Source organism: Rhinolophus ferrumequinum, chromosome 8 (genome assembly GCF_004115265.2).
Source record: "Rhinolophus ferrumequinum isolate MPI-CBG mRhiFer1 chromosome 8, mRhiFer1_v1.p, whole genome shotgun sequence".
NCBI classification, from domain to species: Eukaryota; Metazoa; Chordata; class Mammalia; order Chiroptera; family Rhinolophidae; genus Rhinolophus; species Rhinolophus ferrumequinum.
Window position 1 is genome coordinate 39218319 of NC_046291.1, and position 144179 is coordinate 39362497.

At 37.0% G+C, this 144179-nt stretch overlaps 1 protein-coding gene and 3 pseudogenes across 1 annotated transcript; 1 reads left to right on the forward strand and 3 right to left on the reverse strand.

The window, feature by feature from the left end:
- Positions 1–27703: 27703 nt before the first annotated feature.
- LOC117025538 (lysine-specific demethylase 3A-like) lies at positions 27704–33312 on the forward strand (annotated as a pseudogene).
- Positions 33313–39949: 6637 nt separating this feature from the next.
- On the reverse strand, positions 39950–45612 carry LOC117025539 (claudin-6-like; annotated as a pseudogene).
- A 9383-nt stretch (positions 45613–54995) lies between these two features.
- On the reverse strand, positions 54996–85418 carry WDR75 (WD repeat domain 75). The gene is made up of 21 exons (XM_033112205.1): positions 85263–85418; positions 82889–83018; positions 80747–80812; positions 79880–79970; positions 76137–76261; positions 71216–71286; positions 69665–69784; positions 68623–68711; positions 66016–66174; positions 65101–65160; positions 64893–65008; positions 63679–63854; positions 62356–62513; positions 61702–61882; positions 60710–60804; positions 59837–59932; positions 59048–59217; positions 58664–58723; positions 56163–56309; positions 55750–55841; positions 54996–55334 (listed from the first exon to the last, which is right to left on the reverse strand). The coding sequence occupies exons 1-21, from the start codon at positions 85346–85348 to the stop codon at positions 55130–55132; spliced, it is 2493 nt and encodes an 830-aa protein (XP_032968096.1). The 5' UTR covers positions 85349–85418; the 3' UTR covers positions 54996–55129.
- A 2859-nt stretch (positions 85419–88277) lies between these two features.
- LOC117025873 (60S ribosomal protein L7-like) lies at positions 88278–89024 on the reverse strand (annotated as a pseudogene).
- Positions 89025–144179: the final 55155 nt, after the last annotated feature.

The window sequence follows — 144179 nt, forward strand, 5'->3', positions numbered from 1 at the left end:
TGACACTGCCCATGATTCTCATTTAAATGCTTCTTTATTAAAATCTTTACTTAAATCTGATCCAAACTGTGAGAAGGGTTTTTGGGGGGAGAAAAATTAAGAGACCATAGGATCTTAACATATTTAAATTTAAATTTTTTCCAGAATCACCATTTAGTATTAATTAATCCAGAAAAAAAAATATGATAAACGAAATATTTTTGACTAAGATAGTCTACTTAATTATATCTTCTAAACGTATAAGTACTACAGTTGTTTGAGCTTAAGCCTGCATTATTGAAATCTTTGTAAAACTAAACCTTTCCCTTTCCTATATTGAGAGGGTAGAGTGGACACAGTCAAATCTTTATTTCACGGCTGAACTCCTAAAATCAATCCTGAGTAACACTTCTGACCCGGGTTCAATGGCTGTATGCATGTGTGTAAATGGAGACCCAGAATGACGCACAGCCCACATACACTTTCTGCCTTGCTCACTCTGACTAGAAGTCCAGGTGTACTAAACCACACTTCATGGAAGGAAAAACTATGGTGCTTGTGTTTTTTTTAATGTTTCCCAGTGTCTATTTTGACATCTCCTACAGTGGGGGAAAGTACTGCTTCCAGGTTTGGCCCAGGAGCAATTGCCACAAATCTTCCTCCCTCCCTTCTTTCTGGGTCACTCATGCCAAAACAGCTCTGGATAAAAGGGATTTTCTGCATTTAATGTATCTTTTCCTTTGGGTGAAGGAATGGAAATGTAGAAGAAAGACACCGCTAAATAAGACCGCAACTGCACAAAATGCTGAGTGTGCTCTAAGGCGGCAAGGAAGGTTCTGAGGGACAAGAGGAGGAAGGGCAACTGAAATGAGAAGACAGAGCTAGGAAGGGGCTGGGGAGAGGTCCCAAGTGGAAGCGGAGTTCTCCATGGTTGAGAGCCTACTCCAATATTGAAGAAGAGGAGGAGAAATGGTACAGGCCAGAACATTTAGAGAGAAAGGGAATAACTGGAAAGCTTTGCTGACACTCAGTGTCTTCCCTGGGAAGACATTCTCTGTGAGAAGACAGTCATCAGAAATGAGGAAGATGGCTGAGGAGAGGGAAAGCAACAGCTGAAGCTTAAAGGCTGAGTGCTGATGGAGAAGGAGGATTAGGGGACAAAGAGGACGGATATTAATGGCCTTGCAGTGCTTAGCAGGATGCTGTACCTTAGTGATAATGGGTCATAAGTAGGACAGAAAAAGAACATAAAGTTACCCAGACAGAGAATGTACAAAATTAAATATTTAGAGTAAAAAAGAACTCACAACAAATTCCAACTTAACTTTTGCTGTTCGACAAAAACATGTAAACATGGGAACCTGTTACCCAGGTTCCTCTTAAGGCTTGGAAAGAACCCTTGCAAGAAAAGTGGTTAAAGCTTAAAGCTTCGTTTGCTTTAGTCATAAGGATATAAATACCACTCAAATAAACATATCGCAGCATTACATTTCAGACAGCACCTCAAAGGAGCTTCTGTAGAAGATGAGGAATGCCTTTACAATACTGCCCTCAAAATGTTCAGAATGTACTCCGAATAGCTCTAACTTCTGATTTTTTTTTTAATAAAACTTAAATAAGAACATGCATATAAAGGTGATTTAAACGCTTGTAAATTTCTCCTCAAATGTTAGATTTGTTTTCTTACTTTCTGAAAAATCCATTATGTCCCAAACATTTATCAGATTTATTTAATACTTCAATGAACCTATTTATTTTTACTCGATTTAAGTTCCTATTCTAGAATTTTGTTTTATAGTTACTATGTAGGATTATGTTTTATTTTTCCTTATTGTTCTTTCAACTATATTTTCCGTATTTGAGAAAACAACGTTATTTTAGCCAACATTTAAACATGATTCACCCTCAGCTTTCATTTTTCTACAATAAAGTTTTCATCTTTGCTTTCATCTTATTTTGGTACCTCCTCAATTCCCTTAATAATACACAGTCCTCATCTGTGCTTTCTTCTAGATTGCTCCTTGTGTTTCTTAAGATACCTGGCCAGAGCTATAGTCAATGTTGAATGGAAAAAAATGTCATAGTTTTATGAACCCTGTGTGTGTGTGTGTGTGTGTGTGTGTGTGTGTGTGTGTGTGTGTGATTTCCAGTTCCATTGCTATTTATGCCTAGCATTTCATTAATTAGATTTTTTTTTCCAGTTTGGTATCTTTTTTTAGATTCACTTCAATAGTAGTTAGTGGGGATCATAGGAAAATTTGATCAGGATAATCCAGGATACAGAGAAAGTTTTGAAAACCCTGTTTCGCTCCAAAAGATGCATTCGAGCTGATTGTGCAGCTAGGTCTTATTTTCGGGGAAACACAATAGTGGGCAACGGCATTCAAAGTACTAGGGAGAATTGATGAATAAAACAGACAGAGCTTGATAAAAAGAAATGGGACTACAAGCTGAAAGAAGCAGTTCAGAAATCACAGAATGGTAAGGAAGTTCGCAGAACAGGGAGCCTTGGTTAATTGACAGGATAAGAGGTTATGATTGTAGAGAAAAAGCAGGAAGTTAGAGCATCAGGTTAATATACGTAATGGAGGTGGAGTTGTACCTTGTAATTCGGTCCAAGGTTTTTTTGTTTGATAGGTGACCAGTATAGGATGGAATATGATGTCAGGACCATCAAGTAGAAAGAGCTTGTGAGGTAGAGATTAGAGAAGTAGTTCCCAACCCTCTCTGTATATTACAATCACCTGGTGAGTTTTAAAACATGTCAATGTCCTGGTTCCACAAGCCAATGGAATCAGAACCTGGAGGTTGACCTAGGCATTGGCAGCTTTTGAAAAATTATCAGGTGATTCTTGTATTCAGAGTTAAGAACTATAGATTGGAGCAGTCATTCTAAACTGGAGAAGTTTTTATAATCCTGCTGGTCCAGGTGACCTCATTCCTTACCAGTTAAATCACAACATTTGGGGGCAAGACCCAGGCACTGTCCGTTTTTTAAATTTTCTAAGTGTTTCCAATGTGCAACCAAGTTCAGGAACCACTGGGTTAGAGAGGTTACGTCCTGTGATCTACTAGGCATCACTCATAGAGTGAAGGTATGGTGTGTGATTAAAATCATACTTTCAGCCTTGAGGTTTAAGGCACTGAAAGGAATCCAGATATTATTGTTTGTCTTTGTTCTGATGCTTCAGTGCACCCTTGTAATTTAACCAAATTTGAATAACAGGATTTTGAAAATTGGAGGAGACTTTAGAGAAGTAACCCAATTGCCTCCTTTAACACGTGAGAAATAAGAGGCCCCAAAAGGGTAGTAGAATTGCTCGTGATCACTTGGGTAGTTAATGACAGAGTGACAAATCTTTTTCAGTCTTCTTCCACAATGCTAACTACAGGAAAACTCTTAGTTTCAAAATGACAAACACTAGAAGGGATATGATTTAATGTATGATATCTACAATTTACATTAACAGGGTTAGTGTGAATGTGTCCAGAAAGCTCTAGGACCCTAGAAGTGAAAGTTACCCTTGAAGCATGAAAAAAAAATTGATTTCAAAACAAACAAATTAATCTATTTTTTTATAAAAGCTAACACTCAACGTGACATTTGTAAACTTACTAACCATAAGAATCCTTCAAGTCAAAGAGACAGCCACTGGGTAGCCATTCTGTTTTATTCAGGAAGGCTAGGATTTGGGGGGAGGGAGGTGGCATTAGACCTGAGAAAACACTTGGGTTTCCTAAGATCACTAAACTGTGAAAGGAAGTCTTGCCTTGCAGTCAGTATTTAGACCCTCAATCATGTGGCTGTCATGTGTTTTCATATCCTCTGAGTTGGTTAGTCCAATTTCTGACCTAACCTGACATTGAAGAAATCAGAATAAAAGGAGGTCTCTTTGGGGAATAAAGTTAACTGCATATAATCATATTCTGTTTGTTAAATGTGCACGCTTCCTTATGTATTCATGGACTTAAGTTCCAGTATATGATTTTTGCATAAAATGTAATGGATGCTCCCCTGCCCCCATCCCCAGGTGATATCGTTTGGTTTGTGTTCTGTCTCCAGATAGTTCCTGGCTAATATCTTTGTCAGTGGCTATGGTGAAAGTGCTGGAACATGCTGATCAAGCCTAAAAGTGACTTGAAGGAGCGAAAGTGACTAGATTAAGTCATAAAATTGGGATTCAGAAAGGTCTCCATGGGCTGAAATGAATGACCCAAATCTAAGCAGATGCAATTCATGGGGAGAGAAGAATGCAAGTCCCTGTACTCGGACATAGTGCCCAGTAGAAAGGAGAAGAGCACCCCCCTTTCCCTTACAGTATTTGAAGGGTTGTTATGGAAGAGGGTTTCTAAGCTTAAGGACCACAGGTCATTCATATGCCCTATGGGTCTACAATGCCTCAAAATTGCTTGTAACCATTTCGTGCATATCTACAGTCCACATTTTTCCCTCCTGGGGATAGGGCCTGTAATGTTTATTAAATTCTCAAACTCAGAAAAAAATGCAGATTAGACCTAAAGGTAATAACTGGGGAAAATAAAATGAAGCCATAGACAGATTTCATCTCACTTAGAGGAAGAAATTTCTCAGTTAAAGCTGCCCAAAGATGGAATGAACTCTCATGGAAAGTTTCAAATTTCCAAACCATTTGCAAAAATATCATAGAGGGGACTTAAGCAACAGATGGATAGTTGAAATGTGTTTATGGTTCTACAAAACAAACAACTGTGTGCATGGAGAGAATACCTGAATACAACTAAAGTGAATACTGCTGGAGTTAGGAAACCTTAGCATTGAGGCCCTGACCCCCAGACGCTGTGACAGGGACTATAGGTAATGGGATGCCTCCTCCAGGCAGATTGTTAGAATAAAAGGCACCCTCGAGGTTTTGTTTTGCCTTTGAGTCTAGAGAGAGGACTTTACACCAAGTTCATTTATGGTGTCTGATCAATACAATACCCACAAAGTGCTACTATAGGGAAGAAGGTAGAGAAATAAAGAGTGAAAGGGTAGTGTTTAAGAACATGACTGATAATCTCAAGATCCATCCATATTGTTGCAAATGGCAGTATTTCATCCTTTCTTATGGCTGTATAATATTCCATTGTATATATGGAATATATCTTCATTATCCAATCATCTATTGAAGGACACTGGTTGTTTCCATGTCATGGCCACCATGAATAATGCTGCAATGACCAAAGGAATACACACATCTTAAGATTATCATGCAAAGCAAAATACGTCAGACATAAAGAGTCAAGAACCATATGATTTCACTCCTATGTGGGATATAAAACTGAAAACAACAAATGAACAAGACAAATAAACAAGCATAAACTCATAGATAAGACAACAGTTTAGTGGTTGCCAGAGGGTAAAAGGGAAGTTGAAGAGGGTAAAGGGGGTCAAATATATGGTGACAGAAGGAGATCTGACTTTGGGTAGTGAACACACAATGCAATATATAGAAGATGTATTATAGAATTGTACTCTTGAAACCTGTACAATTTTATTAACCGAAATCAACCCCAATGAATTTAATAATAATTTTTAAAATCTCAGGAAAAGAATTCAAATTATATAAATATATTGGAACTTCTGAAAACTCATTCTAAAATGTCATATTCCATTAGACATACAATGATGCTGAAATATATAGCTTTAAGGATGCCCTTTTCTATTTTTTATTATTTATATATATTTAAAAATAATTGACATTCTAATTAAAATATCTTTTAAAAATATACATGAATCCTTTCTACTAAAAACAATAAAATAGCATATGACATGGAAATGTGAAAAAAATAAAATAATATAAAGTATTAAAAAAAAAGACTATGGACTGTAGAGTCCAGGACTGAATTTCACTCCTGCATCCATATTTACTAGTTGTATGTGACATTGGAGAAGTTTATAGCCACACTGTGCTTCATTTCCTCATATGTAAAATGAAAATGACAGTATTACCTATACTTAATACTACAGTAGTACCTTTTCAATAAACATGAAAAGTTACGTAAATAATTAAAAACTGTGATAAAAATGTTAGCTATGTGACTGTTGTTCTTTCTAGTTATGGGTTGGAGATATCTGAATTCTATTAAAAACTGTCATTTATTCACTGTGTGATGTAGGGAAAATTCCTTACCTCTCTGGCTTCATGTTTCCTAACTAAAATGGTGACCACATTTACTTTAAATAAATATAACATCTGATCTAATACTGCCCTGAAGAACTAAAAGTCAAAGTACCCTGAAAAGACTTACTTAGGAAGCAGAGTTCAATAATTTACAAACTTAGGTTCGTATTAGCACATTAATTTCTTAATTTGAGGGTAAAATTTTAGATTAGGTTTTGAAGCCATCAGCAGGGTGTACTGATCTGCTCCATCATCAAGCTTTGTTCGAGTCACACCCTTGTTTTGTGTTTGCTGTCTCAAAACTTTTAATTCGGAATACCTGAGAGATATATTTTTGTATCTGTAGATATCAAAGACTTCACAATAATTCCTAATTTGGTTCCCAGCCAGAGTTAGGATTCTCAAACTAGAGAGGAGCTCTGCCTCCCACGTCCTCTAAGCCTTGGACACCACTTGACAAATGACAGACTCTTCTCTGCTGGAATGTGTTTGCAACAGGGAGTGCCCTGCCAATTGGCTGGGAGATTCATCGTACTTTATAGTCTATTTATATTTATAAAGTTTTCCTTTTGTCTTAAAATGAGGCCTTGTGTATATGTGTTTAATGTGTAAGAATGTATAATCTTCAATAACTGATGAGGTCTCATATAAAGGGTGATAGGTTTTTGCTTTTAAATTTAGCTTCAAATGCTAAATTAATAGTGTGAGCAAACATCCTTCAGCAGATCCTCATTGGCTTGGACTCCATTACTTGTACTAATTGGCTGCCAATGTGCATGTAAGTGCACATATGCAACGTAAGTCATCTTTTTCATAACATAAATTAATAGCATACCCAAACACTTAAGAGGCTTAAAAGAACTGCTTTTAAGTACTTTATAAACAACTGAAGCTCATTATAATTTAGTACACTTATCTATTCATCACACCTCTTCTTGAGGGGAATCAGAGACTTCAAAAGTTGACAAGGCCAACCTTCAAATCTGAATTATTGGCATTCTTTGAAAGAAATGCTTTTATCACGTACTTGTTTTCATTTTAGGCTTCTGAGTTGTTGTTCCCCACCCCCCGTCCTGCTTGGCTGCTATTTTAATTTTAATTTGTTATCATGCAACATATTTGAGAGCTATTCAATGCTGATTTACAGATGTCAGATTTTCCCCAGGTAGTTCAATATCTTAGGGAGTGTCTGGGAAACCTGCTTTCTATTTATGTGTTGGGTTAAAAGTGAAATAATCAGAAAGAAGATAGAGTCCCACATATGACTTTCCTTCAAACTAGGAAACCTCTCTGGGAGAGCCCTCCCAAATCAGCCTTACATCGTCTGGAGCCGTATAAGAAAGAACTCAGAGTCCTGAACCCCGTCTCCTTCTCTCTCAACCCACAAGTTCACTGAACCTCTGCTTCCTCTAGTGTATAGAACATTTCTTTTCAGAACAGCACTGTGCTTTAAATTTTTACTTTTTGAACGTTTCTTTTCACAAAGTAAAAGAACTATTTAGAGATCATTTCTATAACATCGTATATTCAAGAGCAGAGGAGCTATGGCTTTAGTCAAACTCGTAGATACAAACGTTTTTCAATGTTGAAGCAATTTGAATTTAGAACTAAAGTCCAATCTTCAAGACAACTATAAAACAAGGAGAATGAGCCCCACCCCTTGTCCTGTGCACCTGGAAACCTAGCAATGACTGTACCATTCCCCCATCACCAGCCAGATCACCTCCCCATGCCTTTGCCCTCACTGGGAGATCTCTCTCCCAGATCCCAAAGGGATCTTCAAGTCCTTTTCATTTAGGACTCAACTCAAGCATTACTTCTCTGTAAAACAGTCCAGTACATTGCCCCCACCACGCTCTAGGAGGTGCTCCCCTCACCAGCACGTACTTCACATCCCTCTTATAAAGTCAACTTTGCATGCAGAATCTATTCCCCTGATTGGATCCTTCACCTAATGTAAGCGCCTCTAGAGCAGAGAGCATTTTTGCCTTATCACATCTAGCACAGTGCCTAGGCTAGGTAGAACACATCCTCAATATATGTTTGTAGCATGAAAAACATTGTAGCATGACTGAGAGAATTATAAGCAATAGACCATTTTATCAAAGATGAACAGAATCAGTTTAGATTCCAGAAATTGCAATTCTAGGGAGGTCATTGTTAGGCAATTACTCTGAAATAAAAAGAAGGGAAAGTGAAGGTTGTTTCAAAAATGTCAACGTATACTAAACTTCCACTAAACAATTATGGATGTCAATAAACAACTTAACAGATACCTAGTCAGAATTAGTGCAAAATGTAAATAGTAAAATTGTTGTTGTTTGTAAAAAACAGATGTGGTTTCTTACTTTTAAGTAGACAGTATATCTTATACTAGACTTTAAAAACGCTGCCTCGTGGAGAGTCTTCTTCATTTTAACTCAACAGTTTGTCAGGAACTATCATGATTTTTGAGAACTGTCCCTTTGAAACACTACCTCTGATCTGAAACCAAAGAAAGAATTATATACTGACACTGGTGAAATAAATGTTTACCTTCAGGAATTTCATAGGGATAAAATTAATTTATAATATTATAAAAGATAAAAGTAAAATGAACATAAAATTATAATAAAAGAGACTAATTATGACTATGACTGATTAGAATTATTAAAGTACCTGAATGAATAAAATATTTAAATAGGAATACAATTTTATTACTTTCAAATAGGAGCCTGGATCGAGGTTAGAATGAATTTTAGTAGAGATCCCGTTTTAAGGAATATATACGAACGGTCCACAACTCTATGTATTAAACAATGTGGCACTGAGTCTTTTCACCATTGAATTGTTTCCATAGGGACATATTCACTCCAGACTTTAATATGGTTCATACATTCAAGTAAAAATTACTCTTGAAAGCGGAGTACAGCATTAGGAATAGAGACAGTGGATATGTAATGGCTCTGTGCGATGTCAGAGGGATAGTGGATGGGGGGAGGGGGGTTCACACAGTGTGAGGGATACAAATGATAAACGTCTAAGTATTACTTTGTCTTGTGCACCTGAAACTAATAAAAAAATTACTCTTGAAATTGTGCTTACTCTATTAATTTTCTTCTTTAAAGATGTGCGTGAGCTCATACAACTCAACAACAGCAACAACAACAAAAAAACAATCCAATTGAAAAATGGGCAGAGGACCTGAATAGACATTTCTCCAAAGAGGACATACAGATGGCAAATAGACATATGAAAAAATGCTCAACGTCACTAATCATCAGAGAAATGCAAATAAAAACCACGAGATATCACCTCACACCAGTAAGGATGGTTGTCATCAACAAGACAAATAGTATCAAGTGTTGGAGAGGCTGTGGAGAAAAAGGAACTCTCATACACTGTTGGTGGGAATGCAGACTGGCGCAGCCGCTATGGAAGGCAGTGTGGAGGTTCCTCAAAAAATTAAAAATAGAATTACCATGTGACCTAGCAATCCCTCTCCTGGGTATCTACCCAAAAATCTGAAAACGTTTATCTACAAAGGTATATGTGCTCCAATGTTCATTGCAGCTTTATTTACGGTGGCCAAGACATGGAAACAACCGAAGTGTCCTTCGGCAGATAATTGGATAAAGAACGTGTGGTATATATACACAATGGAATACTATTCTGCCATAAAAAAAGATGAAATAGTACCATTTGTGACAACATGGACGAATCTTCAGATTATGATACTAAGCGAAATAAGTCACACAGAAAAAGTCGAGAATCATATGATTTCACTGATATGTGGGATATAAAACTGTAAGCAACAAAGGAAAAAGACAAACAAACAAAGAAACAAAAACTCATAGACATAGACAATAGTTTAGTGGTTACCAGAGAGTAAGGGGAGGGGAGGGTGGCAGATAAGGGTAAATGGGATCCAATATATGGTGATGGAAGGAGAACTGACTCTGGGTGATGAACACACAAAGTGATATATAGGTGACATATTACAGAATTGTACACCTGAAACCTATGTAACTTTAATAACCTTTGTCATCCCAATAAACTTAGGAAAAAAGAAAAGATGTGCAAAAGCAAATTTTTATTTAGCCCATTTCTAAATTACCTCAGATTTTCAATTAGGGAAAAGATTGAATTAATGAGAAATTGGTCATTTTAAAAGTGAATGTGTGGGAGGCAAAAGGAGAGGTACTTAAAAAAAACAAACACATAATTTTCCATTTCATTCATGAATGCAAGAAGTTGATTTTAAATGATTTTTAACCCATTTCTATAGAGATGGCAGTGCTAGGATATGGAATTTTAATTCCAAAAGAAAAGTTTCAAAATTACAAGTTCTGACTAGTAACTCAGTCAAATCACAAAGTGCTTACACATCGTCAGCATTTCTGCAACAAAATTCTGTGCCTTGCAGTTCTCAGGAAGGATTGCTGAGACTTGTGACTGGTTTTAATAACTTGGTACATTGACCTGAGACAACATGAAATAAAAATGAAATATTCTCCCATCATGTGATGTTTGGATTTGAAAATGACACATGTGCATGAAATAAAAATGAAATATTCTCCCATCATGTGATGTTTGGATTAGAAAATGACACATATGCATTTTTCAACTGTGATTCTTATAAATGGCAGAACTTGGGTCAGGCTTGAGAAAAATAGGTGAAAAGAAAGGAAGGGAAAAGTGCAGGATGTACATCCTCTGGGAAGAAAGAGTAGTAAATGGCAGGTGGAGAGCATAAAGACACAGGGAGGACCTTATTTTGTCTCATAACTTAAGCTCTGCATCTGGTTTTGAAACTCCTGTGTTTCTTCACTGTTGCTGATTTCAGAGTGCAGCTTCCCACCAGAGCAATCTGGCCTCCCATCTTCAACTTTGTCTTACCAGAAAGAACATTTGATTTTAAGAGCCATGGAGGGCAGTGAAGTTGCTGACCTTGAATTCTGTTGGGAAAACTGAGGAATTTGTGGTGATTCCCACCTGCCCTCTGGGCACTGAAGGCTTCCAGGCAGTCCTGTGTTTTTAATTTCCTTTTTCTTCACTGGGATGATCCCAAATATTTCCAATTTTTCTGCACCTCTTTATCATACTCGTCTTCTCATTCCAAGTGTATGACTTGATCTCTTCAGTCATAAAATAAAGCCCATTGATTTCCCTTACTTATTTTTCCAGCATTAATAACTTCACCCACCACTCCCTTCTCTTAGCCTGTCTCCCGAAGGGAATCCTTTCTTTTCCCTTTTAGGACTTTGTTCAATCAGTTATTGGTGGCTTCACATTCTATGCTTTGTTTCTTCCTTCTTGAAAAAACAAGTCAAGAAGATTAAAAGAATCTTCTCTTGACTCTTCACTTCAAACTAGTGCTTTATCTTCTTCATTTTGGCACCAGGATTCATATAAAATTTGTCTATCTTTGCTCTCTGTAACTTCCTGATCTCTCTTTGCAAATTGACTTCTATCTCCACAACTCCTTAAAAAATGTGCTGGTTAGGATTATTAGTAACTTTGTAATCAACAAGTCCAGGACCAATTTTTCAATTCTCACCTTCCATGACTTCTCTGTAAAAACAACACTATTGATCATTTTTTTCTTAGTTCTCTTCCTACCCTTTCCCCTGTTCCTTCTCAGTTTATCTCGTTCTTTCTGCTTCTTCATCCTGACCTTAAATGTTTTTGTTCACCCAAAAGTTACTTGGCATTCTTTATTCTCAGTATTCTCTCCCTGAATTAGTCATTTCACACATTCTCGCAGTGTCAATATATCAATAATTACCAATTCGCTGTCAACTACCAATATCAAATCTATTCCTCCTGAGTTGACCCCTCTTTGACCTCCACTTATGTGACAGCAGCTTTGACATCTATGTGACCATGGACAATTTATGTAAGTTTCTGGACTTTCAGTTTTTCCATCTGTAAAATGTTGCTGTAAGATTAAATAATATAACCTTGCTTGTCATGTACTAGGAATAATAAAGACGAATGGATATTATTATTTTTTATTACTAATAAATGTTTTGTTGAACAGTGAAGGTGAAAACAGCTTTAGTAAGCATGGTGGAAATGGTTGTGGAGGAAACTGGAACAGAAAATGTCATAGAGGGGAAGCACCACATTTTATTTAGAGATGAACTAGTGAATGCTATGAAGTAAATACAAAGTTGACTGAGCCTGTGGCAAATACACAGATCAGCAAAGATTAGAAAGCAGAAACAGACACACACAATACCATAGTTTAGTGGTTACCAAAGGGTAAGGGGGAAGAGAGGTGGTAGACAAGGGTAGAGGGATTAAATATATGGTGATAGAAAGAGAACTGACTCTGGGTGGTGAACACACAATGTGATATATAGATGATGTAATACAGAATTGTACATTTGACACCTGTGTAACTTTACTAACCGTTGTCACCCCAGTAAACTTTAATAATAATTTTTTTAAAAAAGCAGAGATAGTCCCAAACTAAGCAATTTAAAATACTGAATACTGTTTTTATGTAAATAGCAGCATATTCCAAATAAAAACATTGTCTTGCATTTTCTTTTGGTGAATTAGTGTTTTCTTTAACTTTATGCATTTAGAAGCAGTAATCCAGTAACAAATTGTATGTTGTCTACAATCTAAATAGTATAGATTGAAATATGTTGCAGATAATACTTTTCCTTGTGATTTGTTACATTGAACCTCAAGTTTTGTAAAAAATCACTTATCCATTGATTTAGCAAATCTTTTTTGCATATTGCTCTGTGCCACCACAGTTGCATGGTGGTGCCAATTATTTAAGACATAGATGCTTGTTTCAAAAAGCTTAAAAAAGACAGCTGTGTAACTAGATGATACACATGATAGCCATGTGCAAGGTAAGGTGAGAAAGGAGGTCATTTTGCTCAAAGCAATAAACAAAACAACCCATGACTGGGGCTTCCACTCCTCAGGAATGCGGATGAAGTACCTGTCCAGATGGCTTTCTCTGGGTCAGTTTCCGAAGACAGTCTGTGGCTCAACTTAAGACTGCAATCTGTCACATTTTCTTTGTCCTCACCATCGACACTTCTTCTATCTATATGTTGTTCCCATGGGCATGGTCTTGTTTCTTCACTAAATTATCCCCACACTCCATGTCCCATTTCACATACTGGCTCTTGGCTTAGGCATGTTCCAGGATCTTAGGACTGATCTGAGAATTTTCAGATCTGTGGTTTGAATGCTCTGATCTCAGGTCTCAGGGCAATCTTTGAAGATTTGAAGATGTTGAATAAGATGAATATATTTGCTCAGGCAGTTGCCTTGATTAATAAAAAAAAAAAACCTATTTCAAAGATAATCTGAATTTTTGAAGTTAGAGGTTAAAATAATGATTTCTTTTATTATTAAAGGTTTAAAAATCAAATGGTATATCTTCAAATGTTTGATTAACTGAATCTTTTAATTCAATGTGATAAACTCAAGATCAAACTTGGAGAAAAAATTAGTATTTTAGTCTTCAACAGGTTTTGAACCTTCTGAAGTAGTTTAAACCCCTTCTGATACAGAAATCTAATAAAAAATGAACTGACGCTCCTTGTATTTCGGTCAGGACTTACTGCTGGTATTTGTTCCCATGAACGAAACATCCTCTTGTGAAGGAAGGGCCAATGTTTCCTTCCTTTCCAAGAGATCTGATTACAGTGACTGTTTCTATTTTGGTAAGATGTATAAACATATTTTAGTGAGAGCAAAAAGCAAAGCATAGCATGGTTGGTGACTCAGCAAAACTGAGGATGACTTTGGTCAGAGAAAAACAATTGAAATCTTCTTGGTACCATTTCCCCCGACTCTCAAAAACATTGCTTTTAAAGCTTCCTTAAGAAAAAAAAATTAGACTATTTATGAAAAATCCCCTCAATTTCGAGCTTATGGTAGAATCATAGCAAAAGTGACTGATAGGAAGGACATTTCCTGGGAATGAGATAAGAATTCAGAATTTGGTCAGACATTGCCTTTCAGATAACACTGTCTGCCAACATTGAGGTTTCTGTGTTTTGGACTATAAACTGTCAAAGTCAACGTTTTCATACATAAGAATAAAGAATGGAATGGCTTTTCAATTCCCTTTCAGTTGAAGCCTATATGCTGATGTATTTGCTATCTGAGCTTTTAAATTTTTTCAAGAAATTAATTACTTAAAATCAAGGAAACTATATTTTGTGTCTCACTGTCAAAACAGGTAAAGCCCAGCTGTAAGACTGATGTAGGGAGAGGGTCCAGCAACACTGGAAGAGTAGGATTTCTATGTTCACAAAAGAGTGTCAATATACCTATAGTGTAACCAATCTAAGTGAAACTGAGACAATTGATTGGCAGGATTTATTGGAAAATGATAGTTTTATTATCCATTCATTCAACAAATATATATTGACCATTTACTATGTTGACACAGCCTCTGACCTCACAAAGCTTATAGTCTACTGGTGGAGATCATCAAGTAAACAGATGTAACCAGGAAAACATTTTGAAAGTTCTAAACGGATATCATTTTAATTCCCATTAAAGCATGATACTCTGTAGCTCTCCACCTGGTATGCACACAGATGAACCATACAATCCAAACTTAATCTAAGGAGATACTGTTATAAGTATGAATAAGAGCTGGGGGCTAAATAATGTGACAAAAGCACAAACAAATGTGAAACCTGGATCCTAGTGATAGCATTAGAGAAACCAAAGACGTTCAGCATGGCTAGAGTGAGAACGAAGTGCAAAAAGATGAGAATGGAGAAGTGAGCAGAAGCTGATCATGTTATGCCTCACAAGCCCTGTTACCCACTTGAGGAACTGCAAAGAGGTCATTGTGACTGGAACCATCTAAGAGGAATATTTAAAATAATCAGAATGAGTGGTGACCAATTTTAACATAAGAGTTTAAAACATTTATCCAGCTTGCTGAACTATGAAATAGCTAAGGATGTTCTCGTGACCCAATTTGGATGAGTGCCTTGGGTAAGCGAGAAAAATGGAAAAGAAATTGGGTGTTTGGTCAAGTTGCCTTCCAATCTGAATTGGATATAGGGAAGTGATGGAGTCTGCACAGCATCCCCTGGATGGACATTCTCAAATGTTCTGAGGGTTCATTTGTGACAAGAGTAGGCTTAGGCCCTGGTTCAGGAAGAGCAGGAGAAAGTCCACAAGGCAGTTCTAAGTACTGCCCTCCCTGTCCTTACTAGGAGTAGCATTCCAAGAGGAATGGAAATTAACATTCATAAGAGGCCTGGGATATAATTTGCGAAAGATCTGTAGAGCCCTATAATGAGGCTGAAGGTAGCATGAGATAGGCCTGCGAGGCACTACACAAGGTGGTTACTATTTAACTACAGGAATTAGAGACATCCAGAGAGATAGTCTGTAGTACATATCTAAGAAAGAGTGCTAGTGGTCAAAATCAGAAAAATCAAATCAGTTATGGGTCCAAAAGTCAGGCAGGAATCCTTCTTGTTCCAGGAATCCAGGAACAAGATGAAGAGGAGCAAAAATCTCATGAGTAAAGGGGTCTAGGTCTGGAATTTTTGCAATGAGCAGAGTAATAAATGCTTGGGCTCTCCTTTGTTGAGCACTGGCTGTCCTGGCATGAATAAGTCAGCTTCTGTTAAGATATAGGGTCCTGGTGAACATGACCAGAAGTGAGGGATACTGCTGACAGGATGGTCACCATTAATTGGAACTATCACTTGCAAGAGCACTCATCAAGGAAGGCCACAGTAAACCAGAGAAGTTGCTAAGACTCACCACCTGGAACTGTTGACATTGGGAACTGTTGTCAAAAGACACCCAAGGAAAACCATAGCTGAGAGCCCCAAGATGAAAATGTCCCTTGGAGGGTAAATAGAAGGTCAGGCTGGGACGCCACGTGGCTCAGTGGTCTCTATCCAGAGTTTCTCTGAAAGGCCGATAGTAGTTACTTTTAATATAAGAAAAGGGAATGGAGATGGAGGGAAATTGGAAAATAGATTTCAGAGAGCGGCTTAGACCAGCTCTTTTGAATTATAACCTATCCTCGGACTCATGGTAGCAGGAAAGAGAAAAGATGGCTACATAAAACCAAGAAATGTATTATATAACGTCCTTTATCACTGGTTTTTGGTTTGCAAACTAGCAGATGATAAATGTGATTCTTTCCATGGTAACCTGATGGACTGTCGCATCCTAGTCAGCTTTTTATTAATACATTACCTTTTAGTCAACTTCATTTTTCTTCCTTTATAATTTTGCTTATAACCAAGCAGAACATATATTTATATAGTAGTCATTTCTTTTATTTGGGGCCAGAAACTGTTCAGGAAAATGTTGGGCAGAGTATTTCTTTTTTTTCCCTCTTTAGATCTACTATATGAGTTATACTTGGCAATTTGAATTTAGATCCAAGCAATCAGTTTCTCTTAAATCAAAAGACATCCATGAAGTTGTTAAAATAGAGAACTGAACATTTCTGAGGCTTAAGTTTCAAAGTGAAAGGAAACACAAATACCTGAAGTAATCCTGCGTCTGTCCTTTTGGTAGATCTGTTTCCTTCAAGTATATTGCTTATCTTTTTGTAAAAAGAATTAAAATAAATAATGTTTAAAGTAATATTATAAAAATGATTTTAATATCACATTGTTAGAATTAAATGAATTTAAGTTGGCCAAAATCTTCAGTAAAATTTGAAAAAACTACTACCTTTAAGACAAATTATATTGAAATAGGGTAGGAAGGGAGGAGAAAATATCTATAGCTAGGTTAAAAGTAAAAAATAAGCAGAAAACGTAGATCTGGGTTTCTTGGTAGTTAAGGTCAAAATAAATCATGTTGGATTAAATATTTCTCATTATCTAATCTAAGGAATTATATCTTTGTATCCAATAGGACATTTTGTTTTCCTCAACATTCTAAGAACAGTTTCTCACAAAAAAACATCACATCTGAGACATTTAATAATATGGTAAGCAGCATATTCATTCATAGTCTAAGGAAATGCAGAAACAGTCTTCATATGGCTTTCTTACAACAGCCCTTTCTAAAATAGAAGGGAAAAGGTTAAGTCAAACTGGTGAAAGTATGTCTGTGTTAGATTAAATTGCTAACGGAACGTTGTTTTTTTTCCTTATGTGCTCTGATTGCTGCAGTGGTGAACTGCTGAGAAATTGGAGCAGTGAGCTCCCCTCTCATGATTCAAATGTCCCAGATGGGCTTGTGAGAAGAGGAGCAGAGAGGAGAATTCAAAACGAAGTCCTGTCCTAAAATCCCAGAATCCTGTGGTATAAATTGATAGGTACTCCTCATGTGGCTACTATTTGCATAGGAAGCAAAATCAAAGTTCTGTTAGGCAAGTTAAAGAGTCTTTTGCAAACTCCTGCCCAGATGGATGTTCCTACTTACATTTTCATAGAAGTAGATTACCACAAAAGCAAGATTGGGGAAAAATTAATAGTTGTGGTTTTCATGTAGTAAATTGGCCACTTGCATATTATTTGAAAAGATTATAAAGTATTCATCGACTACCTGAATTAAAAGAAAATGCTTAAACTATCATTTTCCAGCTCATGTGGTGGGATCTCCTATTAACACAGCTGTCTTAATCTATGTGTGGCAAAATATTTGCTTACTAATCATCGTTCCTCATCACAATTTGCGTAGAGAAGTGCCTTACCCAGAAAAGAAACCAATGGCAGTAAAGATTGTGGTAAGAAAATTCGCTTTGTATTCTTTTTCACTTGACATTTTTTATTGATATAGATTCACAGTCAATTGTAAGAGGTAATACAGATACTGTTTGTACTTTTCCCAGTTTCTCTCAATGGTAGCATTTTGCAAACTGTTGTATATCATCACAAGTATGTTCACACTGATACAATCCACTGATCTTATTTTGATGTCCCCAATTTTACTTGTACTGTGTGTGTGTGTTTAGTTCTATACAATTGTATGCAGTTCCCATATCTATCACCACAGTCAAGATACTGAAAAATTCCATTTCCACAGGATCCCTCCTGTTGCCTTTTCATAACTATATCTACTTCTCTCCCCTCTATGCCTCTGGCCCCCATCCCTAACCCCTGGCAACTACTAACCTACCCTTCATTTCTAAAATATTGTCATTTCAAAGTGTCATATAAATGGAATCATATCATACATTGTGTAATGTTTAGAACTGGCTTTTTTTCCACACAGCACAATTCTCTGAAGATCCACATAAGTTGTTACAAATATCAGTAGTTTGTTTTTTTTCATTGTTGATTAATATCCCCTGGCACAGGTGTTCTATAGTTTCTTTAACCATTCATCTGCTGAAGGACGTATGGGCTGTCTCAAGTTTTTGGCTATTACAAATAAAGTTCCTATGAAAATACATGCTATATAAAAGGCAATAGGAGGGATCCTTTGGTTGACATAAGTTTTAATTTCTCTGAGATAAATATCCAAGACTGCAACTGCTGAGTTAAAGAGTAATTGCATGTTTAGTTGTATAAGAAATCACCAAGCTGTTTTCCAGAATGGCTGTACCTTTTTATTTCCTATCAGCCTTGTATATGTGATCTAGTTTTTGCACATACTCACCAGCATTTGGTGTTGTCACTTTTTGTTTTAGCTCTTCTGATAGAAATATAGTGATATTTCATTGTGGTTTTAATTTGCATTTATCTGATGGCTCATGAAATTCAATATCTTTTCATGTGCTTATTTACCATTCATATATTCTCTTCAGTAAAATCCGTTGATGACTTTTGTCCTACTTTGTATTTTAAAGTGCACAACTTTCTACATTCAGTTATGGATTATTTTTTTAATTGGAAAACACACTGATACCACGTACAAATTATTTGTCATTGTTTCATTTCAAATACAGATGCCAACACATTTCCCACAGATACAACCTTTATCTTTGTTCTCAGGATTCACTTGAGAGTTCAGCACCCAAGAATCGGGGAAATGGCTCCTAAAACACTCTTTAAATTTTTATTTTTTAATTTTATAAAATATTTGGGATCCTCAGGGAGTCTAATTGTTTCAGTTATGAGCTAATTAATTAGGTCAGTAGTGGAAATTAAATTTACATTTTTAAACTACACCTGGATATATCACATTCCCCACTAACAACTAGTTTCAGCTAGAAGGAAACTTCCAAGAAGAGGCAGTAGGGTCTATAAGAAGACGTTGAATCTATACTGGGGAGCCGGGCTCAGCATGACCTGAAAGACAAGCACCAATTGCCAACCCTTGACATGTGGTTTATTATCAGTGAGTGGCAGTAGAGAACTGACAGAGCGGCAAGAGGGGCTGCGATCTCATCTCAGTCAGCCACAGCACAGGCCACCATAACACCAATGACTGTGCTGGCGGCAATCTCTCTACAGTGAGAGGAGGACGAGTGAGTAACGATGACTGGAACGGAGAATGTAGTGGTGCCCCCAGGGCCCATGCCTGTCGAAGGCCCAAAACAGAAGTGGAAGTTTCCAAGCCAGTGAAGGCAGAGACAGTTAGGAGGGAACAGCCAGAGAACACAGAGATGTTAGGAGGGAACAAGACATGGCTTTGCATAGTTGTTTGTGGAGAAAAGTCTGAATAAGAGGGAAGCCCCAGACCTCTGTGGAGAAATAGTACATCGTTTTTTTTTTTGTTGTTGTTGTTTTTTCTTTGTTTCCTTCCAGAGCCATACCACTGAGAGTGGCTTTCAGAAACTGTAAACCTTGGTGTGGGGCTTGTTGGTAGCAGCTAGTGAGTGAATGAATAACCCACTATTTTTTTTTTTTAATTTTGGAGTCTATATATATTAGTTCAATCTCCATTTTCTCCTGAAATATGGCTATAGTCTCTAAGGCTATAGTCTGAATGGAACCAAACACCCCACATTAAAAGGAAAAAGAAATTCTAGACCAATAGACTAAGGGACTGACTCTTATGACTTGAGGAGTGAATAAAATGTTCCCCACTATTTCCCTGCCTATCTTCCCCCTTAGCTACCGTGATCTTTTACTTCTTATTTTCAAAACCAAATTATTAAACAAGTGGTCCCATTTCCTTCTTCCCTACCACTTCCTTATTCCTTATTCACTATCACTCTTTGACCTGACTTTTGTCCCCATCTCTCCTTCTAATGTAATTCCTGCTAATGACCACCATGTCACTAAGTCCCATGAACATTTTTTCAGTTTTCATCTTGACCACTCAGTAGCGTTTTTTTTTTTTTTTTTCAGTGACTCCTTATGTCCCTCTTAACCTTCCTATCTCTTCTTTTTACACTCCTCTATTGAGACCTTAAAAGTTGGAGCCCCTCAAGGCTATTTCTAAACCTTTTCTCTTAATCTAATCCATAGATATGGGATGTCACCCATACCTCTTTTAAAACAATCGAATTCTTTTCATTGAATCAAATTTACCATGTTAATCAAATTTACTGTTATTCACTCTTCTTCCCCTGGCCTACAATTCACTCTCCACAGTGTTATTTTTAAAAACTAATCTGTCATTGCTGTGGTCATGAAGACTAGCTCCTGCTGGATTCTCCTACTGCCGCCAGCCTCAGGCTTTGTCAATGCTTCCTCCTTCCAGTTCTGCCCGTCTCAACCATCCTCCCCAACCCACCCAACTTCATTTACGTGTTTCTAATCATCTCATGTTTTAGCCCAAATGTTATTGCCCTAGAAAATCTTCCTGACAACAGCAAAATAGATCAAGTCCATCTCTCCCGTGCTTCAGAGGCTCCTGATCTATTCCTTTAAAGGTTTTTCACTGTTTTTAAAATATATTTGGGTGATTATTGGATTCATTTGTGTCTCTCTTACTAAACTCTAAGTGCAGAAGAGGAGGTGCCTTGGCTATTAGTCCTCTCTGTGTCTCCAGAACCCAGTACGGAGAATGACTGAAGAAACCAACTAGTCATAATTGTTCAAGGGTGTGAAGATCTTCCCCTTGAATCCTAGGTCTCCACGGAGTTGGTCTTCCACAGCCAAAGGGTCTGGGGATCCTGGAGTAGGTACAGTGGCCTCGGAAGTGACCGTGGATGGTGACTGTCTCATACTCAATTGTGCCAAGTTCAATATCTGGTGTTGTTCTTTCCTGATTATGTAAATAATTCCTCAAAGCCCTGCTCAGCCAGGAAGTTGTCTTGGATTTTATTCTTTAAATGTTTTTAAATAACATTTGTGGAGCATTTTACAAACATTTATACAAAAGTATATAAGTGCATTATATACAAACTATATACATGTTCATTATGTCATTCGACTCCCCAAACACCTCTGCAGTAACATATTATTCTTAACTGACTGATGAAGAAAATAAGGCTTAGAGGGATTAAGTGACTAATCAACATCTCTAAGCAGGGACTTCATTCCAGATTTTTCAATGCCAAGTTCTGTTTTATGCCACTGATAATTGCTTGTGGCTTCTCTTCACTTGATCAAGACTGAATTTGGACTTTTATAGTTAACAATACCCCAAGACTATTGTAGCTTGCATCATAGCTACATATATAGCATATGTACCATATATCACTATATATGTGTGTGTGTGTATATATATGTATATATATATGTGTGTGTGTGTGTATGTATATATATACACATATATACGTATATATGTACGTATATATATATACACGTATATATCTATATACGTATATATATATATACACATATATACACATATATGTGTATACACATATATACACATATATATATATATGTGTATATATGTGTATATATATATATTAGGATATATATATATATCCTAATTTGGTGGACTACTTCCATCTTTATCAGTTTTTCTTTTACTGGAAGAAAGAGACATTTGATTAACACAGTTACCTTTGTCACATAGCCAGATGCAGATCTTGCCTCTTGGAATGAGGAACTTTGGTGAGTCAGAGGAACAAGTAATTGCATTTAGTCTTATGTAAACCAGCTACCAAGAAATGTATGCTACCTGTTCCATAATCCATTCTTGCTATTTCCCTATTACCCTCCATATTCCTTCCACCCATACAGCAAAACTCATCTAAGAGAGAAAACAATACCAGTGGTGTCTACCTTCTGCTCAGCATAAGAACATTTGTCTTGGACGCGTCCATCCACTTATAAGCAAACACACTAATACTCTGAAAAAAAATTGTGTTAATGAACCATGGTCCACACAATAAATACTATTGTCTTTTCCTTAAAAATAGATCATGATTGATTCATTGACACTGGACCAGACATTGGAATTTGTTTTCCATTAGTGATGGTGGAATTTCACAGATCGATCCACACTTCCTTGCCTTATCACTGGCAACCTTATAATCAATTTGAGAGGCAGTTGGCAGGGGGTTAGGAATGTAAATGGCACCTGTAATCTTTAACCTTGTCAAGGAATGTTCTTGTTTCTGAGGTGATGTAAACTAGTAAAACAGCAGCTATATTGTTTCTGTTTTTAGGAAAATCTCATATAATCATTTATAAGTGAACCAGAACAAACGCCACTTAACCAGGCTGTAGAGACTGACCACACTTCTCACCAAAAGCACCCAGCTACTGTTTGCTATCTTCTCCATCTTAAATTTCTCCCCATAGTCTTTTGCTTCCACACTGAGAATGCTGTGGCAAGATTTAGGAACATCTTCTAGGTTTCTTCTTTTTGTTGCCTCAATGCTCCGGACATATTTGCTGCTCACTTTAAATAAAAGGAAACAGTTGGGGTGGCTGGGTAGGAGAACCTGGACTGTTTTGTAGGCTGACTTACTTTGGCTCAGCTCAATTAATTACTAAACTAAATACTTTCTGAACTAACTGCTCCCACTTCAATTTTGCTATATTTCCATTCTTTTGTTAGCTTTAGATCCACTACACATAATTTTTCAGAATAAATGTCTACTGAACACAAAAAGAAGAATACACCTGAGGACCAGGGTTACTTCAAATACAGTGAGTGAACATTGCAACTGATGACCAACAACCCTTTTTTGACTCTATAGCCAGCGGTCACACCTTCCTACTGAAGTTAAGAGAAACTTTTTGTTGCTGGTGTCCCACATCAGGACCATATTAGAATTTTCCAATCCATGTCTATTCAGTGCTTATTTGATGGCATGGAGGTATAACTGAAAAAGGATCATCCACATCACGGTTCAGGTAAATTATAGATTACATTGTTTTTGGTGATCTGGCTTGGAAGTCCAATCATTTTCTAATCTGACACAGGAATGTATTTTCCCATTGAAATAAACAGCTTAATACTCAGCCTCATGCTTTTAAGTTAGAATCTAACAGGAACACATGTACACAACAGAGAGGTAAGGGAAGGTCAAAATAAACCCAATACGTGAATAGACAAAATTTATACTGGATACATTTATTTCAGGGATCAGGAGTGAGGAAATGTATTTATGGATTCACAGAGTTGACCAGGTTATAGCGATTCGGGGTGTACTTTTATGGGAGAATAATAAGAAGTGTCTCCTAAGAGAAGGAGACTGAGCAGTAATTTGGAAAAGCTAGACAACTAATATAAAAAGAATCAAATGCTGCAGAGACCAAAGGCCTGGGTTCCACCTTGAAAAAAAAATTCATTTTGCTGACTTTGGACAATTACCCAAAATGACACAGGCAATACTGATATAATTCCCTGTTAAGAACCACGGACTTAGATGATCTTTAAGGTCTCTTCCAGTTCGTTAATATGAATTTTTCTTGAAAAGATATTATTCTACTTGTACAGCTAAGAAGATTTAGTAATTTATTTCTGCTTTTCTAGCAAAAAAAAAAAATAAAGCTACTTCAGGAAATGGGGTCACAATAGACAAACTATTCACCCATAGTTCTTTATTGGTACAAAAACTATTCTAGGCAATTTTGTTCCCAAACCCTGGCTACAGGAACCAACCCATTAGGATTGGACCACAGCGCCCTCTAGCCTGAATGCCTGCATAGCTAGAGACTGGGCTTTCTAGGATTTCCGAGGAAACCATTGGGTTTTGTCAATAGATTTTCTTCAGACAATATGTTTTCTTACCATTTGTTTATGTAAGTTATAGACTTCAAAAGTGTTACTCCCTCTTCAAGTTAAAGGAAACCGTTATTCATTTTAGGGAAATGAATGACACCACACCCAAAACCTCCTCTACTCTACTTATCTAACATTCCTGGCAGTTTTAATTTTTAAAACCTGATTTTCAGATATTTTGTCCCCACTAAGGAAAGAAGTTTATAGCAAAACATCTGATATATATGACAAAGTCACTGAGTATTATGATCAAATATTTGGAAAAGTAAATGTATATCCATATAATATTAGGTGAAACCACATTGCATTTCTTTAAACTGTGTTTGAGCTACAGAAATGGCTTTTTGTATGGTTCACCCTAATATCTAAAAGGATAAATAAGAAACTAGGGAGAGAACTGGTAATTGGGAGACATATGAGAGATAGGCTTATTTTTTTATATATATATTTCGAAATCAAGGGATTTTTTTTTTTTTACCATATTCAAAAACTAAAGATAAACATTTTAAGAGAAGAAAAATATGTGGTCACAAATTTTCCTAAACTGACTGATTTTCTCCTCTTTCCATATTTTTCCCGATAGTCTTATCCCTTTCTCTGCCAGAGTTGTTTATTAAACTAACTGATAATCTATTATTTTCAAACACTGGCAAATGATTTTTAGAAATACATCCTAAGGAAATTTATTGTCTGATTATACAATTACAGGTGTGCAAGGATTTTATTGTTTCTGAATAGTGAAAAATTTAAACAACATGGGTGAGAGATTGTCTAAATAAAATATGATGGATTCATCTATTGGAATACTATGTAGGCACTGGGGGTTTTTTGGTTTTTGTTTTTACTTTTACTATGCTTCATAAGTTTTATTTATTTATTTATTTATTTATTTATTTATTTATTTATTTTTTGTAGCTGGATGTAATGTATTCAGTAAAAGGAAGTGCTATACATAGGCCTTCAGTGGTGGTAAAGTATGTGCATGGGGGAGCATTCTATAGTCCTATGATTAGGTTTTGGTTTTTAAGTGAACCTGTGCCTCTGGACTGTAAACTTCACAAGTGTTTCTCAGTTTTTTTCTCCCCCCTTAGGTGAGAATAGATGGCTAGAGTGGGCTGGAGTTGGGTATTTCCATTCCCCCAAATTGGAAGGCTAGCGCTGACTCAATGGGTATTTTCTTCCCCTAGGTGAGTTAGGCTGTAATAATACTCAAGCAGGTTAGGTTCATCTTAACTGGTTTCTCCTGAGGGAAGGCCTCTTTAAGAACAGAGTGCCCTGGCGTGTTTCCAAATGGTTCCTTTTTCCTTCTCCTTGCAGGAAGCAGGAGGGGATTTTTCTTCACCATTTACTGTGGGAACCTTCTCTGAGCTCCTACAGGTAAGTCTCACAAAATTGTGGGGGCTCCTATGATTAGTCCCCTGGAGTTTTTACACACTGAACTTCCTGCAATTTGTCAATTCCATTTCAGGTTTTCCTACCTTGGCACCGGTTCCGGAGGTGGTTTCTGCTAAGTGAGTTTCTGCTCTGGTAAGCCATGACTCCCTTTTATCTGTTCCCTGTATTTGCCTGTCAGTCTCTCCAATCTTGGGGGCAGAGATTTGTCCTGCGTTCTCCCCTCTCTTATGGATCCAAGAAGAGCTGTTGATTTTGCAGTGTGTTCAGCTTTTTGTTAGGATGGAGTGGCGACTGCCAAACTCTTTAAATGATCAAATATTTGGAAAAGGAAATAAATGGCTTGAAATCAGTTTTTAATGAGACACTGAGGTTCTTCCTAATGAACATTAAAGGACATTTATTACAAGAGAAATAGAAAAAGTCTATAGGGCAAAAGGAACCAACCCCCATGGATGCCGAGGGGCAACTTTAGTTTTTGGGGAGTTAAATGTTATATACACATTTTCCACTATGTAGTGGGTCGCGCGTCCCTATTCCCTGCGTTGTTCAAGGGTTAACCATGCTAACTTTGCAATTTTATTTTTCTGAGATTATTTTCTTTGGAGGATGGCTTTTCTGTGTAAATGTTATAATGAGGATTTTTATTGATGATGGAACATAGTATTTGACCTTTATTTGGGTGCATTATTATTACCAAATCTAATTTTCCCAGGTCAAATTTGCACATCTAACCTTTTCAAGGAGATTGAAATATTCCATTAATTTTAGTCAAATTTTTATTGTGTATAGTTTTTGTGAATTTTTCAGTGTTATTTGTGTTCATTATATCTTTTAAGAAAGTCTAAATTTTTCTGTGTTAATTTTTGCCAGTTTCCTAACTATTATAATGAAGTGGGGCCTGGATCACATGGAGAGACAGAAGAAAGAAGTCAGGTGCAGAAAAGCTGGTAGAGTTGGTGGCAGGAAGATGAGAGAATGTCTGTCTTATAGCTTCTATTTTCCCCACGATGTATTAGACAAGGCAAGCAACTACATAAGAGTGAAGGAGGAGGACATGCGTAAGTTTTTGGAGAGAGGAGAATGTGTGATGTAGTTATTTTGGAGAAAGGAGAAGTCATGAGAAGTCATCATACTAGGGAAGCATGTATAATAGGCTTGTTTGTTCATGTTAAGTGATATTTTGAGGTTTGTGGTCATGAATTTTATAAGTGAGACTAGCTATGTATTTTTCTCCCACTGTTCAGCTGCTTGAATTCAGGAGCTTGGCAGACAGCTGAGTTTCACCTGGGTTGGAGTTTGGCAAAGTGTTTGGCTGAGGGAGAAAACATTGCTCCCATAATTATCTCTTCTTTCTCCTGCATCATCAAACTTTTACTCACTGATTATTTCCTTTGGTATAACATATGTCCAGTGCCTGTCATCCTTAAACAATAAATGATCCAAAGCAAAATACAAACAAACAAAACCTTTCTATTACCCCACTCATCTTAAAGGAGCCAAGCTACCACCTCCATTTATCTGTTCCCTTCAGAGCCTAACTTCTTAAATTGTTTTCCTAACACCCGCTAGGTAGAGTGCAGGTGTCAAATGGTCCATTTCATGTTAATTCCTCACCAGCATTTGTAGACCTAGGACCACAGACCTTTGCCAAGTCATCATAATCACATCTAATGCGCATTCTAATTTATGATTTCTATTCTGTGCCTGGATTTAACAATAATATCTACACACAAAACAATCCACTGTTAAACAATGTATATGGTCACAAAATAGTATGATCTTCTGTGGACCAAGTGTTTTTAACCATAATTGTTGTGCATCAAATTAGCCAGACTCACCAAGATTAAAAATTTTTGTACAATATAAATAATAACTTAAAAGACACTCGTATTTATAGAACTATGCTTGGGGAAACTCCATTTTGTTCAGTGTCAATGAGTGCTAAACAGCTGCCCCAAGTATTTTTGTTCAGAAAATCTATCCCAGGAGGGTACAGCAATTTATTAGATGAATAGAAAAGAAAGATATGCTTGTGGCAACCAGAGAGTTATAATGTCTTTCAAGTTGTATTAAGTGTACCTGCAGAAATGTTTGAGTGTTCTCAGGATGCAAAGCTGGAGCTGAAATGTGACATCAAACTAGGTACAAAAAGTGTGCAGTAGCCATTTCTTGAGATCAAACGTAGTACTCAGTACCCAAATATGCAAAAAAAGCTTCAGGACACAGAGCTTGTTCGCTTGGTCCCATGTCCCATCTCGTCGCATACTCTGATCATGTGTGAATTGCACAAGATTCACATTGTTCTGCTAGATTGGTATCGAGGATTTGCTCATACGCCTCCCAGACTGGATCTTCCTAGTCGTATAAGAGATGCTCACGTATTATTTATTTTTCCAACTCGTCGGAGGATAAAGCGGAGCTGGTCCTTCTTCATCCTGGAGGAGCCTGGGGAGCTAGGTGCTGGCGGTGCTGAGAAGTCAGGCTGACTTTCCTGAATACAAGCTTCCCTTCACCTCGGAGAGTGACTATATTCTTGTTTTATGTTCTGAAAATTTTGCTCTCGAGTTGTTAGGCACCGCGGGCTGCCGGGCGGTTGCGGAGTCAGCTGTGGGTCCTCCACGTGTAGCGCGGGGTCCGGGTGCGGGGCGCCGGGAGCGTGGTGGGGCACCGGGGCGCAGCGCCGCCGCTTGGGGGAACCGGGCTCAGCAGCCCCGCCCGGGCTGCTCCCGGCAACTTCGCCCCGCGTATTGTGCCGCCAGGTGGCCAGGGACCAGGAGCGGACGAGGCTGGAACTACAGCCCAACTTCTGGGTACTCAGCGGAGCTCACAGGCCAAGCCCGCTCCAATGGCGCCTCCACACCCCCACAGGAAATGATTTTAATAATAATGGTCCCAATGATCACTACAGTGTACTGTGATTAATTCGCAGTTGTAAAGTATTATGTAAACATCAAACATGGATAAAATAGTGGAATGATAGAAATCCAGTCTCTTAGATTTAAGGAAAAAGAAACCATAATGTTGTAATAGTTTTGCTCTTTATTTGTAATTTTGACAAATACCAGACCGATGATCCATTTTTAACATGGACTATTTTAGGGGCCTTTATGTGATTCAGTTTATAGCAAGTATTTTTTAGTGAGAAAATGTATCAGAGAAAGCTGTATTGATTCATTAATATATTTAAATAAACCTGTATTTCATGGTGTTGTGAAAAGGGGAACTCGAGAGTCAGATTGCCGGGTTTTTAATCCTGCTGCATCACTTCTCTAGTATGTCACAAAGGTAACCTGTAGGTATCTCAGTTTCCTCATAGTTAAAATGGGGAATAATAGAACTTACTTCATAGAGTTGGTTTGATAGTTCTTTGATAGATGATGTGATAAGCCCTTAAAGAGCACCTGGCACATTGTTTATTCATTTTTAACATAACACACATATTTGCATTGGACTCATTTTTTAGTCAGCTGGTAATTCCTACTCGGCTGTATAATTTAGAGACTAAGAGCAGAAGTCCTGGAGGGCAGGGGCTGTTTTGTTGGTCTGCATACTCAACCCAGTGTCTGACGAGGAGTGGGTGCTTGAGTGAATGAAATCAGGCACATATGGGTTCCAGTCATAGCTTTGCCATTTATAAGCAGCTGCCTAAGTCACTGGACTTCTCAGCTGTAAAGTGAGGATGACTTCGTCGGTTTGTTGTGAGGACAAAGGGAGCTAGCTAATGCATGTAAAGTAATTAATGTAGGATTTGGCACGTACTGTATCAGAGATGTTGCTTTTATCAGGAATTCAGACTATGAAACTGACAGTCTGAGATATTAAACAGTCTATTCAACTATCCATCCATGTTCTAGCTGAAAACACCCACCCAGGAAAGGCGATTTGTAACTGTACCATTTCCTTACTTCCTCCTCTTCCTCCTGCTAACTAAACCAGAAAAATAAGTTTCTAAAGCTTTTTTTGATCACTCTAGTGTGGAAGACACAATTGGATGGCTACCCAACAGCCGTTCCTTTCTCTCTTGCTGTCAGGGCCCCAGTTTGTTTGGAATGAGAGGATAGATTGGATTTTTGTTCCCAGTCCTTCATTCCCTCTCTGGAATAGAATTATACATGTACATGTTTTGGCATGTAACTTTGTAGCACTTTCTACTGGAGTAGGCAGTGTATATATCCCAGCCCAGTTTGTGTTGGACTTTGCCAGGTGACTTGTTTGGCAAATGGAGTATTATTAGACATGACATGAGCAGAAAGACTTTAAATATGTGTGATTCTACCTGACTTCTTGTGCACCTACCATTTGCAATGAGAAGAATATTCAACAGGTAGCCAGTAGTGCCAGAATAAGAAAATATATGGATCAAACATGAAAACGCACACAGCCTGGATCCAAGCCCAATTAATCCCAGCTAAAACGAGCAGAGGCATAGGTGACCTACAGGCCCGCAGTTGAGGGAAAAGTGCATGTTCTTGTAAACCACGAAGATTCTGGGAGTTGCTTGTTAAGGAGCATTATCACAGTAATAGCTAACTAATAGAGGCAGCAGTCTGCCCAGCTCCAGAGGATGAATCATAACTGATCTAAGCTAATCCTGTTGTTCTTTTCTGCATACTTGATTTCTAGATTCTCTTGGAGCTAGGGGTGGCCAAATGACCCAATGTTGGCAAATGAAATATATGAAGATTATCTACTGAGGACTTCTGGAAAAGTTTTTGCTTCCCTCATAAAAGGCATCGTAGGGCCTGGAAGTGATCTTTCTCTCTTCTTTGCTTGAAAATTCAATGGGCATCTTGAGACCATAAATTGAAAGGCCATAAAGATGAAAGCTAACAGCTGAGCATGATGGAGCAAACAAGTAGAAAGTCTAGACTCCTGATGACATGGCTTACTAGTTGACCAACATCAACAACCATCTGTCACTGTACTTCATGTTTAGTCAGGTTTTCTGTTTCTCGCTTCGCAAGGTATTCCTAACCTAACATACCTAAAATAATGTCAATTTAGTCACCCTAGTCATTCTTTTTTCTGCGGTTAGGGATAAAAGAGAAAAGGGAGCTGTGTGATCATGATTCTCCTTCCACAGACTCTAAAAAAAAACCACCTTTTTATTTATTAGGTTGTTAGAGCCTGATGTTTTTTGCTGTGCTGCCTCTTTGTCAAATGTTTGTGATAACAATGAAGCACTTAGGTAATGGTTCCCTTTAACCAAAAATGTGGTGGGGACTGATTTGGATACGGAAAAGTACATCCTGACCCATGTTGGAGGTCACTGCTGTGTTTCCCCAAAAATGAGACCTAGTGGACAATCAGCTCTAATGCATCTTTTGGAGCAAAAGTTAATATAAGACCCAGTATTATATATTATATTATATTATATTATATTATATTATATTATATCATATTATATTATAGTACATTACATTACATTATATTATATAAGACCTGGTCTTATAGTAAAATAAGGCTGGGTCTTATATTGATTTTTGCTCCAAAAGATGCATTAGAGCTGATTGTCTGGCTAGGTCTTCTTTTCGGGGAAACACGGTATGTCCAGTGGTTGTTTCTTAAAAGGGAGGTGGGTCAATTAGGGAGCCACACACTAAGAGCATCTCTTAGAGGTTTTCTAGGGAGCAAACAGCCAAAAGTTTTCAAGAACTATGTGATGCGTGATACCACCATCTTCAACTTGTACTGGGTGTATCTTAAGTATGCATTTGGAGAGTGTGTGGACTGCTACCAGATGAAGAGAAAAACTTGGAAACAGGGTACCTATAAGACTTTTCCTTGTCTGAGATGCATGAAAATTCAGGCACACAAGCCAGGAAACATGATACCTACACAAATCATTCTTGGAAAAGCTCTCTATGATGTTGAAGGCGGTTTACTTTTAAAAGCAAAGTGTGGAATGGATAAATTGTCCTTGTTCAAATAGGCAATTCAAGCTCTTCTCAGCCTTAAAGAGAGATATAAAACAGATTTCCTTAGTTGGAGAAAAACCTATTCTGGGTGCTGTGCTCTGCAGATTCCCTCAGTGTTGGAGCCAGCAACTGTGGGTTGGGGTGTAGCCTTCAAGCCCGCCGGCAGCATGAAACCAGCTTATCCCGTCAGCACTTCTTTAAACTGGCTGGCAGACCTAACCAATGGGAATATTAAAAAAGAGAAAAAAAATAAGACAGAAAGTGGATCCAAGAATATACCAATAATCCTTAATGACATTATCGCTTCTTTGGTAGAAATAACACTTCCTCTGATTTATGTAAGAACCTCAAGAACTGACAATAAACCTAGCTTTCTGACATTCCTCACTACTGGTTGTGTGGTAACTACATGCTGTGCTTGCAAGATCCCAATAATAAGGGCAACTGGAATGTGTTCAGGGAGTACTGGAAACAAAGGCAGCCAGTGATGGTGTCTGGCGTACATCATAAATTAAACAGTGAATTTTGAAAACCTGAATACTTTGACAAAGAGTCTAGTGAGCAGGAAGTCAATCTAATTAATTATAGGACTTTCATAAGTCTGTTTAGGCTGCTCTTACAAAATACCATTGACACGGTAGTTTAAAAAAACAAACTGCCCCTCCCCACACACACATACACACACAGTTCTGGAGGGTGGGAAGTTCAAGATCAAAGTGCTGGTAGGTTTGGTATCTGATGAGGGCCCACTTCGTGGTTCATAGATGCTGTCTTCTCACTGTGTCCTCACATGGTGGAAGGGGACAATGGAGCTGTCTGGGGTCTCTTCTATAAGGGCACTAATCCCATTCCTGAGGGCTCTGATGTCATACCTAATCACCTCCTAAAGACCCCACCTCCAAACACCATGACATAGGATTAGGTTTTAACATATACGTTTTGGGGCATAAACATTCAGTCTATACCAAGAGCCAGTGAAATCATTACAGACATCAAAGCAGGAGACTTCGGGAATGCATTTGAAGATGTTCCAAGTCTCTTGGAAAATGAAAAAGAATTAATGATGTTGAAACCTAAGGACTGGCTATCAGGAGGGACTTTTAAAAATATGATGCCTCCAGGTTTGATGATCTGATGGCCAACATTCTATTGCTTGAGGACACAAGGTAAGACGACAGATTGGATTTTGTCTCTAGGCGGCCCAACTGCTTTGTTTGGCCAGATTGGAGTCCTGACATGTATAATGCTTATGGATCAATGACTCCAAAATATCAAAAATGTGGAGCAATATCTTTACGGAGATGTATTGATGCAGCTCATGGCCTGGTCTGTGTGGGCATTCCAAAGGACACTGTGCCAAGAAGAAGTCCTTAAAACTGTCCAAGATGGGAACTCTCATGAACACACAATAAAGCAATTTATTGAAGGAAAAGAAGACAGGAGCCTCTGGCACGTATATGCTAGTGAAGACACGGAGAAGATACGAGAATTCCTTTAAAATACATCAGAAGAGCATGTTCCAGAAAACCCAGTGACTATAATCCTATTAGTGATCTGAGCTGACATTTAGACTGATCACTAGGAAAGCATCTTCATCAAGAGTATGGAGTCCAAGCCTGGGCTATTTTACAGTTTCTCAGAGATGGGGCATTTTCACAGCAGGAATTCCATACGAGGTTCATAACTTGTATAGCTGTGCCAAAGTGGCTAACGATTTTGTTTCTCCAGAGCATGTTCAACAGTTCTTCAGGCTTACTCAAGAATTCTGTTATCTGTTAGAGATTCATACCAATCTTGAAGATAAATTACAGATGAAGCATGTTATCTACCATGTAGTAAAAGATGCAGGTACTATGCTGAAAACCAGCAGATCCAGTTTGGGCAAACCCTAAGGGTCCTACAGATGCCTTAACTCATACACAGTGAAAGTGAATTATTGGCAGCTGTTCAAATTCTTCAGGCAAAATTCCTGTGGGCTTTATCATGTTACCTCATCTTCCTTTTTTTTCTTCTTCTTAACTATACTTGACTTTTCAGGGTACCCTGTCTACTGTATATTTCTAGTGTTTACAGACACTAAATGTGTACGTGTAGTAACTATTTACAGAACATAAAAACCTTAAACTGTGATTTCTCACCTAGTACTGAGGGTTTACCAAGCTGTAAAAACAAAACCTTTATGAGCCCTGGAGCAGTATCTACAGATATGTCCTAGCCACTTGGTTGGATAGTTTAGTCAAAATGCATTTATAGCTATTAGTAACAACTCTGCACAGTTTATTTGGCCTGCGCTTTGTTTCCTGTTTGTCTGAGTACCCTCTCTTCTGCCCTTTAAGGTTCAGAAGAGCAGTGGAGGCAATGAACAGCTCATGACGCAGTTCTTATTGTGTTGCATAAGACTGGCCTCACTTAGCAGAAACCAACTCCTGTGTAATTCTTGGGGTTAATCATCTTTATCAAATGAAGTTTTTTATTTAAATGAAGCTCTGTTAATTTTAAGTGTTAAGCATTTTTTATTAAAATATTCATATAATTTTTAAAAGTTTACAGAGTACTTTTGCTAAAAAAAAAAAGAGCTACAGCATCAAAATATGTAAGGCAAAACTAATAGAATTGCAAAGCGAAATAGATGAATCCACTCTCATAATTGGAGACTTTAACACCCCTCTCATCACCCATCAGAAAAGACAGATCCAGAAGACAAAAAATCAGGAAGGATATATTTGAACTCAACATCATCAATCAACTAGATATAATTGACATCTATAAACCACTTCATCCAACGACAGCAAAATACACATTCATATTCATTAAGTTCACATGGAACATTCACCAAGACTACATTCTGGATATAAAACACACCTTAACAAATTAAAAAGAATAGAAATCAATCTGCTATTAGACCACAATGGAATGTACTAGAAATTAATAACAGAAAGATAACTAGAAAGTCCCAAAATACATGGCGATTAAACAACACACTTCTAAATACAGCATTGATCAAAGAAGATTTCTCAAGAGAAATTTAAAAATACTTTCAACTAAATGAAAATGAAAATACAACTTATCAAACTATGTGGGATGCAGTGAAAATGGTGCTTAGAAGAAAATGTATAGTACTGAATGCATATATTAGAACAGAAGAAATTTCTACAATCAATAATCTAAGGTTCCACCTTAGGAAACTAGAAAAAGAAGAGCAAATTAAATCCAAAGTAAGGAGAAGAAAAGAAATAATAAAAATTAGAGCAGAAATCAGTGAAATCGAAAACAGGAAATCAATGGAGGAAAATTAATGAAACCAAAAGTTGTTTCTTTGAAAAGATGGATAAATTGATAAAACCTTAGTCAGGCTAAGAAAAAAATAGAAAGCACACAAACTACTAATGTCAGAAATAAAAGAGAGGACATCACTATAGATCACATGGACATACAAAGGACAATCAAGGAATACTATGAATGACTCTATACCCACTAACTTGATAACCTAGAAGAAATGGATCAATTATTTAAAAGACACAATCTACCAAAACTTACACAAGAAAAAATACGCAATTTTAATAGGCCTATATCTATTAAAGAAATTGAATCAACAATTAATAACCTTACAGTCAGAAAGCACCAGGCCCAAGTGGGTCTACTGGTGAATTTTACCAAACACTTAAGGAAGGAACCATACAAATTCTCTACAATCTCTTTCAGAAGACAGAAGCAGAGGGAAAACTTTCTAACTCATTCTATGAGGCCAGCATCACCCTAATACCAAATCTGACAAATACATTACAAGAAAACTAGAGACCAATATCCCTCATAAGCATACATGTAAAAATCCTCAACAAAATATTAGTAAATCAAATTCAATGATGTATAAATTCAATGATGTATAGCACCACCAAGTGGAATTTATCTCAGGTATGAAAAGTTGGTTCAACATTTGAAATCCATGTAATCCATGACATCAACAGGCTAAAAAAGAACAATCTATGATCATATCAATAGATGAAGAAAAAGCATTTGACAAAATCCAACACTCACTCATGATAAAAAAAACTCTCAGTAAACTAGGTATAGGGAACCTTCCCCAACTTGATAAAGAAAGCCTACAAAAAACATATAATTAATATTTCACTTAACGGTGAGAAACTTGAAGCTTTCACACTAAGATCAAATACAAGGCAAGGAGATATCTTCTCTTACTAGTCCTTTTCAACATTGACTGAAAGTTCCTGTGAATGCAACAAGACAAGAAAAGGAAATAAAAGATACAGATTGGGAAGAAAGAAATAAAACTGTCTTTGTTCACAGATGACAGTCAAATGGTCTATGTAGAAAATGTGAAACAATCAACAAAAAACTCCTGGAACTTATGAGTAGATTTTACAAAGGTTTCAGGATCCAAGGTTAATATACAAAAGTCAATTGCTTTCCTGTATACTAGAAATTAACAGGTAGAATTTAAAATGAAATTTCAAACTTACCATAATACCATTTATATGAGTATTGAAAAAATAAAATAGGCATAAAAGTAACAAAATAAGTACAAGACCTATGTGAAGAAACTACAAAATTCTGATGAACAAAATTAAGGAAGAAGTAAATGGAGAGATATTCCATGGTCATAAGTGGGAAAGTTCAATATTGTCATGATTTTAATTCTTCCCATTGATCTATAGATTCAATGCAATACCAATCAAAATCCCAGCAAGTTATTTTGTGGATATCATTGGACACATTTATTCTAAAGTTTATGTGGAGAGACAAAAGACCCAGAATAGCCAACACAATATTGGAGGAGAACAAAGTTGGAGAACTGACACTACCTGACTTCAAGACTTATTATAAAGCAATACTAATCAAGACAGTGTGGTAGTGGCAAAACAACAGACAAATAGGTCAGTGAAACAGAGTAGAGAGCCAAGTAATCAACCTACATAAATATAGTCAACTGATGTTTGTCAAATGTGTAAAGGCAGTCTTTTCAACAAATGGTGCTGGAACAACAGGACTTCCACATGCCAAAAAAAAAAAAAAAAAAAAAAAGAATCTAGACATAGACCTTACACATCACAAAAATTAACTGAAAATGGACCACAGACCTAATGTAAAATGCAAAACTATAAAACTCCTAAAAAACAACATAGGAGAAAACCTACATGACCTAGGGCATGGCAATGACTTTTTTGATACAACAATGTCAAAGGCACAATCCATGAAAAAATGAATTGAAAAATTTCCATTAAAATTAAAAACTCCCACTCTAGGAAAGACAATGTCAAGAGAATGAGAAGATTTCCACAGACTGGGAGAAAATATCTATAAAAGACACATCTAATAAGGACTGTTATCCAAGATACAAAAAAAACTTTTAAAACTCTAAAAAAAAAAAAAACTGACTGAAAAATGAGTCAAAGAACTTAAGAGACACCTCACCAAAGAAGATATGCAGATAGCAAACAAGCATATGGAAAGATGCTTCACATCCTAAATCAGGGAAATACAAATTAAAACAACAATGAGGTACTACTGCACTCTTTAGAATGCAGTAGAATGGCCAAAATCTGGAACACTGACAGCTAGGGTTTCCAGGCGGGAATTCCTGCCCATTCTCAGGAATTTTTTTCACTTTGCTGTTCTGGAATCCCGAGAAGAGTTGGTCAGGAAATTGGGAAAATCGGCTCCTTGAACCCAGGTGGTTGGCAGTACTTTGTGGAAACAATTCATCATGGAGAACAGAAAAGAGTTTATATCTTGGGATTCGGAAACCTTACTGACAGCAGCAAATGGTAAGCAAGGATGCAGAACAACAGAAACTCTCATTCATTGCTGGTGGGAATGCAAAATGGCACAGTCAATTTGAAAGTCAGTTTGGTGATTTCTTATAAAACTAAACATACTCTCTGACCATGTAATCCAGTAATCACACACCTTGGTATTTACCCCAAGGAGTTGAAAAGTCACAAAAAATCTGCACACAGATATTTACAGCAGCTTTATTTATAATTGCTAAACCTGGAAGCAATGAAGATGTTTTCAGTAAGTGAATGGATGAATAAACTGTGGCACATCCTGAAAGAGGAGTATTATTCAGTGCTAAAAAGAAATGAATTACTAAGCCATGAAAAGACATGGCGGAACCTTAAGCGCATATTATTAAGTTAGAGAAGGCAGTCTGAGAAGGCTACGTACTGTATGATTCCAACTATATGACGCTCTAGATAAGACAAAACTATGAAGATAGTAAAAAAATCAGCATTTGCGAGGTCTTGCAGAGTGGGGGAGGGTTAAAAAATGCGATGTCATCTTAGATTATTACATACTCAACTAGCTCACTTACTGCTGCCATTTCCCAGTGTTCAATTTAAGCCATATGGCAGCAAGCATGCATTCTGATACAATTTCTTAAAATGATCTGTCTTAAGAATTTTTAACACCTTCATGTCATAAGAAGTTGAATGAGAGATACAGCAATTATCACAATAATTAACATTCTAATAACAACATTATGGGGTCCTTACAATGAATTAGGTAGAGCTTATTTAGTGAAAAGGATTCTGGTTTTGTAATCAAAGATATGAATTAGAATTTGAGTTCTAGTGTTTATTCATCATATGACTTTGGGCAAGTTAATTTCTTCTGGGCTGTCCTAATCACTCTTCTACTTTAGTAATGAAGATCAATGAGGTCTTCTAGGGCATTGTATTTTATACACTGCAGAGGCTTTTGGATAGAAATGTTGTTATTAGTTAGTGCAGGTTTCTAGGACCGCTGTGCGCCGACAGTGAGGCAGCAGTTTTCCGCGGTTGTTCTGAGCCAAGACATCTGTTTACAATCTTCTCTTGCTGGTTAACAGTAAGCCTGCCCATAGGTGATGATGCTGAGCCTGCTGTGAAATGGTGTGGGCTGCACTGTCAGGTCCCACTAGCCTGTAACAATGGACCACGAGTTCTGTTGCAACTTAAGGACAGGAACTGTCTGCTCAGTCTTTGAAGTGTGAGTTAAGTCTGTATGTGACAGTGCAGTATACAGTTTATTCAATAAATTTTTTAAAAAAAGGACAGGAACTCTATCTAACTCACCTTTTTACAAACCACCCACAAAAGCTTACTGAAATTATGGGATTTTTGTACACTAGAAATTTCCAGGCACTCTTTGCTATGATTAGAACACTGTGGGTCTTTGCAGGGAAATAAAACGCCCCTGGGTTTCCTCGTGTTCTGGTAGAAAGCCCTAGTCTCCCCACAATCCTCACATATGGGGAGAATGAGATCAGTAGCCACTTATCTGGTTCATGGCTCTGTTCTGAAATGGTAATAAAATGTCTCTATGTCCCTGAGAGAGCCACATGGTTACAACACAGGCTGGGCCCCTAGGTGAAGGCCCAGGACAGCTGTGCTGTCTCCTTTGGTATGAAGCCCAGGCCCTGGAGAAAGCTCTAAGTCATAAAAGTTGAGACCCATGGGGTTACCTGGCACCTGGAGGTAATTTATTCACATAAGGAGCGAGGACTCAGACTCGTTATATTTCTAAGGAGACTATTTTGGGAGGGAAGGGAAACAGCTTCTTCCTTCCTCTTTATAAGCCAAGTAAAATCACTTTTTGTCTTATGTAAAAGCGATTTTACTTACATCAGACGTTTGACTTGGCTCTCACTGCAGTACCTACGTGGGGGGCCAGCGTGCTTCATATTTTCTGTATGGTAATTAACACGAAATCTGTCTCTGATCCAGAAGACCTCATGTGCGTACTCAGGATAAAATTAATAATAATAAATGTTAAAAATTCAATGGTTTTGACATAATTATAAAATTATCTCCAGAGTTTCTAGATAAGGGGATTGATGACCAAGATATGGCCTGAATTGTAGGCCGCATGCCTACACAGGCACACACACATTGTTTAGGAAGAAAACAAGGCAGAGCATAGGCAGAAGCATGCAGTGACTGGGAAGCGGAAGGGTAGGGGACAACAGCACAGCTAGGACTTGGGGAGGCCAGAAGTCCCCACTCCCAGAGGGCATGCTGTGACAGGTTAAAGGGATACAGCGGGATCTCAGAAATCTTGGAGGTGAGGGTTCTTTGGCAATCTTTCTGCTGCTGTTTGAGGAGTTGTACCTCGGAATGGGGGTGGGGTGTTCCAGAGGCTTGAGGGGAAGGCAAGTGTGTGTCCCGTCAGGGCAAAGGAGGCTCCTCCATTCAGCAGCAGCAGGTCCTCCCAGAGACAGACTGTCCTGTCGGGAAGAGCCAGGACAGAAAGCAGCCCTTCGTGGTAGGTCTGCAGCTCCAGCTCTGCCTCCAAGATGGGGATATATCCGGGAGCTCCAATTTCCAGGGCTTGGAGGAAGGATGAAGTTCCAGAAGCTTCAAAGCATCCATCATCTAAAAGTGATGACACCAGCAGCAGAGCCCACCCAGGGTGGGAATCACTTATTTTCTTGGCTCATTCAATGGGTTTTTTAAAACTCTCCTTGATGACTTCACTTCAAAAAGGAAAGTGTCCACTGTCAAGGGAGCCTCCACTTCTTCATCTTCCTCAGAAATAATTCTTAGTGGGATATTCAGAGGCTCCCAAAGAGGTACCAGATCGGGCAGAAACAGAATAAAGAGCCATGTAATGGCTGGAGCCCTGGGTCCCTCAGAGGGTTCATTACAGCACACCAGCCTCCTCACCCTTATCCAGCAAAAGACCGGAGGCTGAGGTGGCCCCGCCCAGGCAGAGGGAAGCCCCCCTGCCACTAGGAGCTTGGTAAAGTTCCAGATGATGAGGTGGCTTGTCCAGCAGACGAGGGTTCGGGCCAGGACCAGGATGACAAAGATAATCCCAGCGGTGAGCGCCAGGCAGACCACGGACTCCTTGTCTTCCACACAGGTGTCAGTTCCTGTCCCTAGCCAGTAGACCAGCAGGCTCAGCCTGGCCACAAGCAAGATGGTGATGCAAAGGGATGTGGGCAGCCTGGAGTTCCTGGGGGCAGAATCAGCTGCGGAGACGCCCACCTTGCAATACCTCTGACCTGTTCTCTGTACCTCACAGGACAACCACAGCTCCTCCCACACCAGCTGGGATGCAACGATTCTGTTGTGGAGGCAAGTGGTCACCTCCCGCAAGGGCAGGGTCCAGGCGTTCACCTGGCTGCGCAGTGTCAGGACGACGCCCAGGATTTGCAGACCAGCTGAGGCTATGGTGAGGTTGAGAAGACATATGAAGGAAACCAAAGAGCCTCCATAGTGTGGGAATGGGGATCACTCAACCACCGCACACAGCAGGCAAGGAGGGACGTAGATACCAGCTTTGACTCAGTCTTGCTCCAGACTGGGGGTGCTGTGTTCACTGGAAACCCAGGGGTGGTGGTGAGGAAAGACCACTTGCTGGCTGTGGGGATAGCAGTGGCTCAGGGAGCAGGTCCTAGAGCCAAATGGTGCTCGAATCTCCACTCACCACGTACTAGTGCTGTGACCTTGGGCAATTCACCTAACCTTCCTGGGCCTCAGTGTCCTACTCTGAAAAACAGAGATAACAACAGTGCATTTTAACATGTAACTACATCCTAAGGTGTGGATTAAATGGCACATGGTATGGCCTAAGTAAGCACAGGGTATTATTCTTGTTATTATGTTATTGTTTTATCTCTGGGGCCCTGAAGAAAGTTGGAATTATCTCTGCAATGAGATATTTCTGAGTCTCCTTTTACCATTTCCACCTCTTCCTCCGCCTCCCAAACACATATACATCTGGACGAGAGCACTGAGAGGGCGGGACCAGGGTCCGTGTCATCTGTCTTGCATGGAGGTATTTGTTGAATCGTGCTGCCTCCTTTGAACGGTATAAAGAATTTTGTGCATCATAGTAGGCTTCTCTAGTCTGTTAGAATACTCAACAATGAATTATTGTTATCAAAGCATTATCGTCCCCATTGTAAAAAGATATTATTATATAGTACTCTCACAATCAGGGACTATCAGAGCTGGAAGTCATCTCAAAGATGACAGCCTCCTCCCACTTTCCTGATGAGGAAACAGATGCCCATGGAAGTTTAAGTGATTTTACCAGTAATTTAGTGCCACTCTGATTGAGTTGATAGTTGAGCTACACTTTCTTTGCCCTCCAAGAGCTGGCTGGGGTAGATTCTGTAACATCCTGAATTGGAAATATAAGCCCATAGTGACTGGCATACAGATCACTCCCGCCGGAGGTCTTCCAAAAGATGCAGAGATATTCAGGATGGACTCATTTCCCATTAAATAAAGGCATAATGTAAAATAGCAATTTATTGTTCTTGGCTCAAGATACTCCCAATTATTAGACATACCAATAAAGGTGTGCTTTCTGGGTAGTTTAGTTTTGATACCCAATCATGTCTCCATGCTTTTTTATTTAAGGGACTTAGACATAGTGTCTAAGTTATGTTTTGTAGTGTTCAACGTAGAACTGGGGGAATGAGAAGAGTGTGACATAGGTTGGATACTCCGAAGGGATAGAATGGAATGGATTTAGGCATATTCAGTTAGCAGGAGTTCCAAAAATCTCCCAAAATTATGGGACTAAAGATAGTTTGTCCTTGGTTTGCAGAACAGATATGTCACGTAATGCAGAACAGTCAGAAATGTAGAACAGATATGTCACCTAATGAGCACTGTTTGAGCAGGAGTGCTTAGTTCCCTGAATGCAGGAAACATGGGAATGGTAAATATCTCAGAACTCAGCTTAATATACAGAACTCAGCTTGGGGAAGCCAACTGGTTCAAATGCAGTAGAATAAGAGAGCAAGATAAATGCAAAGGAGGCCAAAGGAGCAGAGAGTAAGGGGAATTAGCAAAGAGGGGTGTTACCAAAGCTGAAGTTAGACAGATTGCTTAAGAGAATGGTGGTTGGGAAAGTTGAGGGCAGCAAAACTCTAGGAGGAAAGAATATGGTGATCACTAGACTTATCAGGTAAGGAATCTGAACAGTTCTGAGGACAAGCCAACCACAGCTGGACAGGTTGCAAAGACTTGGTCCTGCAGCAATAGAGATAGTAGAATTTTTATTTATTTTCTAGATAGTTTTTTTTTGTATTATTTTGAAAACTTTCAACCTATAGAAAATTACATTGAGGAGCCTTATATCTTTTACGTAGATTTACTAATGGTTAACATTTTCCCAGATTTGCTTCTATTTATCTATCTATTCGGTTAATATCTATCTTCTATCATCTATCTATCCATCTCACACAAATTTTTTTTTCCTGAACCTCTTACATTATCTGTGAATTTTAAATGGTCTGTGTCACACTTCACATATATCACCCTGTATTTCCGAGAACAAGGGCATGGCTACATGACTACAATTCACTTATCACCTTCAGGAAATTTAACATTGATATAATTGTATATCTCAAATTTGTATTTATTCAGTTTTCCCCAGCTCTTCCAACAAATGTCCTTTATAGCTTTTTTTCCTTCTAATCCAGGATCCAACCAAGGATCACACACTGCATTTAATTGTTACGTCTCCTTTAGTCTTCTTGCACCTATGATGGTGCCTTAACTTAATTTTCGTTCAAGACTGGCATTTTTGAGTCCAGATAAGTTGTTTTGTAGAATGTCCCTGTTTGGCCTTGTCTGTTTTGTCATGATTAGATTTAGGTTAAACATTTTTTTGCAGCAGTATCAGATAAGTGGTCCTATAGACAAGCTTTATAGTAAGTCATAATGCACCAAAGTGCTGCAAGCCTGCTGTGATTCTGCTTTTCATCCTGAATATGTTTTGTAAAGAACAAATGGGATGATTACTTCAGATGTGCGGAAAGCTGATCTAGACCTCCACGATATAAATTGGAATCAAAATTCTACTTTACTCTGTGCTACATACAGCTGAGGAATCAGAGGGCTGGTTTCTGTTACTGATACTCAGATCTTTTCACTCAAGCTTATACTTTGCACTTTCTTGTCTTAAAGGAAATGATTTGAAAAACAGATACAATATGTTTGCCAATATAAATATGTTAACCTTAGGATATATTTGATTCTTACTGTAATTCATCCCCCAAGTGAAACGAATCCATTTGCTGTTCAAGGGGATACATTTTAGCTAAGGTGGCTAAATGTGGCAACTGGCTTGCTTAATATTTATACAAAAATTTATTTTTTGTATGAAGGGCTTTATCATGCATTATATATTTAATGTTCAAAATAAGTCTGTGAGGTTGACTGAGGCCTCAGTGAGATCAGGATGGTCCTAATTCCGAATGAGACTCACAGTCCTTGGTTTGTTGAGACTGGTTTGGAACCACACATACACCACCCTCTCGTCTGCCTGAGAAAGGTGGCTGTTCAGAATTGGTTACTAGAAAGATCAGGTTATCAGAGAGATCAGGCTAATTGCGATCTGTGAATCCACAGCAATTTTTGTAGAAAGACGGCCAGTCGTAAAACAAAAACCTCACTTAGATTTGTTGTTTTAGTTTCATGTTACCTAACAAATTAGCACATTCATTTGCTCATTCAATTCTCAAACTTTCATTTGCAACTTCCTTTGCTAGATAAGGATGACAAGTTGGATGTGATACCTGTTAGGGTATATGAATATTTGTATGTCTCCGTATTCAGGTTTGTTCCCAAAAAGATTTAAGATAGCTTACAGAAACACACATGATTTAACAAAAAAAAAAAGAAATAATGTAAGCAATTGGGTTGAGAGAAAAATGCCAACAATGAGATTCATATACAACACAAAGTGTAAGCTGCGAGATTTTATTTTAAATGTTGAAGATACTTGACTGTAAGCATGTTCCTATACCAGGTGGAAAGGAGAAAGTGAAAAGTAAAGATAGAAGAGTTTGAAGGTAATATAGCTGGAGTGAGGTCCCAAGCAGACCAGAATGAGATCAAAACCATGTGGATTAGACTGAGAATTAGTCCCTCATGAAGCTCAAAGCATGTGGCCCTACACAGGATGAAACAACCTGCAACCTCCTGTGGCAAGAGCATCTAAACAGAGGTGTAGACAACACAGTGGGGGTGGCGGGGGAGGAGGTCGGGGGCCAGGCCCAAGTACTAGCACCAGATTAGGGCTTCAGACAAAAGAGTGGCAACCCATCGTTTTCTATACATTTTTTTTGGTTGTAGAAAACCATACTTTTTTTGGGACATGCTTTCCCCCCACTTCCTCTTTCTGGAATGGCTCACAGTAAGCATGGTATTAGAAAACTCCTTGGAATGGAGAAATTCTCCAGGACCCCTCTGTGGCCCTTTAATCTGTAGTTGTGGCAAGCTTGGCTGCAGGAAATCTTGCTTGTGAACTGGCCATCCCACTAGGACCACAAGGGACCAGGGAACCAGAAACCAAAGCACTTACTGCTAGTCTGTGATCCCAGGATTGGCTTTTACTCCCCACTTTCACATATTCTTGATTCTGAGAACTTTCAGAACCCAATGGAATCACCATTTCAAGGCCAAGAAGAACTAACAGTAAAGAGAAGTGAAAACTGGCCTCCAGGTACTCTCATGGCGCCAGTGAAAGTGTCATCCTGTTCTCTGGTCATTGTATATATGTGCTTACCTTGCTTGCTTTGACTCATACCTTAGTCTGTGGCCATCCTCTCCCAAAGAGAGGGTTGTTTCCCCATTGGGGGGAAGGAAGGGGATGACTGTCCCCTGCTTTGAAAGGCACGTTTGTAGGGCCTGAACTTGTCCCAGACTTGCTGCCGCACTGGCTGAGTGAGTGGACTGTGGGCTGGACCCAGCGACCCCTACCCATGTGCCTTCATCGTGGGAAGTCAGCACAGGCTGCCCCCTTGATGGTTCAGAGCATGGAGCAGGGGGTCTCCCCTGGAGGGCTCTTAGGAGAAAATGGTGGTGGTTTTAACCCACAAAGTTTTGGATGGTGATGAACACCACTAGATAATAGATTCTCTGCCTTTTGCAAATTTACCCTGCGGGTTAAGGTGCCAACTTAGAGTTTTACGTCCTGGGTCCTGTGGATGGCAGTTCTTCATGTTAAGTTCCCAGCCTGATTCTGCAGAGACTTCACTCAATGTGGTTTAAACATGCGAAGCTTTCCACGTCCTTGCCCAGTGTCTAGGGTGGCCTCCCAGACACACAAGTATCTGGCGTCTCACGTGGGTATTCAGTTCCCTCCAGGGCCTCCAGCTCTGTGTTCTCATAGCCCCTCCCATCCCCCTCCCCAGCTCCCTGCCGTGCTGCTCCCCATTGCTCCATGTCAGGCTGTTCCCCATTCTGTCCTGCCTTCCCTTTGGGCCAGGACCTCCTCCTGAGTGTGGCTTGAAGGAGTAAGCTTGAGGACGATGGTTTTTAATCATTGTAAATCATGACCTCGTTTCCGGCCTCCCAGGCTCCATCCATCCCAGCATCTTCTCTTCTGCCATTTTCCTCACCTTGTGCTATAACAACGGGATGTTGTGTATCCACAGAGACTTACAGGAGTATTCAGTATATAGTTTCTAAATAAACACTTTATTTTCTAATTTTAAAAAACGAGTCAGTGTGGAACAGGAAGCAACCTTCCCTCCTGGTGCTGAGAGGTGTGGGAATGGAGAGCAGCCTCAAATATCCATTTGAAACACTGTATTCCAAGCCTGGAAAACCCGTATTCAATTTTCTTTAGTTATCCCACTGCCTGACTAAGATTCATGGACTGTGCTGCTCATGTTGTAGAATATGGAACTCCTCAGTGATTTCTGGGAGTACCTGGAGCCTGGAAAATAGATTTGATTACACAGGGCAAACTTTGGCCTTTCTTTTTCACCTTGACTTTGAATATAAATAAAGGCTGTAAACCTATTTTCTCTTCATCACTCTACGGTCTCTTTCATTCAACAAATATGACTGCCTCTTGTGTGTCATACAGCCCACTCCCTCATTCCATTTTTTACTTTTATTCATAGTTTCTGGGGAAGTTGCCTGAGGAGGAGTTTTGACTCTATTCTCTTGGGTAAAAGCTGCAGAGATTCAGGCCAAAGGTATCTCAAGCCTAAGTAGGTGCAGGACGGAATCTTTTAAGCTCCTTGTTTCTTCTATCCAGCACCAAAGGAGGCTGTAATTAAGCACCAAAGCTACACATATTTTTTAAGTAGGGCCAATTCTGGGCACTGTGGAGAATCACAATTTGAGTCAACAACGGGCCTCAGAGGACCATCTAGCAAAACACAGCCCTCTTATTTTAGTGATTTGAAAAAATTAAGGCCTCATTTAAACTTAATACAAAGCACAAAGCTAGTCAGAGGCAGAACTGGCACGAGTGGTCTTCTGACTCCTAGACCAATGGTCTTTCTGGCAGGAAACTGGGCTCACCTGTCAACTCAAATTTCACAACTGCAGATAGGTGTTTCGGAGGGAACAAGTTTAACTTTACCTTCCTAAGTGAGCCAGAATATAACATCAATATTTCCATTTAAAGGGCTTGTTTTCAGAGCACTTATATGCATCCTTCCGTTACAGTGGGCAACAAGGATTATCAAAACGCCGCACAACAATGGGAGGAACCGGTGTGCTTTCATGTCTGATTATTTCATCCTGTGAACTAAGAGCTCTGATCTCCCAAGGAGTTTCCGAGCCAGAGGTGTGTCATGTCTGAAGATGAGAAACTAAGATAGCTATATCGCTACGTATTTCTATATAGGTCCACAAATTTAGTTCTTGCAAGACCAGACTCTTGGCATTTGGGGGCATGCAGTGAGAGTGGGGGGCTATAATACAGCACTCTGGCATCGAGCTTAGTTTTACAGTGACAGGGTGTCAGAGCTGGGAGAGATCCTTTTGTGTAATTCTGTGATTTAGAGGAAGGAACAGTGATTCAGAGATTAACAGGTTTTTCATGGTTTTAGAATAAACAGAAGCCATTTGAGCAATTTACTCAGTGGTCATCCCTCGCTGGTTGATTCTATTCTGCTAACATCCCCCCTCCACAGTAGACTATCAAATACCAGTTACTTCCATTTCTATTTCTCTTTCGTCTCAATGATAATCTACCTGGGATCCCAAATCCCTCCTGGGTCTCATCTTTTACCATTTCATTTAAGATTGTGTGGTGTTACAGAATCTTGACTTTGATGTAAGTCATTTCCCCATTTTCACAGCTATCAAGAAGCACAGGCGACAAAGGAAAACCTGATTTTCAGAAGCAGTAGTTGAGATAAAGCAGTCTCACAGAAAAATCAGTGCCATATATGAGACTTCATTAATTTAAATCAAATGGTTATGTTTAGCTTAGTAGGTTTCTGTTAAAGGCTCCACTATCGTTATAGTACAAAGACCTGAAATTAGATAAGACACATTATCCACAACATTACAACATATTCTATAATTTCTATACAGGGTACTAGTCTATGATAAGGGAAAAAACCCAGAGGAACATTATTGCAGCACATTAACAATGAGTCTATTCTAGTTAATATGCAGTCGTTCAATAGCTTAGACCTTTTAAAAATTTTGCATATAATCAAGTGCATAAACTCATACAATATCCAAATTTTGTACATTCTTTCTATATATAACATAATAGCACTAGTCAGACAGAACTATTTGCATGGGGAGGCAGCACTTAATTTTACAGATGGAGGCCATAAACTCAGAGTAAAGGACTTTAGCCGTCACAGAGCTAGCTAGCTTTTGTCTGCAGATGCGACTAGTCCTAAATCTAGGCTGTCTGTTGTTTGATGGTCACAATTCTTCCCCAATTATAGGAACCTTTATAATGCTAACTAGCTCTTTTAAGGGTAGGGAGACGATGCTATTCTAGAAAGATTTGGAATTTGACGAAGGATTCCTCTTAGCCCCACTTCTTGAGAGCCCAGTGATCTAGATACAACTGAACTTGCTCTCTCTGGAGCCAGTTTCCTCATTTGTCTGATGGGGGTAAATACCTGACGCGTGGAGTTGTAGAGAAAGCGTGATGTGTGTGAAATGCATGGCGTATCGTAGGTGGTTAACACGCAGTCCACCCCACAGTGGGGCTGAGAGTATATACTCCCTAAGTATAGGCTGCACTAGTGAGAGCACCAAGTAATGGGTTCACGCTTACACAGGTAAATTAGATAAATGAGGGAGGGTAGAGGTGAGTAGTCTTTATGGGTTCACTTGCTATGATGGGAACAGTTTTCTGTGGGAAAGAATGGAGAGATAGAATTATAGATCAGCAGGACAGAAGTCCAGATTTTAAGGAATAAGTTTTTGGCCATTTCCCTTTTATCTGTATAGTTGTCTTGGGTGGGGGGAATTAGTATTGGAGGAGGAATTAGGATAATTCCCTCCAGCAAGTTTATCATGCTTTAGTGTAAGACGATCAACTCTTCAGAAAAAGTAATTAAATCCACACTTACAAAACAATTATTCAGATTATACAATAATCACTATTTTAAAAAGATAATTCCACATTTACTTTAAGGAATGTCATTTGAAAGTATAAAACCTTTCATATCTAACTGCAAAAAATAAATGTTTTTTTAAATTTGGAGGTACTGTGTCAGTGCCTGAATATGGCAAAATAGTAACAAATTTATTTATAATCATGTCAATATTTCCCACTCCTTAGAGGTGTGGGGAGGCTGACAAAACCAAAATGAATGCTGATACAATCTTTATTGTTTTAGTTAAAATTTCCAAGTGAATCTAGCTTCTAGATACGTGCTGTCCAAAAAGCTACTGTATTTCCCCGAAAATAAGACCTAGCTGGACAATCAGCTCTAACGCATCTTTAGGAACAAAAATTAATATAAGACCCAGTCTTATTTTACTATACGACCAGGTATAATATAATACTGGGTCTTATATTAATTTTTGCTCCAAAAGATGCATTAGAGCTGATTGTTCAGCTAGGTCTTATTTTCAGGGAAACGGTACTAGCCACATGTAGCTTTTGAGCACTGGAAATGGGGATAGTCCAAATTGAGATGTGCCTTACGTGTAAAATACACACTGGAATTTGAAAACTGAGTATGGAAAAAAAGTGTAAACATTATCATTTACTATTTTAAAACCTGATTATATGTTCAAAGAATGTTTTAGGTATATGGGGCTTAATAAAATAAGTCATTAACAATTTGGCAGTTTAATAAAATATATCATTATTATTGTTTTCATCTGATTTTTTTTAACTTTTTATTGTAATTACTAGAAAACTTAAAATTATACAAGGACTTGCATGATATGTCTATTGGATCGTGCTACGCTACATACAACTACTTACACACATACAGAGGATCATTATAAAAGCCACCAAAGAAATCTGTAACATGAGTGAGAAACTCTATAGGACAAACTTGATTTCTTCAATAAATTGTACCCAGAAAGAAAAAAAGAGAGACGAAGAAGAAAATATAGATTAAGTGAGACTTAAGGGAGTTCTACTTCTGGAATGGCAGTATAAGATCTATGGACCTGTTCCTCAGCACAATCATAATTGGAAAAAAAAAATTATTTAAAAAAACAACCATTTAAAGTCTCCAGAAATTGTCCTAAGGGTATACAGCAACTGAAGAAACATTTAATCAAGAAAATCTACTAAATTTCAGCAAGAACAGTGAGAATCTGTGGCACTCAAGCTGCAAGCTGCTCCCTTCTCTCTAGCCCAATCCAGAATGACAGAAGCTCCACTCTAGCAGGAGGGGCCCCCTGCCCCGCCGCTCAGCTCCCAGGGGGAGACTGCCAGCATTTCTTATGGCCCCCAGCTCCCTGTCGCAGAGGCTAAATTCTAGGCAAGTGCAGCTGAGAGGCTGGGGTCTCCCTTTCTCTAAGTTCACACTCATGGAATGGAGCCTTTACCCCAAGCACAGCAGGCTGAGAACACTGGAATCTTGTTTACTCCATGCCAGGAGAAAGATGCAAAGATCAGAGGCTCTTGTCTCTGTCTGGTTTGTAAAACAGGGCTGTACCTCAGAGAACTGCCCCCAATTCTGGAACAGCGTAGGAGATTTTGCCTCGCGGTAACAGGCAGTCTGTAAGAATAGAGAGCTCTGGCATTGTTCTTAGAAACAGAGTGAAGTTCAAGCCTACAATGTTCTTGAAAACAATGGAGAGTTTGGTGGTGAGCAATTTTGAGGCCAGTAGCTCCATGAGAGCAACAAGTTAAACCACAACTTGTTTAACAAGTTGTTGAACAAACCAGCTAGTTCACCAGAGAGAACCAGGAAAAGAAACAGCTAAGAGTCCTCTTACAGTCAGAATAAATCTTAAAACTGGCCTAAAAAACTCACTCTGCAAAGGCACTTAAACTTAATGGATCAGATTGTAGAACAATTTGTGCCCCACATAATGGAAATAATGTAAAATGGTGCAGCTGACTTGTAAAACAGCCTTGTGGTGCTTCAACAGGGTAAATAGAGTTATCAAGTGACTCAGTAATTCTGCTCCTAGGTATATATACCCAGGAGAAAACAATAAAAAGGAATGAAGTACTGAAACATGCTACAGCATGGATGGTAAATGAAAGAAATTAATAACAAAAGACGACATATTGTAAGATTCTATTTATACCAAATGTCCAATATAGGCACATCTATAGAGACAGAAATATTAGTGGTTGCCCAGGGCATGAGGTGGGGTAGGTAGGTTGGGAGAAGTGGAGGGTGACTGCTGAGGTTTGGGGTGATGAAAATGTCCTCAAGTTGATCGTGGTGATTGTGTACAACTCTGTGAATATTCTAAAAAAAAACCCTACTGTATTGTACATTTTAAATGGGTGACTTATAGAGTAAGTTATATATCTCAATCTAGCTGTTATTTATAAAAATGTATTTTTAAATATAGGCTTTACTTGGAGACTGACTCAAAATACACTAAAAAGCCATTTGAAACAATTTTGTGAACATTCATTGATATGTGCTCTTATGATTGGTATACTTTACTGTTTTTGTTAACTTTTAAAAATGTCTTTAAAACTTATATTTAAATTATACTTAACATACAACATTACATTGGTTGCAGGCAAACAACAGTGATTAGACATTTATATATCTTATGAAGTCATTACCACGATAAGTCTAGTACCCATCTGGCACCATATATGTAACTTATTACAGTATTATTGACAATATTACCTAAACTATACTTTGCATCCCTGTAATGTTATAACTGGCAGTTTGTACTTCTTAATCCCCTTCACCTTTTCCACCCACCCGCCACCTCCCCCCATGTGGCAGTCATCAGTTTGTTCTCTGTATCTGAGTTTGTTTCTATTTTGTTTGTTCATTTACTTTTTTAGATTCCACATAAGTGAAACTGTATGGTATTTTTCTTTCTCAGTCTTATTTCACTTAGCATAATGCCCTCTAGGTCCATCCATGTTGTCACAGATTGGCAAGATTTCATTCTTTTTCATGGCTGAGCAATATTCCATCGTATATAATCATACGTACCACATCCTCTTATCCATTCATCTATGGATGGACACCTAGGATGCTTCCATATCTTGGCCATTGTAAGTAATGCTGCAGTGTACATAGGGGTGCATATCTTTCTTCGAATTAGTTTTCAATTTCTTTGGATACTCAGAAGTAATTACTGGGTCATACAGTTCTCTTTTTAGGTTTTTGAGGAATCTCCATACTGTTTTAACACAGTGGCCGCACAAGTTTACAATCCCACTGACAGTACATGAGGGTTCCATTTTTCTCCACATCCTCGCCAACACTTTTTGTGATTTATTATTGATTATAGCCATTTTGACAGGTGTGAGGTGGTATCTCACGGTGGTTTTGATTTGCATTTCTCTGATTAGTGACATTGAGCATCTTTTCATGTCTATTGGCCATCTGTATGTCCTCTTTGGAGAATGTCTACTCCGGTCCACTGCCATTTTTTAATTGGATTTTTTTTTTTTTAACGTTGCGTTGTATAAGTTCTTTATATGGTTGGATATTAACCACTTAATTGGATGTATTACTTGAAAATATCTTTTCTCATTGAGGTTACGTTTTTGTTTTATTGATGGTTTCCTTAGAGGTGCAAAACCTTTTTAGTTTGATGTAGGGCCATTTATTTTTCCTTTTGTCTTTGATCTAGGAGACATATAAAAAGCATATATTGTTAAGGCCAATGTCCAAGAGTTTATTGCCTGTTTTCTTCTAGGAGTTTTATGGTTCGGGGTCTTATATTTATGTCTTCAATCCATTGTATTTTTTTTATATATGGTGCAAGAAAGTGGTCTAGTTTGTTTTTTGGGTTTTTTTTTTTTTTGCGTGCATCTGCCCAGTTTTCTGACACCATTTATTGAAGATTATCTTTACAATATAAGAATATTGCATATTCTTGCCTGTTTTTGTTGTAGATAATTGACCCTATCAGTGTGGGTTTATTTCAGAGCTCTGTTTGGTTCCATTGACCTAGGTTGTCTGTTTGTGCCTCTCTTCACTTTTGTCTTTTGATCTAGTCTGTTGCAAGGAGCATATGCACTTGTCTTGTTTCTAATCCAGCTACCCTGTGTGTCTGTTGGTATTTGGTAGATCTGCTGTCTCTCCCAGTCTTGAAAGTGTGGCCTTATTATGCAGGTGTCCTGTGGGGTCCAGTGGTGCAGTCCCCCTTAGTCACCTGAGTCATGTGCTCCAGGGGTGCCTGTGTGGGTCGCGTGTGCCCTCCTATTGTAGTTGGGCCTCAAATGCTGCTGGCATGTCAGTGGATGGGGTTGACCTTCAGGCTGACTGGCTGTGACAACAGTGGTTGAGCTATTGTGTGGGGGAGGGGGTGGGTGATCGCATGGAGAGGGAGGCATTTAAGCAGGGCTTTGGTGTGGTCTGAGGCTGGCCCCCACTTGTAAAGGCTTGAGGCCACTTGGTGAGAGCTACAGTGCAAAACCACGTCTGGCAGTCTTTCGTGCTGGGCTTGGGGCAGGAGCTACAGTATGAGCCGAGGCTGGCTGCCACTCATGTGGAGGTTGTGGGCTTTAAGGAGACTGCAGTGCGCTCTCAGGTGGGCTGCTGCTTGTATGGAGGGTCAGAGCTGCTGGAAGAGGCTCTGGCAAGGTGAGTGGGTTGGGCACAGGGCAAGCAGTTAGCCAGGTTAATGGAGAACAGATTTTACACTTGCCTTCGCTGGCAAACTTGGTGGGAGAAGAGCTCAACAAAGAAACAGTGGTGCCCCCCCACTGGTGCGCAACTCCTGAGAACCCCCTCCCCTATTTCACTGATCTTCGTTTCTCTTGAATGTAATTCCTGCTGGTTTTCAAAACCAGGCATTATGGGTCTCCTCTTCCTGACACGTGTGTCCTGGGTTGGGGAGCCCCAGGTGAGGCTGGGATCCCTCACAACTTGGGGGCCCTCCACAGTCAACCTATTCAAACTGTTTATTAATCGCCATTCCATGGGTGTGGGACCTGCCTGAAACAAGTCTCTGCTCCTGTCTCGAAGTGTGTGGCTGCTTTACATCCTTAGTTATAAGAATTCTGTTCAGCTAGACTTCAGGTGGTTCTCAGTGATGGCTGTTCAATAATTTAGTTGTAATTTGATGTGTTCATGGGAGGTGAGTTCAGGATTTACCCACGCTGCCTCCTTATGTTAACTTTTTAAGCTTTATAGAAGCCTGTTGGAGAACTGGAAAACTCCAAATGCCAAGGGGTTAAAATGTACTAACTTCCCTACTTTAATACAGAGGAGACGCATTCTTCTCTATTAGCAGTGGGACCTTGGTTAAAAAGCAGTTTGACAGTATACATACACCTCGTTTTACTGCACTTCACAGATGTTGCGGTTTTTACAAATTGAAGGGAAGACCTTCCACCAGCAAAAAAATTACTACCTGCTTTACTGCAATACTTGCTTTATTGCAGTGGTCTGGTACTGAACCCACACTATCTCTGAGGTATGCCTGTATTCATAGCCGTAACACAGAGAGTAATAACAGTTCTCCTTATCTTCCAAATCTGTCATGAAAATTATATTTACAAGCATGACAGACAAGCCTTAATCTGAAAGGCTTGAGCCAGGTTATCTGAATCATTCTGTATTATGTAATACCCTCAGGGGGTCTGTGAAACATCATGTAATCAAATCATTTCTCTAAACTTCTCTAAGAGAAATAAACTAAGCGGTATGAATCAGGACTACAGAAGACCTAATATCAATTCAGGTTATATTTGGGCAATGTGGGGACAGAGTCCCAGAGAGCAGTTTCCAGGCTCTCGGCCTCACGTGGAAAGGTGCTGGGTCAGTTATTAGGTGGCCATCAGCTGTGACTGGTTAGCCATTAGCCACCAATATAACTGCCGTGGCGGAGCTAGGAAGCCTGGATTGCGGCTAGCAAGCGCGGTTAGCAAGCGGATTGTAGATTGTTGATACTCCTTCCTGGGTCTCGCCTGGCCTCAGCGAGATGGGGGTGCAGGAAGACCCCTCGTTGGGGTACTGGCGGATGTTCGCTTTTGTTGTCTTGACCAGCCACTAGCGAGAATATAGTGGTATGACTCCCCTATTTATGGCTCCGTTAGTGTTCCTTTTTGGCCTCACCATGTCCTGCGTTCTGGTGGGGAGTGGGAGCTGAGACCCTGCATGACAGCCACCAAATGATACTTAAAATAACAGTATCAATAAAAAGATAAAAATAAGATGTATATATGAATGAACCCAGCAAGTGTAAAGCGTGATGCAAATATAGCTTCATATTATCAGTTACTCAAAAGGTAAAGACTGTTAATATTTTAAAAACAGAAATAACATTAAAATAGATGTTTTTGGAATATCAACATATTAAAAAAAAAAAAAGCAAGAATCCTCCCTCATGGCTCCTCCAAGGCTTAGAGAGCAGTTATCCAGCTGTAGTCTACTTTCCTGAATTTTCTCAGTTCTTTTTCTTCAGATTTTGACAACTGATGTATAATGTCTTCTCCCAAATCTGTGTTATCTGTATCCTGAACCTTTTCAGTAAAATCATTTTCTTCATCTGAATCCTCACTTTCTTTTTCTTCTTCCATATCTATATCATCAGGAAGTTCTTCAGCACTTTAACAATAACATAATAAAATATAAACTTACTATTACATATTTCTAAAAAATAACTTTCTATCTTAAGACCCTTATATAAAAATGTAATCAAATAGACAAAGTAAATGGAAAACCTTGTTATTGAGTACAGTTCAAAAATTACAGGCTATTATAAAGAACAGGTGAATTTAACAAAAAAGTGTGATTTTGAGTTATACGTATATCAAATCTTTAAAACATAGAAAAGATCTCTTTTCTGACACTTATTTTCAATGCATTTGATTTATGTGCCTTAATAATTCTATATCCTTTAAGTACATGTTAAAGCCGAAATAAAGGGAGATACAGTGCAAGAATATTCTAATAAAGAATAACGAAAACCAACCTGTTTCCCAGAACAGAAATCTTAAACATATTTTAAGAACTGAGTTACCTCTTAGTCTCTTTTGACAGCAGTAATGAATTCACAAACATGGAGCACAGGTAAGAAGCAGATGGCAGTACATGGGCTGGAGTATGAAGAAGCTAGAGGAAAAACAGAAAAATAGAGTTTCATTTTAAAAGATGAAATGCCAAGAGCCAACACAACAGGCTTTCCCCACAGAAAAACCAAACCTAAATAAAAATCTATTCCTACCTTCCTATGCAAACAACTCCTCCCTCACCCCATGCATCAACCAACCCGAAATCGTAAGTGTATGCTATTTGGTTTGGGTATTAAAGTTGTACAGTATACAAATGATTATTCAAAAGTTATCTGTTGAATAATAAGTATATAAAAAGTTAATTTAAGGTGCTTTAGTGCACATAATCGGTTTCACATTGTTTGCTTTAATAGTTACTTACCTCACTAATTGCAGGTATGTTTTCTGTTAAGGGTAGTTGTATCAGTTCATCCTCCAAAGCTTTATTTAATTTTTCATCCTGCTGCTGCCTGTGCTTTCCCAGTATGAAATAAAATGGAGTTGTCGGAAGACTTTCTTCTGCTAGTAGCTATAGGGATTTAAGGGAAATTACTTCAATAAAAAGGAGGAACTGCCTTTGACTTAAGAAGTAATAAAGAGTCCTAAAAGGTTAGGGAAGGAAAAATGTTAGAAATTATCTAGTGTAAGTCTTTCATTTTACAGGTAAAGCAACTGAGGCCTAACAGTCCAATTACCTGTGGGAAAAGCTAACAATGGACACTTAGATGGTAGAACAAAATACCCACTTATCACTGCTTTTCCCTCAAATCCTACAAAAATGACAGCAAAGCGCTTTTAGAAAGGGCATAAACCAGTGAATGGGGAATACAGTCACATGTTGGAAGCTAGAAAGCAGGTTGAAGGGTGGTAACTCAGTAAACCTGAGAAAGCAGAATTCTAGGCTGGCTGTGGGGAAAGCCAAGAAGGATCCCAATTTATACTGCAGAATCTTGGAAATGTTGAGGAATTAGTACCAACTGTAACAGTACATCTGTAAAGGGATAAAAAGACCCAAGTAATCTGGCTGAAAGTCTACTCAGAGAGCACTCCGATTCACAGCGCCCTTCAGCCCCAGCAGAGGGCTGGAGGTATATTCTGTGAAGAGTGAAACAAAAGTGCGCTTTAGACTGCACTGCTTGGTGGGGCTGGAGGGAGTGTGTTCACAGTCGAAGGCAGTTGTACCTCATGGAGGGTGCTTCTCAGAACACTGACAGCCAGGCTGACATCGTTCAGGTAAGAACTTAAAGAATTTTATCTGAGCAATTTGACCTGCCTAAGAGAAAAAGACCTCAAAATAATGACATTGGAGATTTTCTCAAAATAGCTCAGATAAGTAGAGGGCAGAGAACAAGTTCTGCCCAGCAGAGAACCTCCAAATGGCTGTGTTGCTCATGCTCACTTTGAAATAAAGCAGAAAGCCAGGCATCATCAGATTCTGATGAAAACCTCCAAAAATAAAAGACAGAGTCCAAAATAGACTGAAAACAAAAACCTGATGGAATCACCATGCATGAGAGAAAGGGAGGAAAAAAAAAAGATTTGGTGATGAAAATGAGGAATTCTCCCATAAAACAGAAAGAGGAGGAAACAGTTAATATTTGAGCTCTCAGTATTAGAAGGTTCTGCACTAAATATAAACAGGAGTTCTAGAAAAAGAACGGAGAAAATGAAGGCAGAGAAGTAATTAATTTTTCCTTAGTTCTCTGATCAAAACACTTCAAGAGGCTCCACATTTCCTGAGGAAAAGCCAAAGTCATTTTCATTGAGGCCAACTTTCACCACCCTATTTAAAATGCAAGCAGTATCCCCTGCCTCCCTTTCCTCTATTCCTCCCCTCCTAATTTCCATCACCTTCTAAAACACTACATATTTACTTGTTTCATGCTTGCTATTTATTGTATCTTCCTGGTAAACTGTAAACTTCACCAGTTTAGATACCTGACTATTGTGTTCACTGATGTACCCCAAGTATCTAGAACACAGCAAAGACCCAACAAAGGGCTGCTGAATGAAATCAGTGAGTAAAGGATCAACAATGTAAATGGCACTGGATTCTAGTAATACTGGAAGCTATAAAGTAAGAGGAAAATACTTGAGAAGACTTGCACAACTTGAATTTGGGGTGAATTAGGTGAGAAGTAAATAGAAAACTGAACAAATGAAGGAAGAAGGCAATTACTAATGCCAGAGAAAAAATGTTGACCACAAAAGAAAAAACAATCTGTCCATTACTACATGGCTTGGCTATGAATTGTGTTTACTTGGTTATAATGAGAAATACTGACCTATTCAATTTTAAGATTGGGAAACTAGGGGAAAACAAGGGAGGGAAAGGAGTGAAAAGGAAAGAATGGGAGGGAGAAGAAGAAAGAGGTAGAGAGAGAGGAAGGGGGGGGAGAGGGAGAGGGAGGGAGAGAGAGAGAGACAGAGACAGACAAGGGAGGGAAAGGAGAGAGAGGAAAGAGAGAGAGTTGTGTATGTGTGGGGAGTCGTGGTATGGAAAAAAGCTATAACTTCAACTTTAATAGATCAGAGTCAGATAATACCTAAATCTGAAAAACCCAGAATTAGCAATATAAATATGTTTCTCAGAGACATGGAGCTAATATGGGTAATGGAAGTGGTGCCGAAGAAGTTTTTCCTGAAAAGCCATATAAAACTACTTGACTCTTTAAATCACAAGCATTTATTACTGATACTATAAAGTAAAAATGGTTTTTAAAAGAACAATATAACTTCAAAAGAGACAAGCAGTTTATAAGTATGGTTTTTAATTCCATTTTAGGGTTCTGTAAAACATTTTTTCTCATAGCTGAGTTCTAAAAGATAACCCTATCTTGTAGGGAGGCAAAGCAGTCTGTACCATGAGTGGCTAAAACATACCTGCTTGCTTGTTGGTGTGAGTTTCTCTTCTGGAGACTTGGTGCTGAATGTCAATAAACTCTGAAAAGAGAAACCGATTAATGCAAAAGATAAATTGTAGAGTACAAATCTAAATAAGATGTTAAGTTAGAAAACTTGATAAAACTTGTCTTGATAATTATACACACATATCTACTTAAAGTGCCTCGAAGGTGTGGGTATAAGTGGTGCTCATACACACACTAGTAAGACTGCTGTACTGAGCACATTAGACAATTTCTTTGGAGAAGCAATCCCTTAGTAAAACTATTCCATCCGTCATGGGCTGACTATTACTCTCAAGTATTAAAGCAACTGAAAATTACATGTACAAAGTGATGGCCTTTTTTAAGGAGAGACGGTTACCTGTGATTTTGTTAGGAAGTAAAACTGTGATCTGTTTAGCCACTGGTAAGCTTCTGAGGTGAATGATTCAGGGACATCTCGCGGAACAAACACTCCCCATTGGACTTCCTCTCTACAGATATTCTTTTGAATATACAATGGCCTTGGCTCACTAGGTTTAAATACAAACACTAGAGGGAAAAAAAACAAAAACCGGTAACATTTTGCCTGTAAATGTTAGTCCCAGCTTCAGAGTGGCAGACCACACTAACCCTGAGACTTACCCATTAAATAACCTGTCATGATTATTTTAGGCTCTGATTCAACAAACATCTGGGCGCCTACCATGAGCCTCCCAGGTTAGAAACGAGGGCCTTGAAGACAAGAAAGAGAAAAGAAATCCTGGCTCCAGAGACCAGGGCCTACTGCAGAAGACATTATTAACGAAGTATTTTGTCTGAAGTACTAGAAGAGAGATATGTAGAAAGTGCTTCAAGATCATAGAGGAGAAGGATTAAAGTTTCTCAGGGAAATTAGCTTCCAAGAGGTGAAATCTCTGTTGGACTTTGAAGGCTGAGTAGGAATTGGCATGCTGAAAAATGAGGGCTGTACCAGAGCTCTCCTGGAACTAAGTATAAATGCCTACATACCAAGATGTTGGGGCAAGAACTCAAGAAAGAAAGGGCAGTGCCTCAGGCAGAATGGTTTCAAACAAACATCTCATTTGAAGGCAACTTTGACTCAAAGATGTTAGAAAGAAAATGTATGTAACCGATCTCCTCTTACTATCAAAGTATGACCTGTACTTACAGTCTGAACCCACTGAAGACTGAGAAACTGCAGCAACATTCTCTGAATTCGGATCAGGTTCCATAACTCTAATGTTTAATTTTGCACTCCACTCCACTAGGGAAAAAGAACAGGTGATTCACTTCTAAGAAGAAATTTACCAAAAGCTTTTGAAAGCTTGTTATTTAAAATAGATAATCTTAATCTTTATTGGGACAATCAATTCTATTGTTCTCAGGAAGAAGGATTTTACAAGTAACACATGGAGACACACTGAAATTTTTTGTGGAAGACTGTACTAAAGCGAGGGGTAGGAAGCAGAAAAACCAAGTACTCCTTCCATACCCTACGAAATGGTTATTATTTCAGGCAGCTACTGTCAGGTGCTTTTCCACTGCTGCTAAACATTGTTAGCCAGAGTCACTGTAGAGAATATCAAAAAATGTTCTCACACATTCATTACCCAGCAACCACCATGTCTTCCAAACATCTACCTGAATGAGTGCAATGCCACTAAAGCCCACATCTGTTAGGAGGGCTGTGCAGGCTACACTCAGATTTAAAGCTGGCAGGGATACTGCAGGTTAACATGTATCACCAGAAACATTCCTCACATTGTTAGGAGGATGGAGAATATTGAAGGCAACAGAAAGGCAGACACCGTTGAAGACACTGAAAAAGGTGAGGATAATGGAAGTCTATTCACTGACCATTAGGCAATTTATAAATAATCCAAGTCTATTAGAGGTCCAGTGCTTCAACTTTTAGGGGTATAATATACCATTTAAAAAATTATATATTCTTTGGGCAGAAAAATGAAGATATAATCCAAAGTTTAATGGCCACTTCCTGTTTGCTTTGCCAAGTCACATTGTAGTAAAAAAAAAGTCTTACATGCACAACTGAGCAGATTCCAACAGCAAAGAATGCCATTTTCAGTAGCACCAAGAAGATACTTTGAACAAGTCAGTCTTCCAAAGCAAAGGTTCCTGGAGTAAAACCACAAAGAAGTTAACAACAGTCATTTCGATCATACTTAGTCACAAAGGACTGCAGACCTGTGGCACAATTTTACGCAATGCAGATTTTTAGATAAAGACACATGCTTTTGAGCGTAATTATCTTGCAGAATAAAGGGACTAAGGAGTACAAATTTACTTAGATATGTTGTTCTTTAGGAAAACAGATTTGATGACCAATTCTTTTCTCTAATGTGCCCTGACGTATAATAATTAAGATGCATACAGAAAGTGTATGTGAAACATACAGTCATTTAACAAAAACCTTTTTTATGCTCATTTACCTCAAAAGAACAGTTTGTAATATGAATTCTGAAGAAAATTTTACAAAGTAAATTCAGAATCAGACATGCTGGGAATTAGAAACAATTTCATTAGCCATCTACCACTCTGTCTTCAAATGCTGTTACGTGAAGTAAAAAGCAAGACACTGCTGTTCATTTTCCCCCTTGCCTTTTGGCAACAATGAGGTTTGAACATAACATTGCTTTTATGACAATACACAGAAAATAAACATTGTTTGGATCTACTGAGGTTTAACTTAAGTATAGCATCTATTATTATGTAGCACAACTGAAAAGTATTATCACAAAGAAAAAATCTGTAGGCCAAGAATTAAATGTCAATCCTGATTTCAGAAATCATAGCACATGGTTCATATACAGAGAATTTGTATATGGTTTATATACAGAGAATTTGTAGCTTCATATACAGAGAATTTGTAGCTTCCCAGCACTCTGGTAAGCTGGGGGCCCCACTGAGCCAAGGCTACCTTTAGAGAAAACATAAATTATTACTGAAGTTCATGTAGAAAGACTTGTTTAAATTTAAAAGACGAACTTCACATTCCCCAAATTATTTACCTACCTTATTTTCCCAGCTCGTTGACAAAATGTACATTTAAGTTCCCATGTCTCTGAATCCCATATTGTAACAATTTCCTCAAAACTAACTGCTAGTAAAGAGCCATCTTCAGAGAAACAACAGTTGGTAGCTTGGTATTTGTGATAACTACCCACGAAGTCACAGGTCCAGCCAACAGCTTGTTCTGTGGAAATGTTGACCATAGAGTTCAGAAATGGTGTAAATGCTAGATAACATTTTAGGAAAGTTATAAGCAATGAGGATTAAGAAACGAAAACACACCCACAAACCCTACTCCCCAAAACTTGAGTTAGAAGTACTGACTGATTTAAAATTTATGCCGGTTCCCGGGGACCTTGACCTCCCTCTAGTGGAACAGTGAAAGGACTAATTGCAAACGCCCTTTTTACTACATCCTCATAAACTAGAATGATCAGCACACGATTAATCAAGAATGTCATTAAAAAAAGTACAGATTTGGAGAAAAACGATGTAAAAATATAACCTCTTAAAAATCTTTTAAAATCAGGCAATATCCAATAGAATTAAACAAGGTAGAAAATGTCCTCCCAGAACGGATACAACTCATAAACGAGATAAATATATCAATTCTTAAAATTGTGCACTCTTTAGACACACTAGATTTAATTAACTTACTGTATATATCAGAATCATCTGTTAATATCCACACTTTGAAGTGACCATCTTTACTAGCAGTAACCAAGGTGGGGTTTTCAGATTTTTCTGCATTACCGAAACAGAGAGCTGTGATGTGGTCTTCGTGTGGCATGCTAATCTTTGTGTTAAGAACAAACCTAGTAGGAAGGAAACCATCAATTTATTCTCATGCCAGGACAATATGATACACTGTCATATAAGAATTTCTCACATACTGTACATTTTACAATAGCAGCTTTAAGAAGAGGCAACTAATACATTATCACCTAGCATGACAGACAATTGAGTGCTCTAATGGCCACAGAATGGAGAAAGTTCTCTGCATTATCTGTCCTTTGTAACTTACATAACATAGAGATGATTATGTACAGTATCAACGTACTGGTACGAAATGAGTACAAAATAGGGCTCATCAAAAAATGATACCTGAAAGCCTACTGTATGTACTAAACTGCAGGAAAATGACAGATGCCTCACTATTTACTTTTGAAAATAAGCGAAGAATGTAATGGCTCTGAAAGCCCCTACTTGTGGCAAGAAAACAGAAAGCAATCTACATAGTCAAACTGCCCTGGTCAATATTTAATATTTATAATCACCCAAACCACCTCTCAAAGCCTGTTTCCAGCTTGAGGAGGCACAACCGTGAATGAAAGATAACCTATGCTAGGACTGAGTTCTTTGAAGAACATCATAGCAGCACAGTAATGTGGTTTTTATAAAGTTCAGGTTACAAGAGGAGTGACTAGAGACTAGGAATCCCTTAATGCCTCTGGGCCGTTTCCTCACCTGTGAAAGGCGGACAACAGGCTTAGATTAGGAAAACAGGAACAAAAGCAGTAAGCTTAGTTCTAAACACACAGCAAGGACTTGATAAATGGCTATTATAGCCATGGTGTGAGAAGCTAGGTGGGCTCCTTATCTAATCAAAGCACACACGCTCCACTACACTACACTACACCTCTGCAGTCTACCTCTGCCCTTTTTCCAAAGAAGGTAGTATGAAAGAGCAAAAGAACTAAGACATTTGGATTCTAATCTTGGATTTGCCTGGAATTAGGTATTATGTTCTTGGGCATGTCACTTTTCCGTATTTTCTCATTTATGCAACGAGGTGTAATTATAACTTGGAGGGGACACCAGTGCTTTCTCAGAGCAGAAAGCTTAAAGGCTTTATCAGAAGAATACCTCCTTTATTTCTCTAACGAAATGAAACCTCTTAAAGACGAACAATTAAAACCATAAAATAGAAAGTAAAATATTTTCTACTTTGAAATTACATGGCTATATAAGTGGTATTACCCTTGTGTTTTCTTATTGTATGTCCACAGTTTCATTTGCAATTCCAACTCAGTTTCCTTTTCTTGACGTTGTTCCACCGTTGCAAGCCAGTTACCATAGCAGCCAAATGCAGCCTTTGTTAGCTCAATTTGGATCAGACCATGATCATTGATATATTCTTGCTGTACGATATCTAACTGATAGATTTAAAAAATCCAAAATACTTATTAATGTAAATACACACATGGTAAAGCATTCGAGGAGTGGTAATTAACCACATCATACATAACTTCTAGAATCTACAGTAGCGGATTTTTAGATATGGGGAAAAATGAACTTAGTTATGAGCATCAAACTTGCCATTAAAAAAAAAAATGGAGCGCATTATACAGTACTAATTCTGTAGTGATTCTTCTTCAATGACCTTGAATATTAGTGACGACTATGAACTTTTAGCTTATAGTGATGCTTTTCTGTTTCTAAGAACAAATAGCTTTACATAAAATGTCTTCGTCACTAGAAACATGAAGAGCAAAAATACAATTTTTAAGAAGTGAAAAAAGATAGAAATGTAGGTAGGCCAGCATTTTATTTACAGTCATTTCTTGTATCCCGTTTCCTTGTCTATTCACTAAACATGAATTAACTGACTCCTATTTCCAGGCATTGTAGTAGAAATGCACGAAGATTAGTAACTTTTCCTTTCTTTGAGGGGTTCCAAGGTGAGGGTGAGAAAGATAAAGTGTTACAGCTCCTCTGATAGAAATCTTTTGTAAAGGGTATTGTGGGGAACAAAGGAAGAAGTGGAAGTCTGCATTGCGTTTATCAGGATTGTAGGAAGCATTCCTCTTCAATCTACATTGAAAATTTTACCTTCAGTGTGTATATACGACACTGTTCACCGTAAGGCAGAGGCGTATTTGGACTGTCACTGCACATATTCTCATTTCCTAACCTTGTGACTCCACAGACATGTGTGACAGCTCACTAGAGTGTAGTGTGAAATATAGACAGAGGCTACACAAGAGCGTCAACGGCTGGCTTACTCGTAGACTTAATCTGTGACCACGGCCTTATCAGAATTACGCTGTAAACGACTGACAGTATGGATTATGTCCAAGTAAACATAGGCACGGGATCTTGTTTTATTAGCTACTAAATAAATTACTTGACTCCAGCAGTGCTGTAAAGAATTTTCATTAGTTATAAGGCTAGTTAATGGATCAAAATCTTACGTTGTATAACTGTTTATCACTCTGGAGAGAATAAAACTGCAAGTGGCCAGGTTTTCCATTCAAAACTAAAGCTTTAGTTCTTGGATCAATCACCAAACCCGTAAAGATATTGCTGTCTGCAAAAGAAGCGACAAACAATAGCTGAAATCAGACAAATAATTCACTTTTAAAATGTACACAATTCCAAATCCACTGTGTTGTATAATACCTTTCACTAGGCCTTGAATTACTGCAGATGCCTCAAGGTTTCGTTGAATGACTATTATCTCTGTGGGTAAAAAAAAAATAGTTAAATATAAGTAGTTCAGAACTTCAAGTTAGAAAAAAAATAATTGAATATATTATTCTGAAATATATCAGAATACAAAACAACTGAGTATGTTCAACTTACTTGGAGTATTACGAGAAAATCAGAAATATATATTTGTGATTTAACCCAAAAAACTAGGGGTGAACGTGAGGGGCTTTTCTACTAGTCTCTAAGTTTTATCAGTTTTGCCTATAAATACATTTTATGTGTTAATTCAGAAACTTATATACCCTGAAAGAGACAGATAATTTACTTTGAAATGAGTCACTGAACTAATGGATTGCTCAATTATGATCCTTTTTGAAGGGAAAGGAGGCAGAGGGCTACGGGGTCTATACCTAGGCTCAGCAGCAACGGGATGAGCAAAGTTTTGGAGGAATACAAGACTGCCCTCACTTCTGTCAGAATCTATAGGACTCCCACACTGAGATACGGGCCATCTCAAAGGAGAATCTCAGTGTCCTGTTGAAAATGCCATTCTATCTGTGAAAGCACAGATGCCTGCTTCAGAACCATTCCTTTACTTCCCCACATCATTCCACAGGAGAAGGTTTTGAAATATAAGGGGCACAACAAAAATCAAATACATTTAGCTCTACATTTTCGTACCAATTTTGAAAATGTTCGATTCTGGTAGCATCTAGGGTCAGAAGGGGTGAGAAAAAGAGGAGGAATGGAAGAAAAAAAATGTTTCATTAAATCTAGTGCTACTCTTAATTAGTCTGAGGTGTCTTCTTTTCCACTCACCACAGATACTAGGTAATTTATGCATTACGTAACTTTATTTCCTCACAAAAACGAATTTAGCCTTACTATTATCGGAGTGAGAAGTACAGAACAAGTCCCCTGCTGGTGAGACTGAGATATGTTCAATAGTAGCTCCCAGACGGGGCAGGAACTCCTTGTTCTTCTCGGTGGCATCTCGCCACTCTACGAGGACAGATTCCCGACCACCACTTAGCAGACTGGAGCCTTCTCATTCAGCCAAGAAATGAACAGGACAGTGTTTGGGAAGAAAAAACAGAAACACAACTATTTTTAACAATATGCAAAAAATGTGTCTTCGTATCTTTTAACATACTTTTAAAACGAAAGATTTAAAGATCACCGGTTCAGGGATTTTTTTATTCCCGTAATCCCTGACTAGTTTGTTGCTGACCAACTCTTCTGCTAATAACTAGAAAAAGTGGATGAAACAAACATCCTCTAGGCCCAAATGGCTTCACTGGTGCATTTTTCCAAATACTTAAGGAGTATAAACCAATTTTTACTCTTCCAGGTAACAGGAGAGAGATCACTTCCCAATTTGTTTCCAAGACCAGCATAATCCTATATTGATATTAGTACACATAAGAAAATTACAAGCCAATTTCATGACACACAAGAATTCCCAAACATATTAGCAAGCTGACTCCAATGATATATTAAGAGGAAAAGACATGACTGCAGAGTTGAGTTTATTGCAGGAATATGAGATTATTTTAACATTTGAAAAATAAACCAATGTAATTAACTCTATTTATAGAATAAAGGGAAAAATCATGAGTATCTTAATAGATGCAGAAAAATACCTGAACAAAACCTACAGCAAAAATCATTTTAAGTGGTAAAATATTGAAAACTTTTCCCCTGTGATTGTGATCACTTTTATTCAACATGAACTGGAGGTCCCAGTGCACTGAAATGAGACAAGAAAGGCTTAAGGATTGGAAAGAAGCAAATAATTATTTCAGTGCTCACACACAGCATGACTGGGAGAAAACAGCCGTAAGTTTATACTGTTCAAATTTTCCTCAACTTATAAACAGTTCTTAAAACAACTATAATTTATAGTTTGTTTCACACAGGTAACTAATTTCTATTCATTCTCTTATACCTATACAGGGTCATACTGCTATTTCTTTGACAACCATGTACTGTAATTAACCATTACAGTACTCATTTACAAATATTCACATAACTTAAAATATAGAATCAAGAATTCAACTCTAATAGCCAGGACTCAGGTAGAAGCACTTTGTATTATTTCCTTTCTTTGAGTGGCAGCTAATGCAACTATTTATTCCTTCCTCCTCAAACCCCACCTGAAAAGGCCAATCCTGAATGTCCAAGGGCTTAAGGGCAAGTAAAGCCACCGCAGAAAGCTGTGACTGCCAACTACTATGAGAGGAGATGGACAAGGGCACAAAACAGAGAAAAATGACAGTGACAATAAATATCAACTGGTCTTGGCCCTGACTTGGGCAAGGGTCACAGCAGAGAAGAAGAAATTGAGGAGGAAAGGCAGAAGAAACGACCTTAGGTTAGGAGGGAATAAAGACACTGCCTGAACATAACACACGTATGTACATATGCAGGCCACACAGCCTCTCATTTGTATTTTGGGGGCTGGGTTGGGGAGGAGGGTGGAGAAGAGTAGCCTGTGTCTTTTATCTGTAGGGTTAATATCCTCCTCTTCTGAATTCTAGTCTAAGTTCTCACATGTCACAACTGTACTCCTGCTGGACTGCTCTAAGCGTGTTAGGTTGGGCCCCAGTCATGGTTCCCCAAACCCAAAGCACAAATAGGCCGAAGATGCCTCCTCCTTCCTGAGGGTCCAGGAGTTAAACCCAAGTGGTCCTGTAATGATCCAGAGCACAAGGCATCACGTAAGACTTGTCCTGGCAGTCTCTAGAAGACCTGCAGAAAGAAAGATCACTTTCTCCAGGCACCTAATAATCTTCTCTAGCATCCGGCTTCCTTTTTTCAGGCCCAGTCAAAATAATACCGACATAACTTTTACCACATGGGTGTGAGGGTGCTAAAAGTAACCAAAGGCCATGTATTCCTCCAAAGTTCTGTTGAAGATCACCCTGTTTTCAAGGAGGCATTTTTATTATCATGCAGCTTAAATGGAACAAAGGTCTGAATTAATTTAAAATAGTAAATGTGAACGAGGCAATCTAAAGTTAAAACATAAGCTTGTGAATTAGACCTCTCTTTAAATCCCACTTACTAGTCATGTGACCTTAAGCAAATTAGTTCTCAACTACAAATCTCACTTCCTTCACCTGTAAAATGAGAATAATACCTTATTTCACAGGGATACGGATTAAATGAGGTAATGCACGTAAAACACTAGCAAGGTGTAGTTATTTGTTGCTGATGTACTGTAGCTGTACTTCTGGACAATAAGCACTTAGCTCTATGTACATTAAAAAAAAGAGTAATATAACAAGTAGGTTTTCTTCACGTTGTACATTTTGATACTCTGAAGGTTTTGAAACTTAAAAGTATACTATGCTGAGCACTGCCCGTAACACAGGGTGATATACAATTCATTTGGCTCAGGCAATTCCAAATGTTTCAAATTACAAACACAGTGAACTAAAAATACTTGTTTCACATACTTCAAAAGTTCATTTTCATTACTAAACTTACCTGTCACTGAAAAAGCCAAATCCATTACCATATCATGGTGCCAATGTAGACAAGTGTATGTGTATTTTTTATCATCATCAAAATTCCTCCTATTGGAGAAAACCAAATATTTTAAATTTTACTGAAGTCATAAGTCAGAAAAATAATGGCATGCCAAATACAGGTAACCCCCGTATAATACGGTATCACTCTAACATGGTTGGAGAATTGGGGAAAACCCTCGTACAACACAATTTACACAACCCTAGAACACAATTTGAGAATTAGGGAAATCCCTGAACAACACGGAGCATAATAAGAGCTTTTAAGAGCAAAAGATATCTCGTTCGAAATTAGGGAACTGCCCAAACAACACGGAATGAAATAAAAGCTTAATAGTGATGACGAAGAAAACATTATTTAATACATATTAATACAATTTTGCAATTTTGGTGAAAATTGCTTTAATAAAGGTATTTCTCTTAATTATAAAAATATAATAGTATGTTGTTTTAATTTTTGAAACCTAATCTTTTTGTTTCGTGTAACACAGATTCACATAACACGGCATTTTTAGGAAACTAACAACCTTGTTATACGGGGGTATACCTGTATATAGTGAACATAATATATGCCCCAAATAATAAATCATATCAAGCTTATGGGTCTTAATGTGCAAAAAGTACACTTTCTATTTCTAACCAGAATCATTTCTACAAATAGGCTATCAAGCTGTCCTACTATTTAGATATTCCCTATTATCATTCCTTTTTACTTAAAAGGCTGACAAAAAAAGTTCTTTCTCTTAAATAAAACAACTAAAGGCAAAATGCCATTTTTCACTCCCCCAAAAGCCCAAGATTAGAAATCCTAAAATAGTTAAGTTTATGCAACGAAGAACACAGTAATACGAGAAATGGGGCGGGTATCAGCCAAGCCTGCTCTTTATTGTCAGCAGTGGCTTGTCAGCACTGTGCTTTTCCCTGGACCCAGATAGCCCTGTTCTGCAGGACTAATATAAAATAGTACATAAATGATCACCATGCTCTTCATGATAACTGACCAAAGACGAATTTTGCCATCCTTGTGACCAGTTGCTATGCAATCTTCCTTTGGGTGACATGCTATACATGTAAAATTGTTCTTAGCATGTTTCTTACTTCTTGATGATGATAAAATAAACCTAAAAGAAAAATTTTTTTCTTGATTACTGAAGTCTCTTGATAAGTGGTGATGTGGTTAAGTGAAAGGGATTTCTTACCCTAATCAACCAAAACTGGAGTTCTCAGAAATCACTGAACATAAATACAAAATTTAAAAAGAAATTGTGATCAAGAATCAAGAATTTTGTTTTGTAAACATTTATTAATATACAATGCATATTTCACATGATTAACATCGTACTATAATAACTCGTCTGCCGGAGCCACTGACACTGAAATAAAGACAAGACAGTCCTTTTAGTGGCTTTTTGCCTGGGCAAAGTTTGTTCAAATTTCTTGCTGGAGCTAAACTTTAGCAAGAGATATGCATAAGCCTAAGAGATTATATCTGAGACAACTGGCTAATGTATCAAAACCTGTCAGGATCCTCATTATACTGTAAAGAAAACCAAATGCTAATATTGACAGGGTAAAAAGAGGGGACAGTGTTATCTGAAGAGTGACTACTCCTGCTTAGCACTTGTTTCTTTAAATATGTTATCTCATTTATCCTTACAACTATTTTCGGAAGATATTACCCCATTTAAAATATATGTTAATCTGAGGTGCATCGAAGTTCAAATGGGCTAATTTTGACTCATTTTAAACCCAGATATCCAAAAACCTATATTCAGTCCTACAGCCATAACATGGCAATGAGGATTACATAGGGAAGCCTTTTTAAACCAAATCCAATTTTGACAAAAGTATGCACACCAGAATCTAGGTGTACGAGGAGGTTTGGGCTAGAAAAAGCTCCCCGGGTTTTTGTGACGAGTTATACCTCAGTCCTACCATTGTGAAATAAAAACTGGAATCTAAAGAACATAGTAAACAAAACAGAAACAAGCTCACAGATATAGAAAACAAACTGGGTGGTGGGCTTGGTGAAAAAGGTGAAGGGATTAAGTACAAATTGGTAGTTACAAAAAATCACGGGGATATAAAGTACAGAGTAGAGAACATAGTCAATAATATTGTAATAGCTCTGTATGGTACCAGGTGGGTACTAGACTATTGGGGGGATCACTTTGTAAGTTATATAAATGTCTAACCATTATGCTGTACACCTGTAACTAATATAATATTGAATGTCAACTGTAATTGAAAAAAAAATATGGCAAATAGTACTATTTGTCTTATAAGGCCATGACCAAATAAAGAAAATATGTCAAAGTCTTGCCATAAGCCGTAAAGTTAAACACAAAAGACAGTATTATAATTAATAGCTGACAATTATTAAATGTTACTAGGTTATCAGGCCAAAACAATAAAACTCCCTATCCTGTGGTTTCACAAGCATTTGTAACATGAAACTAGTAACAACTGTGGCTCACAGGTATGAGAAAGAAATGAAAGTATAACAAACTCTTGAGTAAATAAAATAAAGCTATCAAAAAAAGAATTCTTACCTTGATGTTTTTTTCTTTTTGAAAAAATAAACAGATAAGTAAAAGTCCCGTACTGCAGCAACATATTCTCCCTGGTAATTCAAATAGAACATAACATTCACAAAAATAGTCAACACTCTTTTTAAGAAGAAATCTTCTTATCACAAAAGTTAATATTGCAAAATGACAGAGTCGGTAAATGCTGTGCTCCCCTCTTCCCACAACGATCTCAAAATTATAACTAAACTACAGAACAGCCATCACTGAGAATCGCCTGAAGTCTGGTTGAATAGAAGAAGTCCTACAATGAAGGATATACAGAAGAAGCCACCTCAAAACTGGTAGGAGGGCAGAGATATGGAAGGGGCTGGTCCCATGCTCATGTGTGGAGGTTAAAAATTGGGAGGGATATGTGGGCTGTGGAGGTCCCCACTGAGGAGCGAGGGTCCCATCTCCACCCACACCAGGCTCCCCAGCCCAGGCTTCTAGTGCTGAGAAGTACCAGGCATTTCTCTTAAAGGACTTACTGGTTGACGGACTCACTCGCTGAGCTCCAGCAGTGGGGCAGAAGCTCAAAAGACTCTAGGGATATACGGGGAAGAACTGAACTGTCTGGCTTTAGGACAAGGACTGGAGGGGCAACTTTCTCCCAGAATGCTGGCAGAAAGTTGTCCAGCACACTGTCCCTTTATTAAGCCTTCCCCTTACCTAGCCTGCATGTGCAGGCACGAGCAGTATCTGAGTCTCTATTGACCTAGCTAACACCTTTTGCCCTGTCCTGGTGATTCCCTGAGACCCCTCCCCACCCAACTTTAGGGTCCACCCAAGCCTCTTCCAGTGACTTTTCCATAAAAATGGCTTGTCTTGGCTCATGCTGTGGACTTTCCTAAAACTTCTCAGAAGTTCACAAACCCCAAACAAACAGCATGGAGTTTTGGTGTGCTCCGTGCCTCTTGTTAAATAGCCCCAAGCCCAGCACTAGAGGCAGCTGGCCTCAGTTCATGCTCAGCCGAGTCTCCCAGGTACCTCCAAGCCCAGCACAAGGAGCAATCATCTGCAGAATGCTTTGCAGCTCATACCAAGTGACGTCAGGCAGGGCACAGGCAGTGGCTAACCTTGGCATGCACCAGAGCCCCTCCCTAGAGACCCAGAATCAATGAACACATCAGGTTGTTTCTGCTTCAGACCACATCAGACCACCACCCAACCAGCTCCACAAACCACACACTCAAAGGGTAGACTGGGCAGGCACCAGAGCCCCTCTAAAGCAAATCCTACTCTGTAGGGTCAGCCCCTGACCAAAGTTCTTCCACTGCAGTCACGGCCAGTTCTCACAACCAATCAGCCTGAAGGTCAATCCCTCCCATTGACGTGCCAACAGCAATCAAGACTCAACTACAACAGGAGGACAAACACAATCCACAAGAGACACACCTGGAAAACCTGGCTCAAGTGGCCAAGGAGACTGCACGACTGGACCCCATAGCACACCTACTACATAAGGCCACTCTACTAAGACTGGGAAACATAGCAAGCAGGTCTACCTAATACATAGAAACAAACACAGGGAGGCAGCCCAAATAGGCAGACAAAGAAACATGTCCCAAGTGAAAGAACAGAACAAAGCTCCAGAAAAGAACTAAACAAAAGCAATCTACCAGATGCAGAGTTCAAAACACTGGTTTTAAGGATGCTTGATGATCTCAGTGAGAACTTCAAGAAAGAAATAGAAAACAAAATTGTAGACAGAAAACATAAACAACATGTTAGAAATGAAGAATACAACTGAAATAAAGAATACACTAGAGAGATTAGATTACACTAGAGATTAGATGAAGCAGAGGATTCAATCAGCAATTTAGAAGTTAAGGTAGCAGAAAACACCCAATCAGAACAGCAAAAAGAATACAAAAAAAGGATAGTTTAAGGGGCCTCTGGGACAACATCAAGCGTAGCAACATTCACATCATAGGAGTACCAGGAGAAGAGAGAGAGCAAGTAATTGAAAACCAATTTGAAAAAATAATGACAGAAAATTTCCCTAACCTGGTGAAGGAAACAGACATACAAGCCCAGAAAGTGCAGAGTCCCAAACAACATAAACCGAAATAGGTCCCCACCAAGACACATTATAGTTAAAATGGCAAAGGTTAAAGAAGAGAATCCTAAAGGCAGCAAGAGAAAAATAGTTATACCTACAACACAAGGGAGATCCCTAATACTGTCAGCTGATTTCTCAACAGAATCTTTGCAGACCAGAAGGACTATCAAAAAATATCCAAAGTGATGAAAAGCAGGACCTACAACCAAGATTACTCTACCCAGCAAAGCTATCATTTAGAATGGAAGGACAGATACAGAGCTTCCCAGAGAAGAAAAAGCTAAAGAAGTTCATCACTACCAAACCAATATTAAAAGAAATGTTTAAGGGAATTCTTTAAGAAAAAAAATATGAATAATAAAATGGCAATAACTACACATCAATTAATAATTACTGTAAATGTAAATGGATTAAATGCTCCAATCAAAAGACATAGGGTAGCTGAGTAGATAAGAAAACAAAATCCTTACATATGCTGCCTACAAGAGACTCACTTTATCAAAAGACAAACACAGACTGAAAAGTAATGGGATGGAAAAGATTTTCAGAAAATTGGAAACAAAAAAGCTGGTATAGCAATATTTACACCAAACAAAACAGTTTAAAATAACGGCTGTAACGAGACCAAGAAGGACCCAGTGTTCCACTTCTGGGTATTTATCCAAAGCACTAATTTGAAAAGACATATGCATCTGTATGTTCACTGCAGCATTATTTACAATAGTCAAGATATGGAAGCAACCTAAGTGTCTATCAAAAGATGAATAAAGAAGGAAATGGTACATTTATACAATGGAATATTACTCAGCCATAAAAAAAGAATGAAATCTTGCCATCTGCAACAACATGGATGGACCTTGAGGGAATTAGGCTAAGTGAAATAAGTCAGACAAAGAAGGACAAATACCATGTGATTTCACTTATATATGGAATCTAAAAAACAAAATAAATGAACAAACAAAACAGAAACAAACTTATAGATACTTAGAGAACATTTTGATAGTTGCCAGATGGGAAGGGGTTTAGGAGACGGGATTAAGAAGTAAAATTAGTAGTTGCAAAACAGCCATAAAGATGTAAAATATAGCACAGGGAATATAGTCAATAATATTGTAATAACTATATATGGTGTCAGACAGAGACCAGATTTATTGGATTAATCACTTTGTAAGATCTATAAACGTCTACTATGTTGTACACCTGAAACTAATAATATTTTATGTCAATTGTAATTGAAAATTAGAAAAAATATTTTAAAAAATGTTCAAAGGGGGAAAAATATATATGTGTATAAAAAGAGGAAAAAAGTTAACATAGAAACAATTTTTTTGCAGATTAAGATTATATTAATATAAAATGTTATAGTGTAGCTATGGAAAGTATAATCCTACCTTTAAAATAATCAGAAAATTAAAAGATGAACTTGGGTCCTAAATCTTAAAGTTAGGCTGTCCAGCTTTAAGTATAATGATTTAAATTTTTTCCATTAAGGCATAATTTACACACAAAATGCAGTGTTTCACAGATGTATATCCCTGTATATCCCCATCAATATTTAGAACATTCTCTTCACGCCTGGAATGTTCCCTTATTCCTTTTTCCAGTCATCCTCCAATGTCCCCATACCTGCCAGCAACTATTGACTCCTATCACCATATATTATTTCTCTGCCTGTTCTAGTACATCATACAAATAGAATGGTAAATACTTTTTTGTGTCTGAACTCTAGCTCAACATCACCTTTTTGAGATTCACTCATGCTCTTATGTGTATCATTAGTTCCTTTTTATTATGAAGCAGCATTCCAGTGAATGACTATATTGCATATCACAAATGGTTTACTCTCTTACTGAGGAACATTTGGGTTATTTCCACATTGGAGCTATTATGAGCATTAATCATTCTTGTACATGTCACTCTGTGGTCATGTTCTCATTTCTCTACCTAGGAGTGGAAGTACTGGGTCATGAGAAAGCTGTATGATTAGTTTTGCTCTGCATCTTTCCAACATTCAGTATTGTCATTCTTAACTTTTCGCTGTTCTGGTAAATATAAAGTGGTTTCTCACTTATTTTAATTTGCATTTAACCGATGACTACATAACCAAAGACATGAAAAATGATTTCATGTCAGAGTTTTCTCTATTCTAAGAAATTAACCCTTTTCAGAACAAAGCCAAAATAATGCTACAAAACTAAAGAAACATGCCACCACAATAAAGTCTAAGGCCTTTTAGTGGTACTCGATTTTAATTAAGTGGTTATTAATAGGGGATGGCTAAATATATCATGCTATGAAGACCAGTCATTTCTGATGAACACTGAAGTACACACTCATGCTGCCTTGTAAGGTGGGAAAAAAAGGATAAGAAGGTCTTCAGACACTAATTCAGTTTGGGAAAAGTTATTTTATATATGTTTAGGAAAAAGTCTAGAAAAGGATTCCTCAAATATTATCACTGGTGAGATTTAATTCCTTCACTACAGTTTAGTATAATTTCCAAATTTTCTATAACAGGCATATTAGACAGGGAGGTCCTATTTTCCAAAGACACATAATCTACAATGAAGATTTAAGTACATGGGACAGACTAAGAAATACAGTTCAAATGCCAAAACACTGGTATGTTTTGGAGAATTAGAGGGTTTACAAGAGCAATAAAACAGAATATACAAAATTAAGGTCCTAAAAAATTTAACCATAAATATATGCTAATAATAAGCAATGAAACAGACTTCTTAGTTCATAACTCAAGGCAATATTAAACCACTCTGCTCAGAGCAAGATCGCAGGAAAATGATTTTATGTATAAAAAAGAAAATCAACAAAACAAAATTTTACCTCATGTCCGAAGGCAATGCACTTGGGTGACTGGTTTACGTAATCCAAAACAAAGGAGATCTCCTCAGCTTCTATTTCCTGGCTTGATGATTTCGGCAGTTTCACTGAAACCAGCTGAAATATATCTAGCCAAAGGAAGCTATGTTAATATAAAGTTTCTTTAGAGAAAGTGAAGAAGTGCATTCATTCATATAAAACTGGTAACCAGTACTCTAGAATTCATTTGATGCCAAGATAAGAATTCTAGGCTATCTTAAACAAAAAGAATCTTAAACTTGGATTCTTCGTTTGAATATACGAGTTTTAAATTGAAGTCTAATTCCATAACTCGTATACATACATGTTTCATATATGTAGAAATAGAAAACAATGTTTTACTGGTGCATTCTACATTCTAAAGTACTTAAGGTGAGATTTAAAATGGAGATGGAATATGATATATCGGTGACCTAAACAGCCAAAAGCAACAAACCATCCGAGAGTTTTTAGAAATGCTATGGTCTTGCCATACATTCAAAGAATAAATCTCCTTTTCTGTAATACTGACATGCTTCTTCCCTTTATGGCCCATTTATAAAATTTCTCTGAGGGGAAACAGCTATTTTACTATGCTCTCCCTTTATCCTTCCACACTTAATGAACATAAAATTCTGTTAACATACTTATCTACCATTTTCCTGTTTTCCAGCCTGCTTATTATATGCTCTGAACTAGATTGATCTGGCCTTCTCAGTCATCTCAAAATTTGTAAGCCTAAACCCTGAACTCTCAATTTTCCCATCTAAACTGAAGTCTTCCGCTACATTGACCAATGCAGGAAATGGCACCATCATTTACCCAGTTGCTTAGACTAAATCCTCAAAATCATCTTTGACTTCTTTCTTATACGCACATCAAACCATCAGCAAACCCTGTTGGCTGTATCTTCAAAAGATATCCAGAATTCATTTCTCACTAGCTCTGCCATTATAACCTAGTCTGAAGCCTTGATCATGTGTCAGATCTTAAGTGTTCGGAGCAATGACCTGTTAACAGTTCTCCCTACTTCCAACCTTATCCCCCTTTCATCTATTCTCAACACAGAAGCCAGTGATTCTTTTACAGCTAAGTCAGATAATATCATTCTTCTGCTCAAAATCCTTCAGTGGCTTTTTATCTGCTCAGAGTAAAAGCTGAAGTCCTTCCAATGGACTACAAGGCTCCATATTATGTATTCTCCCTTGGTTAACTCCAATCCAACTTTCCTGCTCCTCTTCAAACATGTTCGGAATGCTCTGACACACGCTTGTTCCGTGTAGCTGCATCCCTTATTCTCCTCCCTGGACCTTCACTAACCACTTATTTAATATGCATTCCTCCAAGGTTGCTGATTCCCCTCCCTTGCTGTATTTTTCTCTAGAACACCTTTCATCTTATTGCATCATATGACTGATCTAGTCAGTTTACTGTTGGGGATCATTGTCTGTTTGGTACTCCACAACCAGAATAGTATTTGAACAGTAGGTGTTCAATTAGCTGTTGAATGAATTAATTACATACAGTCAAATGACATCATCAAAGACAATGTATAAATAAAAGATTAACTTATTTTTAAACTAGAGAAACATATTTCAATCTGATTTATACAATTTTCTATCAGAGACTCCGGTTTTGAACTGTTGGACAAATAAAAAGAGGATATATATTCATATACAGTTGACCCTTGAACAACGTGGAGTTGAGGGGTGCTGACTCCCTGAGCAGTTGAAAATCCATGTATAACTTTTGACTCCCCCCAAACTTAACTACTAATAGCCTACTGTTGACTAGAAGCCTTACCAAAAACAATTGATCAACACATATTTAGTATGTAGTGTGTATTATATACTGTATTCTTACAATCAAGTAAGCTAGAGAAAAATGTTATTAAGGAAATGAAAATACATTTACAGTATTTATTGAAAAAAAATTAACGTATAAGTGAACCCATGTAGTTCAAACCTGAGGTGTTCAAGGGTCAACTATATTTTGAAACACCAGTCACATGGAATCTTTTGAAGACTGATTCACATTTTCACATAACAGATAACTAGATTTTCACATGCTGAATGCCAATGATGTCCCAAACTACTGGACACTAGCACTAGACTTCACTGTGACTAGAATTCAGCTTAAATCATAGCACTTGAAGTTGCCTCAGTTAACGTCAAAAGGCTAATTAATGACCAAGATCTTTACTTTAGATCTCTAGTTTGCTACCCTGGCTCATACACTAGACTCAACTGGGGAATATTCTATTTAAGTAAACAATTAGGTCCACCACAGGGAATCTTACATTTTAAGTTCCTTGGAGTGATTCCAATATGCGACCAGTGTTGGGAATCACGGGTTTCACTGATAGGGATAAAAAGGTTTGTTTTGCTACTGGCAACTACCCTTCCAATTGAGGAATCATGGGGTGAGTAAGAAGAGTGCTTACCAAATGTGAGTGACGACAGAATCACCTGGGGAGATACTAAAAATGCAGATTCCTAGACCAAATCTCAGACCTAGTGAATCAATTATCAGTCAGAGAAATTAGGAATCTGAATTTTTAGTAAGCACATGGATAAACATTAAAAATCCACATATTTATATACAAAACAGAACCTAAATATTGAGTATTATCTTTAAAATAGTTATCTGGGAAGACAACTTAATTATTTTAGAATGTTGCCATTTCCAGAACATTTTTTTGCAACGTCCTTTAGAGATGGCTATGAGCTATGTAAGAAAAACTAAACTTAATGCTTTTTATTCTTTCATGTCACATTTTCGATAGATAAAATATTATTCATTAATAGACTTGGCACCAAATGACTTTTATTTTTAAAAAATGTAGCTTCCACAGTTTTGACTATTCTCAGGTTACTTAAAAGTCCATAATAAATAACAGTTTGCAAATGTTCCAGCCCCAAATATACAAACAAAAAAACCCCCTGTGCTCGCTTCGGCAGCACATATACAAAAAAAAAAACAACCCATAAAACAAAAATACAACACCCTAGAAAGGATTCACCAAGCTAATGAGCTGTAAGCCAATCGAACTGACTGCCCAGTAACCATGTTAAAGCTGCTTTGTATTTTGAATTCTGACTATAAAGATAATTTTTGAAGGACACCACAGGGTGTAGTGGCATTGTTGAACTTGATATCAGAAAAATTCTTTGGATGTATCATTCATGTCTATGTTCTGATGTACTAAATTCTCTGCTAAAGAACAACTATTCGTAACCACTGAAGATATTCTAGGATTCCTAAAATGCTCTGAAACATGGCAGTTTCAATGGATTAATGATCCAATTATAATGAAAATATAACTAAGAACAATTTAGTCACACTACTAATTCTTAGTGTCAACTTGCTTTCTACATCATTTCCTACAGATTCAAGATTAACAAATAAGTGTATCCACTGGTGGGTAAAATGATAATGATGCTAAAGGATGAAAGATTGAAGTTCAGTAGGAAGACAAGTTCTAGTTCAAAACAACTTTAAAATTTGAGCTCTGTAGTTTCTTACAACATATATAAAGCAATCATTCCCTCATTGTATATTTCAGAAATGATACGAACCTCCCCAAAATGAATGCAATTATGATGAAAACAATTTAAATGCCAACTCCAAAAACTGTTAAGTTCACACTGAAGCCAAAATGTTAAATTTGAGAACATGTAAAGAGCCATTCAATGCTATATAAAATAAATAAGTTAATTACACTATACCTGGTGTTTCTTTATTTATTATAACAAAGACAGAGTCCTCAGCATGGGCATGAGTAAAGAGGGCATGCAGTTTATGTCCAACTACGAAAGTCTGAAAGATAAAAAGCATCATGTTGTTAACTATCTATCCTCCTCGTCCCCCCTCCCCCCTTTCCCCAAAACATAAGTCCCATAAAGGGCAGGAATTTTTCATGTTTTGCTCTTTTACTCACTGGTGTACCCCCAGCACCAGAAGACTACCTAGCTTATAGAAGACACTCAATACGTATTTGTTAAATAACCTTTCAACTTAATGCAAATAGAACTATTTGTTTCTTTTTATGAATATCCAATTTTAACTGACAACATCAAGGTTATATTCAATTTTTTTTCCTACCATAAACAATGTTTTAAGGACTACTTATACACAATGTTTTAAGGACTACATATACATGCCATTATTTCAACAAGAGATACCTAAAGGTAAGATTGTTGCAGCAAAGGTATTTGTTCATTTTCAGTTTTACGCTCACTGATTGTATACAAAAGTTATTTGTTTCTCTACACTTTACCTATCACTAATTTTCCTACAATCTGCAATTTGGCTAAACTGATAGGGGAAAATGCTACATCATGTTTTAATTTACATTTCTTTAATTATTAATGAGATGAAGTACCTCTTTACGTTTACTGAATAATATCTCTTGTAAATATTTTCTTCCAGTTTTATTGCTCATCTGTTAGAAGTTTAAAATCTTTACATGGTGTGTGCATTTCATGACTTGTTTAGAAAGGGATTCTAACACTTAGAGGAGGAAATAATGTCTGTCATTAAATTATGTTCTCATTCTTTTTCACATAATGAAAATGGAAGATCAATCCACATACCTTTATCAAAATGCCATCTATATAGTCCCACAGTTTAATTGTGCCATCAAAGGAACAAGAATACAGCTAAAATGGTAAAAATAGTATGACATTAAAAAACCGAACTCTATTAAGATACCAAATGAATTAAGTGGTAATATAGAAGACGTTTTGTTCATTATTTCATTATTAGTTTTAAAGAAGTGGAGTCATTTATTTGTTTTTGCAAAGCTTGTATTATTTGTGACAATTTTATAGCTGCTCTTTGGAGGAAGCAGATCTATCAATTTCAAGTTTTAATTAAAATGCGGAAAAAAGGCAACCCTTTGTCTTCAAGAAGGAGATGGTAAAGTTTTGAGTTATGAAAAGCACTTACGAGCTTGTTGCTATTTTCCTGGAGCCCAGTCCTTTTTTATTAGCATTTCCCCGGAGCCCAGTTCTTTTTTAACTGCTTTCATCTTATATGGGTATTAAGGGAGTGCTTCTCAAAGGATCTGAGAATGTTCTGTTTTTTTTAAAAAATTTCCAACCTCTCAAGGACCAATGCATTTGTAAAATACAACAGAAGTTATTATGTACTTGGATGCTGTGGCAATGTCAAAGTGCTCTCAAGTTTTGGGACACTCAATTTCTATACTCATCTCATTGCAGACTGGTAACCAACTGTTTGTGGCACTGGTCTATGGATCGTACTCTGGTAGCACCAGAAGGCCTTACTAAGATGCATTTTATTTGTGTCCCAGTGGACACTGGGATTTTGTTGCTGTTACTGTGACAACACTTTGCTTATGTTTACAAAAATTTTTAAATTTTTTAAAAGGGAGTGGCAATTTTAAGATTTCTGACAATGAGGAAATAGAATCAAAGAATAGAAATAAAGAATGAAGAATGTATTATGTACACAAGTAGAAGAATTATATTAAGAAGAAAATACACACCACAATTACTACACAGAAGAATCATGAACATGGACTAGTAAAATATAATAAGGCAAATATGTAATCAGTGTCCAAACAATAGTTAATACAAAATACTGTGACTCCAAAGTCCACAGAATTTCTGGAACGTACCCCTTTACCTCAACCAAATCTGTTGTCAAAACTGTCCTCTAATTTTATTATCTTTCAGTTCCCTGAAATAGACCTTTTATGCAATGTATATATAGTTTTTCATTTTGCTATAAAACTTAGTAATATAGACTTGACAAATTCCTATTTTAACAAATGGATATTTCTGCTACAAAAAACATCCAAATGCTACACATATCAATCAACTGTTATGTGAAACCCTCAAGAGAACAGCAAAAACAATAGGTATGCTTGAACTCTGCAAAAAAGCTGTTTAACTTTGATTTTCAAGAGTAGCTCATTTAGTTTAGGAAAGATTTCTTTATGCCCTACTTCGTCATAACACATTGAATGGCAATGCAAATCCATTCTTAAATCAAATCAAGCAATAATTTCCAAGTTGGCTGTGACTAATCCAGAAGAGTGGAACTTGATAAAAAACTGGAGCAAGAGCAAAGTATTTTGACATAACTTGTTAGGAGCATTGCCGAAACTTAAGAACAGAATCAAAATGACCCTTTCACTGTTCCTCAATTCTGAGAAGCATGGGTTGCTTTGTGTTCACTAAACTGGATTCCCAAGTTTGTCCTAAAATTAACTGGTCGATTCCATTGACTAAAGAAGCTCTTCTTCCTGTCTACATGCTGGCCTTAAGGTAATTTCTGCAGTGACACTAAAGAGCCTCATCTCTAAAGGAACAGATCTACAAAATCAATACCCCTCAGTCAACATTTTAAAAATGTGTTCCAGAAACTAGAGTTCAGAGGTCAAATAAGTTTGAGAAATATCAAATACTATATGCCCCTTTTGGATATTCACAATGCATATAAAGGGACCTGAGAAGACCTACAATTAAGAAATTCACTTAACTGTGCCAAACCCTGAATTTCAGAAACTCACACAGCCAAGAACTCTTTCATGGGCAATGTAGTTCTGGGCTGTGACCCTATTTTAATAATTAAAAATATCCTGAATCAGAAAAATCAGCATAGATATTTCCCTGATCATTACCTGGAAAGTTTCCCAAATTTAATTCAAGTTTTTTAGGTAACAACAAAGCCAATATTAAAATATTCAATTATAAATCATTTGACACCTGTAGATGGTTGTTGGGGTTGAGATGAATTCCTGTCACCAGATTTCTGTGCCCTTGCAATATGTGTACACATTCTTCTGTAGCTGTGCTGTAAACTTTAACAAAGTCTCCAGAGACACAGAAGATATATCTGGAAGTAAGAGAGAAAAGTAAGTTTCACATACTCTATAGACAGTTTTTTATTGTCCATTAAAAAAATTTAACATGTAACAGGTTTCTTTCAAAATAGTATTTTAAAAACTGTGTATTCAAATTTGTGTGCTGTTTAAGTCCGTGGGGACATCTGAGACTGATTAATTCATTAACTCTGAAAAGCAGATAGAGGCTAAAGCACTATCTGTGATCTGTTCCATGAGCAGAGGCTCTACAGAATCATCCTGCAAGAACAGCCAACTTAACCAAGTTGTCTGCTCACTAATGGACACAGACATTGCTATACATTCACTTACTGTCAACTCTTATTCGTCAGTGGTTCTGCTAATAGCAGCCTCTTCCCGTGCTCTCCAAATCTCCATCGTTCGCTGGGGACACCAGCTTACAAACACTAAGTCAAAGGTTCTCTAGTCAGTGAGGTCTCTTGCATAGCAAAGTAAAAACTGTATGACAGTTATTGTTGCTAAAATGCTTGTTTTACTTTTGTCTTTCTGGATTTGTGGCTTTCTTCCATATAGCAGAGGCTACTAAATTATTGAATGTTTAAGTTGGAGTAATATTTGTTTGACTATTTTCATAATAAATATAACCACAGGACAAAGCTCAGAAATGCAAATCTTGTATCTATCAAATGAAAAATGTTTGTTCTGTGCCTATTCCATTTAATACTATACATGTCTAACAGTGTTTTTCCATACACTGTAGAAGGTACAAATCACAGAATCCTTACGCTGACCTCTTCTCTGTGCTCCCAAGGTATCGTGTGCACGACTTGATCCGGGTATTTTCACATTGTGTTGAAATTACTTGTTTACATCTACATCCATCTCCTGGATGTAAGATTCTATACAGCTGAGGACTTTTTAAAATCTTTGATACCCAATGTCCAATTCAGTTTGTGGACTAGAACTTGCCTGAACCTCAAAGGTTTTATAAACTAACCAGATGATATAAACAAACAATTATTACTGATAGTAAAAGAGTAAATCTTCTGATGCTGACTGGGATCACTATTTTACCAATTCTGAGACACTTGATTTTTCCCATGTTCACCTCTCTAAAATCAGGATGCATCTCGTAAGTGCTGTAGCCAAGAGGCAGTCATGGCACAGTTGTGTGCAACTGTCTAGTAAGATCAAGAAAGTACAAATAAAGCATCTGAAGAATATGGTAGCCCCTCTGGCTGGATCCTCCTCTCTGTTCCCATGAGTAGCGTAGTTCACTCTTACCATCTCCAGGTTGGACCACTCTTAAGAAGACTTCCTACAGTCTCTAGGTGTGGCCCCTCAACTTATCTTTCACACTCAGACTAATTTTTGCAAATCTGAGCATATCATTTCCTTAAATAAATTAAAATCCTTCAATGTTTTCCCACTGCGTTCAGGATATGATCCAAACTCCTAAGCCCTGTCTGTGGTGGTTTGACGTGGTCAGAATGGAAATATGTTGTCACTATAACACTGTATGAAGGGGTTTACAACTCCACCAACCCTCTCCCCAAGACACACCCCATTAACATCAACAAACAGGTCCTTTAGGCAGTGTTTCCTTGAGATAATGGAGGGTGAAGGAGTACTGTTTGCTAAGAAAACTCCCCCTCACTGATTCTGTCTGATATGCTTCCCCAAGGGGGAAGAATTTCCTTTCTTTTTGCTCCTCAATAGAGAATAATGGCTTTGACTATTTGAATGCAAGCCCCCAAAGGAGACTCTCTCTCCATGCTTTTGCACATTCTGCAATCTACACAGAACACTTACTCCGATTAGTTCCTGAGGCTTCACCTCAGTCGTCTTTCCACTGTGGTGGGCTAGGGGAGTGTGGAGCAAGAGGACTCTTTAATCCTTCAGTAATTCCAAGTCACTATTTTGTCCGAAAGTGGGATACTCCTCGTGGAATTGCAAGGGCAGTGGTGTCCACGTTAGTGCCTGGACCATATTCTAGCCGGCCCAACTCTAGACACGTGGGCCCCTCCATCTACCTTCTGGTAAACAGTCCGCGGAGGGGGACGCGCGCCCCAGTCCGCGGTGACATGGAACTTGTAATCTTACAGCACCGAGACACCAGCTCCCTAGCGCGTGCTCTGGGGTCTACAGGACGCGCGTCTCTTTCTCGAGCCCAGATTCACCGGCTGGCGAGTCTGGACGCACCTGACAGCTAGTGCCCCCCGCCCCCAGGGATTCGCGCCCCTCAGTCCCGCCGACAAAGCGCACTGTCCCCATACTTAGAATCCGCCGAGAACACCGCTCTCCTAAAGTTCAACTCGCTGCCGCCACAATGAACCACGCGGAGACTCTCCTCCTCCACCATCTTCGCGCAAACGCAGGATCGCGGGATGGCGGCCCCGCCCCGAACTTCCTTTACGGAGGCGGGTTGAAAGGATATGTGTCCCAGCCCCCAGAAGTCATGCGGGGGCTCCTCTAGGCCTGAGTCTTTATGGTAGGACCCAGCGCCTGCGCAGCCATCTTTAGTGTGGGCAATGTCACATGAGGACCCGTAAAAAAATGTAAAAGCAAAATAGAGACATAGAGACAATGCATTTATATTGGGTGCCTCTAAACTCTTATTTAGTACAGATAATTTTTTTCTCCGGTCTTGTCAATCTAATTCTACAGCTTCTTTCGCCGGAAGGAAAGGTGGGCCCAAACGTGTCACGTGACCTCCAGTCGTCTCCTCTCCCCCCCCCCCCCCGCCCCGCTTCCTGTCGCGTCTCTTTTTCTCGTCACTGTGTTTCGGACGCTGCGAGATGACGCCAGCCTCTCGTGCCAACTGGTGGCTCGGAGGCGCAATTGAGTTCTTCGTTGGGAGGGCGGCATTCTCCTTTTTGCAGTTATTTGCCCCTCTCGTTAGTCGTCATCTTGTCCTGTTCCTCTGAGCGGAGCATACATTCCTACTTGTGCGCGTCATTTCATGATGTATTGACATTTACCACGTCCTTTCAGTCTTTCTGGAGGCAAAGAATTGAGAGCCTTTTATACGTGAGGCAATACAAGACAGACGGGATCCCTGTGCTGTCACTTTCCATGGGAGAGAGACGATAAAAATGTCTAACAAAATAATCTCAGATTGTGTGCTGCAGGAAATAAAACAGTAATATGACAATAAGGTGCACTGAGGAGGTTTAGGTTTAACCTGATGAATATGTTTGTTACAGTTATGCAGGTTAAAAAATATTTTAAAAATTCAATGTTAATGCACATTTTATGTAAAATAATTAAATACAGAAATAGAATGGTCCCAGCCCATCCTACACCTCCTGAGTATCTCTCCACCATTAAGCTTGGTGTATATACTTCCTGATACTTTTCTGGATATACATATACCTTAACATTATTCTTCAGTGCAATGCACTACACCCCCCTCCCCCAGTATATAAAGCATATGTATTAAAGACTTATCTCCTTTTTAATCAGTGCATAATATTTCATAGAGTAAATGTGCCATGATTGATTAAGTCATTTCCTCAAAGGTGGATATTTAATCATTTCCAGTTTTTTTAAGTCGCAAACAGTGCTACAGGACACATAAATTTGTGTCAGTATTGCTGTGGGAGAGATTCCTAGAATAGGTATTAACGAAGTTGAAGGCTATCGGCGCTTTTAACTTTGAGTGAATGTTTTGTGGAATTGAGATGTGTCCCTGGGAAAACCAGGAGAAATAACTAATGGTAGCTGGAAAAGGGAAACAGTTTTTTGTTTGTTTTTTTTCATCTAAAGTTTGGGGAAAATCTGTAAGGAGAGAGTATTATAAGAGAGTATGATTTTTAAAGAAGAAACGAGGAGGGAAAAGGACTGATGAAATGATGTAAGGCAAGCAAAATTGCTTATAAATACTGCTTCATGAGCAACAATTCAAAGGTAGCAGGGGCTGGGCAATCCATTGTTTAATAGATTGTAATGTGGAGTTTCACTTTGTCAAGAATTGTTAAGGATGATGAATTCTGCTTCTTAAGTCTAATATATCCTTTCATATACTGGCATTTGCATATCATACATTAGTCTGGCCCTTAAGCACCAAAGCACTAGCAAAATTTTCTCAAGTGTTTGGAGGATTGTAAAGAATATAATATTGAAGATAGTAGAAGGTGGCTAATACCCTCTGCATGTGGTGTTAAACTATCAGACACTTCCCTAGGCATTTCATAGAAAAGAGCAAGGGAAGTTTCGCTTATTCGTTGAGAAAGGAAGCCATGCATCTATGACAGGTCCCTGGCTCTCTCTAGCCTTTCTCTCTAAGTTCTTTTCTTTCTGAGTCCTCATCAGAATCATCTTTAAAAATCCCTTCATGGCAATATTACCTTTTTCTAGCACACACCTTAAAACTCTTCCAGCCTCTACCCTTATCCAGTTCCAGAGCGGCTTCCACATTTTTAGGTATTTGTTAGTTATAACAGCATCCCACTCTCGGTACCAAAATATTACTCAGGGTTCTCCAGAAAAACAGAGCCAGTATTTATTTATTTATTAAAAGCAATTGGCGCATTCAGTGATGGAGGCTGAAAAGTCCCACAATCTGCAGTCTGCATGTTGGACATCCTGGGAAGCAGATGTGTAATTCAGTCTGAGTCTTGTTGTGGAATCACCTCCCAGAATTCAGGTTTGTGTGCCTGGTGTGCTAGTAAACCAAAACATTGAGAAACTAGTGCTTGGAGATAGAACCGTTTATTCGATTTGGCCAAAACAAGAGGATGAGGATGGGGGAGCTAGATCTCTCAAATCTGTCTCTCCCTCACAAAGCAAAAGTATGGGGTTTTTATGCAGCTAGGCAGTTCCAGGGAACTGAGAGAGAGGTCTCTGTTTCTTTAATCATAGATGACGCTTTTTCGTATCAGACCCCCGGGCATCAGCAGCTGGTCACAGCTACCTTGGAGATATTTTTTCCTCCCTCAAAACAAACTCAAATTCTCCTGTAGGCCCTGAAGTTATCTCTTTCTGCTTGACAAAGAGAAATCACATCAGCAACACAAAATTATATTATGAGAGCAAGGGGTGCTAGGTTGAAGAACCAAGATTCTGCAGAATATCTCACAATTGTGTATTAGTGACAGTATCTTTAAAGCAAAAGGCAGAAACTAGACATCTTGTGACTATTGCCATTGTTTAAGCTATCCTTGTTTTGTGCTTAACTCACTATATTTTTCTATTATCTCAAGTGGAGTGTACTTTTTTTTTCAATTTGAAAACAGTCGCTGTTTATTTTACTAACTGACCAGATTACAAAAATATCCGTGGTAGACACCTTAGTTCATCCTCCTAATAAGCCTGTTGATCTGGTCTTCCCTGTTGCCAGCATCTCTCCTTCTACAAAGTGGGTGGTCTTTTTCTTCATTCCACCTCGTGGAGAAGACAATGTGAAGGGCACAGGAAGTTTGCTTCTTTGAAGCGGTTTCCAACAGTATAGATCTCATGAATCAGATCCTCCATGCAGATGATGCCATATTTACCAAGAGATCGAGCAATCAATGTGTTATCTGTCAGGGCAATTCGCCTTTTTTAATTTTGCCATAACCACGCTTGTAGATCAATTCATTTACTGACTTCAGGTGTGGGTACCCCCATGCATGTATGGCTTCACAATCCTCAGCATGTTAATGGAAGCCTTGTTGAGCTTGACAAAGGTGCCATTGAAGATCTGGTGAAGGTGAAGAAGCTGCAGCACCTATTGAACTTTTGGGCTCACACTAATGATGCCTCCGATCCTGATGAAAATTGCCAATTTGGGTTCCGCAGGTACATAGAAGTTGCCAGCTTTTCCTGCCATCCTCGCCATTTGAACCTCAGTCCTGGACATCTGCCTATATTCTTTGTGATAGTGCTTCGCTAAATTTTCATAGATATGCTTCCTTCTTGCCGTTAGAAGCATATTTGGGGCAATCTTCTTTCTCAGGCACTTGATCTTCAACTCTGAAATTCCTTTGCTTTTTCTTAAGGATTTCTGGCACAGCAGGAACCTTCTTCTCTTCTGCACCCTCCATGGTTCCGGCCGGAAAAAGAGCCAGAGTGTACTTTTAAACACCTCTCCTGGAACTTCTTTACAGGCAGTCCTTCAGAAAATGACTAACATACTTTCTTAATCTTTGACGATAAGTTGTGTGACAACCAAAGCAATGGAAACATTTACTTAAAGCCTATATCTATATCCTGATTAAGAATTATTTAATTCCAGCTGCCAAAAATACTAGGGCCATTAGAGTCACAAGGGGTTTGGCTATAGTGTGAAAGCCTGAGAAACGGGAGCTGATAGTGTACATATAGTCTAAGTGCAGGAGAAGACAGATGTACCAGCTTAGCAGTCAGGTAGAGAAGGAATGACTTCTCCATTCCTCCTCCTCCTTGTTCTGTTCAGACCTGTAAGGGGCCCTGAATGATACCCACCCACATTGGGGAGGGCAATTTGCTTTATTGAGTCCACAGACTCAAATGCTAAACTTATCCAGACAAACCTAGAAGTAATGTTTAGCCAAATATCTGGGCATTTCATGACCCACTTAAGTTCATGCATAAAATTAAGCATCCCACAGGGAAACATTGATCTGTTCTCTGTTTCTACAGTTTGTTTTCCAGAAAGTCATAAAAAATGGTATATAATCTGTAACCTTTTGAGTCTAGCTTCTTTCACTTCGCATAATGCATTTGAGATTTATGTTGTGTTGATCAATGGTTCCCCCCTCCCGTTTTTTGTTGCTGAATGTATTCTATTGTATGGATAATCCACAGTTTGTTTATCCATACTTTTGTGGAAGGAAGTTTACTTTTTTCCTGTTTTGGAAATTACGAATATGATTGCTCTAAACATTCATTTGTAGGTTTTTGTGTGAACATAAATTTTTATTTCTCCAGGATAAATAACAAGCGGGATTGCTGGCTCAAATCATGTTTAAATTTTTAAGAAACTGCCAGACTGTTTCCCCAGAGTTTCTCTACCATTTTGCATAACAATCAGGAATGTGTGAAAGTTTTAGTTGCTTCACATCCTTGTCAGCATTTGGTGGTGTAATATTTTTTATTTTAGCCATTATGATAAGTTTATAGTGGGATTTCATTGTTTTAATTTTCATTTTACTAGTGACTAATGATGTTGGACATCTTTTCATGTGTTCATCCTCCTACACTCTGCTCCCATCCCAAACAATCCAACAGAAAAATATACAAAGAGTATTAGAAGAGCAAATCCAATAGCCTATAAATGTGTTTTCAAGACATAGTCAAGAACAAGATGCAAAAAGTTTGAAAATAAGCACAGGAAAAAATATAACTGGAAAATGCTATAAAAGAAATGTAGGTATAGCAATATTTAAATCAGTATAATTTAGGGAAAACAATCTTTTAAAGGAACAAAGAAATACTTTTATATTTTAAAAGATATATTTCATTAAGAAGATGTGAATCATGAACATTTTATTATTCACCAACATAACTCCAAACTACATTGAAAAAGACTAATAGAAAATAAAGGTGAAATTGGCAATCACAAATCAATTGATCAAGTGGTCAAAAAAGTAAAGATATAGAATGTGCCAGTAACACAAATAGCCAGATTGATCTAATTTACAAACATACCCAACAGGCAACATACTTTTTCCCCCAAACACATACTGTAATATTCACAAAACAGATCATTATTTAGATCATCAAGACTATTTAAACAAATTTCCAAAAGCATACATCATGGAGGCGTATTTACTGACCACAGTACAACAAAATTAGAAATTTAAAACAAAACAGTTGCCAAGAGGACAATGAAGAAAACAAAGCCAAATTATCCATTTAGAAATTTAATACTTTTTCCTGAATAACTGAAGTTAAAGTGTAATCAAAATAGATCACAGCACTAATAGAAATGAATGATAGCCCTAACTTATCAAAACTGCAAAGAAAGCAATACTCAGAGAAAAATTTATATCTTTGAATGGCATTTATTAGATCACAAAAAGACTGAAAATTAATTAACTAAGCTTTTATCTTAAGAGGAGAGAATGAGAATAACAAGATAAACCCAGTTTAGAGTTCTTTCCATTATATTCCACTAATGTTTCTTCTTAATGGAAGAGAATATTATTCCTTTGTGTTTGTTGACCCTGAATTTTTAATCCTAATGTTTGGATAGATCCTCATGTTGCTTTTCTATCATACAGAGAAAGCTCTGCCTATGAATTTTGCTTGTATACAAAATATATGAGTTAAAAGATTTTGATATCTAATGTTGCTGTGTTGTGTGACTAAGGATTCACCCTTAAGGGTCAGAAGACTCTGGAAAGGAATAGTTTTTCCGACATCATTCGGTCTTAGAAATCAATTTAAGAGCTGGAGGAGAATAAAGGGAAACCATTGCTATTTTGCATAGTAATATAAATAGTTTTTTATTTTTTTAGTGAGCAGAAACATCTGTGTATATTATGTTAAATTAAGAGAATGTTTTGACTTTAAGATGAATTGTTACTGTATTTCTTTGAGAATTACTGTTTTTCATCCAGAGAGCTGTGTGTAAGATTGATTCCCCTATGATTTTGTACATGTGAAGATTGAGGAACTGTTATTTGAACCTCGTTCTGGAGATCCTTAATTCTGCATGATGCCCTGTAACTTCATTTTTAAGAACAAATCAATATAGCATCCAGTAATATATGACCCACAATAAGCTTTCTATTTTTAAAAAATTACATCACTCATGTAAAGTAAATAGACTCAGTGATGGAGTTTTTACTTTTACCTGGATATCCAAGTCTCACCTTGCGGTTATCCCAGTCCTTCATTCCTTTACTCAATGCTACCACTTACCCTGAAAACACATTACGTTATACTTTGTTGTGAAAGGGGCCTGTGAACCTACGTTTCTTCTCCTTCCTTTGTTAGAATTCTTCTCCTTCCTTACAATGTACATGCATCCTCTCAGAACAGGAGATCTCAGTGAAATATTAGGAGGAAGGCTTCACATCTCCTTGGGCCCTCAAATCCTTTTTAATATTTATTTATTAATTTTTTCCCTGGAGATTTGGCAGTGATTTTACTGGTTGACTTTAATTTCAGGGCTCTGTTACCTCACACTACTTACTCAGGGTGAGGAATTAGAAGATCTGAGCTGCTAGATTATTCTCAGTTTGGGAAATAAATGATTTCATATAAACTCATAAATGTTGATGTGGCAGAGTGATTATATCTACAATGGGAAAAATGCATCATATGTTGAATAAGTGATTCCCCATGACTTATAGGCTGAAATCCAGGCTTCTTGACCTGGCAATAAAGAACTGCCACAAATCGTCCTGGTTTATCTTTCCAATTTTTTCTTGCCTCTGTGAACTTCACTGTGGGTATGGTCCCCCAGCATTCCATGATGATTCTAGATCTTTACCTTTATTTAATGTTATCTACCGGAAATGCCCTCTTGTTTTCATTTTGCATACTTTAATCTTTCTTTCCAAGAGCCTTAAAACTTCTCAATTCTCTTCCATGAACATTCTCATGTATCTTCCTACTTTCCATCCAGAGCACTTAAAATTTTCTTTACCACTCATTGCCACACAATTATTGTATAATAGCTTTGAGTTCTCTCATATGAATACTTGTCTGTATTTTGATGTTAACAGATTTATGCTCTTTGAAGGCAAGGCAATATATTGCTCTAGATACCGTAATGCAATGCTTCCATCACTGCGAGTCCATAGTTACTACTCATTGGTTGATGATTCGTTAGTGTGTAAATTATCTGGGAATAGACTCTATATTGTGAAAACAATTAACAGTATTTGCATACCAGAGGTTTGAACTGATAACTTCAGAACTAGATATGAAAATTATTTAAAAATTTAAACTGCAACTGCAAAAATACAGAGATACCGCATGGTGGCAGTAAAGGTACAGCATTCTTTTTGTAGGTTTTGTATTATACTTCAGTCTACCAGAAATTATAATGATCAGATTATCACATTGAACAACTATTTTAATGTTTAACTAATAAGTGAGCTTAGTGGAATGTTATGGATTGAGCATTTTTTAATATAAGGAAATTCAAATCTTTAGATATTTAATTGTATTTATTTAAAAAGAAAATACCTCTCTAAATTCTAGAAATCCTCCATATCGTTTTGAAATCTGATTCCTCTTCCCTCACTGTCTTATCCCTCTCTATTATGAAAGTTTCATGAGAATTAGGAGCTGTTTTTTGACATTTGGGTTTTGAGGCTTGGGGTCATTGGTGACTCACAGTGTCCTGTGCTGTGTAGAATGTGGACCTATACAAATTCCAGCTGTTGGTGGTACATGTAGTTCTTTTGCAGACAGGCTACTTAGGCATGTTGCCGAAGTTTAATTTCCATGTATAAAGTCATACTTAAAGTATGTAAACTGAAACAGATGTTAGTACTCTGAGAATGCATTTGGTGCACGAAGGAACAGTTTCTTAGCCTCTGCTTCCACCCCCACTTTATTTTGAAACCCCTTTTGACTAGAAAAGGGCCTCTGGAGAACTATCTAGTGTCTTTGACCCCGTTAGCATGTAGCAATTCATTCCTGGGAAACAGTTGCCCCAAATAAATTTTAGACTCTGCTTTAACTGTCTTCTTTAATAACCATTTCCTTTCCTATAAGCTTTGTTTAATTGTTCTTTAATTAGGAAACTATTCACCTTAATAATACAAGGATTCTTAAAACCAAGCTAGATTATACTGACATTATTTAAATAATAACTCTGAACTTTTAATTTATTTATCTAAAGATTAGCAGTCAAGGCAGATGTTTGTATAACATATATGGACCTTCTCACTTCTGTGGTGCCAGATATTAAAGCACACTATATTGAAAGTCTTCCAATATTTGAATTATGTTGTTGATAGTTTATAAATAGAACACAAATGATAATTTGTGCTTCCAATACCCCCCCAAAAAAAGAGAAAAGGTAGTTATTACAAGTAACATCTAGCTAACTACTTTCTTTTAATCTTCTATCCTTCTTTGCTCCCTTTCTCCTTTTCTCTTTTCAAAGATATTTGTTAAGGGCCTACCTACCTCATGTACTATTCTAGGCTCACCAAAAGGATTAAAAAAGATCCTAGTCTTAAGAAGTATTCAATATAATGCAGAAAAGAAGGACAAATTAAAAGTCTCTAACACAACAGAAGAGCCAACCCATAATTCTGAGGAACTAAAGAAGACTATAAGGGAGAGGATATTGGAGTGAGGCAATGGATGATGGAGGGGACTCTCTAGTCAGTGATGGGGAAGCAGATTTCCTAGTCAGCCGAGTGGAATGAGCACTAGTACCATGGGTTTGTGGAACATGAAGGACTCTGGTAGGGTTTTCTTAACAGATATTGTGGGGGCACGAATTAGGTGATGAGAACAGAGAAAAGATTGAGACCAGTTTTAGCTATGCCTAAAGATTTGGAAACATAAATCTTTCTTTAATGAAAACCTTTCTTTAATGAAAAATTAATGATTTTAATTTTAAAGTGTTGATGAATGTTTTGCTTTATGATAAAGTTTTGCTTTGTGTTACTTCAAGATGATAGTATATGATCGTTTTCTGCATGGTAAAAATTAAGATAGATGTCATAATAACTGATGCTCTTAGAGTTAGTGAGTTACCTTCTACATGTATCAGTAAAATACATCAATTGACTAAAAATTTGTGGAATTCTATGTATATTCTTGTTTTGTTATGTAAACATAAAAAGCCTCTTTGAATTTATTTTTATATTTAATCATTCAAGTTCATAGATATTTAGCTTCTAGATTAAGAAGCAGAGCTTTAATGAAAAGTGTATATTGTGCATGTGTATGATTATGATACATATGTATAATTATAATGCTGCACTGCTAATCGATAATTCAGCCTTTATTAATGGCCAGTTTAGATGGCTAAACGATAGCTCAATATTAAATATAAGAAATGATTTAATTATCTAGATCGTATTTTCCTTATAAAGTCAAGTCAAATTCAGAGTGTTTGTGGGGAAACTTATGTTCAAAAAATAAATTCTGGGTTATTTTGTCTAGCTTTTACAGTCAATGATAGAAGGAAGTGTTTCAGTAGATCTCTGTTTCTTAGATAAATCATACTATTTTACTACTTTATAAAAATAAGTTCAATTTCCTACTTCTGGTTTTAATATTTGTTTTGTTCTAAAATCATACATTTTTTGGTCTTGACTCTACAGTCTTAGATACATGAAAATAAGTGATGTTATTTGGTGGGACATATTTGGATATCTTTAAAAATATTGTTGGAAGTTTGGCCTGAGAATATTTTATGTATCTTATTTTTCTATTGGATCACAATAAAACGTACTTCTAAATAAAGAGGGAAGCATTCATATTGCTCTTTCCCATTTAATGCCTGACATTGAACTCCCTCTTTATTTTTTCAGCCTGAATTGTAATTCTAAAACAAACAGATTATAAGTGCTCTACTTTCCATTTTAAAGTTTCCATTAAACTGTGGTCAGGGAGTGGATTGAAAATTATTATGACATTCTTCAGGTTTTCTAGTCCGCTTGTGTGATTTTATAAACAGTAAAGCTTCAGTAATTTCATTTATGAAAGCCACTTGAAAAAATAATTGGCTAATGTTGTCAGAAATAGATTCAATCTTATAACGAGATATTATAAAGATTGTTTTTATTTTTTACATTAAAATAATTCTATTTTTAAGATGAAGTGAATAGTTTTGAAGGAATTACTTGGTGGGTTTAATCTGAATTTTTGCAATTACTTAAGGTTTCCTTGCCTCCCAATTAGAAATAGAATCTAATTAATTTCTAGGATTTCTCAGAGAAAGTATTAAGGCAAAACTAAAGATAATTTCCTTGTTTCATTAATCCCTTACACAATATTGTAGAACAATGCTAACCGACCAATTAGGTTTGCATTTCTGATTGACTAGGACATATATCGTAGCGTTGAGTGGATTTATAAAAATTCATAAGATATAAGGGTATTTCTATAATTCTGTGAGCAGAATCTATCCTGTCATTTTGTGAGTGTAATTTTCTGTTGAAACAAAGAAATAACAGACTTTCAGAAAGAAGTATCACTAAACGACAATAAGTGCCATGAGTGAAATTTTATAAATAAGACTTCAAATAAGGAAATGGATTCGTGCTGATTTTCAGGTAAATGACTGTAGTCATAAAATTAAACCTGTGAAGTACTCAGACCATGGACACCCTGAGTTAGTTCACTTTCCTTTGATTGTTACCAGGCTGGGTTTTCACAACTAAAGTTAAGAGGACCAGTTGAATAAATAATCCAGTTTGTTATATCAAAACACCTGATAGGCTCACAAATATTCCTGGATAACTCAGGATAATGTGGTTAAATCATTGTGTCAGGATTTACATGGAATACCTTTCATCACTACACGTCACAGTGGTTCAGGTCTACATGAGCTCAAGGGAATAGTAGAGGTGGTGATTGTATCTTGTATGGCTTCTGTCCATTGTTTAGAAAGATGATTTAAAGTAAGGCTGGTGGTGGTAAAAAGATGAATAAATATATATGAATCGAGGTATTTCGTTTTTATTATATTCCAATATCTTTATTTAAAAATTCTTGTTTTTTGAGATATAATAGATATGTGACATTGCTTAAGATATGTAAGCTTAAAATGTAGAATGTATTGATTTGATACATTTATATTATATTCCAATTCAAAGAATGACTATTAAAGATCACTATCGTTTTATTCTGTGGGTTGCTTTTCTTTTTATGATTTATATCCTGTGGTCTTCAGACCAGTATTAAGAATTAATAGTCAGGTTTTTTTTTTTTAACAATTTTATTGAGGTATAATTGACAAGTAAAAATTGTATGGTATGCAACTTGAAGTTTTGATTCTCAAACATGTTTTTAAGAGTCTGATTTGAATGTAGTATGTCAACTCTATTTACATGGTAATACTATCTATGCACTTTCTTTTGACATCACACCATCTAGAGGCAAAAAGGGAAACTGTACATATGTCCAGGCACTACACTTTATAATACAAGTAGAATATTAATGCCTGTGAGATGGAATTAACTTACGTTTTGCTTCAGCTATAGCCTCTTATTTCAGATAACAATATTATTTTTACTCACATTTATATTCACTTACTTTTATCCTTCACTTAGAAACAATAATGGCTTTTTGACTTGAAATGGGTCCCTTGTGCTAAATAATTGGCTAAATAATATAGCATAAATGTTTTTACAACCCCTTCCCCCTCCACATACACAATAGAGTGGATTTCATCTTAATATGTAAATCAAACACATGAATCTGGGTCAAGGGTGGCCAAGTAAACAGAATCAGTCAACCCAATCTTGGTTTGAACAGCCTTAAATAATACACTGTACTTTCACCATCAAAAATACTGCATCCATCCTTAGCAAAAGATCTTTAAACTGCCATAACAAGAGCTGGAGTTGAAGTTGCTATTACTGGAAAGGCAACCTTAATATTTTCCTCTTCCCAGAAAATGAAAAACAGAGAAACCCTCATTTCCTGACTACATGTCAACTGTTACAAATGTCTTAAAGCAAAGAAAATGGAGCCTGCCTTTGTTCAGTACCACGGTGCTAGTAAAGAAGTATTGTCTTGCTGTCGTATTCTTGCAAGTTAATTTATATATTGTTTTAGAAAGAAATTCTGTTTCTATTAAAATTATGTCTCTGGGTAGGTGATTCATAAACAGAGGACCTGGAAATGGAATCAGTCTCTTGAGCCTATTTACATTCTTAATCACACACAGCTGCTGAGTTGGTGGAGGAGTTTGGGTTTTTCAAAGGCAGAGCATTATCTTGTGCGATTAAAATGTTAGATCATGGTCACATTAAAACAACAGCAAGTAACATAATAGCTTAGAAACCTAAGTTTTGAAGAAGGTGGATATCCCTTTCAATGTGTGGTGAACCTCTTTTTAGGTATTTGGAACTCAGCTTTTAGCACATTTTAAAAACTTTTCCTTTGATGCAAAACAGCTGTAGCCATGTTTTGAGTGATATAAACATCCCCCTCCACCTCCTCCTTATTCTTACACTTTCCAAGCTCAAGGCAAAGCATTTAAAAACTGCAGTTTTTTTCTTATCATGGACTTCCGACAACTGTTTATCTTTTCAATTAAATAGCACTTCATAAGAAGTGTTTTACAGAGGTGGAGTTTGAACAGTTAGCAAATAACTATTCGAAGCAAATAATGTAAAAAGGTTGGAAAATAGTTAAAAATAAATTAGTATAATCTTAAAACACCTTCTTATTGTATAGCCATTAATAAATTTTCATTGTATTTTCTGCTTGGGAAGAACTTGACCAGCACAGACAATATAGATTAATACACGTTCAATAGGTATTTCGGTTGGAACAGGCAAACCAATTTCAATTCTTTTCTCTTTGAGGTTATAGGAAGGGATCCTTCTAGTTTCTTCAACCCTATAAATTATAGTTCCATCTTCCTCGCTTTTGTGATGGCTTGTCTATGGGCTCTGACTGAACAAAGTTAACGTCCTGCGTCATCATTGGGGACTGTCCCACACCTTAGAAGCTGTAGTAACAAATTAATAGCTGTTTCTTGGCATCTTGTATTTGAATAACATCATGCACATAATAGCTTTCTGACTTGAAGTGGCTTTTAATATATAAGTAATCCAGTCCAAACCAATTTTCAAGCAATTTTCCTAGTCATATGGCTAGAGGTCAGAGCTCGGTCAATCATGTTTAGTTAGAGAACTTTTTCCATATAGAAAATTTCTTCTAAGACCCCCAAGGAGTACATTTTCTGGTGGAGCTGAGCAGGGGAAGAACTTGATTTTAGACTAAGGAGAAGTGCACGGATATGATTTTCATTTGTGGGAGGAAATAAGCACTAAAATTAATTTTTTAGATTTTAGCAATGAAAGCTTTTTGATAATCTTGGAAATTTCTGAACATAGTCAACATTTAATGGTGTCTGAGATGGTATTAGCTCAGAGATCGAATCTACTCCCTCTTTGTTTTATTTGTGAAATATATTGTTACCAAAAGATACATTAGTGGAAATATATCTTTAAAAGCATTAATCCCATGTTTTTAGAAGTGTAGCATACAAATTAAAATTGGCAATTTCTAGCACATTATTAATAATGGATTTTCTTTGTATTACTTTGAATTTATTTTCATTCTTTAGTCATTCATTGATTAAAATATTTAATATTAGCGTTTGGAAATGTGAAAAGTAATTACTGTATGCTTTGATCTTAGCTGAAATATATTTTCCTTTAATCACTGAATGAAGTGGTTGCAAACACTCTCGAAAGAAGTAAGCTACTTACACTTATTGCTTTGAGAAGAAATTAATAATTTTAAATGATGCAACAGATTATTTCATTAGTTCCAAAAATAATTTCTAAAGGATCACAAATGTTGACTAAGTTTTGACAGTAATTTTAAAAGTTGTCAGAAGAACCCTGGGACAAAAGTGATTTTTGACTGAAATGCACATAAATCTACATTGAGTTCATGTTTATAGATACCTATCTGGTCTTACATGCATTTTCCACTGTGAGCATGGAATAAGTTGTGCGGAAGAGTTTGTCTTTTTTGATTTAGCATAGTATTATGTTACATGCCTCTGCTTTGTATTTTTAACCTAGTTCTTTTGGGTCTGTATTTCCTGCACGCCTCCCCAATGGCTTATATGTAGAATGTTCTATAGAGTGCAATAATCTTAAGCAAGTTCCATGACACTAAACTTGTTAAAAGGTAATTTAATTGCAAATGGATATCCTATGTCATTGTGGGTTTTCTTGAGTGTTTTTTTATATTTATTTTCATTCAATTAATCTAATACTTTCCATTTAGTAATAATTATATTGATATTAATGGCTAATACCTATAGAGCATCTCCTATATGCCAACAAAGTACTTTTACTGGATTACTTATTTCTTACAGCTACCCTATAAAGTAGGTAGTTACTAACATTTTGTAGATAAGAAAACTGAGGCACACAGATATTTTGTAAAAAGTAGGTCACCCAAGTTCCACATTTGTTTTAGAATTTCTTTTGACTAGAAAAGGCAGTACATGCTCATAAATAAAAAACAGACATTTAACAAAAGAAAAATGTAAAATATGTTCATAGTTCATCTGAGACCTACTACTAATTACTACTAATACTCTATTTCTTTAGATGTCATATATAAATGTGTATATTTATTGCAATATTTTCTCAAACAATTTATTATGTCAAAACACCTGATATACTCAAAAGTGTACATAACACTTGGATAACTCAGGATAATGTGGTTAATTGACTGTGTTAATATTTCCCTGGAGTGCCTGTCATCACTACATGTTACTGTGGTTCTGTTCTACATGAATTCCAGGGAATAGTAGAGATGGTGATTGTATGTTATATGGCAAATAATTAGACAGATATTTTATCTCTATTATACTTCTATTGACTAATTAGGTTGTTTCACCTTTACACTGTTATAGCAAAACGCAAGATTAATTTACTAAAAATTGTGTATACACACACACACACACACACACACTCACACGTTCTGATAATTAAGTTCATGAACTCATCTTAGAAAAAGTGCTACATACCTCATTGCAGAATATCACTATAGTCACCTTCGAAGTACTCCCCGGGGGAAGCAATGCACTGACGCCAGTGCCTAGTCCACCCTTCAAAGAGATTTTGGAACTGTTTTTCTCGAATGGCCATCAGAGCTGTTGTCATATTACCCTTGATGTCCTAAATGTCATTAAAATGTCTTCCTTTAAACATTTTCTTTATCTTTGGGTAAAGAAAACAGTCATTGGGGGCCAGATCAGGTGAGTAGGGAGGGTGTTCCATGACAGTTATTTGTTTACTGGCCGAAAACTCCCTCACAGACAGTGCCGTGTGAGCTGGTGCATTGTCGTGATGCAAGAGCCATGAATTGTTGGCGAAAAGTTCAGGTCATCTAACTTTTTCACACAGTCTTTTCAGTGCTTCCAAATAGTAAACTTGGTGAACTGTTTGTCCAGTTGGTACAAATTCATAATGAATAATCCCTCTGATATTAGAAAGGTTAGCAAAATCGTTGCAACAATTTCTCAAACTTAATTGTCCAACCTCGTGTGTGTGTGTGTGTGTGTGTGTGTATGTACTAGAATACTTCCAAATGGTAATAAAGTTTCCTGTATTTTGAATGAGAGGTTCTTGGTTTATACTCTTACTCAAGTATCCTGATTCTCATATAGTAAATGCTTTATATATATTCTTTGTAAATTGTATATTTTAAATACTGACAAAACAATAATATGTAACTACCTCTTTTCATGCAAAATTGTGATTTAGCCAATAGCTTAAGAATGGCTTTTTACACTACTTTTGCTCTAAATTTTATTTAGAAATGTGAACTATCAGCTATATTGTCCTAAGACTGTTAACTAAAATAGTAGTGATTTAAAAAAATTCCAAGTTGCATCTGGCATCTCTAAATTTAAAAACCAAAAAGGAGACCTTATGGAGCTTATTGAAGCTTATATATTTTTTTGTTATGGGTTCCAAGTGTATGCCTCAAAGTGGTTTTTAAAACTAGAAGAGGAGAGACTAAAATTTTGCCTACAAATTAAGATGTGACATTGGTAAACTATTATTTGGTGAGAATTTCAAAAATCCTGTGTACACATACACTATGCTTTTATTTATAAATTTACTTTATTCTAATTTATAATGTAAAAATTATCTTTGTTCAGAGGATGATGAAAAGTGAAAAAATCTGAAATGATGTTAAAAAGTGTGAAATAAAATATGACACAGAACTTGTTAACATCTTAGGCACTTTTGGGAAGGTTCTCATCTTTTGTTTAAATTATTCTTGTGGCATTATCTAAAAGTAGTTTTATTGACCATGAAATTTTTTTTAGGTGATTATGCTAATAGTGTCTCAAATATTTCTCTGGTGTCTTTTTTATCTATGGAGCTTAGTGCAAGCTTCAATAACGAGCATTGTGCTCTAAGAAAATAACACAAAGTTTGGAGCTGCTATAAACCATCTCCCTAAAGACCAACCTAAAATGAATGACTAAAGTGTGTAAATCAAGTCTAGTTATTGTTCGATCTAGTTTAGAGTGTATAGTGCCATGAACAAAAATGTGCGTCTCTGGGACAAAAACAATTTTCAGTGAGGTAGAATAGCCTTCAGTGAGCTTCACCTCATTTTGTTGCACACCTTTTTTCTACTCCATCTTGCCTCAGTCTTTGTGTCTTTATAAGCTTGTACAAAAAAAAAGTTGTGTAAGTATTTGACTTTGTCATGTGATTAGTTTGCTGACTGCGTTAACCCACCTTAGTCAGTTTGGGTTGTTTAACAGAATACCATAGACTGGGTGGCTTAAAAAACAAAACAACATTTATTCCTCACAGTTCTGGAGGCTGAAGTCTGAGATCAGGGTGCCAGCATGGTTGGGTTCTTGGTGAGCCTCCTTTTTCTGCTTTGCAGATGGCCACCTTCTCATGTGTCTTCTCCTGGCAGAGACCAGAGAGAGGAACCAAGCTCTTTTGTGTCTCTCTGTATAAGGACACAACTCCCATCATGTGGGCTCCACCCTCCTGACCTAATTCTTCCCAATGGCTCCATCTCCAAATACCTTCACGTTGGGGATTAGGATTTTCAACATACAAATTTTGGGGGGGCACACAAACATTCAGTCCATAGCATAAGCCTTTCAAGAGTATTCACATTTTAAAAGGGAACTTGTGTATGAAGAACCATACAGATTTCTTTTTTCCCCCAGAATCTTCCTGATATTCCTTAATTTCATTTTGTGGTTATCTTTCATAGTACATTGCCTACTGCAAATAGGTTAAAATCAACATTATCCAGAAGCAACTTAACTCTTCTGCTAGAAAGGTAAACCTTTGAAAAGAAAACACAATAATAACTAGTGGATTATAAAGGATTGGTTGTCATGGATACTTGTGATTGGAAAGTATGCCCAAGGGGAGGCCTGATTTAGTTTCTGATTAATACAGTTGAACAGAGGAAAATGGTCTACTAAGGATGGGGAGGCATAAAAAAAATGTGGCTGAGAAGGAGTAAAACATTAAGTAGACAGACCGTTTTTTAAGGCATTAATGGCAGGCAAGCAGCTGGGAGCTAGTGTTGTGGTGAAAGCCCTGCATGTTTGGAAAAGCTGGACATTAATATGTCTTGCCGTATGCCTTGCTACTGTAACTGAGAAACACTGAGGGAATTTTGGCATAAAGTAAAGGCATACATTCATTTCTTTTGGCATTCTAGGAATAGCAGACCAAAGAGTAGCTATAATAATGGAGGGTTAAGAACTAGTTATTGAAAGACCCAGTTATAACTTTATGGCTAATGTTTTTTGTAGGTTAGAAAAGAGTTTGTTTGTATCACTATTGTCTAGGGGAATCCAACTTTAAATCTCCCTGCTATAAACAGCATTCCTCAAACCACTAACACATCCCAGCAACCATCAGACATTATACAGATACTGCTTTGACCATGACTCACATTTTCTCTCTCGGCAGAAATGAGAGTCTCAATAAAATTTATGTAGAGATGTTAGACTGTAGACAGACAGGTCTCCAGTTCTAGATAGTATTTAAGCTGATAAAAATATTAAAAAATGAATCAATGGGAATGTGTCAAAACATTTAAAATACGAAAACTTCCAGCTACTATAAAATGGGACATAGTCGAATCCCATTTAGTCATTAGTTTTCTTTCATTTTACAGTGAATTTTTTTTAAAGTGTTGGACTAAAGAATAAACATAGATGTTGCCAGATCCAGCACTGGAAAATTATAATACCTTTAGAAATATGGAATGAAGTCACAACTGGAGCCAACTTGTTTTTGTGTTTTTCTGTAAAAAGAGTTGGGAGATTTCAAAACAATGTGAATAAATGAGAGACTATGAGTTCCAGGGGCACACATATGATGCTAAATTGGCATTGCTAATTAGGAGTAAATTGGCTAAGGACTTATTTTAATCTATTTGTTCTTATAGTGCAGTTTTTTCATTTGTGGATAGAGTTCTGTGCAGTAAACAGGAGTAATAAGACATGATTGTAATATGGGCAACCTTGATGTAACTAGTATACAGCTTTTTTGTTTCACAGATAGATGTGGCGTCTCTTAAATTAATTCCCCTTGCCTGGTGACAGCACTCTCAGGGTAGGTACTTAAGCTGCTCAGGTGATCAGATAATTAATTCATCACTAGACTAAATCCAAAGAGAGGATACCAAACAAGGCTCCAAGCAGAGTTAGAAAACAGACAGTGCTTAGAAGATACTTCATCAGTATTATACCAAAAGGCCTTGTACATTCATCTTTTTAGAACAAATCACTTTGTTCCTTATACTAGTGAGAGAAATCTGATGGATGCCCTCTAAGAATAGTAGATTTAATATATCAGATAATTTGTTTCTATTCCTAACAGGGAATCCAGAATAAATTACACTTTGCACATCACCTCTTCTGAGGTACTAGATTGCTATGTTGTTCACATATCACCTTGTTCACCCTGGTTCTGTTCTTTGTGACCCCAGCCAATCAGCACTTGTTTAAGGAGCTAGCAAGTGAATTTCTTTTATTTAATAGGAGCAATGGGTTCTCATTTTAACTTTGTTAGCATAAGTAGAACAAAAGCCACCTGTCAGAGATGTTCTCCATAATTCTCACTGCCATATAACGCAGGAGGGTGTCATCTCCAGCATTAAACTGAGTTCCCCACATAGCATGTTGGTCAGATGTGCACAGAAAATAGGATTAGGAGGGCGTATCCTACCTCCATTGCAGATCTAATCCTCAATGTAATCCTAAAAGATCCAGCCAAATTTGAGTCTCAGAGCATTTGTTACTTTCAAAATACTGTTATTGCTTTGGATACATTTAAAAAAAAAAAAGTAGTTTTAAGAAATCTTTGAAAATAGCAACCGCCAATTTCCCTGACTAATGACTTACCTTTTAAGCCAACTTTAATAAACTCACATTTAAACTAAACAAACTTGATGACCAAAAGGAAAACTTTATTATTTTAAGAAATTAGCTTCTGTTATTATAGTTAGCATCTCACCCCGAGGTGACCGTTTCAGAGCATGAAAATTGTTCAGTTTTAATGAATTCCAAACATAAATTACTGATGCCTTATTAATTTCTTACAAATGGCTTAATTTGCTAAATAAAATAGGAAAATGGCTTCTAAGTACTGACTACCTATTTTTCCCTTTGATCTTTTATTTTCTTGTGTTCAGTTAGACTGTAAAGTGAAGACTTCACTTAGGGACTGATTGGTAAGATCATTAATTTTGGGATAGAGATTGAGCATAGCCTAAACTACATGTTCTTGCGATCTTCGAGAGCAGGGCAACCACTGTATTTGGATAGCTTCTTAGCCCAACTTTTAATGCTTTTCTCTGTGTGTAGCCCTTACCTCATAAACTTATTCTTCTCCTTCCTCCATCCCAACCCTTACTAGGCAGCAACAGATGGATTTGACTTGATTCACATTAATTCTAAGTTGTCTACTGTTTCATTCTTTTGGGCCTTTTCTCCATTAGGACATGGGGCAGTCAAGTTTACATTTACTGTTCAATTCCTAAGAAATTTTGCTAACATTTAGTGGTTTCAAACATCTTGGCTTTATTTATTAAAAATAAATATTTCATTTATTAGACCTAATTTTGTCCCAATAAAATATTTTCAGTGATTCTTGAGTCCTATCGCATAGGTATGTTCTGCTGTGCTTATGTGTGTCTTGGCTTGAAGGACTAAGCCATCTTGGCATATGCTATTGTGGCTTGTACTGGTGAGCTCCTGGGCCTGAGGCTGCTGAAGTGGTGAGTCTGTGGTTAAACACAGAGTCATCCTCTGGGGATCCATTTTACAACATTATGCTCCATTTAGGCAATGTTTGGCGCTGGACTTGCCAGATTTGGGGCAGGCCCTAGAGATCCAAGAGGTCCATAAGAACTTGTGTCTGTTCCAGGGCTCTGTCATCTTGTCCATGAGAATGATAGACTAGTATGCTTACACTGACTAATGTGTTTTCACAATTCGAAATGCTTCACAATATTTCCAGGTTTTATGAAATTTAATGAGAGACAGAATGTGTTGATGCAATCTAGCTTCTTGATGCAATAATACTTTCCTTTCAGACTTCAGATTTATTTAGATTGACTACAAACTCATTAATGCTGGCAGGTCATCAGAAGTTAACGTTTCCCATTGCACTGACCTTCAGTTTAGATTGGAATAGCATTTGTTTTCATTAATGATCCCATTAATGATCACAATATGTATGTGGTTGAGGTGTGGGGAGTAGGAGCTCTAGCTAATCATAGTTTCTTCTCCTGAGAGTACAATGGGAACGAGAAATAATGCCACAATCCCTTAAAAAATTTCCAGCAATCATGCATGTGGTTGTATAACCAAATTGCTTTTTTTGCACTAAAATTTGTAGAGCTATTCTCTACTGAAGATTGGACTGACAATATAGATTTGTTCATTCTAAAGACACCAGAGCAGAGGCAGGTCAAATAGATCTTGGAAAAAAATTCCTAGAATGTTTGCCATTTGTCCATGATGATGTCATTAAAAAGTGGGTTTTCTTTGTTACAATGAATAAAATGTGCCCCCATATTTGTGTTTCCATATTTATCTCTACATATTACTTCCCAAAAGTAATTTTTAAAAAAATTCCTAAAAAAACAACAGAACTATCATAGAATTGTAGAATATTAGAACCAGGAGATACCTGATTTACATTTAATCATAGCTATTTGATATAGCTTGAGATAGGGTGTTAGGAATTTTTCAGTAGTTCTTCCACTAGCAAATCCTGGGATCAGAACTGCCTAAAGCACTGGGGATAATCTTATGCCCTGCTGATTAGTATCAGTGCCCAGAACATAAAAGATGCTTAGAAAATGTTTGGAGAATCAATGAATGAGAGCATGAGTGAATGGAAGAGAGGAAATATACCGATGGACTAAAGTGCTACTCTCTGCTTCAGCATTATTATTATTAAATTTATTAAATTTATTATTATTAAATTTACTGGGGTCACATTGGTTAATGACATTAAGTAAATTTCAAATGTACAGTTCTATAATACATCATCTGTATATTGCATCGTGTGCTCATCACCCAAAGTGTAGTCTCCTGTCACCATATATTTGACCCTTTTTACCTATTCAGCTCCCCTAACCCCTTTTCCTTTGGTAACCATCATACTGTTCAGCATTATTATTAATGTTATGAAAACAAAGGGAACATAGTTCCCTATTAGCTGGTGAATGCGCTAGGCTCCTAGATCTTAATTTTGTTTTCTTCCTCCTTCAAGCCTATATGCCTGCAATTTATTTTTTACACAATGAGATTTTAAAAGCATAAATCATATTGGGTCAGTGCAAAAGTAATTGCAGTTTAAAAAGTTAAAAATAATTGCAAAAACTGCGATTACTTTTGCACCAGCCTAATATAATGTCACATGTCTGCTTTAAAATCTTTTAATGCCTTTTCATTGTAGTCAGTACAAAATCCAGCCATTTATCATGGCCTACAAGGATATGCTTAGTCTGATCCTTGCCCACTTACCCAGTTTCATCCCCCACAGCTCTTTTCCTCTTATGCTGTCTCCTCCTCATCATTTTAGTTCTCATCAAAGGTCACCTCCTGAAAGATGCCTTCCTTGACCACCCCACCCATTTCATGATGCTCCCTTTAGCACGCCCTGCCTGATCAGTCTCTATTTGTATACAACAATTTACGATATCTTCAAGGAGAGCCATCTTTATTCCTGTGTCCTCAGTGTCTGGAACAGAAGCTGGCACAGACTGAAAGAGTAAATGCTGTTTTTGTTTTAATTGAGGAATAATTGACATATAACATGTTAGCTCCAGGTGAGTGCTGTCTTGTTGATGACAGTTGTAAAATGTTCTATCAGCAAGAGTCAGGAATGAACTTCACAGATTGGTCTTACTCCCTGTCTGAGCTCCCACGGTGCTCTGTGGATATCTGTGTAATTACCTTATTACATCCTAGCACATTATGAGCCCACGTTATTCACCATTTGTAATCCTCTAGTGGGGAGAGATCTCTTGTATCTCACAGTGTTGGATGTATTAGGAGATTTCACTAACTTAATTGGGAGAAGGGAGGCTTAAGCTTATTAAGCACCTGCTATGCAACATAGAATGAAAGCAGATACTACTTTTGGGTCATATTTATTTAAGGGTTAAAAACACAGATTTATGTAGGAGATGAAGTTAGGGAAATAAGAGGAGAGCTGACCTCCTTTTTGGTCTAGGGGTTGGTGGACAAAAGGAATCGAAAGAAGGAAAATATGGAGCCAATTAAATATGTATCCTGATTTTCCCTTTCTTGGCTTTAGCCTGAGTTGAAGGAATTTGGGAAGTGGATGGGATATCAGTGGCATGCCACTCTTCCTTGCTCCCCTAACTGGGACTCAGGGAGGCTATTGAGGTGGGGAGACCCTGGCCACTGGGGAGGGAGAGAAGGTTGGACACTAACATGAGAAACAGGGTGAGGTGACCTCATAGGAGGGGTTGAGAAAAGGCCATTAGACCAGAGAACTGGATGGAGGCAGCAGAGCAAACAAGTCTAAAGCCAATAAGAACTGAGGGAAAGCTGAGTTGGCTAGAGGAAGAGGCCAATTTCTTCTGGGAATAAAGTCCAAGCCAAAGGAATGGACCACAAATTTGCTGGCCACGAATTGCAGCAATGGAGGCCAGTGGGGCAATCAGTAACCGGGACAACGCGGAACCCCAGTTTAGAGATCAGCAGATGACAGTGAAAGGAGTGGCTTGAGGCTGGAGGCCCCTTCACCCCAACACCAGGAGAATATCACACCTGAAATGGTTGTGACCTTGCTGCGTTTGGGTAGGAAGAGGCTCTTGTGACACTAAAGGTTTTTATCTAAATGGGAGACTGAACATTATTTGAAGGGACTATTAAATGACCAGACTGGACTGGAGATCTCTCTATGTCTCTATCTGTATCTCTAATATATCTATATCATCTAAACCTGGTAGGTATTAGAGAAAGAGTAAACAGACAGATTAGTTTTAGAAAAAATAAAGAACTTAAGTTTTTGCTGGACTTTGAATTTTAATGTCAATTACATTTTAATTGAATTTGTTTTGCTTACTTAGCTGCAAGAGGAGAATATTGGCCTAGAATCTCTCCAAGGTCCCTTCTAGCTTTTAATGTTAAGGTTTCAGCACGTTTCCATTATTTGTCAAAGTCACGTAGCAGCCTCCTTAAAGATCTCCCTACTTCCCAGTAATCTTTCCTTCAGTGCCTTATCTCCAGTGTTGGAGCAAGAATAAACTTTCTAAATGCCTCTTTATTCATCTGATTTCCCTTGAACAGATGAAAACTCATTTCAGGGATATTAACATTGTCCATCTCTGTTTGAGACCCTTTGCAGGATCAGATGTATTTACCATATGCTGAAAATACTTGATTCTCCTGGTGTTGGTCTTCTTTTCTAAAAGATATTTCTGTCCTCCTCTTTAAACTTTAAACTATGCTCAAAAATTTTCTTTTTCATACTGACATAAATTGGCTTTTGATTACATCAAACTAAAAAGTTTTGCACAACAAAGGAAACAATAAAGAAAATGAAAATGCAACCTATGGAATGGAAGAAAATATTTGCAAGCCATGTACCTGATAATGGGTTAATATCAAAACTATATAAGAAACTTTTACCACTCAATAGCAAAACAGCAAATGACTCAGCTACAAAATGGGCAAAAGAACTGAATAAACATTTTCCCGTAGAAGACATACAAATGATCAACAGGTTGTATGAAATGATGCTCAAAATCACTTTAACCAGGGAAATGCAAATCAAAACCACAAAGAGATATCACCTCACATCTGTCAGGATGTCTTTTATCAAAAAGACAAGAGATAACAAATGTTGGCGAGGATGTGATGAAAAGGGATCCTTGTGTACTGTTGGTGGGAATGTAAATTGGTAGAGCTGTTATGGGAAACAGCATGGAGGTTCCTCAAAAACTGAAGAATAGAATTACCACATGATCCAGTAATCCCACTTCTGGGTATTTATCCAAAGGAAATTAAATCAGTATCTCGAAGAGATATCTGCATTCCTATGTTCATTGCAACGTTATTCACAATAGTCAAAATATGGTAGAAACCTAAGTGTCTGTTGATGGATGAATGAAGAAAATGTGGTGTATATGCACAATGGAGTACTATTCAGCCATAAAACGAAGGAAATCCTGCTGTTTGTGACAACATGGATGAACCATGAGGGCTTTATGCTAAATGAGATCAGTCAGACAGAGAAAAACAAATCCTGTGTAATCTCACCTATATATGAAACGAAAAAAAGATTAATCTCAGAAGCAGAGTAGAATGATGGTTGCCAGAGGCTGGGGAATGAAGGAAATGGGAAGATGTTGGTCAAAGGGTACAAACTTTCACTTATAAGATGAATAAGTCTGAGGATCTAATGTACAGCATGGTGACTATAGTCAATTATACTGTATTGTATATGTGAAAGTTGTTAAGAGAACAGATCTAAAGTGTTCTCACCCACACAAAAAAGTTACCATGTGAGATGAGGGATGTGTTAATCAACTTGATTGTGATATCATTTCATAAGGTATACATATATCAAATCATCATGTTGTACACTTCAAATATATTACAATTTCATCAATTATACCTCAACAGAGCTAGAAAATAAAAGTACTCAGAAATGTATACTCTGAGTTCGTGCATATTTACTGAAAATAATAGAATAAAATACTTGGGTCATATTTTTCATATAAGAACTTTGTAGATATTGCTGTATTATTTTTGTCACTAATGATTGCTGGTGAAATATGTTGAGGCTAGCTTAATTTTTTCCCCCCTAGGTGATTCATTTTATTTTCTCCTGAGAAAGACAGATTCTTTTTTTTTTAATTCCCATATTTAGTATAGAAAAAATATTGAGTGCCATAAATACATGTAAAATTATAACAAGATCTATATTATTTGTGCTTTTATATTTAAAAAATTAATTTTAGCTTTTAAAATGGAATATACCATTATACATTCATTTAAAAATTAGGGCCAAAAAAGGGGAAAATCTCCCTTGTTCTTTTATTATTTTAATTTTTTGTGGCCGACCAGCAGCCACAAATCAACGAAAAGCCCGAAAGGGGGAGTGGGAATGAACAAAGACACTCACAAATGATGATGATGCGGCCGGTCTCCAGTGATCCTGAAGCACCGTCTTTATTCAAAATCACTCTTTATATACCCTATGGGTACGTGCAGATTAGCAGTCACAAGTGTACATTACCTCACAGAAAGTAAATTGTTAACCCCTAACCAGAAACTAACTAAATCACAAAAGCATCCCAAATCCCATTTCCACAAGACAGGAACCATCAATTATCCTGATAACCATCTGTGCTCTGTGTCCGAGAAACCGGCCATTCCCATCGCATACCTCAGCAGCCTGCAAGCACCCTCCAGGTGCAGGCAAGACAATGCCTTAGGAGCTAGAACAGGTTAATCATAAACTGAGCCAGTTCTCAAAGTTCCAAAGTACAGAGAAATCATGGCTCCCCACAATTTTTAATTTTTATTTGTTCAATTATAGTTGACATTCAATGTTATTTTATCTTACTTTCAGGTATACAGTGTAGTGGTTAGACATTTATATAATTTATGAAGTGATCTCCTGTTCAGTCTAGTACCCTGGCACTATACCTAGTTATTGCAATATTATTGACTATATTCCCTATACTGTACTTTATATCCCCATGATTATTTTATAACTACCAATTTGTATTTCTTAATCCCTTCACCTTTCTCACCCTGCCCCCCACCCCCATCCCATTTGGTACCCATCAGATTGTTCTCTGTACAGATGAGTCCATTTCTGTTCTTTTTTTGTTTTGTTGCTTTGGTTCTTTAGATTCCACAGATAAATGAAATCATATGATATTTGTCTTCCTCTGTCTGACTTATTTCACTTAGCATAATATCTTCTAGGTCCATCCATGTTGTTTCAAATGGTAAGATTTCATTTTTTATGGCTGAGTGACATTTCATTGTATATATGAATATGTACCACATCTTTTTTATCCAGTTGTCTATTGATGGGCATTTTGGTTGCTTCCATATCTTGGCTATTGTAAATAGTGCTGCAGTGAACATAGGAGTGCATATGTCTTTTTGAATTAGTGTTTTGGGTTTCTTTGGATAAATACTCAGAAGTAGAATTGCTGTGTCATAAGGTAGTTCTATGTCTAATTTTTTAAAGAAACTCCAAACTGTTTTCCATAGTGGCTGCACCAATTTGCAGTCTCACCAACAGTGCATGAGGTTTTTCTATATCCTCGCCAACACTTGTTTGTTTGTTTATATTTTAAAAGACTTTTATTAAAACATAGCTAACATACAACATTATATTAGTTTCAGGTGTACACCATAGTTATTCATCATTTATATACCTAAAGAAGTGATCACCAGGATAAATCCAGCAACTGTCTGATACTGTACAATGCTATCACAATATTATTGACTATATTCCCTATGCTGTACATTACATGCCCAAGACTTACTTGTTTTATACCTGGAGATTTGAACTTCTTTTTCCCCTTCACCTTTACCCCCCTGTTTTTAAAATTTTTCAATTAGAGTTGATATTCAATATTATTTTATATTCATTTCAGGCGTACAGCATAATTTGTATAATTTAAGCAATGATCCCCCTGAGTAGTCTAGAACTCACCTGGAATTATACATAGTTATCACCCTATTATTGACTATATTCCCTATGCTTTACTTTGCAGCCCCGTGACTATTTTGTAACTATCATTTTGTACTTCTTACTCCCTTGATCTTTTACACTCTGCCCCCCCACCCCCTCTCATCTATCATCTCAACAAATAAGTACCTATCTGACACCATACATAGTTATTATAGTATTATTGACTATATTCCTTATGGAACACCCTACATCCCCGACTACCGTGTAACAACCAATTTGTTATTCCTCATCCCTTCACCTTTTTTCACCATGCCCCCAACCTTCACCCATCTATCATCCCAACAAATCTAGTACCAATATGACACTATACATAGTTATTACAATATTATTGACTATATTCCCTAATGCTATACCCTACATTTCCATGATTACTGTGTAACAGCTAATTTGTCCTTCTTAATTCCTTTCCCTTTTTTACTCATTCCCAACCCTCCTCCCATGTGGCAACATCAAAATGTTCTCCGTATCTATGAATTTATTTCTCTTTGGTTTGTTTATTTTGTTCTTTAGATTCCACTTATAAGTGAAATCATAAGCCTGGTGTGGTATGCAAATTGAGTGAGGTAAGGTCTCAGGGAGTCACTAGAGTGGGAAGAGTTGTGGTCACCAGATTAATGTAAATTCTGGTTTGTTGCCAGTGCTGAGCCTGGAGCTAAGCAAAAGTCTCAGAGCATACTGAGGGCAGTCACCAGCCACCTGAAGTTTCTGATAGTTGAACTCTGATAGTTTTCCAAGAAAGAATGCAATGTGTGTGGGGCTGGCAGATATTGGAGAAAATGCCTCTGGCATTGGGGAAGTTGAGTGGGGTGGGGCTCCAGTTAATCAACAGGGCGGAGCTTCAGATCTCACCAGACCAATCAGATTCAGATTTGGCCATAAGCGTAGGGCGAGGGCTCAACATAAGAAAGATGGCGCCAGCCCACTGGCTGAACAGGAGAAGAATGCCACACAGGGAAAATGCTGACCAACCTCCAGCCCTTTCTTGTCCTGAAGCCACACAACCCAGCCTGCCCCCTGCATGTCTCTGACAACCCCCAAGCCATCGTTCCTCCACCAGAGCCCAAGGTGAGTGCCTGGGAGTAAGAGAATCTGTGTGCGGGCCCATTAAGAGGACATCTGAGTTTCCTGCGGCCTTTTGTTCCACCTGGGTGATTGAAAACCCTCTGTTTTTCACAGCCAGATGTTGTGGGGACTCCTCTTCCCAGCACGAGTACTCTGGGATGGGGAGGCCGATGTGGGGCTGGGGTCCCGCACTCCTCTGGGGAGAACCTCCTTGGCCAAGATATCCCTTCCGATTCTCAAGTGCCCACACAGATGTTTGGGGTTAGCCAGTTCCGCATCTCTGCCCCTCCTACCAGTCTTGCTGTGTCTTCTTTTTTATCATTTGTTATAAAATTTCTGGTCAGCTAGACTTCAGATGGTTCTCCAGGTTGATTTTTCTATAATTTAGCTGTAATTTTAGTTGTTCACGGAAGGAAGCAGGCGCAGTGTTTACTCCACCATCTTGGATCTCTGTTTTTTGATTTATTAATGATAGCCATTCTGACAGGTATGAGGTATTAGCTCCTTGTGGTTTTAACTTGCATTTCTCTGATGCTTAGTGATGTTGAGCATCTTTTTACGTCTGTTGGTCATCTGTATGTCCTCTTTGGAGAAATATCTATTTAGGTTCTCTGCCCACTTTTTTACTTGGATTGTTTGTTTTTTTGGTGTTGAGTTGTATAAGTTCTTTACAAATTTTGAATATTAAGCCCTTATCAGATATATCATGGATGCATATCTTCTCCCATTCATGTAAGTTGTCTTTTCATTTTGTTGATGGTTTTCTTTGCTGTGCAAAAACTTTTTAGTTTGATGTAGTCCCATTTGTTTATTTTTTCTTTTGTTTCCCTTGCCCGAGGAGATATATCAGAAAAAATATTACTAAGAGCAATGTCAGAGAGTTTACTGCCTATGTTTTTTTATAGCAGTTTTATGGTTTTGGGTCTTATATTTAAGTCTTTAATCAATTTTTAGTTTATTCTTGTATATGGCATAAGAAGGTGATCCAGTTTAATTATTTTTGTATATATCTGTCCAGTTTTCCCAACACCACTTATTGAATAGACTGTCTTTACCCCATTGTATATTCTTGCCTCTGTTGTCATAGATTAAATGGCCATATAGGAAAGGGTTTATTTCTGGGCTCTATTCTGTTCCATTGATCTATATGTCTGTTTTTATGTCCGTACCATGCTGTTTTGATTATGATGGCTTGTAATATACTTAGATATCAGGTAGTGTGATACCTCTAATTTTGTTCTTCTTTCTCAAGATTGCCATGGCTTTTTTGGGGTCTTTTATGGTTCCAGATAAATTTTAGGATTATTTGTTCTAGTTCTGTGAAAAATGCCTTTGGTATTTTGAAAGGGATTGCATTGAATCTCTAGATTGCTTTGGATAGTGTGGATATTTTAACAATATTAATTCTTCCTATCCCTGAACACAGTATATGTTTCCATTTATTTGTATCTATTTCAATTTTTTTCCTCAATATCTTATAATTTTTTGAGTATAGGTTTTGGTTAAGTTTATTCCTAGGTATACTATTATTATTATTTAATTGTAAATGGGATTGTTTTCTTAATTTCTCTTTCTGCTAGTTTATTATTGGTGTATAAAAATGCAACTGATTTTTTAATATTAATTTTGTATCCCGCTACTTTACTGAATTCATTTATCAATTCTAATAGTTTTTTGGTGTCATCTTTGGGGTTCTCTCTATGTAGTATCATGTCATCTGCAAATAATGAGTTTTACTTTTTCCTTTCCATTCCATTTTGGCTTCCTTTTATTTCTTTTTCTTGTCTGATTGTTGTGCCTAGGATTTCCAATACTATGATAAATAAAAGGGTAAAAGTGGAAATCTTTTTCTTGTTCTGGATCTTAAGAAGAATGCTTTTAGCTTTTCCACATTGAGTATGATGTTAGCTGTGGGTTTGTCATATATGGCCTTTATTATGTTGAGATATGGTCTCACTATTTCCATAAAGGATGCTGGATTTTGTCAAATACTTTTTCTGCACCTATATGAGCATATGATTTTTTTCTTTCATTTTGTTTATGTGGTGTATCAGCATTAATTGATTTACAGATATTGAACCAACCTTGAATCCCAGGATTAAATCCCATGGTTTATGATCTTTTTAATGTACTGCTGAAGTTGGTTTGCTAATATTTTGTTGAGGATTTTTTGCATCTATGTTCATTAGGGATATTGGTCTGTAGTTTTGTTTGTTTGTTTGTTTGTTTGTTGTTGTTTTGTAATGTCTTTGTCTGGTTTTGGAATCAGGGTAATGGTGGCCTTATAAGACGAGCTTGGGAGAACTTCCCTTCTAGTGAATTTTTTGGAATAGTTTGAGAAGAATATGTGTTAATTCTTTGAATGATTGGTAAAATTTACCTGTGAAGCCATCTGTCCAACACTTTTGTTTGTTGGGATTTTTTTGATTACTGATTTGATTTCATTAGTAGTAATCAGTCAGTTCAGATTTTCTGTTTCTTCTTGATTCAGCCTTTGAAGATTTTATGCTTTTAGGAATTTAACCATTTCTTCCAGACTGTCCAATTTGTTGGCATATAATTGCTTGTAGTGGTTTCTTATAATTTTTTAAAATTAAATTTATTGGGATGACAATGGTTAGTAAAATTACATAGGTTTCAAGTGCACCAGTCTATAATACATTATCTGTATATCACATTATGTGCTCACCACCCAAAGTCAGTTCTCCTTCCATCACCATATATTTGACCCCCTTTACTCTCTTCTACCATCCCCCTCCCCCTTACCCTCTGTTAACCACTAAACTGTCTGTGTCTATGAGTTTTTGTTTCTTTATTTGTTTGTCTTGTTCTTTTGTTGCTTTCAGTTTTATATCCCACATATGTGTGAAGTCATACAATTCTCGACTTTTTCTGTCTGACTTATATCACTTAGTATAATAATCTCAAGATTCATCCATGCTGTCCCAAATAGCAGTATTTCATCTTTTATTATGGCAGAGTAGTATTCCATTGCGTATATATATACCACATTTTATTTATCCAATCATCTATCGAAGGCCACTTTGGTTGTTTTCATGTCTTGGCCATCATAAATAACATTGCAGTGATCATTGGAGTACATATATCTTTATGGATAAATTATTTTAGATTTTTTTGGGTATATACCCAGGAGAGGGATTGCTGGGTCATATGGTAATTCTATTCTTAATATTTTGAGGAATGTCCATATTATTTTCCAAGGTGGCTGTACCAATTTACATTCCCACCAATAATGTATGAAGTTTCCATTTTCTCCACAGCCTCTCCAATACTTGTTATTATTTGTCTTGTTGTTGATAATCATTCTGACAGGTGTGAGGTGATATCTCATTGTGGATTTTAATTTTCATTTCCCTAATAGCTAGTGAAGTTGAGCATTTTTTCATATATCTGTTGGCCATTTATATGTCTTCTTGAGAGAAGTTTCTGTTCATGTCCTCTGCCCATTTTTTAATTGGACTGTTTGTCTTTTTGTTGTTCAGTTGTATGAGTTCCTTATATGTTTTGGATATTAACCCCTTATTTGAGGCGTTGTTTGCAAATATCTTCTCCCATTCGGTTGGTTGCCTCTGTTTTGTTGATGGTTGTTTTGCTGTGCAGAAGTTTGATATAGTCCCATTCATTTTTTTTTCTCCAGCTTTTACTTCCCTTGCCTTTGAGGGAAAATTCATAAAATCCTCTTTGAACCCAAAGTCCATAAGTTTAGTACTTATGTTTTCTTCTATGCAGTTTATTATTTCAGGTCTTACATTTAGGTCTTTGATCCATTTTGAGTTAATTTTGGTGTATGGTGACAGGAGTCTAGTTTCATTCTTTTACATGTGGCTTTCTAATTTTGCCAGCACCATTTATTAAAGAGGCTTTCTTTTCTCCATTGTATGTTTTTGGCTCCTTTGTCAAAAATTATCTGTCCATGTTTATGTGGGTTCATTTATGGGTCTTCAATTCTATTCCATTGGTCTTTGTGCCTGTTTTTCTGCCAATACCATGCTGTTTTGATTATTGTTTTTCTGTAATACAAGCTGAAGTTAGGGAGTGTAATACTTCTAGCCTTTTCATATTTCTTAGGATTGCTTTGGCTGTTCGGGGTCTTCTGTGATTCCACACAAAGCTGATGATTTTTTGTTGTTGTTGTTCGATTTCTTTAAAAAATACCATTGGGATTTTGATGGGGATTGTACTAAATCTGTATATTGCTTTGTGTAATATGGCCTTTTTTAACTATGTTGATTCTTCCAATGCATGGACACACAATATCTTTCCATTTTTTGTGTCTTCTTCAATTTCTTTTAAGAATGTCTTATAATGTTCAGCGTATAGGTCCTTCACATCCTTTGTTAAGTTTATGCCTAGGTAGTTTATCATTTTTGTTGCAATTGCAAAAGGAATTGTTTTCTTTTTTCATTTGTTTTTCTGAAATTTCATTGTTAGTATATAGGAATGCGATGGATTTTTATACGTTGATTTTGTAGCCGGCAACTTGACTGTATTCATTTATTTGTTTTTAATAGCTTTTTGGTGGAGTCTTTGAATCATATCCTCTGCAAAAAGTGACAATTTAATGTCTTCGTTCCCTATTTGGATTCCTTTTATTTCTTTCTCTTGCCTGATTGCTCTGGCTAGGACTTCCAATACTATGTTGAGTAACAGTGGTAATAGGTGGCAACCCTCTCTTATTCCAGAATGTATAGCAAAAGGCTTCAGTTTTTCACTGTTAATTATGATATCAGCTGAGTGTTTGTCATATATAGCCTTTATTATGTTAAGGTATTTTCCTTCTATACCCAATTTATTTTCTTATAAATTTTTATATTTCTGTGGTGCCCATTGTCATTTCTCCTCTTTCATTTCTGATTTTATTTCTTTCAGTTTTCTCTCTTTTTTTGTCAATGAATCTGGTTAAAATTTTTAAAAAATCTTTTCAGAGAACCAGCTCTTTGTTTTATTGATCTTTTGCATTTTTTTAAAAACTCTATTTTGTTTATTTCCACTCTGATCGTTATTATTTCCTTTCTTCTACTCACTTTGGGCTTTGTTTGCTGTTTTTTTAGTTCCTTTAAGTGTAAGTTTAGATTATTTATTTGAGATTTTTCTCTTTTCTTGAAGTAGTACTATATTGCTATGAATTTTCCTCTTAGGACTACTTTCGTTGTGTCCCACAGAGTTTGGCTTATTGTGTTTTCATTTTCATTTGTCTCAGGTATCTTTGATTTCTTCCTTGAAATTGCCTCACCTCTTTTATGTAAACAGTAGGATATAGATGTACATTAAGTAAGAAATTACTTTTGGAAGTGGCCATGTAGGAGTAAAGGAGGGGAAGATCATTACAATGATCCGAGAACATATATTCTTCAGGGAAGAGAGAGAATCATAAAGGATGAGAATTTATTTTATAATATACTATAAACAGATCATGTCTCTCCAAGTTTAACTCAGACAACTCTTGAAGGGATTTGCTCAGCTGCTGGGTAACATTTAATGCCCTTAAAAAGTGAGTTAGCTGTGATCATACCTCAGGCCTTAGAATAATTCCACTTATTTGCTCAATACAAATTATTGAATAAATGATTCACAAAAAGAAAAAAAATCATGCAACTAATGTGTTTATTCTGGAATGATGTATGGTTCTTTATCTTTTAATTCAAAATCTCTCACTATGATATTCACTACCTCTTTTAGGGATGGGCAAGGCAGAAAGAGTGGAGTAGGATTAGGATGAGTGAAGACAGAGCTGCTAGGTTGTTACTTTTGAGTTAGACTTGCAAAAGTTGCACAATTACAATTTGCTAACAGAGTAGAGAGATTATTGTGGATCTAAGGAGGCTTTTGGTTACAACCTGAATTCATTTTACGTTAGTGTATGATTTGTCCAAATGTTCATTTATTCATTCAAAACGTTTTTATGGAGTTTCTACCTGAGTAAGAAATGGGACACAAACTTGAAAGCACCATTGTTTCCTGCCTTAGAGGATCATGTATGTAGTTTATGGAAGATTAAGTATAGTGTCATGACCCACTGAGTGCAACATAAGTCTGTACAAATTGCTCTAAGAACACAGGATGAGAATGATTTGATGTGCCTAAGTTCAGAGAAGGCCTCAAAGGAGCGAATTTTCACCTTGGTCTTAACAAATAAGTAAGAATTGTCAAGCAGGGGAGGAGGGACAGTGATGGCAAAAGGAATGACTTTCAGATGTCTGGGCATATAAAAAGCATACTATGCTCGGGTGCAGTCTAGCATGGCTGGAATATAAAATATGTTTTGATGGACACATGGTAGAAAGGAGTGGCAGATGCAAAAAGTTGGGAACAGATTGCAAAGGGCCATGATCATTATAATCATTAAAAAGCCTGGGCTTTTTCCTATAAGTCACATTTAATTGCTAAAGTGTGTATTAAATATATATTGTAATTTAAAAGAAAAATAACCACTATTTATTTTAAAATACAGCATCTTTTCTACCAGTTCTTTGATTATGGAGGTTGGCACCTTGCACATTTGTAAAGTGGGACATCATGTCTTTGTTTTGCCTTATGGATGACTGCTTATTACTTTACATATTTCAGGATGTAAGTGCTTTGCCTGTGTTAGTGATTACCAAAGGAAAAGTGGAATATTCCAATATTTAGTCCATTTAAATTGAGAACTACTAACCTAGGCTTTTTACAATTGAATAGATAATATAAATTCAAAATTGTAACAATCTTTGTGTGCAAGAGAATACAAATATGCTTATGTTCCTGTGCCAGCATTTATAGAGAAGTATTGGTTACCTGGAACATTGTTTTGAAAAAAGATTTGGGGGTGCATCTGGGTGCAGAGGGAAAGTGTACGTTTATAATTGATTAGCAGTATCTTCTGTGTGCCAGAAAAGGGGATTTGTAGTCACATTTTTGCTATCCTTGGTTATTGCACTTTGGGGGACAAGTCAAGATTTACTATTTATGCCACAAATATATCCTATTTTGTTTTTAAAACATATCAAGAATCCGATTAAAAAAAATAGCCAACTGAAGTAGTCTGGAGGCTTCATCTTTGTTACTTTTGAGTTAGACTTGCAAAAGTTGCACAATTACAATTTGCTAACAGAGTAGAGAGTGCTGGGTAAATTGTGCTGGGTAAATTGTGGAAAATGCAATGTATTTGGTGATGGAATAATTATATCAGTTCTTCATTATTGATAGTGGGGCTAGAAAACGATAAAGAGAAGTAGAATTTAAAATGCATCTTAGATAGTGATCAAATACTAGTACTAACCAACATGCAAAACGCAAAGAGGATAAGCATAAAAAATTCACGTAGCCAACAAAGAAGAATAAAAGAATAATATTTTACTGAAACTATAAAGGCAGCATTTGATTACACGCATTGTGGAAAAGCTAGATTCATGAAGTTACCCTTTGCACCAGAAAGTAGAACACAGCAAAGAAATCTCATTCTCCCTGTGGAAGACAAGAAAAGTGAGAGCCAAGTTGAAGTTTGGGCTGAGTGGAAAGCTTCCCCAGGAAGGGTTGTAGATTTCTTTCCATTGTTCTGACAGCTGCTTATCTTGGAATTTTGTTAACATGCTTGTAGACAGGGTCATGTAGAAGAAAACTAATTTTTTCCTTTTTATTTACTTTCTTCAGAATTCCAGATGTCTAAGTAATTATTTTCAAATATCACAATTTTTATTAAGTTGTGTTACTTATTAACCACTTCGGATCTATCTTGCCTCAAATCTTGGACCAAATCAGCCATAAGATCTTTTCCAGGCCTATAAGTCTACTGTAATAATCAATACTATTGTGGTGGCAAACTCCCCTCCTGTCCTAAAAGCCAGACTAATTTGAAAAATTAACTTCGTCTCGGTAGGAATTTAAATATTGATAAACTATGTACAACTTATACCATAAACAAAACATAGACACTATATTAGTTGACAGAAGAAGCCCTTGAAGATAAGAAAACAATCATAAAGTCAATAAAGGATTTATAATTCATACACATTATTGCTCAATGAATAAAAAAGGGAACTCCACGCTATCTAGCAAAATATAGTTATGAAGTAATGTTATTTAGTAAAGTAGATTGTGGTAGAAATAAAAAAAATAAGTAGTTTAATCAATAAATTGCTTGTATGTTCATTTAAATTATCTCAGTAATTACATTCTATGCGTTAATTTGCTTCTGTAGAACCATTCTTAAATAAATACAGGCTTTAATGATGCTGTTCCTACTTTCATTGATTTGAGATTTGAATTTCCTCCAGTTCATATACTTCATATATGTGAATATATGCACACATGCTTGTGTGTATTTATAAATACATACATATATATTTATAAATATGTTTATAAATATGTTTGGATACACCTGTATATCTTGGTTTATAGTATTTTATTTACATTTTGTTCAGATTTCCATTCTCAGAGCATATTTAACAATTAAATATTCTAAGTAGTTGTCTTTCTTCTTTGCTTAGAACATTTTTTTAAAGAGATCCATAGTGTGAAAAGACAACACTGATGATTTATATCTGTTTATGTTTATTTATTCATTTGTAGTTCACATCTCCCTTAACCTAAATGCACACTTTTAATTTGGAGAATACATTTTAACAGTAAATACTGAATATTCATCTTAGAAGATTTTCAAGTGGAAAAGTTCTTATTTTAAGTCATGGCACAAAAAGTTTTTTGAAAAATTCTTTGAAGACTCCAGCTTTGCTTTAATTTGTGTCCTCTATATAATACTGAGGGAAAAAGTGGATCTTTGATAATTTTTTGAAGCAATGAACCCATTAATAATACATGTTCTACAAGTGTGACTTTCCAATTATTCCACAAAATTGGTTCTCCAGCAGTGATTTCTGTAAATACTATTATAAGTAAAATTCATTAAAGATTATTTTGAGGTAATGGTCAATTTCTTTTTTGGAGTGATCTTAAAACTAAAAATAGGTAAAATTGGACCACAGAGACTTCAATAACTGTAGGAATCTGAATCTCCCCGGCACCATCTAAACTTTGAGATTGCCCTTAAAAGAGAAAAAGATATGTGAAAAATAATTTAATTCAATATCTAGTGAAATCTGAGTCTTACTCTATGCCTCATCACTCATCCAATATAATGCCATTTCATTTTTTTGTATTATAGTTTCTTTATAGTAAAACATTCCTTTTCAATTCCTAACTGTCCTTTGACCTGATACTTCTTTGATGGCTGCTTTCCCAGATAAGGTTTATGCAGGTTGCTTCCTATTCCTTTATAGGACATTTTCTTGAACAAAAATGAAATTGATTTCAATGATCAATTCTCTTCACTTGTGTACTCACAGCAAAAGTCAATAACACATTGTCCCATTGTGTTAAGAAAAACAAAATTGCTCAAAATTGGTAACTGGAAGCCATGCCATGACCTTAGTCACATGGGAGATTAAAGGCATTTCCTGAGTTGGAGATGTTTTTGCTAAAGGACAGAGAAATTAGAGAAGTGATTAATTTAAAATTGTTTTCATTTTTTTTTCTCTCATTCCTTTCCTCTTTCTTTTTTTTCTATCAACTGCCTTCTTTCTGTCCTCCCTTAGTATTTAAGCTTCTCATATTGAATTTGGTTTCACGTGATTCTGAGACCCTAAGTATATGTTCCAGCCATATGTCTTCTCAGACACTTCTCATCATTATTCACAAGGGATATTATTTAGACTCTGCTTATACATAGTTATCCAGAAAGCCTGGCACAAAGAAATGTATAAATGGATTTTACACAGTCGGAACTTATAAGAGAGAAGTATCAATTTGAATGGAAGAATGTATGCTTATTTTGAAAAGTACAAACTAGAGAGGTTCCCATCCTTTGTAGATCCTTAGTCCTCTGCTCTCATATTGAAATTCTCTTTAGATACTTCTTTCTCCTTTAGTTGATGAATATTTGTATAAGTAGAGAATACTTAGCTATCTCTGTAACTCTTAAGCTTAAGCCAGTTTGTGGTATATAAGATGATCAATAAATGTTGAACTGAACTGAAAGGAACCTTTTGTAGTTACCGAGCAGTAACTGTAACCAACACTGTAATGTTTGGGACTGAAAGGCTATTATAAAAATTAAAAGAGTCATATTTTCCCTGCTGAGATTTTAATGTCTGCTTAGCTTGAACAGAAAAAAAGCCATCCTCTGGGGAAGAAAGTGAGGTAATACAAAAATTAATTTTGCCATGAAATGATCCAGAACAATCTAGGGCATTCTGAAGTTAGTGCCAAGTGTAGTATATGAAAAACTGTTTTTTAAAATATGTCAACTTTCTCCAAATATGAAGTCATTGCATTTGGTACTAACTGATTGGCTTGCAAAATTCAGTCTGGAACAGTCCTAACTTTAAATGTGAGAGGTGTGAGTTTATGAAAATATCCTTGAAATAAAGCTTATTTGTATAAATATAATAAAAGTCTACAAACAGAAGATGAAGTAATGTCTTAAGTCAATAAGTCTTGTCTTTTGAAATGTAATTTTTCAGTGTAACTACTTATGTGAAAATGCTTCATCGGAAAAAAAGGGATACATTCCATTTTATCATGACTGTATTTTTGGGAAAAATCTATGTTTACTGTTTTTGCTGATTATGTGACTAATATATACTCTTTGTAAAACCGTTAAACAATACAGAAGGGCTTAAAAGTAAAAGTGAGAAATCCTCTGGTGAATGTACTTGCAGAAATATTATAGTTTCTTATATATAATTACAGAACTTTTTTTATATATATGAGCAAATAGTAAACGATAGACTTTTATCTATTTTCAATGTTTTATATATGTAAGGTATGCAAATTTGGAATGATATTAAATAGTTTGAAAAAAAATTGGACATGCATGCGCTTGAAGTATATCCATGAAAGATTTATACTATTTATAATAACACAGATTTTAGATAATCCTGAAGTCAATTTTAAATGTTTTACTGAATTGAAAGTAAGTATTGTGAGTGGGTAAAATTAGTGCCATATGGACCATCTTGTACTACTAGTCCTAGAAAATTCTAAATTATAGTAAGTCTCTATGACTGTATATGTGTGCATGCTGTATGTATTGTGCATGCTGTGCGTAGATTGAATATAGTGTGTGTGTGTGTGTGTGTATGTTGTATATGAGTGAATGTGTTGTACTTTAGATAGTATGGTGATCAGAAAAGACATTTCTCAAAATGCCTTGTTGAAATTACAGATCAAAAGTTTATTTGTTGTTGTTAGAATAGAATTTATTTAATTCTGTTGACTCCAAACTATAAATGTGTTGGGAAGGAGAGAACTAATATGAGTATATATGGTGCCAAAAAAGTGTATACACATTTTAAGAAAGGAAACTGTATTAAAATTGTAATACTCAATATATACCTATAACAATAGATGAATACAAGTCACGTTTTACTTCTGCAATTACAAAAGGTGCTCAAAGTGGTTACCATCAGGGTCCAGGCACTTCTGATTACGGTGAACTACTGCTTGAGCCACGCTGACCAAAGTCTCTACTTGTATACATTTTTGGGCACCCCACTCTGTGTGTGTGTGTGTGTGTGTGTGTGTGTGTGTGTGTGTGTGTGTGTGTGACTTGTATTCATCTTTTATTATCGGTATATATGGAGTATTACAATTTTAATACAGTTTTTTCCTTTCTTAAAATGAGTATACATTTTTTTGGCTCCATCTCTATTTATATCATCACTTGTCACTCAGCCAGTGGCTGTTTACATGAGTGTTTCATTAATGATGTTATCATGGCAAATGAGATACCTAAAGAACTCAGAATTATTGAATAAAACACTGCATTTAAGATGTGTTTTTGACTGCAAACATCAGGGTAGCTCAATCATGTATCTTCACAAGGAACTTGTTTATCTTTTTCTCTTTAATCTCAAATAAATTTTCTCATCTATAAAAATGAGGAGGGCAGTAACTGAGCTGTCTAATTCACAGGATTTCTGTGAAACAATGGAAAACAAATAGAAATATTTGTCATTTGTTTATGTAAACTGGAATGGGGATGAAGGTGGGGGTATTGTAATAGATGTTTAAAGGTAGAAGAATTAGAAAATAAATCTGTGTCCTAAGTGAAAATGTCTGACTTAAGCTAAAATCCATTAGAATCCAGATTGCTAAAAGTGGGATTTATGCAAGTAAATACTGTCATAAAAATAGATGATTGATTATTTTCAGTAATTGAAGGACCTTTGTAGGCAATATGAATTCTTTCTACTCTGTTGTGAAGATGACCTAAACACATCTGAAGGACTTGATGTTGGAAACATAAATCAGAGAGATGGGATGGATTACTAGCATTTGTGACAGCACTGAAGCCAGAGGGTCACAACTACAGATGTATTCTTTTTCTTTTCTTTCCCTTCCTTTCTTCCTTTCTTTCTTTCTTTCTTTCTTTCTTTCTTTCTTTCTTTCTTTCTTTCTTTCTTTCTTTCTTTCTTTCTTTCTTTCTTTCTTCTTCTTTTTTTTTCATATGGACTTCTGGTACTCTTTCTTGAAAAGATTATTCTCTCTCCATTGAATTGCCCTTGCTTCTTTGTTAAAAGTGTAGTTGAATAAATATGTATGGGTCTATTTCTGGGTTATCTATTGTTTCATTCTGTGTCTATTCTTTCACTGTACTCTCTTGATTACTGTAATGTTTTAGGGATTACTGAAGCCAGGTAGTCAGTCCTACACTTTGGTCAACGCTTTGAACTTTGAACTGAAGAACAAAGTTCTTTGGTATTGTGTTGGTTATTCTGGGTCTTTTGACTTTGCATATAAACTAAGAATCATTTTGCCAATATCTATAAAAGAGATTGCAGGTCTTTTCATGGGGATTGTGTTGAGTCAAGTTGAGAAGAATTGACATCTTAACAACAATGAGTCTTCCAATTTATGAGCTACATAATCTATTCGTTCTTATATTTTGTCTACTTTTTTCCATTAGAGCTCTTATCTTATTCATAGTTATTTTACATTCCCTATCTGATAATTGAAAAATCCATGTCATATCAGAGTCTGATTCTGATACTTGTTTTCTGTCTTCAGCCTGTATTTTTTCCTGTCTTTCAATATGGTTAAAAGCCTTCTGGGTTTTTTTTTTTGTTGAAAGGTGGACATGATCTATCAGGTAATAGGAACTGAGGTAAATAGGCCTTTATCAAGTGGTTTTCTGTTAATCTGGCTCGCAGATGGGTGGTGTTTAATGTTTGTTATAGCTGTCCGTGCCAGGGGTTTCACATTTTTTTTCTTGTCTCTGCTGTTGTCTTTGGGTTTCCCTAAGAAGTCCTTCTTATATAGAGTCTAAGCCCTGCAGCTCTTTCAGGTTTAATCCTCTGTTATACGGCAACCCTCTTGATATGGTAGTAAGGTGTGGAGGAGGGGAAATACTCTATAAGCTTATGATTAAGTCTAGGTATTTTAGTAGGCCTGTGATCCTGGGCTGTGAACTTTACAAGCTGGATAATTGCCCATCTGCCTATAAATCTCTAGTAAAGTCTTTTTCACTGGAGAATAGTTCTTTGTTATGGTGAATGCAACAGGCATATTTCATAATGGTTACTTTTCTCCTTTTACTGCCAAAGACCTGAGGTGATTTTTCTTGGCTCTTCACCATGAGCCTGGTGGGGTTCCCAGAGGTGGGAACCCCTAAAACTGCAGCCCCCAGGAGTTTCTTACTCTCAAGCTAGTCCACACTCAGCCTCCAGAAATTAGTCAAAATTACCTTGTTAGTTTTCTTACCAGATTATGATTCTGGCACTTTCTGTTCAGGGAAACTGATCTCAGCTGTGTTTCTCAGCAGTTCTCTGAATTGCAGCCTCAGTTCTCTGATGGGCCCAAGAAGTCGTTAATTTTCAATTTGCTGTATTTTTTTTCTTATTTTAAGGATGGGAGTGATGTTTTCAAGGTCTTTACATCTCAGAGTTGAAACAGGAAGTTGCTATGTATTATACTTGAATCATTTATTACAGGGCACACAATTTTGTAATATATTCCATGTATAGGGTGACTAGAAAGGTCATTGAGTCTCTTGCATGATTAAGAAAAAAATTGTTGTTGATAATTGGAATGCAGAGAAGTTCACACAAAGTTGAACTCATAGTTACTGGTGTAGCTACAAGTTTTTGTCCTACAAACCTAGGAATTCTGATAAATACTGTTTCACAAAATTCAGAAAAGGGAAAAACATGTAGTGCCTTTGTAGCTGTATTAGTGGCATTATTATGTATATTTTTGACAGGCGATTGCTCCTATTTTGTTTAGACATTGTCCAGAACTGGTTCCTTTGCTTACAATTTTATAAATACGGTGATCGGCAGAATTTTCCCTAAATGAATTCTGGCTCTATACTTTTAAGGCCTTGGTTCTCTTTCTTTATGCAAATATTTCCTGCTGGGAGATGTACGACACTCTGCCTAGCCTCTGTGTCACAATGACAGGTGGGTTTTAGTAGGATTCCTAGAGGTCATTTCTATTCTGAGAAGGCCAGTAATCACTTTACTACATGAGGGAATGGCTGTGAAATCCAAATCTATTCCAGAAAATTCAAACTGAATGAATCACTAATTCTACTTCCCCTTAGCCAAATCCTACTGCAACCCACAACTTGAGATATCATAATGTAGAAGAAATTGATCTTGTATTTGATAATCTTTCTGAAATCTCTTATTAGTTTCAAGAGGCTGTTGACACTGTACATTCTTCTAGTTGGGTGATCACATAATCAAAATGATTATCTCAATAAATAAATAATGTTGAATAAATTCATGATAAATTAATAAATAACATAAATAAATAATACATCATAGTCAAATAGGGTTTATCCTAGGAATGTGAAGATGCTTCAGCATCAGAAATATTTGTAAGAGTAATTCACCACATTAATTGACTAATAGTAGCAGTATATATAATAATAATTTGAATTATATAATGAAAAATATTTGATAAAGCTCAGAACATATTTATGATTAAAAAACTATTAGAAACTTAGAAGAAAGAAACTTCCTGGACTTGATAAACACGTTAAAACTTAATGGAGCAACTTTAGATGCATTGCCTTTAATATAGGAGAGAAGATAATTATTTCACTATTACTGATATATATTTTTTTGACGTTATAAAACTGGATATATTATTGGCATTTGATAAATAGTTGTTGATTTAATTGTATAAGTTAAAAAGAATAAATGACAAAATATTGAACAGAATGGTGAACATAAACTCTCAAAATCCATCTGTAAATGTCTAATTTTTAGTCTTTCGAGTAAATAATCTTTTTAAATGAAGAAAAGTCATGTCTTTTCAAATTATAATCTTACAACAAATATGAACCTTATTTTGTACTTCAAATGATCAAATTAATCCTCAAATAATTGCTTTATACTGATAATATTTAAAAGTGTATTGAAGTTCCTAGACAATGATAAAAGGAAATAAAATTTAAAAAATTATGAGAGATGTTAGTCTTAGAAGGGAAGAGAAAAAAACTATTTTTTAGACTTCGACTTTTTTTGACTACCTTTTAAGTTTCTTTAGTATTTATTCTTCTTTTCAAGTTCTTATTTTTGTTGTGCAACTTGTCATTTTCATACTCTTAGGAAACTATGCATTTTCTCTAGGTTTTAAGATTTATTAGCATATAGCTGATCCAAAACTTTTATTATTAAAAAAATTATATCCGTAATTACTTCCCTTTTTTATTTTGTGTTTTGTGTCAGATACCTTTTATTCTTATAAGTCTTATCAGACTTTTGTGCCTTGAATATTTCTTAAAGAACTATCTTCTCTGTTTTTGTTTGTTGCACTTTTACCCTTTTATTTGTTATAGTCCTTTTTTATTTGAGTTTTCTGTTACTCCATTTCTAACTTCTTGTGCTGGATTTATTCTTAAACTATATTGCTTCCCAATATATAATTTTCTTGCTTATAGTAAAAGAATCTATATGATATTTGTCCTTTGGAACTGAGGCTTTCTTTGTAGCCCTGTACCCTGGTCTGTTTTCATATAATTACGGGTGTTTGAAAAGAAAACTTTCTCTCTGTTTTTCACATGTAAAGTTCTATATATTTTATATAATTGTATTATTCAGGTTTTCAGTATTTCTGCTCGTTTTTTAATCTGTTCAATGTATTATTTCTGAGACAGTTGTATTACAATTTTCTTAACTCTATTTATTTACTTCTTCCTACATTGTGTTTGCTGTTGGTTGGTATAACCTGATTGTAGGCTAATAAAAAATTTTATCCCATGTTTTTCATGCGTATATATTCTTTATTGCTTCTTTTATAAGAATATGATGTTCTGATAGCATGCTAGGAACTGATTTTTAAATAGGATACAGTTCTCTACTGCAGATAGCATGACTTTGATGCAGAGCCCTACAGGTCTGTGTTGCAGCTCTCCTACTGGGTCTTGCCAGAGACTCTACATAATGTTAATTATGAAGATTAATGTAAATTCCTTTAGTACTTTGCGGTCTGATGGGCTGTGTGGCCCAAGTGGTCTGGCTATTTGTATTTCAGCACAGATATTCTACAAAGCCTTGTTTTGAGTCACATGGTAAGTGGGTTCAAACAGTTTTCACAAAGGCCTCCCAGTGCTGTGCTTCTTTCTAAATGGTAGGAAGTGCAAGGTGCAATAACTTGTTCTTTATCTTGATAATTTAGCATGCCCCACACCGCTGGCTCACTAAACACTTGACTGATGTATGAGCACCTTAGGTCTTTGTAGTGTTTATTGCCCATTTTCAGGAGCTCATGTATGTTACGAGGACATTCAGGATACTTGCGCCTCTCTGCTCATCGGGTTATCATGATGTTCACAGTATATTGGACCAATGAGATGTTATATGCAATGTGCAGATGATCAAGTTTCCTTAGGACAATATGGTGACAGAAGAAAGGTGATTCGACATACCCCTGGCTGATGTCATCTCAGGTGAATGAGAACTTCTGAGCCTCCTTCCTAATATGTATCACCAGATCAATAGCTCCATCCTGCATCTTAGAGGCCATGTTGATCTATACAAATACCACATTTGGCAAAACAAAAACAAAACCACCCCAAACAAGACAAAAACAAACAAACAAACAAAAAACTGAAATTGTGACCAGTATTAAATTAAATTGTAGAGTCCACTGTCATCTGTCATTGTCCATCTGATATCTTTATGGCGAGACTGGTAAATTTAAATGGATTCTGAATGGGAAACACCTTCCCTGCATTTTTCAAGTCTCTGAGATTGGCACTAAACTGTCATTCCACTTGGAATGCAGTATTGTTCTTCATTTCCTGTCTTACCTGGGGTGGGGTGTAGTACTGTGGGCCCTGTTATCAGGGTCAGTTTAGATCCTGAATTTAATAGCCCTCAAAAGATCCTGGTTCCCCTTTCCTCAATGTAAAATTATTTGATAAATGACCCTAGGTCACTGTGGGGAAGGACTGAGAGAATTACTACTCTCACTATAGTATTCTAGGGTCTCTCTTTATGGAGACTTGACCTCTGTTTTAACTGATGAGTTCTTTTCTAAGAACTGGCTCAGGAGGAGAATGGAAGTGAGAGATCATGGCTTCCCATTGGCTCCTTGGGGCAGCTTATATCATCCTTCTGCTGATCCATTCTTAATTTCTTTTGAAACGATCTATCTATCTATCTATCTATCTATCTATCTATCTATCTATCTATCATCTATCTAAGAAAGTCCTTTGTGTACTGCCTATTTGTATCACTCTTATGAACCGTGGTCTGTTAGTCATCATGATAATTCTCTGTGGGTCAGGGAGTGCTGGATGCCATTTCAACCATGCTGCCAATTATAGTTATTTCATGCACCTTGTTGCTGACAAGTAAGTGCTACCATGTGTCTCTGTTACTCTGGAATCCTGTCATCCTTGCTGATACAAAGGAGCCAAGCTCTATAACAACATGTCCTGCCATCTGCCTCAGCCTGTAGCCAACAGCCACTACTAAGCTTCTCAGTAACAGTGACATCTCTCTCTAGTGCATCCCTGATTTCCGTAGTTAATGAAATGTTCTCCAGACCCTTCCAAAGATAATCAGTGGGTTCCCAACTCTTATGGAATAGACTCACGCTAGCATGTTCAGTTCTCTGAGAAATTTGCTTCCTTTCCTCAGCACTCTACCGGGGCAGTTCTTGCATCTTAAATTTATTTAATAGAAGGCCATTATTTTCCCCAAGCTTCTAAGATCCATTCCAGCAGCATATCAGAACTTGCCAGGGCATTATATCCTGAGTCACAGAGAGCGCCCCCATATCACCAAACTTTCCCTAATCCAGCTTTATGTTCATGTTCCCTCCTGGTTCAGTACTTTCAAGAGCCACTTCCAGGCATGCTGTCCTAGTTCCTACCAGTTCATGGTAGCCAGATCTTACAGCAATTTTGGTGAAAAATCCCTTTTCTCACCAGCAGAGATGGAAATTCTTGAGTCAGATTATGGTTAACACTTGGCCCTAGATATTTAGGTATTGGTCTAGTGGTCAGGAGAGGAGATGGGAGGCATATCTGAGGAGGGCAGTATTTTCTAGCAAAGCATCTGCCTCAGATGAGGCTTCTGCATAGTGTTCAGGCTACTACTTAGAAATCAATGTTAAAAGATATGAAATAATTTCCTTCCATCTGTTTCAAAGGGTATCCTCTTGAGGAAAACCTATTCCTTCAAAGATTATACATAGTATAAGATAAGAACTTAATTTTTGTGTTTCTTTTTAATGACTTCAAATTGATATTTAAAAATGTGATCTAAGCATTATTCAGTGAGATGGAAAACCTCAAAAATGTTTGAAGTGAAAACGTATTTAAACCAGGTTTATAAAATTTAATTGTTGACCTGGATATGAGTTGGATTCTTAATTTTTAAAAAATGGAGTGTTTTCCTGCTAATATTTATCTCTTCATGTGAATATTTCCTCACCAAGTAGAAACTAGGCATACTCAGAATAGGGACACTGATGCATTGAATAAAGTATTGTTCACATTTGGCAGTTAACTACAGAGATGTAAAGCTAATAATATACTTGCCAGGAAAGTTATAAATCAAAAATGAAAAAAGAATTCTGGCAGTGAGGACACAACTGGAACATTTTACACTAAGACAAGTAGTTAATCATCCAGCTGTGCTCTTGACTAATAAATTGTAGAATGTAAGAAGGAAACAAATGACTGATATTTTCCCATTATTGTGGTTTTAGGGTACAGGATTGACAGAATGCTATTGGTAAAATTAGAAGAGGAATTATGGGTAAAGGGAAAATGTCTATATATTTAACACATAAGTTGAATACTTTTTACTGGTTTGAAACATTTACAACACTCTACACTCTTCTTCAACAGCCTTGTTGCCTTATAAACCCATTATATTATTACTTAAAGATTAGGTAAAATTCTTGCTTTTCAAGCTTTGTGAATGGTGGCAATTGATAGCTTTGTAAAAAGACTCAAGATGATAAATTTATCTGTAGTCTTAAAATCATTGTCTCTTTATTTGCCCATATTCTATGCATCCTAGCTTGTGTAAAGAAAACGAACAAATGCTTTAAAAATATGGTCTAATATACTCTTATCCTGTCATCATGTTTGTTATATGATCACGTTTTATTTTTCTCATTTAAATATTATTATAGGTATGAAAATAAACTTTATTAATTATTGTACTTTTTTGATGGAGTTTTTTCCTGATCCATATGATTATATCATTATTTAAATTTTATTTCTATTTTAACAGATTTCTTAAAATGGACTTGGAACCATTTAGAAATTGCCTTCAACTTTTGAGTCTAGCCCTGACTTTTGTTGTTTTATTATGAATCCCTCAATCAATGAATTAATTAACCAATAAATATAGTGGGTATGATATTTCACAAACAATAAATTTGGATTTGAAAAGTAACTGTCTTTATGGTTTTGTAACTCAACCTAAGCTTAATTTTGAACTTTTACTCTATGTAGAGGCAGAAAGTTTAGTCACTTTGCAGTACACTCAGTGGACTTACTTTCTCCCTGCCCATTCTTTTTTAATAGTAAAAATAAGTTTCATTCACTCATTTAGCTTTAAGTTCTTCATACTTCTTGAACCACTTACATCCTCCAAGTATGCATGAAACCATCTCTATTTTCCCATGGCACTGCTTATTTGGAGCCTGGTATCTTGCTTCTTCCCAAGGCAACAGATGGGAAACAAAGAATAAGCTTTCAGTATTCAAAATTACTAGAGATTCTATTTACAGCTACTTGGAATGGGAGTAAGGGAGGTCAGAGTCTCTTCTAAGTGACTCACATAAGCATCTCACTACATTATTCTTTTAAAAAGATTCTTCTTAAATGAGAAATATTATTTCTTCCTTTACCATCCTTCCATTGTTTAAAGCGTATATGTTGGGCTCTAGATTGTAGATTTTCTCTTGTCTCTGTGCAGGCATTAAAACTTTATTTTGAAAGTCAAGAGGTGAGAATTAGTTCTGTCCTTTATTTTCTGTTTCTGCATGTCTGCTGAAACAACTCTATTTAGAGTACAGAATTTCTTCTTTGTTCCTTGATTTGAGGAAAGATATCAGAAGGAAGTGTATGAATGAATGTTGGGGGCAGGCTCAGCAGGCAGAGGTTGGGAGGGGCCACATTGGTAAGTAATTCACACGATCATCCCACCACGCAAATATTAATTTGGTATCAATTACATCAGGTTCTGTTTTGGGTATCATGAAAGAGATGAGAAGGTATACTCACAGTCTTCAGGGAGCTTGCAATTAGTGGTGGGAGCAAAGACAAAATATGTGAAATAATTAAAATGCAATTCAAGAAATACATAATACATAATTAAATATTAAAATTGGCTAATGCATGCTCTGTGGTGAAATTATTGTGCATAAGGGAAGTAGAGAGAGATTGGGTGTGGTAGTGAATCTAGAGTTGGCTTTAAAAGTTGGATAAAATTTACATAGGAAGAGAACATGCTTAAGGACATTTAAAAGGAGAGAAGGTAAGCTGAAGTACAGAAGCAGGAACGAGTATGTTAAGCATGAAGGGAGCAATAAAGGGACTCATTCTGGAAAAGAGATTGAGTACTTGGGATCAGGTGAAAATAAGTTAGGTGGAAATAACTTGCAAATTCTTCAAGTTGACAGAAGAATTTATGCTTTCTGCAATAGACAATAGAAGATTATACAGAAGCATAATAAATGTTTTTGTACAGGAAAGGAATGATGGAAGTCTGGATGAACTGGAGACTCAAGGAGGCTGTTGTTATAATCTAAGTGTGAGAGGATAAGTGTCCTGAAACGGGTGATACAAAGTGGGAATGCAGTGAGAATGAAAAAGAAAAGAGACAAATGATGGAAAGATCTGGGAAAAACAGTTGGATAATATTTTGATATAGTAATCTAGGTTTTCAGGTTCATGTTGTATTTTTTCTTTTTCCTTTTCCTGTTCAAGTAAATATTCAGTTCTGTGCTCGTTGTCTCAGGGAAGGAATGTAGCCAGGTGGAAGCATAAATCTTGGCTTTTGTTTAAGAAATCTAAACCTCATAATGGAAGATTTGTGAAATCAGTAAAATAAAGTGGACATGAATGCAAAGGAAAGTGGCTTGGCTGGCTATTGGAAGGGAGCATTACTTTGAGACTAGAAAGAAATAGATTGGGTAGGAAAGAGAAAGACTGGGAGGTCCACGATATCCGAAAGATCTGAGTGTTCCACTCTGCCTTCTGGCAATGCCCTCGAAAGGGTGGGGTTTGGTAAGATGCTATCAAGGAAATAACTCCATGAGGCTTTTAGCAGATGGGGAATGAGAAACTTTGTGGACACCTTGCTATGCTCCAAGAATGATAAGGAAGCTGCACGTGAAGGTCATAATGCCATGGTATGATGGGCTTCTCAGTGGTAACCTTTATATGAGAAGTGACTTCAGGGCCATATTGGTTTCCTATCTCCCCTCTTCCTTAACCCTAGAAAATCTTTTTTCTTGTTTTCTTCTTTAAGCCTCCAAATCACCCTGAAGAATTGGGGGAACCTTTACAAAGAGTCAGGATGGCATTTTAGCTTGCCTTACAGAATCATAATAACAATTCAATGGAGTAATGGAAAGTAAATTTGCATTTATTGCCCATCTGAATTATTGGGCTTCATTCATCCCCACTATAATAGTGACAGCTCCATTATCCTACATGCATGCAAAACTTTTCTTTTATTAGAAAAGGATTAACTTACTAAATGTTAAAGTCCTTTTTGGAAAATATGTCTGAGCATGTATTTTCTTTTTCCTTATATTCATTATAAGCCCCTAATGGGAGTCAGTCCCTAGCAATATGAAAACAAATAGCACATAGGCCCTAGCCTCAAAAAGCTTACTTTAGTGAGAAAGGAAATGTAAATAAATGATTTTAACATAGATGGTTTCGAATCCATTGTGGAATAACTTAGATTAGAAATCAATCAATTGATAAGGCACAGATAAAATGTCTATATTCCATTATGCATACCGAATTATATATTAAATCTGGCCTGTATATGAGGGGGGCATTGTTTATTCCTAAAAATTTAATATTCAAAAATAATTTATTGGGTAACAGTCTGGTATAGAACACTATTCTTGGCTGGAGGAAGGGGGTGAGTAGTAAGATAACTAAAAATCTTCTAACTTTGAGGAATTTGACATTTAGTTTTAAAGGCAATGCATATACGTACATAAAACATGGAAGGAGGAAAGATGGGGAAGATTAAGTTCAGTGTTTAAATAGCAATGGGTGGAAATTCTCTGTAGGCGGTCAGAGACTGGGTATCTGTTGGAAGGCAATGAGAATGAAAAAGGCAATGAGAATGAAAAAGGAGAATGACAAATGACAGAAGGTAGACAAAACATTAGTTTTTTTAAATTACCTACAAAGAAAATGTGAGTGAAATACCTCATCAAGGCAGTATATAAAGTACTGAGGACTAGTCCTTAAGTTCTGGGTAGTGCCCACTGCCAAAGCCTTGAAGGGGGATCCCAGGGAGGAGGAGGGAGATGAAAAACTGTCTGAAAGCTGGGAGGAGTGACCGATGACCGTGTCACGAGTCAGGGCAAGGCAGTTCATGGAAGAGGACAGTCTGCTGCAGTCAAGTGTCAAATGATATTCCTAAGGGTGGCAAAGAATCAGAGCTGAGATTGGCCAACCTGTAACACAAGTTGGAAATTTCATTGGTGACAATAAGAGACAGATCCGTTCATGATTTTGGAAGCTAGAATTCTCACAATTTTCTTTTCCTTCCTTCTTCCCTCTTTCCACCATGTCCCTCATATCCCGTTTCCATTTGTTCTTATGTGTAGCTTCCTTAGGGCCTCATTTTTTAATCTTGATTTTACTTTATTTTCACCAAACTTATTTAATTTTTGGATAGATACTACTTGAACATGACAACATATTAAGATTCAAAAGCTACAGAAAGTTACACCGTGTATGCTGTATGTGTTTACATACTGTCATGCAGGGTCTTAGCTCCTGCTCCCCACACAAGAACACATGATATGGTGAGGCCAAAAAGGAACACCAACGGAGCCATAGATAGGGGAGTCATACCACTATATTTCGATGGCAGCTGGTCGAGACACAAAAGCAAATATCCATCAGTACCACAACAAGGGGTCTTCCTGCACCCCCATCTCACTGGTGGCCTGGCGAGACACAGGAAGTAGGATCAACACAATCCGCAATCCACAATCCGCTTGCTAACTGCACTCACTAGCCTCAATCCGCCGGACACTTCTCTGCCAACCAACCAACCTCCTAGCGTAGCCACGGCAGTTATATTAGTGGCTAATGGCTAACAGGTAACAGCTGATGGCCACCCAGCCACAGCGAATGGCCATCTGATTACAGCTGATGGCCATCTAATAACCGAGCCAGCACCTTTCCATGTGAGGCCGAGAGCCTGGAAACTGCTCTCTGGGATTCTGTCCTCACACATTTATTGACCTATTTCTTTATTTTAGTTTTTAATCTAATAATTATGGGGATTTTTCATATTATTCTATATAGAAAGCTACCTAGTTATTTTAGGGCTGTATATTATTTAAATATATTATACGACTCCCCTACTGATAGATGCTTAGGTTTTTTTCCCAAGTCCTGCTCTTAGAAACCAGACAGCAATGAATAATATCCTTGTATATGCTTCCATGTGAACATGTGTGAACATCTTTGGAGAATTTTCTAGAAATGCAGTTGCTGGTTTTAAAGGTATGTGACTTGATCATTTTTATTAACATTAAGGCCTCAGTTTGAAGTAGCATTGTAGGGACAGAGTCCCAGAGAGCAGTTTCCAGGCTCTCGGCCTCATGTGGAAAGGTGCTGACTCAGTTATTAGATGGCCATCACTGTAATCAGATGGCCATCTGCTGTGGCTGGGTGGCCTTCAGCTGTAACCAGTTAGCCATTAGCCGCTAATATAACTGTCGTGGCTACGCTAGGGGGTTGTTGGTGGGTTGGCAGAGATGTGGCTGGAGGATTGCGCATCATGTGGCTCCTGCTTCCTGTATCTCCAACCCAGCTGCCAGCGAGAATATAGTGGTATGAACCGCCTATCCATGGCTCTGTTGGTGTTCCTTTTTGGCCTCACCATATCCTGTGTTCTTGCGCGGGGAGTGGGACCAGAGACCCTGCATTACAAGCATTTATTTTAGGTAATACAGCAACAGAGAAAATGTAGTTAGTTACCTCCTGAATTCAGTTATGCTTTTCTATTTGTTAGCTGGGTGGAAATCTTTAGAGAGCGAATGAGACACCCAGAGCTAAAAACTCTGTTGAGAGAATTTCACAGGTAGTGAGTAGCACGGTGGAAATCCCATCAATGTGGCAGTGGCAGGAGAGCCGGGGCTCTTGTTCTGATACTAACCAGGATTTAATTTTGTAAGTTTCCTGAGACATTACAGAAAGTCCTTTGTTTAAATATTTCAAAGTCAGGGGAAAAAAAAAAACACACCAAAAACCCAACTTGTAGTGCAGAAGGTAGAGAAATTAGAAACATCTGGTAAGTTCGGTTGCAGACACTGCTTGTGCTGACATGGAGATGTAATAACTAGGAGGTTGACGAGTCCAGTCTAATTCGGGTGAATAATATTTTCTCAGCAGTCTCCTGGCCACAAAGTATCAAAAAGCAATGGGAACATGCTGTAAAGTGCCGGGATGCCCAGAACAATTACACCCTGGAAACATTCTCTTGGCTGGCTGAATGTGACCTATGGCCATGGCTCAGTTCATTCCCCAAACAGAATTAGTCACAGAGTGCATGTGGAATAACACTCTTTGCAGGACTTTCTGGGGTTGACTTGCTTAGTGTCTAATACCATGATGGGCCCTCACATCTTGAAATGATATTACCTTGTAATCGCGGGGATGCAAAAAAAAAGGCAACACTTTGCTTTACGTAACTGTTCAAGTACCATTTCCCCCATGAAGTTATTAACTATACTTTTTTTCAGAGCTATCTTATATATGAGTGAGACCAATTTAAAAGAGTCTATGGCTTTGGTTTTAATACTTTTTGCTATCTTAATATCATGTAAATAACATGCAAGTTACTAGTGTCCTAAGAAATAATGATCTCCGGTTCAGCCCTGTACTGATGCATCTTTCTGCTCCCTCCCTTAGCTCATGAGAGAAAATTAGTTACTTCACTTTCATGTAACACATATGTACTTCAAACAGAATTCAGTTGATTTACTTGTCATTTTGTTTTTTAATTTATTTATGTACCTGTCTCCAATTAGATGTCTACTCCTCAAAGTTAGGACTATTTCATTATATATTGTGCCCCTGGTGACTATGAGAGTGCCTAGATCATAACAGGTGAAGAATAAATGTTTAAAACATGTGTGAATCAGTCATCTAATCATAGACCATGAGGTACCTTGATATGTAATCCAGTCTGGTTACAAATAATCATTTTTCTCTTATGAGTACCTTCTTGCATTTGGTTTCCTTAACACTTTTTACAAATCCATGTGTCTGGGTAATTTTCCAAAGTCAATTGGAAGTTTCTGAATATGTATTCAGAAAGAATCAGTGTGTAAGTCTGTAATTAGTCAGGATAGATCAATTTTGTGAGGCCACTTTCAAAGACTTCTGAGGATTCTGTTATCTGGTGGGAAGAGTTAGTTCCAACTGAAAATAAATGTGTCTTGCTTTCTACTGTACCTGGACATTATGACCTTAACAAAGGTCCAAAATGTTGCAGCAAAGCTTCAAAAATATTTCTATTTTCTGAATTATTTGTAAACTATCATCATTAAAGGATTTCTGTCGAGCACTGACATGCACCTTGTACATCCCTGAATGCTGGACCGATAAAGTTGTCTGTGTGGTCCCAACTGATGCAACACACAATGTCCTGTTTTTACGATTCTTTTAAATTCTGGATTTGGTATCCCCTTGATTTTATTTGTTTAGAATTCTATTTTCTTTAAAGTTGAGCATGACTTTTAGTTATTGTTTCTTTTTAGTTACTTTTAATTTTCACCATACAATCCTTCCTAATCTGTTTGTTGAAAAAACCATTTTCTTGGATACTTTCTCCCTGAAGCTCCTGTCCTTCCCTTTTATGTTTAAGTGAGCTAGGCAAATTCCACGTCAAAATCTTCATCCTTTTTTTCTGTAGGAATATGTATTTATTAACTTATCATCAGGCAAGACACAACAATATTACAGCTTTTGTGTTTTAAGAGGCTAGGGGATGTGATCCAAAATATGAGAAGTTAAGATTTTATTCATTATAGAGAATGTTGGGATATTATGTTAGTAACTAAGACCAGGTAGGTTGTGTAGCTTTGAGAACATTACTTAATGGTTCTGAGTTTTCTTGTCTTTAAATTACGGTGAAGATTGGAAATAATGTCTGTTGAGCATCTTGCATAGCTGAAACATAGTAGGCACTAAAATGAAAGCAATAGCATAATTTAGAGCTGTTAAAAAAGGGAAGACATAATTTTGTCTGAGCTTGGTATATATGTGGCATGCATACTGCCACTCCATGCTTGTATTGCCTACAGCAGACTCTGCTAATTAGTCAGCATCTTTTCCAGAGTCTGGATACAGATTTAGGATTACTTATATGCAGCCACTGCTAGTTAACCAAAGAAGGAAAATGAGTCAAAACCCATTTTCCATCCCTCATATAGTCCAATCCTTTCATTTTGCAGAAGAGAAAACAGGATTTTCACATGGTAACATGATTTCCTCAAAGTGACCCATTTAGCAAGTGGTCGGAACCTGTATTAGAAGTTAAAACTTTTAGTTTAGCTCTCCTTTACTGAAACATCTGCTTTTCTTGTTCATGTTCTTTCATAATAACTGGAGTTCGGATTCATTATCAGTTGCCTTTTTTTTTTTCTTGAGCAAATAAATTAACCCATGATTTTCTTGAATTTTTTATTTTATATAAACGAGCCACATTGACCACTTTACACTGGTGATTATATATTTTGTATGAGCCCTGGTGTTTGATTCAAACCTCCTGTTCTATTGGCTTTCAGAAAAGAAAAAGCCTGAGGGTCAGCAGATGTTGAAGGAGGTATAATCAAGGTAAACAATTAGATAACTAGGAAAAAGTTTCCTAATCCAGTAATGCTAAACATTTTGCACATACTCTCCTTTGATCATTTGACTTTTTTTTTTTCTGGTCTGGATATTATGCTGTACATTTTGGGTTGGAATCCCCTGATGCTGGCAACAATTAAATTAATCCTTCCTTTTACTGAACACGAGCTCATGCTTGCTAACAAGTACAAAATCAATTTGGACTTACTAGCCAAAAGAAAAGCGGGATGAGAAGACAGTGATGTGAAATCTCTTTTTCTCATCACTTATGCCTCCACCCCCACTGTTTTTTTGTTTGTTTTAGTTACATTTTCAAATATCTCTCATTTTCCCATGTACTGTGGTCACTTAGAAAATCCTCTAATAGCACAAACGACAAACAGGATTTGCAGCAGTGCTGACTCATCGCAGAAGAAGTCCAGTGGTTTGGCAGGAGACTGGCCCTTTCAAAACTAAGTTCATGGCAGCAGATGTCACTGTTGGTCTATCTTAACTTTAGGGCAGGCACTGCTTGAGTAGTTTTTGCGCATGAGTATGTGAGTCCAGTAATCCCAGAAACTCGGAAGCAGTCTTGGGGGACATTTTATGATAGTCTGTGACACTAGTATAAGGACCAATTCTTACTACCTGGGACCTAGCTTAATTACATGATACTTTTAACATTATGATTTTCATATGTGTCGTTTTCCTTTTTAAATAGAGATCTTTTCCATGAGGCTCCAATTTTCTTTCTTTCTTTTTTTTTCTGCCCTCTTTCTGTGTGTCATTCCTTAAACATGGGACAACTTTCTTTTTTCTGCTCAAACATGCTTATTTGTTCATGTATAAATCTCCCTACTTCTTATATTCCCTAAGATACTTTCTTCAACATTAATTTTTGTGCCATTAACTATGATGCCATTAACCTTCACTTTTCTGAGTAAATAAGTTGTGCCAGTTAGTTATTTGCCCATTGTCTCTCAGCTCCACGTCCTCGTTTTTAACTCTATTCTCTGATGCTAGGGTTGTGTCTCTGCAAACGTTATTCCTCAGATTCCTTTGCCAGATTCTAGAAGGCATTTGAGTAAGACTCAGAGGTATTAGAGGTTGGGCAACAGGAGAGGAGATAAGACTTTCTTCTTGTTTTTAAATTCATACCATTCTTCTTTGCCTCAGTTCCAAAATAGCAGTTCTCCTAAGCATTAGCTGGTGGCCCCAGCTATAAAAGTGACTCCAGCCTCCAGATCCTGTGGCACTTTCAGAACCAGCCCCATTATGTTCTGTCAGAGGTACCAGCAGTAGCAGCCAGCCCAAGCTCCTTTAAAGCATCAATTCCTGGACTCATTCTTCTAGTTCCCAGGTTCTGGTTATCCTCACGTTTTCCCTTACGTTCCTCCAACATCAGGCATTGTCGCTGTTTCCTGAGTTACCTCAGTGTTCCCTTTTTGCTTATTCAGCCGTCTAACACCTGTGAAACAAATTCCCTCCATTAAATTCCCTCTGTTGAGAGTGGTTTCTGTTTTCCTGACTTGCCTAACACACACACACACACACACACACACACACACACACACACACACACAATCGTGTATATTTCAAATTTTATTTAATGTTGAAAATAGGAAAAAGCAAGTAGTAAATTCATTGCATTGTGTTTCTGATTTATATTTCTAAAATGTTTCCCTGATTTGGACCTTTAACATGTAATATGTATATGATGATTTTGACTACTTGATATGGAGTATATTTTGTGAAACTTTTATGTACCACTAGATACAATCAAAGTAAAAACCAGTGTTAACACTAATCATTTCTTTTTGCAGAAATACCTAATCCTTATCAGTGGTGTTCTAGTTAGGTTTTGCAAATTACTGAAATCACTTGAGGCCTATTTTTGTCCCTGATCTTGATCATACTCCATTATACAGAAAGCAAACCGAGACCTGGAGAGATGAAGGGACTTATTCAAGGTCATACAAGTGAGTGTTTAGAAACCTGGAGCAGAGCTCAGTTCAGTTTTCTTTCTTTTGTCTCAAGCTGCCTTTAGTTGCTCATGGTTTTACATATACCCAGTGTAAGGATTTGTTAGCATTTGGCAAGAAATGAACATAAATAAAATAATTAATACAGGGTCTCTTTGAACTAATCAGCGTTATAGTAATGTGCCATGCTGAGAACTTTAATTTGGAAGGGAAAGTTAAATAACTTGTTGCCATCCTATGAAGGTCAAGTACTTCTTTATACCACATATTTATTCATTAATTCACATTCAGCCAACACTTACTAATACTCAGTGATGTACATGGGTCAATGTATTAGTATCGTTTTTGACTGTTAGATCCATCAACATTAACTTCTTCTCTTCACAGCAGTGCTTTCATAAATTGGGCTACATTAATATATCTTGCTATCTCAAATCTATTCTATCAAATCCCCTAAAATCTGGTTTCTGCTTCTTTTCTATTGAAACCACCTTTGAATTCACCAACGACCCACATATCGTCAAATACAGTAAACACTTTTCTACTTTTGTCTTGAGCCACTTTCTGTGGCAATTGACACTGTTGAACAATTCCTCCTTCCTGAAAACTCCCCCTTTCTTCTTAGATACGTCTGTAATAAGTTATCCCCCGACTCCTCCTACTGCCATATCCCATTTCTGCTATGTAGGATCTCAAATATCAGTATCTCCAGAA

Coding starts and splice junctions, on each gene's coding strand:
- WDR75 (XM_033112205.1), bottom strand. CDS start 85,348: ATGGTGGAGGAGGAGAGTCTCCGCGTGGTTCATTGTGGCGGCAGCGAG. Junction 65,161..66,015: donor TACTTCTCACTCCGATAATA/GTAAGGCTAAAT, acceptor TTTTACCCACAG/AGATAATAGTCATTCAACGA. Junction 55,335..55,749: donor CTGTCAAAAGAGACTAAGAG/GTAACTCAGTTC, acceptor TTATTGTTAAAG/TGCTGAAGAACTTCCTGATG.